Source organism: Ammospiza caudacuta, chromosome 26, assembly GCF_027887145.1.
Source record: "Ammospiza caudacuta isolate bAmmCau1 chromosome 26, bAmmCau1.pri, whole genome shotgun sequence".
NCBI classification, from domain to species: Eukaryota; Metazoa; Chordata; class Aves; order Passeriformes; family Passerellidae; genus Ammospiza; species Ammospiza caudacuta.
In genome coordinates this window covers 5,770,509-5,891,119 of record NC_080618.1, presented here as the reverse complement: position 1 = coordinate 5,891,119, position 120,611 = coordinate 5,770,509, and the positions used below count along the sequence as shown (strand labels likewise).

General features: G+C 48.9%; 6 protein-coding genes across 6 annotated transcripts; 1 reads left to right on the top strand and 5 right to left on the bottom strand.

Moving 5' to 3' along the window:
- Window positions 1-28,430: 28,430 nt before the first annotated feature.
- TCIM (transcriptional and immune response regulator) lies at window positions 28,431-29,986 on the bottom strand. Its single transcript, XM_058820270.1, has one exon. The coding sequence runs from the start codon at window positions 29,979-29,981 to the stop codon at window positions 29,661-29,663; it is 321 nt and encodes a 106-aa protein (XP_058676253.1). The 5' UTR covers window positions 29,982-29,986; the 3' UTR covers window positions 28,431-29,660.
- Window positions 29,987-49,511: 19,525 nt separating this feature from the next.
- LOC131568333 (indoleamine 2,3-dioxygenase 2-like) lies at window positions 49,512-55,843 on the bottom strand. Its single transcript, XM_058820359.1, has 6 exons — window positions 55,749-55,843; window positions 54,854-54,953; window positions 54,568-54,685; window positions 54,400-54,451; window positions 52,262-52,410; window positions 49,512-50,120 (listed from the first exon to the last, which is right to left on the bottom strand). The coding sequence occupies exons 1-6, from the start codon at window positions 55,751-55,753 to the stop codon at window positions 49,753-49,755; spliced, it is 792 nt and encodes a 263-aa protein (XP_058676342.1). The 5' UTR covers window positions 55,754-55,843; the 3' UTR covers window positions 49,512-49,752.
- A 1,600-nt stretch (window positions 55,844-57,443) lies between these two features.
- On the bottom strand, window positions 57,444-70,408 carry LOC131568159 (disintegrin and metalloproteinase domain-containing protein 32-like). Its single transcript, XM_058820081.1, has 20 exons — window positions 70,394-70,408; window positions 69,269-69,342; window positions 68,924-69,139; window positions 68,727-68,805; window positions 68,445-68,521; window positions 68,134-68,323; window positions 67,886-67,951; window positions 67,565-67,636; window positions 66,783-66,949; window positions 66,343-66,424; window positions 66,061-66,197; window positions 65,260-65,446; window positions 64,340-64,429; window positions 63,824-64,022; window positions 63,494-63,602; window positions 62,093-62,276; window positions 61,773-61,853; window positions 61,575-61,692; window positions 61,143-61,296; window positions 57,444-57,504 (listed from the first exon to the last, which is right to left on the bottom strand). Exons 1-20 carry the CDS (start codon window positions 70,406-70,408, stop codon window positions 57,444-57,446), a joined length of 2,358 nt encoding a protein of 785 aa, XP_058676064.1.
- On the bottom strand, window positions 69,623-97,722 carry ADAM9 (ADAM metallopeptidase domain 9). Its single transcript, XM_058820356.1, has 22 exons — window positions 97,563-97,722; window positions 89,993-90,090; window positions 89,399-89,463; window positions 88,287-88,365; window positions 86,879-86,955; window positions 85,999-86,188; window positions 85,061-85,126; window positions 84,565-84,636; window positions 83,485-83,654; window positions 82,035-82,116; window positions 80,908-81,041; window positions 80,544-80,715; window positions 80,345-80,437; window positions 79,431-79,626; window positions 77,642-77,747; window positions 77,033-77,222; window positions 76,267-76,347; window positions 75,716-75,821; window positions 74,241-74,379; window positions 73,622-73,724; window positions 72,866-72,993; window positions 69,623-71,543 (listed from the first exon to the last, which is right to left on the bottom strand). Exons 1-22 carry the CDS (start codon window positions 97,663-97,665, stop codon window positions 71,429-71,431), a joined length of 2,565 nt encoding a protein of 854 aa, XP_058676339.1. The 5' UTR covers window positions 97,666-97,722; the 3' UTR covers window positions 69,623-71,428.
- A 1,330-nt stretch (window positions 97,723-99,052) lies between these two features.
- On the top strand, window positions 99,053-100,214 carry TM2D2 (TM2 domain containing 2). Its single transcript, XM_058820296.1, has 4 exons — window positions 99,053-99,263; window positions 99,335-99,422; window positions 99,501-99,616; window positions 99,728-100,214. Exons 1-4 carry the CDS (start codon window positions 99,076-99,078, stop codon window positions 99,939-99,941), a joined length of 606 nt encoding a protein of 201 aa, XP_058676279.1. The 5' UTR covers window positions 99,053-99,075; the 3' UTR covers window positions 99,942-100,214.
- Window positions 100,215-100,946: 732 nt separating this feature from the next.
- Window positions 100,947-116,369, bottom strand: PLEKHA2 (pleckstrin homology domain containing A2). Its single transcript, XM_058820182.1, has 12 exons — window positions 116,266-116,369; window positions 112,582-112,745; window positions 111,602-111,658; window positions 110,210-110,258; window positions 109,995-110,092; window positions 107,309-107,455; window positions 105,064-105,198; window positions 104,894-104,962; window positions 104,704-104,774; window positions 104,183-104,246; window positions 103,508-103,585; window positions 100,947-103,404 (listed from the first exon to the last, which is right to left on the bottom strand). The coding sequence occupies exons 2-12, from the start codon at window positions 112,720-112,722 to the stop codon at window positions 103,066-103,068; spliced, it is 1,248 nt and encodes a 415-aa protein (XP_058676165.1). The 5' UTR covers window positions 112,723-112,745; window positions 116,266-116,369; the 3' UTR covers window positions 100,947-103,065.
- Between the last annotated feature and the right edge of the window lie 4,242 nt (window positions 116,370-120,611).

Below are 120,611 nucleotides of genomic sequence, written 5' to 3'. Positions count from 1 at the left end.
ACTGGATGGCAAAGCAGCACTCAGGATCACCCCTGGTGCCGTGCCCAGCTGTGTGTGAGTGTGGAGCTGCTCCCCTTGCACCGAGGATCTAAAGGCAAATGTGATTTCAGCACCTCAAATGTCCCTTGTGGCCAAAGGCGTGTGGCTGAGGCTGTGATCCCCTCCTGGGTAGGATGGAGTGAGCTGCCATTGTGGCTAACAGGCAGGATCAATGAGGTGGAAGGTGCCATCCTTCTCCATTTGCTCCTCACGCTGGAATCGATGCCCTGATGCTGTTATCACTCACCTGTAACCACATTGCTCTTCACAGAGAAAAGCAAGGCACAATTCCTCCCAAGAATATTCCTGGGTTTCACATCCTCTGAACCTCAGAGAAAGGAAAAACAATTCTTATCTCATTTGCTGTGCCTGTGATGGTGCAAAAGTAGAATGCAATATGGAGAGTGATGGTGTTTTGGTTCCTCGGCCTGTCAGGGCCAAGTGTGCAGCCCCACATTTCTCTTCCCGCAGAAAAGCAAGGCACAATTCCTCCTTAGAATATTTCTGGGATTCACATTCTCTGAACCTCAGAGAAAGGAAAAACAATTCTTATTTGCTGTGCCTGTGTTTGTGCTAAAGTAGAATGCAATATGGAGATTGTTTACCCAGTGTTTTTGTTCCTTGGCCTGTCAGGGCCAGGTGTGTAGCCCCACATTTCTCTTCACAGAGAAAAGCAAGGCACAATTCTTCCCAAGAATATTCTTAATCTCATTTGCTGTGCCTGTTTGTGCCAAAGTAGAATGCAATATGGAGATTGTTTGCCCAGAGTGATGGTGTTTTGTTTCCTTGGCCTACCAGGGCCAAGTGTGTGTGGGGACTGTCAGCTAAAATTCACAAGATTCTGTGCAGAGTTGAGTGCTTGGCAGATTCAGTTTAGATGTTATGTAATATAATGTAATATAGTATAGACTAATATAGTATAATAAAGCAATTAATTAGCCTTCTGATAAGATGGAGTCCTCCTCATCATTCCTCTCCTTTGTCAGGGGCAAAAATATCCACTATAGCTCTGCCCATGGCAGAGAAGTGGGATGAGATGAGCTTTAAGGTCCAACCCAAGCCATTTTGGGCTTCTCTGATTAACTCAGCCACCTTCTAATGCCATTAAGATGTGAAAAGGTTTAAGTGCAGCTCCTGACAACTTTTTAGTCATAAATACTTTTATAGCTGTAAGACCTTGAACCATTGAAGCCACCATCCAGTGCAGCCCTTTCTGCAGCTGTCCAGGGTCCTCACCTGGCCCTGAGGTAGACAATTCCCAACAATTCTGCTGGGAATTGCTCCAAGAGGTGTCTGCAAGTGCAGGTGCAGAGGGGCTGTGCTGCAGCAGTCGTGCTGCAGTGCAGGTGGAAGGCAGAATTGCAGGAAGGTAATAAACTGCCCCATTTAGCAAGCGATTAAACACCCATTTAAAGGCTGACTTGGCCGCTCAGGCAGCAGAAAACAAGGTACAAGGCAGTACAAGTGCTCAATGGCCACTCCAAATGCAGCTTTTCCAAAGTTCAGGTGCTGTTAATCTCCAGAATGTGATTTCATCTGTCTGCAGCAGCTGCCTTTTGCATGTTTTGCTAATGTTTATACGATATTCTTGTTTTACTTAAAGTTCACAGCATTTAAATAATGTGTTTTGAGCAGATTAAAAATAGCACGAGATGCCACCTCTCTCTCTCCAGGCTGTGGGAAAGACTCCAACCAACAGGAAAATCTCCCTGTCCATCCTGCTGATGCCAGACTCCCCTCCTGCTGTACTTCATGCCACTTCATTTCTTAAATTGGCAGCTTATTGAAATTAAATGATTGTGTTTGTGTGTGTTGTCAGTAGCATTTAAGCTGTTCACTTTTTGGAAATCTGTTGGTTCTCCACGGGGCAAGCACAGGGATAAATTCCAAATAATAGGTGGATGAAAGAGTCTTTCATTCACATGTTGAAATCCTTCCAAGAAACCTGCTTTACATGTGAAAAAAATCCTTAAAAAGTCATCCAGAGCAGCTTTCTGGGATAGTTTATATTTTTGTGCAGTAAACAAAATTATAAAAAAAAATCCTTGTCTCTTCCCTCACCCTGAGATCTCTGTGAACACCGTCACAGACCCTGCTCTGAGCTCAATTATTACCTCTGTGTTTGTGTGAGGTTGGTGCTTCCCCCTGGGTGCCCTGCAGGTGATTTGGGCTCTCTGGAGGGAGTTTTGTGTTGTCCCATGTGTGAGAGCAGCTGGGAATTAAATTAATTATTCCTGAGTGAAGGCCATTTCTAATGGAGCAATTTCTAACAGTGCTGCTGACCCAGTGCATGGGGCTCATCTTTCATCTTTGTATTTTCCCCTGTAATTAGCCTTTCCTGCCACGACTCAGGGCACATGGATTATTATCCTGTGGGCTGGAATTGGTGTTTTCCTGCTGCAGGGGGATGTTGGGGGGTTCAGGAGCTGCCAGAGCTCAGCTGCAGACACCTGGGAAAAGGTTTTGGAGGATAGGATATGCTGCAAAGCAACTCACTGTCAGGTTTGGAGTCAAACAAAATCAAACTGATATCTTTTAAAATTTCATGCTTGTGTTAATGCACTCAGTCAAGCGTAATTAAATGTAGAGACTCAATGGATTCATATCAACACTCTGTGGGAGCCTGTCAATCTTCCAGGGAAGTGAAGCCCCCAAACAAATGAACAAACCTTTAATATCTTCAGCTCTGCCTCTTTCAAGAGCAGAGCTGGGGGCTCTGGAGAAGGATCCAAGGGCATTTTTCCAGGTGAAATGCTGTGTCTGGAGGGCTGAGGGACAGCTCAGAACTGGGGGCTCTGGAGAAGGATCTAAGGACATTTTTCCAGGTGAAATGCTGTATCTGAAGGGCTGAGGGACAACTCAGAACTCTGGCGCACCTGCACCGGGCCACTTTCTCCTAAACTCCTCAGAATTCCTCTGTGCTCATGAGTAGAACTGGGGAAATCATCTCCAGCAGGGTGAGAAAGGGAGGATAACACACTGCTGAGCTAATTTTTTCCTGTTTGTGGGGGATTTTTCCTCTTTCTCAGTTGAATTCTCACCTTCTCACAACAGTGGTTGCATATCACTGTAAACTTCATTTAATCCTTTTGTGAGGTTGAAGTAAATATGACTGAAAGACAAAATACATGCTGTACTTGATGTAAGACTGATGACACGTCCCCCAGTTATCTTCAGCAGTGAATACAGTGAATCTTCAGCTATGATCACGTTTAGAGAGCAGCTGTGCTGCTCAGCACTGCTGACAGGGATGCAGTGAGTTAGAATTGATGCTGCAGCATCGGCCCCAGTGGGGATGTGCTCACCCAGCCTTGGCACACACCACCAGCACCACTGGGCACCACCAGCCTGCTCTGCCCACTGCTAATCCTCTGCTCCTACCCCTAAATGTGCTGGAATTGGGACAGAACTCCCAGGCTTGTGTATCTGCTGGGCTGCCTTTCCCTTCTGAACCATTGTCTTGAATTGCCCATCCCTGACAGCTCCAGGGAGTTTCCTCTCTTGGGCTTCAAAGCCAGCCAAGCATTGAGCTGCTTTTATTTTTATTTTATTTTTTTTTAGCTTTAGCACAAATAGTTGTTTAAGTAGAGGACTCATTTCAGCTGTCTGTTTTGTCAAAAAAGAAAGAAAAAAGAATCTCTGCAGCTCCCTGCTGTCCTGGCCTCAGCAGGACGTGTCCAGCAGCAGCAGGGAACCTGATGGTTTAACATCCCCAGAACCTTCTGTGGTGCTCTTGGGTTTTCACTGTCAGCCTAATAGTGGTGTTCAAAATAATTGCCATGGAGGGAAAATGTGCCTTATCACAGGGACCAGCACATGGACAATGGGAGCGTTTCAGAGCATATTTTTAGGACGCACAAAAAAAAAAATCAATCTAAATCTTGTGCTTTTTCATCATGTGCAGTGGAAAGGGGAGGAAAGGGATCAGCATTTTTGCTGGTTGGATGGGGCTGTGAGAGACGTGGTCTGGTGTCCCTGGGGGTAGCAGATGCACCCAGCAGGAGCTGCAGTGGTTTTCCCTCTCCTTGGTGCCCGCTTGGGAAAGTCAAATGTTTATGTGTAACCTAAAAGAAAAGCTGTTCTGCTGCTGTGAGCTATTGGGTAATAAAACCAGGAAAGGCACTGCAGTCAATAAAAGTAAATTAATAACTAGAGACAACAAACCCTGCTTCTCTGAGTGGCATAAAGCAATCCTGTGCTGAAAGCAGGAAAAATGTCACAGTTTATGAGGAGGCAGGTCAAGCCCAAGAGGAACGAGCCATAGCATTTTGTGGGATATTTGTGATCATGGCTTGTTCTTCCTAAACCTGTAGGGCTTTGTTTGCAGGAGAAGCCAAGCAGCTCCACAGAGCAGAGGAGACCCCAGGGCCCTCGGCGTGATGGGTGCTGCCCACACCTGCCCTTGCACTTGTGCTGCTCATGCAGCACAAATCAGGAGGCTTAATTATTTCAATAGAGGTTAATTACATTAGCCACTACAGCAAATCTCCCGTTCATGCCACGCTTTCCACTTCATTTAATTCATTACCCCCTGTGACAGTAGATTTCTGCACAGAGCCGCTCCTTTATTCCCCATATACCATCCAAGCAAGATCCTTCAAGCTTGCTCTTCTTCCTGGAGGGGAAGACAAAGGGGTTGTGTGGGAGCAGCCTGGGGCATGCTGTGCCCCAGGGGCAGAGTGGAGCAGTGCTGTGCCCAGCTCAGCATTGGGTTCTCACCATGCAGGGACAGGCTGTGAGCCCCACACTGTGCGTGCCCTGTGCTGGAGCTGAGCTGATGGTGACCATGGATTGTGCACATCACCTCCTGCCCTTGTGTTCATCATCCCCTTCCCTCTGTACATCACCCCTTTCCTTGCTATATGTTCATCGCCTGTAAGAGCCTAAATGAGGGATGTGGGACTCCAAGGGCTCTCCAAAATGCAGTTTGTTGTATACAGAATGCAGTTTATTCCATCCAAGAGGTTACAGCAGCCCAGGGCCATGGGTGACAGAGTCTGTGCTTCCAGCTGTCAGCTCCAGCTGCAGGCAGGCCTGGAGTCCCACATCCCTCATTCAGGCTCTTAATAATGGCGCCCCACGTTGGGCGCCACTGTGAGAGCCAAAATGAGAGATGTGGGACTCCAGGGGCTCTTCAAAATGCAGTTTATTGTATACAGAATACAGTTTATTCCATCCAAGAGGTCACAGCAGTCCAGGGCTGTGGGTGACAGAGCTGTGCCCACAGCTGTCAGCTCCAGCTGCAGGCCTGGAGACCCTTTGGTTTTGGTTACAATGCATTATAAACTTTTCTTTTGGTTACAATGCATTATTTACTTTTCTTTGCTGAGCACCTTATACAGTAGAACCAGTCTATACCTTAACTATTATCTATAGCCTATCATAGCTACTGTAATTACCATATTCATGTTACTGTTCTCCAATCACTAAAAGTCAGTACATTACAATTTAAGCTAGAAGTTGTTTTTCAGTTTTCTTGCACTGGAAAATTCTGAGACCTTTTTTCTACTTGCAACTTTGCTGCCTTGTTTGCCTGTGCTATCTTTCTGCTGGGTAAAAACATCTTCTTGTTTGGGGTGGGTTTATCCTTTGTTCTAAGCCATAAAACCCCTTCTAACCAACACACCCTTTGCCTCCTTGGTTATCCAGCAAGACTGGCTCAGCAATTTTTTCTTCTATATCAAAACTTGCTTCCATCTCTATTCCTTCATCAGACTCTACATTCAAAAATCTTTCTGCTAAGCACACAGATCAGTGAGACTTTCTTGTCAGACTTTCATCCTTCCCAACAATCACCCCTTTCCCTCTGTACATCACCCCTTTCTCTGCTGTGTACCTCATCCCCTTTCCTCTCTGAATAGCTCTTGGAGATCTATTTCACACCCAAGGTAGCTCAGCTACCTCAGAAGGCATAAAATCAGCAGCATGGCTTCTGTGGTAGTGTTGGAAACAAAAAGGTTTTAATAAAAGGCAAAATAACAAAACTCTTTACAGAGAAAAACCCAGCCAGGTGCAAGAGGTGTTCTCACCTCACAAAAGCAATTTGTTTCTTTGTTCTCTTCTTTTTCTAGTAAATTGCTCAGGTGGGACTTTTTGGCTTCTGTCCAGTTGTGTATCCTTAAATTCGAGGTGAAGTCCTCCAGGTCCTATAAGATGTCTTTTCACCTAATTGAGGAGAGAAACTTCTGGGCTTATTTCCTTTTTAAGGGGACAAAGGAGAGTTTTGTCACTCCATCAACAAAGGGCACATTCCTACACTGAATTTGAAAATGAAGATTTGTCACACCTTGGGCTGAGGCAGAATTTAAGCTGTGAGCACTGTCAAGGTGCCCTGAGCAAATCTGTGTGGGCTGCCCACAAAGGCTGTTTGTGTTCCCAAGGCTTCCCAGAGCTTCCAAAACCCAGGGAACCAGAGCTCCGTGCCACTGCCTGGCTCCATCTCTCATTTTGTTTTTAAACCCAGTTCATTCCTTTTTCTCTCTGCACCTGGGAATTCATCATTCCTGTGCCTCCAGCTTCCCCAGCCCCCTGCACACAGCGTGGGGGGAGATTTCCACACTCAAGGAGCCCCAGTGCCCAAACTGTGGCTGCTGACATGTGCAAGGGGGAAGTGAGACATTTCCCACCTGTTCAGCTCGTTTGCAGCTTGGTGGGATATTTCCTATTTTTAACTGTAGCTGCAGTCAAAGGAATAAATTTGTGAAGTCAAACATAAGGTAACAACAAAAAGAAGCAGTTTTTTTAGCTGCAGATCTCTCTGATTCACTACCTGGTGAACATTTTCTTTAGCATGATGATATTTCTTAGGGTGCTCGATAAAAACCTGCAGTAATCAACAGACACTGTTCTGTTTTCAGTCTGACCATTAGCATTTTGCTCTCATTAACCTGAGCGTGATAAATTGCTTATAAAACAGCTATTTCTTTGTTGGCCATTAGCAGGAGAGATGTGGAATTTGGTTTGCAGAGTTTTGCATCATGGACATGAACTGTGTGTGGCTTTGACACCGCAGGTCAGGACAGTGTAAATCAAGGAGATGTTTCTAGACTTTAATCTGAATGTTTCTAGATTTTAATCTGAACTGAGACCTAGGGATTTAAAGATATTTAAACTCCTAACCAGGTGTTTTCTTGGGCTGGGAAGCAATCAGCTTTGCTGTCTGCAGGTGGAATGTCCTTCCACAGAGGTAGAAGATGCTCTGACTGTTGTAGGTAAAACTCCGCCCTCTCTCCTCTCCTTTTTGACATTTTAGAACTTTTTCTCTGCCTTTTTGTCCCCGTGTGCCATCCCCCATCCTGCTGGAGTGCTGCAGAGTCCAGCTGGGATGCTCACTGGGATGCCAGCCCTGGCTGGGAGCACTGGAGGGGCACACAGAGCGCTTCAGCTGCCAGAAAATGAGACTCATTTATTTGAAAATCTGTTGTACACAAAGCACTTTAATAACCACATTCATCTAAAGGCCACATCAGGAGAAACAGCACTGCCTGTTCCCTCTTGGATGCCAGTTTTGGGGAATGCTGCTGCTAACATTTAGCAGGAGCTCCAGGTCACCTTGATATAATCAAGCTAAGACACATTTTAATGGCTGTTTAATTAGATTTACCATAGGGAAGGTGCCATGGAGGAAGGCTGCATTTCTGCTTCTAGTGCTGGTTGAAATAAAAATGCAGATAAGAGACTGCAAGTGATAGATAAAGATGAGGGGGGTTTGTTACCCCTGTTCAATGTGATTTTTTTACCTTCATTTGAGTGATGTGTCTGCTCTTTCCCTGCACTTGCAGGGTTGGAAAACCTCACACCCCCACAGACTGGTGCTGTTTTCTGCCTGCCACAAAAATGTAGGTTCTCCTCAATGTGTGATTTTATTTGGGGTGACCTGAGCTTTGAGCACCTCACTGTGAGGCTCCCACATCCTTCAGAAGCTGCCCCTGTGTTATAAACAGAATTAAAGCATAAGGAAAGGAATTAATGTGATTTCCAGCAGCAATATCTGAACCTTATTGCAAACTTATGGTCCCTGTATTAGAGAACAAACAGCTCCTGCTCATCTCACACCATTTTGAGTCCTTCATGAGGCTGTGGGAAACTCCAAGGAGCATTTTGTAAAGTGGCCACTTGCTCCTCCATAGGAAATAAAGCATTGAAACATTGCTATAAAGGATATGACATCTCTCCCAGTGGATTTATTAAGAAGACCACACGAGTGAGGAGTTATAAAACCTGATCCAGTCGGCACTTCAAGCTGTGTAATTGATATCCATTATTTCCCATTGACTGCTCTGCATGAATTTGCTTTTTGTAGCATCAACAGATTCTGCCTGTGAGCTGCTGGGGCTTGGCAGAGAGCAAAGCCAATGGCAAACCTGGAGTGTGAATCCCAGAGAGAGCCAAGGTGCTTTTCCTCAATTTCTCCCATAAATACACACCTTTATCATCATTTGCACAGCTTCTCAAGTCACCACATTTGCACAGGGCAGCACAGATCTGCTGTGGCTTTGCTGGGGCAGACTGGGCATCAGTTTGGGTTCCACAATGATTTAATTTCTCCTCATTCTGCTTCATTTCATGTCAATTTCCTGTTATTTACAGAAATTGGGTTATTATAGTAAAGAATTTGCTGAAACAAAGCAGGCAGAAAGGGGCCATCCCCAGAAATTCAGATTATTCCTGTGCCAGAGTAACCTCAGCTCTGTTGGTGTCTGTCTGTCCTGAGCATTGTCTGTCTGTCAGCTGCCAGGAACAGCACATCAAGGCTTCCCCAGGACTTCAGGATTTGATTTCAGGATTTGATTTCAGTGTTTGGTTTGCTTTTGGTGGGTGTTAGAGCAACCAAAGATAACTGAGATGCTGACGTGTCCCCACCCAGGTCAGATCAGGGAAATCCATCATTTTTCCCTTCTTACCCAAAGCTGTTCTCCTGCCCCTACCTCCTGCAAATCATTTGCTTCACTATTAACTTGTGCTATTTCTTGCTTTATTTTATTTTTTTTTTCATTCTCCTTATCTCACCTCAAGAAGGAGAGGGATTACCTCATTTCCACTGCCTCAGAAATAAATCCTCATTATGGATTTGTACCTGGGGAGGAAGAAGCTGATTTCCACTCCCAGCCTAATCTGGAGAGAAATTTGAAGGCAATTGTTGAGTCCAGGGACATCTCACTTGTCTAATAACCATAAAGAGCATTTTTATTAGAGCTGGGCTTGGGGTTGGGACTGTTGAGAAGATATTTATGGGGAAGATATCATTTCAGACAAGTAGAATATGGACATCAAATAATTTCAGAAAACTGGAATATGGACATCAAATCATTTCAGAAAACTAGAATAGGGACATCAAATTTATGTTTGGAGCAAAGGGAAGGATCTAACATGCAATAAATGTCTTGAGTGCTGGTGAGGGGCTCATCCCCAGGCCAGGGCAGCTGCACTGCCCCACCAAGAGTGCACAGGGCTCACTGGATTGCCTCTGATTTCTTCAAAATCATCCTCTAAGCTGGCTAAACCCAGCAGCAGCTTTCCCCCTCGTGCTGTAGTTGTGAAAACTGCTGTGAACCAGCAGAAAATGGTGTTTTCACTCAGGATCCAGGAGGAATTCCTGGGTTCTGCCTCACTAAACATGCTGGAACACCAGGCTGAAGTGACAGTGGGATGCAGCCCTTTATTCCTGGCTAATTGCTGCAGGATGAAATAAGGGTCAGGATAAAATGTGGTTATCTGCTAAATGGCTGCAGCACCCAGCTGTCAGGCTGTCTGCTGCAGCCCGGAATATATTGAGTGTGGAGTTGTGGATGCTCCAGCTCAGGGCAGGGTTGTGCAGTGATTTCTGTGGGCTTTGACAGAGCTGGGGCTGAGCTCCTGCCACAGAACCATCAGTGATGGACCAGATAAAAATAAGAGTCCATGGGAGCTTTCAAGAGGAGAAATGGCTTGGTTCAGTGTTGCAGATTTACCCCAAATGTACCCAGATGAGTGTGACAGAGGTGTGTGCTCAGCTCTGAGGCTCTGGAGCTCTGCAGGGACCCTCAGTCACCTGCTCGGCCTCCAGCTGGTGCTGAGGATGGATTTTCTGTAATGATTCATGAGGAATGGCATCAAACTGACACAATCACAATTCCCATCTCGCTGTTGTTTAGTCCTTGGTGATTCAGGACAGTGCGTGCTCACACTCAGAGCTGCTTCCCACCCCTGGAAGCAGACACGAGGGTTTGTTTGCACAGGTCCTGGTCCCAGTGAAATGCAGAACATGTAAATCAGACTTAGATATAAAGAGGATGATAGATTAAGTTATGTTTGACTGACAGATTTTTCCTTCTGCTGCCTCCACATCCATGCTCTGAATAGGAGGCTTGGGATTAAGGCCATTAAGTTACTTAGTTTATTGGAAAAAATAAAATATCAGGAACAGATGAAAATGAAAAGAGAGAGAAATGCAAACTGAATGAGTGCTAAAAAATTACTAAGGTAAGGCAGCAAATGAAATAGAACAGCACTAAAACTGGATGGCATGTAAGAAATCCTTAAGTGGCAGTGCTGTGGAGTCTGGATTTCAAAGTGTGGAGTTAAAGACATGTGAGCTTGATCTTTTTATGAAAATCCTTTCCTTGGGATTTTTCCTCCTGAGAAGCTGAGAAGCCTCAGGAACAAAATGTAAACAATGGTTATCTGCTGCTGTGGAATGCAACAGGTGCATCTGGGATTGGGCTCGTGTGGTTGTTTCTAATTAATGGCCAATCACAGTCAGCTGGCTCAGACAGAGAGTCTGGGACAGCTGCTTTTGCTATCATTCATTCTTTTCTATTCTTAGCTTAGCCAGCCTTCTGAAGAAAACCTTTTTTCTATTCTTTTAGTATAGTTTTAATGTAATATATATCATAAAATAATAAATCAAGCCTTCTTGATTGTGCCAGTACTTGCACACAAGGCCATGGAGAGAGCTCAGACCCTGCCCTCTCCTCTGGATTCATGGAATGGGCTCTCACTGCACTCCTGAGTCTCCCTAAAGGAAACAGAACTGTTGCAGATTGCAGGCAGAGCCATACTCCTGAGGAGCTGCCTTTTCTAGAATATGAGCATTGAAACATTTCCTGGGGATTTGATTTCATCTCAGGGCTGGGGAGATTCTGCAGCTCCACAAACAATCCATCAACAGCTGCCCAGAGAGGAGCAATATAGATTCATCTTCTGCTGGAACAGCAGTGCAAACTGCCTTCCCTGCACGTGGAAAAATGCCAGATTTGGGTCAAAGGAGCAGCTTTCAGCTCCTCCTTCCCTGCCCACTGTGACTCATGTCACAGCAGCTCTGCTCCCCCATGCCTGGACAGCTGTGCTGTTTGGCAGGAATTGCTGCTGCCTTTTTCACAGCCTTTGCTTTTTTAGGCTCTTGATGAGGATGGTTGTTAAATCTCTGGAGCTCAGTGAGTGTCCACTGGGGTGATATCAGGTGCAGCCTGATGTGGGATTTGCAGGAGTACCCAGAGATGAGTGAGTCTGACTCCATGTTCTTAGAAGGCTGATTATATTATATTATATTATATTATATTATATTATATTATATTATATTATATTATATTATATTATATTATATTATATTATATTATATTATATTATATTATATTATATTATATTATATTATATTATATCATATTATATTATATCATATTATATCATATCATATACAATAGAATGCAATATATTGTATTACATTACATTATGTTACATTATGTTACATTATTCTGTACTAAAGAATAGAGAAAGGATACAGACAGAAGGCTTAACAAGAATGATAATGAAAACTTGTGACTCTCCAGAGTCTGACACAGCTGGATGGTGATTGGCCATTAAGTTAAAACAATTAGCATGAAACAAATCAAACATGCATCTGTTGGTAAAAAAATCTCCAGACCACATTCCAAAGCAGCCAAACACAGGAGAAGCAATCAGATAATTATTGCTTTCATTTTTCTCTGAGGTTTCTCAGCTCCCAAAAGAAGAAATTCTGGTGAAGGGATTTTTCCAGAAAATATGACAGTGACAGCCTGACTCTGTGAGTGTCACTGTCCTCAAATGCAAAACAGGTAAGCATAGGATTTGTGCTCTGCCCATGGCAATGCTTCCCAGGCAGACCTCCTCCTCCTCATCATCATCATCCTCCTCTTCCTCCTCATTCTCCTCCTCCTCTTGGCAGGGCCAACCCCACCAGGGCAGAGGATGGAGATCCAGCCTCTGCACCAGGCTAGAAGTGGTTTAATCACATCACAGCACAAAGTAAGAGTGTGAGAAAACGGGGTAAGAGAACATATTCTCTCGTGTTAAATCACCACTCTAGGTCCTGTTGCCATTGGCAGCCTGAGGGATATTTTTCAGAGATGCTAAAACACATCGTAAATTAGGAAAACAAGAGAGAAACCAAAACCAAAACACCATATTGTGCAAGATCATGTCTCTTGGTACCAGAAAAGCTTCTCAGAATGAACCGCCTCGTTCATGTTTACTCTTGTTTGTTTGGGGTTTTTCATTTGAAGAAATGAAAGAGACGTCAATTCTGGTTTTCTGTAAAAAAAAATAGCTGTTGTCACAATGCCACATCTGTAGCCTGCAGAGGTCAGGGCAGTGCAAGAGGCTGCACAAAGCACAGACACTGTGACCCGTTGTGTGGTAGCACACGCTGCTCTGCCACTCCTGCTGAGGCCTCAGTAATGCACAAACCATAAAATTTTTAAAAATGGTGTTAGGATACAATTAAAAGCAGCATCTCTGAACTGGAACTGCTTTGCCATGAACATGCCTAAACCCAGTCATGGTTGAGCAGAGCAATTCCACTCAGCGCTGGATAAACCCAACAGCAGAGTGCCCGGAATCTGATTTAATTTGAAAGACCACAAAATTATATTTCTCTGCTGATTTTCCAGGTGGCAGGATTTGATACAGAGTTTTTAGTTTTTCACTGCTTCCTTTTAAGTCAATTTGACAGAAATGGCTTTTGGTACAAGGCAGAATTTGCTGGGTGTCACAGCAGGGGATAATGGAAACATGAGAGAAATGGCAAAGCCCAACTGGGGGAGATCAAAACTCTGTCTGGAATGCTCTGGAATGCATGAAGGCTGTGAAAAATGCCAATCACTTGTTTTTAAAATTTTAAAAGTTTAATAGTAATTAAATGGCTATAAAAATAGTAATACAATTAGAGTAATAATAATTTGGACAAATTGAATTAGGACAATATGAGACAATAAATACAAAGAGTTATGGACAGTCTGGGTATGTTTTCCTGGGCAAAATAAGCCCAAAAAAGGACACTTGTTAACAAAGGATTAACCCTTAAAAGCAACAGCCTGTTGCATATTCTACAGCTCATACATGATGCATAAATTCCGTTCAAACACAGGATTCTGTCTGGTCATCATCAACCTCCAATCCTAACAGCACCTTCGAGGTGTTAAGAAGCTTGTTTCTTGTGATAAGAGGGCAATAAATTCTTTTTCTCTGAAATATTCAGGTGTCCTGTGGCTGCTATCTCAGTGCAAGACCTTTCTTTAAAAACAGTATCTTACATAGCATCATTTCTATTTTAACAATTTTTATAACCTAAAACTATATTTAATGCAGTACTTAAGAGAATTAACACAGCATCACTTTCTAACGCAACACATATAATACTCATTTGAATATTTGCGAAAAGCCAATCATAAAATACGTGCATTTTACACAAAGGCCAGGCTTTCTGGAAAAGCAGAAGTCAGGGAAATTTGCACCTCTCGTGGGACATTCACTGGTCCACCAAAGCAGCCCCTTTTACCTCTTGGGGAGACCAGGAGCTGCAGCAGGATCTTCCATTCAGCAGGGCCTGGCAGATTGGGTGTGTGCTGGCCTTTGTGAGGATGTGGAAGGGATTTTTGCACGGTTGGCACCGGCGTGGCCACGAGCACGACGTCTGCAGGGGAAGGAAGGGTGGTGGCCGTGGACAGCGCGGCCACAGGGACACCCTGCAGGAACGGGAGCTGCCCTTCCTCGCGGCTTTGCTGATTGAGGAGCTCCTTTTGTTGGCGCTTTGGGCTGGGATTAAAACATTGCTGAGAGAGACGCGCTCAGGGGCAGGCGAACAGCTTGTTCCCAGCTGGCTCAGCACTTTCCTGTTTGCAATTCCACCTCTCAGGGCTCAGAAAATGCTCCCTGAAGGCAACGGGGTGCTGGGCTGGCAGCCCCACACAGCCCCTGTGGGGTTTGTGAGGTCCCTTCTCTCTTTCCCCATTTCTGAGGTACTTGAGAGGTTCAGACTCCCCTGAACACCTGATCCCAAAGACTCCCCTCTAATGCATAACCCTCCCTTTTAATTTTTAATTCTTACTGAATTTAGGGGTTTTCCTTCTTTATTGTTTCTTTCATCTTTCAACGCCTAATTTCATTTACCAGCAAACCTAAAGTTTATTTGTAAAAGCAAATCTTTTTCCATTCATCAATCAGTGGAATCCTTCCCATTGTTCCTTTTCTCTCCCAGTGCTGGTTTTATCTCCCAGCAGACCCACAGCTTGTTTGGAAGGACAAATCCCCCATTCCTCTCCCTCCAAACTGGAGGAGCTAGGGGACGTTTCTGCACCCATTGCTTGGTTTAAAGGTCAAGGGCTTTAAAAGGGTTGGTGGTGGCTCCTCCTGCTCCCCCTGCCAGAAATGTTCTGCCTGGGAAATGGGCTGTGACTTAGCAGGCAGCTTTCTAATGACTCCTCAAACGGAGATTTTTATCCCTGCAAATGCAACTAGGTCTCAGTGTCCCTGATTAGTTCCTTGTGACAAATTCCATCTGCCTGCCTGCGAACAACAAAGACCTAAAAAACCTGAGCACCAGCCATGCAGCCGACTGCTCCCATGCTGGGCTTTGCCATCACAGGAAATCACTCACAAAACAGGAAGCTCTTCCTTGTTCCGCTCAATTTCCTGGGACTATTTGCTGTGAAATGTCACCTTCTCAGATGAAGGAATGGGATTTATCACAATTAAGGGAGGTTTTGACATATCCTTTTAAGTGAATTAAGGGTGCTCTAATTCTGAATTCGCCCAGGGCCTTGTTGGTGCAGTGGGAGTCCTCAGAACATCAAAAGCTTGCACATTTTTGGGCAGTTTTTGGTGTGATTTTGCTGTTCCTGTTAGTGTGGGCTGCCAAGGTTGACAATGAGTAGCTCATTGTCAGAATGTTGGCCCTGAACATTCCTGAGGAATGCAGACAGAGGACTCTTGTGCTGGGTTGTTGATTGACTGAGCCGCTTCGGATGTGTTTGGGATTTTGAGTCACAATGCACCTGCGTCACTGCCCTCGTCAGTCAGCGCTTTCCTGCTCTGAGATTTTGGCTGCCACACGAGACACAGAGGAGCTGAACCCGTGTCACAGGGGTTATATTGTTATATTGCACAGGGGTCCTGTCTCACAGGGGTTATATTGCACAGGGGTTCCATGGCACAGGGGCTCTGTGGCACAGGAATTTTGTGGGTCAGGGATTCCATGGCACAGGGGCTCTGGGGCACACAAATTCTGTCCTACCCAAGTTCTGTGGCTCAGGGGTTCTAGCTCACACAGGTTCTCTGGCACACAGGTTCTGGGGCACAGGGTCTCTTGTGGCACAGGAATTTCATGGGTCAGGGGTTCCATGGCGCAGGAGTTTTGTGGCTCAGGGATTCCATGGCACAGGGACTCTGTGGCACAGGGATTTTGGGGCTCAGAGGTTCCATGGCACAGCCATTCTATGGCTCTGTGGCACACAAATTTTGTCTCACACAAGTTCTGTGGCTCAGGGGTTCTGTCTCACACAGGTTCTCTGGCACACAGGTCCTGGGGCACAGGGGTTTCATGGCACAGGGGTCCTGTGGCACACGAGTTCTGTGGCACAGGAGCTCTGGGCCACACGGGTTCTGTGGCTTACAGGTTCCTTGGCAAACACAGGTTCTGTGGCACATGGGTTCTGTGGCACACATGATTCTGTCTCACACAAATTCTGTCGCACACAAATTCTGTCTCACACAAGTTCTCTCTCACACAAATTCTGTCTCACACAAGTTCTCTCTCACACAAATTCTGTGGCACACACAAGCTCTGTCTCACACAGGTTCTGTCTCATACAGGTTCTGTCTCGCACAGGTTTTGCTCCACAGGTGCTGGTGCAGTGATAGCAGAGCCCTGGCATGCAGAAGGGCAGGCAGAGGTGGCTCCCAGCAGCACTGCCCACCCTGGTCCCTCAGTCTCCTCCTCAGCCCCCTCACCATGGAGGTTTTTCCCTTTTTAACCCTTTAAGCCCTCCCAAAGCTCTGTCCATCAACCCCTTCTTGGCTGTCCAGTGGTGGAGATCTCTCCCTCAAACCCTGATATGAGATCATTTTGTCCAGCTTACTCTGAAATGACTTCCTGAAATAACTTCCTCCAATGAATAATTGGAGCTCAGGTGTTGCACAGTGACAAACCAGCCCTCCCAGATGTCCCTTGATAACCACACAAGGGTTATCAACAAACTATAAATCTATAAACTTTTCTTAACCTATAGACATGATATTTGTCTGTTAATTGTGAGAGTCAATAATTGCATTATTCATCTATCATGGATGAACTTTACAGAGCCCTTGGTGGGAGTTGCTTGGAGCAGTTATTGTGTCTGCTCAAGCCCACCTTACTGTGCTGTTATCTGTTTGGTGACATTTCATCAGAATTTTCAGCTGGTTTTGTTCCAGAATTTTAAGCTGGTTTTGAGCGGCTCTCCAGCCACAGGAGGGCGGCATAAACTGCCAAAGCGCTGGTTACAGCCTGGCTTTGTCAGAAAAACAAAATCAGGAACCAAATTAGCGCATATTTATGTGTATATTACGAAATAAGAGATAAAACTTTAACAGGAAGGAAGGAGGGAACCCCCTCAAGCATCACCCAGCCCCGCTGAGCCCTTGTGCAAATCCAAGGAGAAAGACTGTTTGCTTTTCAAAGAAAGATTTATCTCTAAATAATATTTTAAGTATCAAAAGGAGGTTAAGCCCCCATGAAGTGATCTAGCAGAAGCACTCTGTTTCCTCTAAGAGCTGAGGGGGGCTAGAAAGCCAGCAGGATTTTTGTAGCACCTTTCCATGGTCTAAATGTGCTGCAACGGACTTGGACAGTGACATAATGCACTACTCATTCACAAATCATTTACCATCTCAAATATCTCTTTTAAAGGGGTAAAGATTTAATTTGGTGGCAGTTTTGATTGTGTTTACAGTGGCTTGAGAAAATGAGTGGGTGCTGCAGTCCCAGGGTCTCTCTGGGTACAGTTTTTGTGGTCAGGAGGCTCAAGGGTGCCTGGAGACACAAAAAAACCCTCAAGGGTGATCTTAAAGCTCCTGCTCAATCTCCTGCTTCACTAAATAAAGGAAAAGTTAAAGAAATGATGTTGAAATGCAGAATTGCTGGCAATGCTCTGCAGCTTGGCTGATGTTTAACCTGAAACCCGCTCAGGTGATGGGATTTGGCTGTCTGAGGGGTGTGTGAGGCTGAGGCCAGGCCAGGCCGGCCCTGCTGGTGTTTTCTGCAGGATAAAGATAATTTCTTGGCCACAGCTCAGCCTGCAGCAAGGCAAGGGCATTGCCTTCCAAAGAGGTTTGTTTGTTTGGTTGTTTGGTTGAAGTGAGATGTTTCTGAGAAAGGTTAAATTAAGAATTGGCACACAGTGGCAAGGGACAGCATTTGGGAATCCACACCTGAACCAGCCAAACCCTGAAAAATGAGTCCAAAATGGAATTCTTTTATTAGCTTTCCCCTGGCACTGACACCTGCAGGCTTTTATCTGCAGCTGTGTGGGAAGAGCTCGCACTGCAAACCCAATTCCCAGAGGATGGGGCTTTGAGGAATCAGACTGGGTTTGAACCCATCCTGGAGAAGTGTCACAGACATCTTTTATGGAAAATCCTTTCCTTAGGATTTTTCCTCCTGAGAAGCTGGGAGGCCTCAGGAACAGAATGTAAACATTGATTATCTGCTGCTGTGGGATGCAACAGGTGCATCTGTGATTGGTCTCATGTGGTTGTTTCTAATTAATGGCCAATCACAGTCAGCTGGCTCAGACAGAGAGTCTGAGCCACAAGCCTTTAAGGTTATCCATTCCTTCTTATTCTATTCTTAGCTAGCCTTCTGATAAAATCCTTCTCAGCTTCTCAGGAGAAAAAAAACCCTAAGGAAAGGATTTTTCAGAAAATATCATGGCTACAATAATATCTTATAAAAATTAGGTTACATGACTCAGAGTGGAAGGGTGTCAAAGCTGAATTTCACTCTGTAAACAGCAGCCTCAGGTCATTGCTGAGCTCTGTGCCAAAGCACGTTGGGTTCTCTGAACTCTGCTCTGCCCCGTGATGGGTGCGTGGCTCTGGGCATCAGCTACAGGCAAAGAGCAAAAATTGTCCTCCTAAAGCCAGGAGGAGCTTCCTCATCTTCCCCAGCAGGGACTGGAAGGTTTCCCCAGCTGTAGGAATGTGCTCTTTGCTGATGGTGTGATAAAACTATCTTTGGTCCTCTTAAAGAAGAGTTTAAAAGTTAGTTTAAAACTATCTTTTGTCCCTTAAAAAAGGAAAGAAGCTCAGAAGTTTCTCTCCTCCATTAGGTGAAAAAGGCATTTCATAGGTTTGGGGGACCTCACCTCAAACTTAAGGATGCCCAGTTGGACAGAAGCCAAAAAGACTTTCTGAGCAATTCACTAGAAAAAGAAAAGAACAAAGAAACAAATTGCTTTTGTGAGGTGTTTTACCAAGAGCAAGGACCTCTTCCACCTAAATCAGTTTTTCTCTGTAAAGAGTTTGTTATTTTGCTTTTTATTAAAACTGTTTTGTTTCCAACACTGCCACAGAAGCCATCCTGCTGATTTTATGCCTTCAGAGGTAGCTGAGCTATCTTGGGTGAGAAATAGACCTCCAAGAGCTTGTGAGACCTGGCTGGAAGATGCTCCTATTCCTCCCAGCCTGTTCATTCTACTGAGAATTAATGGGGCTCTTCCTCTCTCTCCATTACTGGCTATCCACCTGTGAAGCTGTAAAGGGTTGGAACAGTAAATCTCACAATCAAACATTCAATTATACCTAATTTATTTGCTTATGGCACACGGTAAGCTCTGCAATCAAGTGTGTTAGGCTTTATGTCCCAAGCTCTCCTGGGAGTCAGGGGACGTGCCTGGCAGTGAATTTGGGGGGTTTTGCTGAGCACAGGGACAGGCAGGGACTGAGCCCTGAAAATCTGGGGTGTCCCAGGCACAGAGACCCTGGAACAGCATTGGTTCAGCTCTGCCTGCTCCCTGACTTTGGTAAATGTGGTTTTGCATATTTATATTGTGCTAAAACAGTGTTTAAATCTGGGGTGTCCCAGGCACAGAGACCCTGGAACAGCATTGGTTCAGCTCTGCCTGCTCCCTGACTTTGGTAAATGCCTTTCCAACCTCACAATGTGTTTTTGCATATTTATATTGTGCTAAAACATTCAGTGTTTAAATCTGGGACTCCCAGGCACAGAGACCCTGGAACACCATGGGTTTGGCTCTACCTGCTCCCTGACTTTGGTAAATGCCTCTCCAACCTCATAATATGTTTTTTTTTTTTCATGTTTATATTGTGCTAAAACACTCAGGGTTTAAATCTGGGGTGTCCCATGCACAGAGACCCTGGAACAACATGGGTTTGGCTATGCCAGCTCCCTGACTTTGGTAAATGTGTTTTTGCATATTTATATTGTGCTAAAACATTCAGTGTTTAAGAAGGAGCTTATTGTTTGAGTAAGGATAAAACCAGCATGAGTTTGGCAGCACATTCTGCATAATATATCAAAAAGGGTTTTTTTTTACTTCTGTATAAAATCCTTCAAGTCACCTGGAATTTTTCCACGGGCTGCGCTCTGCTCAAGGTTTCAGTTTGCCTTAGAGTTGTACATTTGTCCTTGTCCTCTCTGTGCTGCCTTCCTGCAAACCTGGCTCAGAAAATGGCACCAGGGTGAGGATGGAAATCAGAGTCTCACAGAAAGTCTGGGGGAAGAAAGGCTCTGATGGCTCCCAAGCAGATTTCTAAATGAAAAATTGTGTCTTGTACTTTACTGTTCAGGAAAAGGGGGGGGAAAGGTGTCTGGATTGGAATATTTTCGGCATTTGGGAAGGCAGGTGAATTTTAAACAGAGCCCTGCTGGATTACAGCCAGTCTGGGACACAGTGTGGCAGTTCTCTCTTCCCTCTCCATTATGGTCCAGGCAGAAACAACAGCAGGTGGAGAAAGTACTTTTAGTCAGATTTTCCCTAATTCCTTGAGGCATTAAAGCATCTCTGCATTGCAAGGACAATGGAAATCCACTTTTTCACGCGCATGAATGTTTTAAAAACTGAATTTTCTGATGGTGTGGGAGAGCAGCAGCTTTCACAGATCCCCCTGGGAATTCCTTCTCCTGCAGTGATGGGTCCTGGGTCCCAGAGCCAGTTCCAGCACGAATGGGGGAGATGGCAGGGTGTCACCCTGACTTTTTAAGATTTTCTAAGCCTTCTGATGTTCACATTATTGTAACCAATTTTCTCACACACTTTGTGTAAATAAGTCATTGTTTTGCATTCTTTTATGGAGGAGGAGAAATTTGATATCATATTATAATATTATAATTATAATTATCTATTATATATATATATATCTTCATCAAAATAATAAATCATCCTTCTGAAACATGGAGTCAAGATTCTCATCTCTTCCCTCGTCCTGGGACCCCTGTGAACACCACCACAGACTGTCACTTTTGGAAAACTATAAATGTTTGACGACTTCGGTTATCTTGACTGATGATCCCTATCAAATGCTGATTTTCCTTGAGTGTTCTCAGGCGGTTCTGGGGGAAGCCCATCTCCACACCAGCTACATCTTTTCTACTTTATTTTTATTTTTTATTTGTTAATGAGGCATTCTTTCCTTCTGCCACCAGGAGTTTCGCAACTTCTGCGTGGTGATCCGGGCTGTCCGTGGTCTGAGGTTGGATTTGCGTTATAATTTATCTTACAATTTTTATTTTATACATTTTCCACTCAAGCACGAATTACTTTACATCACACACAGCAATCCTGCAGATGAATCAGTGCCCCTTCCCAGGCCTGGGGCAGTGCTGAGCGCTGGAAAAAGCGGATTTTCCACGGGGGAGGCTGCAGGAACCGCAGCAGCAGCAGCATCGGCTGGGTGATGTTCCCGATGAGTGTGCACTGATTGTGCAGTGATGCTCCCTTGGCGTGGGCGCTGCCCCGGCTCTGATTCACTGCCCGGGGCCCCAGCTGGGAGCCCTGGGCCAGAAAAGGGCAAAGCTTCCCACGGCACAGCGTGCTGGGGAAAATTAACCCACAAACACCAGAGGTTTGTGTCCAAAAAGGAGACAGAGGAGTCCTTTTACTTTATTCCAATAAAGGCAGAGGCCATGGGGCATCCCCTGGAGTCTCTCCAAGTTTTGGAGGAGCAGCCTCCCTTTTTATCCTAATTTCCTTCTCTTTCCCCATTTCTGAGGTACTTGAGAGGTTCAGACTTCCCAGAACACCTGATCCCAAAGATTCCCCTCTAATGTATAACCCTCCTTTTTCATTTTTAATTCTTGTTAGGAAAATTAACACACAAACACCAGAGGTTCGTGTCCAAAAAGGAGACAGAGGAGTCATTTTGCTTTATTCCAATAAAGGGAGAGGCCATGGGGCATTCCCTTGGGGTCTCTCCAAGTTTTGGAGGACTCAGCCTCCCTTTTTATCTCAATTTCCAGCCACATTTCCCTTCTCTCTTTCCCCATTTCTGAGGCACTTGAGAGGTTCAGACTTCCCAGAACACCTGATCCCAAAGATTCGCCTCTAATGTATAACCCTCCCTTTTCATTTTTAATTCATATAGTTCTTTTAATTCTTACAGAATTTGGGGTTTTCCCCATTGTTTCTTTCATCTTTCAATGTCTAATTTCATTTACCAGCAAACCTAAAGTTTATTTGTAAAAGGAAATCTCTTTTTCCATTCATCAATCAGTGGAATCCTTCCCATTGTTTCTTTCCTCTCCCAGTGCTGGTTTTGTCTCCCAGCAGCCCCACAGCTTGTTTGGAAACACAAAACCCCCATTCCTCCCAGTGCCATGGGTGCAGCTCACCGGGAATAAGGGGCTTTTTCAGGGTTGTCTATTAAGATTCTGGTCATGGCCCAGCTTTTGGTTTTTAGTAGAGATAAATGGCAACTGTGCCATCTCCTGTTGCCTGCAGTGTTTTAGAGGCTTTTTGTCTCATAAATAGCCTTGTCTTGACACTGGAGCATCATTTTGCTGCACGTGAGGCGTTTGAGCTTTGAAACCCCAGCCCAGCTCTTTTTTGTGAAAACCACACGAACACATCCACAAATCTCACTCTTTACAGCTTGTCACTCACACTTAACCTGCTTTAGAGCAGAGGTTTCCCTTGGCAGCTGCAGATGAAATATGCTTCACCTGTGACTGTTTTCAGAAGCACAAGGCATCCCTGTGCCAGAGGCACCCAGGCTGTGGGTGTGAAAAATGCCTATCACTTGTTTTTAAAAGTTTAATAGTAATAAAATGGTTATAAAAATAGCAATACAATTAGAGTAAAAATAATTTGGACAATTTGAATTAGGGCAATATGAGACAATAGAGACAAAGAGTTACAGATGTCCAGCTACCTTTTTCTGGGCAGTACGAGCTTGAAAAAACACACTGGTTAACAGAGGATTAACCCTTAAAAACAATAACCTGTTGCATATTCATACACCTCATACATGATGCATAAATTCCATTCAAACACAGGATTCTGTCTGGTCAGTGTCAGCTTCTCCCTCTGAATCCTGACAGCACCTTCGAGGTGGGAAGAAGGTCATTTCTTCTGATAAGAGGGCAAGAAATTCCTTTACTCTGAAAGTTTCAGGTGTCCTGTGGCTGCTATCTCACTGCAAGTCCTTTCTTTAAAAAAAGCATCCTCCATAGCATCATTTCTATTTTAACATTTATAACCTAAAACTATATTTAACACAGTACTTAAGAGAATTAACACAGCATCGCTTTCTAACACAACACATATAATATTCATTTGAATATTTGCAAAAAGCCAATCATAAAATAGGCATTCTTCACATTTGCCAAGCAGAGCCTGTCCCTCTGGGTGCAGCAGGGCAGGAGCTCAGCTCAGCAGTTAATTTTTAACCTGCCTGTTGCTCCATGGTGTAGGGGAAGCTGCCAGGGAGGTGTTGCTGTTGACTGGAGCACACAAACACGGCCAAGCGAGGGCTTGGCTTTGGACTCTGCTCCTGCTCTGTGTGCTGGATTTCAGCAGGCACTGGAGGTCACAGAACTGGCTGTTCAGACTCTGGGAACATCCTCATCTGCTCCTGAACACTCTGCTCAGGTTGAGCCGGGCTGCTGACTCGTTCCAGCCTCATCTTTTCATCTTTGGAGAGATGGGGATGGGTGTTTGTCACTATGGGACACGAAATAACACGATGCACACACTGCTGTTCTCAAGGTAAAAAAGGGAAGTTTATTTTCTGACTCTAATATTTATAGATTTGCAAAAGTGACAGTGGATTGGAGGGTGACAGTGCCACCTCTCCAATGACACTGGACAAACAAACAGTCCATCAAATTTCTTCTCCTCCATAAAAGAATGCAAAACAATAAGTAATTTACAGAAAGTGTGTGCGACAGCTCATTACAAGAATGTAAACATCAGAAGGCTTAGAAAATCTTAAAAAATCAGGGTGACAGGTGTTTGACGAGGGGACAGAGGGTGGGACCTCTGTGTGGTCTGCTGTCACTGACACCCCCTTTGCTCTGAGCTTTCTCTTTCCAGCGCTGTAGCCCCACATTTCTCTTCACAGAGAAAAGCAAGGCACAATTCCTCCCAAGGATATTTCTGGATTTTGCATTCTCTGAACCTCAGAGAAAGGAAAAATAATTCTTATCATTTGCTGTGCCTGTTTCTGCCAAAGTAGAATGCAATATGGAGATTGTTTCCCCACAGTGATGTGTTTTGGTTCCTTGGCCTGTCAGGACCAGGTGTGTAGCCCCACATTTCTCTTCACAGAGAAAAGCAAGGCACAATTTTTCCCAAGAATATTCTTATCTCATTTGCTGTGATTGTGTTGTGCCAAAGTAGAATGCAATATGGAGATTGTCCACCCAAAGTGTTGGAGTTTTGTTTCCTTGCCCTGTCAGGGCCAAGTGTGTCAGGATTGTTGGGTGACGCTCATGTGATTCTAGGCAGTTGTGTGCAGGTTTGAGTGCTTGGCAGATTCAGTTTTAGATGTATAGAATAATATAATAAAGTAATTAATTAGCTTTCAGATAAGATGGAGTCAGATGCATCATTCTCTCTCTCCTCCTTGGGATTGCCTGCAAACTCAATACAGCACCTTGAGTTGCTCCCCACCTTCCCCAGTGTGTTAAGCCAGAGGTTTTGCCAAAAGTCTTCTCCTTAGTTTGTGTCCTGCCTTTCTGTGGCTTCTCCCCACCATCAGTGCTAGTGGGGAACCACCAGCACCCTCCCAGCACGGCTGCTAGACCAGCTGGATAAAATTAGCTGTTCCTCCGCACGTTCCTCAGGATGCTGGGCCAGGGGACACCCAGTACAGCCAGCCTGACTCATGGAGAAGAATTAATGGAAACGCCCGGCTCCTGCAGGGAGGAAATTCCTCGAACAGCCTTTTCCTCTGTTTGTTGTGCTGGAGGCTGACAATGGGCTCTGCTCCTGGCCCTGCAGGCGCCGGGAGCTCAGGAAGGGCTGGTGACAGTGACAGCGACAGCACCGCCCTGACCTGCCCTCCCACACCTCCCAAACCCAAACTAATCTCTGCCGTCCTCCCAGAACCCAGGGCATCCCTCTGGCTGCCTCTGAAAGGCTGTTTCAGCTTGTCAAAATGTATTTTTACAAGCAAAAAAGTTGAAACTTAACATACCACTAGACCAATCCACACTCAAAAAAGTCTCGTGCTTCTTTCCCTTCTGTATTTAAATTAGAATTCAAAAACTAGTGTTCTTCAGCTGTCTAGTTGTTTGTAATTGGCTATATTATAGTATATATTGTTATATACACTATAACAATAGTATAGCTATAATAAGCTATAATATATAGTATATATAGTATATATAGTATATATAGTATATATACTATATATACTATATATACTATATATACTATATATATACACTATAATATATATTTTTAAATTTTATATATATATATATATATATATATATATATACTATGTATTATATAAGCTATAATATATAGTATATATTGTACTGCGCATGTAGGAGTTCACCGAACAATTAAGGAATCTCCCAACACATTTGGAGACATCTATTCTCAATTTATTTATTTTAATCAAACTGCAAGAATGAGTAATTGACATTAAAATGGTTTCTTCCATACATTTACTGGATTTAGAATGGTTTAAATGTAAACTGTTTGCTCAGAGACCTTGGCACAAAGCCCAAGACCCCTGTGCCTTTGATTTAGCCCTTGGAAAAAATTACCAACTTTAAATGAGGATTTACAAGCCACAAAAGTTTAAGTAGAACGATAGTGAATTTATAACAGGGTGAAAAATAGATTTTTGATGTTTTTAGGATGGGGTTTGAGACCCCAAGATGGAGGAATTTGGGCGTGCCTTGTCCTTTTTCCCTCTTCTTCTTGGCCTCAATCTTCTGGGTGATGTTGGCATTTTTAAATTGGTTTAGAGGAGAGGCTCACTGTCTAACATAGGTGATAGGTATTGGGAAGTAATTTTAAATAATGTACATGTAGTTTTTAGTATAAAATACAACACCACCCTGAGGGCATCAGAGTGCCTCTGTTTGACCTGCTGAACAGACCTCGGCAGGCCAGAGAAAGAATTTTATAGATAAAAAACAATAAACAACCTTGAGAATGAGAATAAAAGAGTTCTGACTCCTTCTTCAACTGCTGGGCTAGGAAAAGAGATTTTCTAACACATCTCAGGGTCACAGTGAGCAGCAGAGATTCTGAGACTCCCACACCTCTCAAACCCCAATTAATCTCTGGTATCCCCATGTGCAATATAGTTTCAACCAAAACATTAGGCTGTGATTCTAAAACTGAAGTTAAACCCTTCTTACGTGCCCAGGGGAGGTTAAACTAGCAAGAAATGCTAATTCTTGCAGTGTGGGCAAGGGCCCTGGGATGGTTGGACATTTGTACCTCAAACTCTTTTTGGCTCATGTTCCATGAGAATTCATTGCAGGTTTTGTTGAGCCTTTTGAGTAAGGCACATTCCTGGAGCACAAACCTGCCAAAGCAGCACACAGGCTACAACCAAGGAAAAGTGCCTTTCTTCACTGTAAATATCCAATAAACACATAACTTCTTAGTAAGTGGCCTTTATTTATCAGGGATACCACTCAGGCTAATGATTTCCGAGTAATGAGACAAGAGGGACTATAAAATCCCCAAGTCAGTGGATGTTATGAATCATGTTATGCAAATCTTGTGAACAGGACCGTCTGGGCAATCCCAGGACGTGCCAGCAGCAACCAGTTCAGAGGGTGTGGATTTCAGTCTGCCACAAGCTTGGCTTCTGCCAGATTTTTCTCCTTCTTTCAAGGAAAGGCTGGTGGCAAATGCTGCCCAGGGCATCGGTAGCAAAGGGGAGCTGGGTTTGGTTTTGGGGCCCAGAGAGTGACAAGGCTCTCCCAAATCCAGCATTGGCCTGGTTTGGTTGTGGGGCCTAGAAAGGCTCAAGGTTCTCCCAAATTTTGCATTGGCCATGGCTGGGTTTGATTTTGGGAGCCCAGAGAGTGACAAAGCTCTGCCAAATCCAGCACTGAGTTTGGTTTTGGGGCCCAGAGAGTGACAAGGCTCTTCCAAATCCAGCATTGGCCTGGTTTAGTTTGATTTTAGGGCCCAGAAAGTGAAAAGGCTCTCCCAAATCCAGCATTGACCATGGCTGGGTTTGATTTTGGGGACCCAGGGAGTGACAAGACTCTGCCAAATCCAGCATTGGGTTTGGTTTTGGGGCCCAGAGAGTGACAAGGCTCTGCCAAATCCAGCATTGGGTTTGGTTTTCGGGACCCAGAGGGTGACAAGACTCTGATAAATCCAGCATTGGCCTGGTTTGGTTTTGGGGGCCTAGAGAGTCTCAAGGTTCTCCCAAATCCAACATTAGCCCTGGCTGGGTTTGGTTTTAGGAGTCCAGAGAGTGACAAGGCCCTGCTAAATCCAATATTGGCCCTGGCTGGGTTTGGTTTTGGGGCCCAGAGAGTGACAAGGCTCTGCCAAATCCAGCATTGGCCTGGTTTGGTTTTGGGGGCCTAGAAAGGCTCAAGGTTCTCCCAAATTTTGCATTGGCCATGGCTGGGTTTGATTCTGGGAGCCCAGAGAGTGACAAGGCTCTGCCAAATCCAACATTGGCTGGGTTTGGTTTTGGGGACCCAGAGACCGACAAAGCTCTCCCAAATCCAGCGTTGGCTCTGGCTGGGTTTGGTTTTGGGAGTACAGAGAGTGACAAAGCTCTGACAAATCCAATATTGGCCCTGGGTTTGGATTTAGAGGCCCAGAGAGTGACAAAGCTCTGCCAAATCCAGCACTGGTCTTCCTGGGAGGGGAAATCACCGTGCATCCCACTCCACTTATAAATAATTATAACTGCCCATTCTATTAGGTGACTTAAAAGATTATTTCCAGTCTCCCTGACTTATTGGCAATTTGGAGTTGTTACTGTAGGCAAAAAAAAAACAAACCTGTAGCTGGGCTATTGCTCTTGCAAGCTGCTTTATCTTTGTTGCTCTAAGCAGAGTCATGGGAATGTTTTTATCTAAACCATCAGGTTATTAGAGGACAGACTTATAAATAACCAGTCTTTGCTATTTTTAAGTACTTTCAGCATCATCTATCATGATAGTACAGCACAACCTGCAGAAAAACAGCCCAGTTCTGCTGCCAAAGCTTTGTAACTTATTGCTGTTTCTTTGGGTGATGAGGAGCAAAGCCTAGGTTTTCTCTGCTCTGCAGAAATGCCAAAGGCTGATGAGCCATGCTCCCGAACCATCATTTTCTACACCTTTCCACAATGCAGAAAATGTTATTCTGCTTTATTACAGAGGGGAAACTGACACTGGAGTTGATTAGAGATAAATTTGGTGAGGCAAATTACATGGTTGCCATGGCAATTGTGGGCCAAGGTGGTGCTGGCAGGTGGGATGGGGAGCCAGGGCCTGCTCCACATCCTGAGGATGGGCTGCCAAAGCCATATCTGGGGAATCAGGGAGAGCTGCAGGTAGTCTGCTCCTAAACCAGGCCTCTATGAAATGACAAAAAAAAGTCAAACCCCACCACTCCAGGAGAACTGAGCATTTCAGACAAGGTAATTTAGATTTACTTCATAATTTATTAGTTTTCACATCGCTGTATGCAATAAATTATAGCCAATATAATATTAACATTGTTATAAAATATTGCCATGAAGTAAGTACTCATCTAATAGTGGCTGTCACCTACACAGAGAAGAACTGTAGTTATTATATTTAGATTTTTAGTGTTAGTGGTAAGTGAACATAATATTAAGGAACTTCACAGTAAATTCAGGGAAATCTGTCATTATTATTGCTTCTGTGCAAACGACTTTTCCTGCACACACAGAGCTTGGCAAGGAAAGGCACAGCTGTGCAGAGTTAATGCATTCCCGGACGGCTGAACTCACTGCACCACGCTGCCTCGGGGGCATTTCACAGATTCTGACCCTGACCAGCAGCTGGGAGGTCTCCAGAGCCCCCCACCACCACAGCAGCCGGGCTCAGGCTGAAGAGCACAAAGTCTGGGAGCACCAAGTCCATCAGGAGGTCCTGGGTGTGGGGTTTCCCCCCAGCTCGGTCCCATGGCTGCCCAGAGGAGCAAATCTGCCCCAGCTGGGAGCTGCTCTCTCTCTGAGAGCCTCTGGCCACCAGGCTGCTGGCCACAGTGATGTGCTGTGGGCACTGGTCCTGCTGGCCACACCAGAGATGCTGTGGGCACAGATACTGCTGGTCACACCACAGCTGCTGGCCACAATGATGTGCTGTGGGCACTGGTCCTGCTGGTCACACCAGTGCTGCTGTGGGCACTGATGCTGCTGTCCCCACCAATGTGCCATAGGCACTGGTCCTGCTGGTCACACCAGTGCTGCTGGTCACACCAGTGCTGCTGTGGGCACTGATGCTGCTGGCCACACCAATGTGCCCTGGGCACTGATCAGGCTGCTGTCCACATCAATGTGCCATGGGCACCGATGTTGCTGTCCACACCACTGTGCCATGGGCACTGGTCCTGCTGGCCACACCAGTGTGCCATGGACACAGATGCTGCTGTGGGCACTGATCAGGCTGCTGGCCACACCAATGTGCCATGGGCACTGGTCCTGCTGGCCACACTGGTGTGCTGTGGGCACTGGTCCTGCTGGTCACACTAGTGCTGCCATGGGCACTGATGCTGCTGCCCGCAGTGATGCTGCTGTTGGCTCATGTTTTCCAGTAGAGCTGAAGCCCCTGCATGGACTGTCAGCTCCCCAGGCCCACCGAGCATGCTGAGCATGCTAGGAGCTCTCAAACGGTCCCGTCACAAAGTTCTCCATTCCTGCTCCCTCCGCCAGCCAGCTCAGTGAACTTTGATGGAGTATTTCCGAAACGTCAGGAACTGCAGCAGCTTGTCTTTCCTCCTCTGCTTTAGCGCCATCAGCGCCCTGGTTTTTTCCTCCATGTCCTGGTCGGTGGCGAGGATTATCTTGGCTCTCTCCTCCGCCTTCTTGTCGCCGGAGTTTCTGAAGAGTTTCTGCAGGGACGCCTCGTTGATGCTCTCGAAGATGTTGGCCGCGGCTTTCTTGCGCAGCGCGGTGTCGAAGCGGTACCCATGGAGCGAGGGGCTCACCCGCAGGGACGTGGACATGGCTGCAGTGCTGGAGCTCGTCTTTGCTCTCATGGAAGCTCTGCCGGCTCTGTCCTGCTGCTCTGCTGCCTGCAGGAGTGGTATTTAAAGGCAGGCTGGAGGAAAAGCCGGAGGGCTCCGGTTACAGCGCTGAGATCACGATGATGTCAACAGCCAACAGTCGCAGGCAAAGTTTAACATTTAAGTTGCCAACTTTGCTGTCTGGCGGACGGGATGAAAAGTCCTCTCTGCTGCTGGAAATCTTCTTCTTCTTCTGGAAATACTGGGGGGTTTTGACCCACTACAGAACAGGCTTCTGGAAATCTTCTGGAAATATTGGGGGGGTTTGACCCATCACAGAACAGGCTTCTGGAAATGTTCTTCTTCTGAAAGGGTTGGGGGGTTTTGACCCATCATAGAACAGACTTCTTGAAATGTTATTCTTCTGGAAATATTGGGGGTTTTTGTCCATCACAGAACAGGCTTCTGGAAATGTTCTTCTTCTGAAAGTGTTGGGGGGTTTTGACCCATCATAGAACAGACTTCTTGAAATGTTATTCTTCTGGAAATATTGGGGGTTTTTGTCCATCACAGAACAGGCTTCTGGAAATGTTCTTCTTGAAGTGTTGGGGGTTTTTGACCCATCACAGAACAGGCTGTGGGACTGAGCCAGCACAGCTCAAACTCCACTGCTGCCCTTGCTGCATGTGAAAAGCACTGTGTGCACAATGGATCATATCATAAATGAGTAAAACTCCAGGTGAGAAGTGCTGCAATGCCAGCAAGAGGCTGGAGCCTGTGTAAACAGCCAAGAACTTGGCTCTGTCTCCACTGCCAGCACTGCAAACCTGCTCCTGTCTGGGCATGGGTTCCTTTCTGCTGCTTCCAGCAGATGTAACTCATCTTTAGTGCACACAGAGCTGCAGTTTCTGACTGACAATGTTGTCCCAAAGGCAGGTGATCCATAAAATCCTCTGAGGTTACTTCCCTGGGTGTTACAGCCTCAGCTGCACATGGCAATGCTCTCAGGGGGAGCAGGAAAACTCAGTTTGCTGCCCTGCTCCTGCCTCCAGTGTCCTTTTGCTTAAATTTCGTGCTCATTAGTGCTGCAAAGAAAACTCACCTCTGCTCCACAAGGCTTTCCATACCACCCTTGGTCAATGACAAGCCCTTGGGCTGGGAGGACTCTCCCTTAGTCATACAGGTCAGTTTTGGCTCCTGTGAGGAGCAGGGAGCTGCACTCCATCACCCTTTGGATCCCTTCTCTCTTGAAGGGCACTGTGGGCAGGGCACAGCTGCCAGCCAGGGGCTGCTCTGCCCACCAGGACTCCTGCTGGCCTCACACACCTGGACTGAGCACAATCCAGCCTGGCCCAGAATAGCTGTGGGTTCAAAAGTCACTTAAGGCCAGGAGCCAGAGATAAGTGTATTTTGGTTAATGTTTCAAAGCAGCCGGATGCTGCAGAGGCTCTGTTTGGTAAACTAGAGGTTTGTTTGCTGTAGCTACTGACCCTGTTACTCATCCTGGCTGAAAGGCTCCAGAAACAGCCTCTGCCCCCATCCCACTCAGACCAGGGGTTTCCCTGTTTTACCGGAGAGCTGTGGAAATTACCTCTGACCACAGTGAAAACAGATCCAAGGAAACATCACCCAGCTGCTTTTTATTCCACATTCCCTTTAAAACTTCAGCTCCTCTGGATGGAGGGAAGGGATGTGTCTGAGCCACACACAGGGGATATGTCTGTGCCTCTCTGGCACTCAGCAGGAGCAGTGAGGAGCTGAGCACACCTGAAGGTTTTGTGTAGATGTTCGTGCTGGCTCAGAATGGAGAAGCGGATTACCTGTGACTTGTTGGTCACCAGGTGAACTGGCACGGGGCATTGAGAAACTGAGGCTCAGAATATCCTGTGATACCTGAGAGATGTAACAGATAGATATGGATGATATAGATATAGATATATAGATATAGATATGTGTAGATGTATAGATGTATAGATGATGTATAGATATATATATAGATATATAGATATAGAGATATAGAGATATAGATATATAAATATATAGATACATAGATATACAGATATATAGATATATATAGACATATAGATTTATAGATGTATAGATATATAGATATATAGGTATATAGATATATAGACATATATCTATATAGATATATAGATATATAGACATATAGATATATGGATATATAGATGTATAGATATATAGATATATAGAGGTATAGATGTATAGATATATAGATATATAGATGTATAGATGTATAGATGAATAGATATATAGAAATATAGATATATAGATATATAGATATATAGATATATAGATATATAGATATAGCAGGGCAGGTTGCTCCTGAGCCCCAGAATAACTGGCAAACCCAGCTCCAGCCAGGCTCAGATCAATTCCAGGTGGCCAAAACTTGCCAGGCTTGTTTCCTTAGGACAGGGAGTGGCCTCATTTCAGTGTCTGGCCACTTTCCTACCTGGGACTTGGGACTTGGTGCTGCTGGGCACAGCCTGAAACAGCCCTGAACCCTGCATGCCCATTTCCTGCCAGGACATGGGTTTCCTCAGTGCTGCCAGGACTTTGCTCTGGCACGAGCTCTCTCTGCACGTGCCATCGCTTCCTGTGGTTCTGTCACTGTGTGAATTACTTTTTACAAGTTTTTCACAATTCCTTTTGTATTGTGCTGGATGTTCTGTGCTTCAGAGTGTAAACAACAGCTTTGCAAGTCCCTGGGATTCTTCTCCCACCAGCCAGATGTGCAGCCTCTCACCTTGCCACGAATTGGTGAGGCCAATTCGTCAGCTGCTTGTTCAACATTTGCAGGGCTGATGAATCCACCCTGAAAATAGAACAGTTTTGGTGTGGCTGCCTGGAAAAGATCTCATGGTTTATAGACTGTGCTAGCATGAAATGTGGTGGGGGAGCAGAAGGAAGCAGGGCCACATGTGCTGCCCAACCCTTCCTGCTCAGAAAGGGGGTAAATCTGCCCAAAACACGTGCTTGGATGATATGCTCAAAGGACAGGACAAATAACGCAGTGTCAGGGTACCTGGGGTAAAATTCAGTGCCAGGAGATCAGCCAAGATGTTGTGGGCTGAAGAAAACAAATGCTTTTTTTTGTCCCCTGGTCAAAAAACAAGAGCTGAGGCAGGTTCATGTGCGCCTTGTTTTCACCACTCCCAGTGCACATGGAATCACTCTGCAGGTATTTGCAGAGATGTGGCTGACAGCATAAATTAGCAATATCTGGGGAAGATACAAGCTCAGAAAAGTATCTGCCATGGAAACCGAGACTAAAGCTGATGCTTTAGGAGTAAGACATCAAAAAGCTGCCAAGATCAAGCACGTGTTCCTTGTGAGCTCATCTCACACAGAGCACTAACAAATGTCTTTGCCCCTTCAAGCTTCTCTGCCCACTTTGTATAAATTTAGTTGTGCTTGGCTCTGACAGAGCAATGAAGCATGCCTCGTCTGTTTTTTTCCAGTAATTCTTGTTTATATGGGTGTTTTAATACTGCTTTCCCAGTAATGCCTAGGAGGAATTATTCATGTGTTGGATTGGAGAGCAACTTCAGAGAAGATGTGATTTCTATCATCGCTCTCCTGCTATTCTTGTGTAATTGCTTTGTGAGACGCAAACGCTCCATTTCACCCGTTAATGGGAGGATTAATTCCCATGCCCACCGTCTGCAGAGAGGCACAGCCACATCTCTAATTGTGCTCTGCTTCTCCTGCCGGCCTGACGGGCTCGGGGTGCTTTGGATGGGGCGGTTTTGCTGCCAGGAAAGCCCCGGGACTGAGCGGGGAGATGGAGGGAGCTGGGGCAGCCACAAGCTCCTGCAGAGAGCTGGCTTTGCCTTCTTGTAACCTCCAAAAGCACTCCAAAGAAGGCAATCCGGGATGCCTGGCAGCTCCCTGGGGCGTGTTTTGCATAGCTTTCCCTCCTCTGGCTGCTGCCAAAGCCTGCACGGTCCGGAGCATCCATTTGGGGTCAGAGGATGCAGCAGTCCCCTGCAGCATCAGTGCTGCCCTGCCCTTCCCACCAGGCATGGGGCATTGAGAAACTGAGACTCAGAATATCCTGTGCGATGTAACAGATAGATACGGATGATATAGATATAGATAATAGATATTATATCTATTTATATCTATGTATCTGTAATATATAGATAGATATAGGTAGATATAGATAGATATAAATATATATAAATAGGTATAGATATAAATATAGATATAGATAGATAGATACAGTTATAGATGTAGATAAATATGATAGATATAGATAGATAGATAGATATAATAGATATTATATATTTATTAGTATATAGATATATAATAGATATTATATCTATTTATATCTATCTTTATCTATCTATATATCTGTAATATATAGATAGATATAGATAGATATAAATAGATATAGATATAGATAGATAGATATAGATATTTATAGATAGATATAGATATAGATATAGATATAGATATAGATAGATAGATAGATAGATAGATGATAGATAAATAGATAGATAGATAGATAGATAGATAGATAGATAGATAGATAGATAGATATAGATATTTGCTTTATCTTCAGGCCATTCAGTGAAAACCTCACAATGGGAAATGTCCAGGAGCCTCCAGCCATCTCTGCTCTTCCCATCCCTTCCCTGGCTTGGAGCTCTGGCTCCTCACAGCCTTCACAGCTGCCACGAGCCTGCAGCTGGGGAAACCCAGCCCTTCTCAGGAGCCACAAATGCCCCTGGCTGCTGGGAAAGGGCTCTGAGATGGGAAGGTTTCCGAGATGCAGTGCTTGCAGACAGCTGTGGGATGGCTCTAAGGTCAAGGAGGAGCTGGTTCATTGTGTTGCTCTTGGAGTCCAAATTCCTGGGAGGTTGTCAGACACCCAGCTCATGCGAATGGCAGTGCTGCCCTGGCTCCAACCTGCCCACAGCCTCTCTGCACGGGGACTTGTGTGCCTCTGGGACTTGTGTGCCACTGCGACCCCACCTGAGATTTCTGTTTGTTCGGCCGTTGCTTGGGTTTTCCTGTGGTTGTTCTATCTTTAATAGAACATCTGGGAACACTTGTGCAAATCTCACGGCAGGACACCGTACCCTTTGCTCAGAAACCCCAAGAGTTTAACTTGGCCATCTGTGCTCCTTGTGACTCCTCCTGTGGTCCCCATTTCCAAGATATGGGACAGGGCAGGTACTTGTCCCCAGATTAGAGGTTCAGGATAAGGAGGTTCTTTTAAGGGCACTTCTGTTGCAGTTCAGTTGCTGGGAAGCCCAGATATATCTCAGACAATCCTCACACAGCTCCCTGGCCTGAAAACAGGAAAAACATACTGGTTGTCAGACAACAGAAGGCACGGTGGCACAATTAAATTCCATCAGAAAATATTTTAATAGGGAAAAAATAAGGAGAATTTTTTCTAAGTAACTTAGTTAATTTCCATCAGAAAATATTTTAATCAGGAAAAAATAAGGAGAAATTTTTCTTTAAGTGAGGGGAATGCAGCCCTAGAAGTGTGCAGAGCAGCCCTGTCCTGCTCTGGCCCAGGGAATGGCTGCAGCTGGCTGAGCCAAGCATTGCTCTGTGCAGGGAGACCATATAAGAGTAAAGCCTGTGGTGTTACTGATAATGAATGTCTCCTCATTTCTCATAAATTCCCTGCTAAATGTACGATGACCAAGTTAATAATGCAGTGCAGGGCATGACGGATGGCCAGTTACAGTGAGTAAATCATGTCTGGGAAGAAACAGAAGAGAAACAGAAACTTCTGGCACTTTTACCAAGCAGGACCCCTTGGGAGAAGCCCTGAATGCAGCAAAGCAGAGCTGAGGACACATCTGGGACAGCAGGGTCTGGAGATGCAAGGGCTTGCTGTGTAAAGAAGCCACAGCTGATTCTCTTGGTGCTTGAGACTTCTCAAATCCATCTTGCAAAGAGAAACTCTGCCTGTGGTGCTCTCCACGTGTCATGGGAGATCATTCCTGAAATATGGTGGTGGGTTCCTATCCAGAGCATTGTCACAAAAAGAACAGCCTGGTCTGTGGGGATGCAGGTGGGCAACAGCCAGGGGTGTGCAGCAGGGTGGGGATTTAAGGGGGAAAACTCCATCATGTGCCAGCAGGACCAACCCCATGGGATGGCACTGGCACCATGGCATGGCATCAGTGTCCTGGGATGGCACCAGCACCATGGGATGGCGCCAACCTCATGGGATGGCACCAGTACCATGGAATAGCACCAGTACCATGGAATGGCACCAACTCCCTGGGATGGCACCAACCTCCTGAGATGGCACCAATGCTCTGGGATGGCACTGACACCATGGGATGGCACCAACACCCTGACATGACACAAGTCCCCTATGATGGCACCAACTCCCTGGGATGGCACCAATGCCCTGGGATGGCACCAGCCCTTCATGTCCTGCTATTCCCCTGGCAGCCAAGGAAAGTGTTTGAATATCCCCAATATTCCATCCCTGAATACACTGATGACTTCAGCATCTTCCTGTAGGCTCAGGAATGAAAGTTTGGACTTTGGAGCACGAACAACCTTTTCTTTCTGTGCCCGGTTTCCTGTTTGATCTTCCTGCAGGTCCCGAGGAGCCGTGGCTGCAGAGGGGCTCAGCAGAGCCGTCTCCAGCTGTCAGACACTTCATTGTCTCTGCCTCGGGGACGGGCCCACGGAAATCCTGCCGTGGGGCAGGGCTGGGGGCTGGCCCGGGTCTGGCCCGGGTCATTGTCGCAGCGCCTTGCACACGCTCGGCGCCGCCGTGCCCGCTGCTGGGGCTGGGATCTCTGCCCAGCCCTTCCTGTGCTGCAGGAGAGGTGGCAGACAGGATGTGCCTTGGTGCCTTTGTGCTGCTCTCTTGTGTTGCACGAAATAGTTTTTACTCTGCTCCTCCTTCTGGGGGGCTGCAGTGCCCCCCAAAGCCCCCATGGCCATTGTAAATCAAAGGTGACTCCAACAAAGGAGAGGGAATGATGTATCTGACTCCATGGATATCAGAAGGCTAATTAATTATTATATTATATTATATTATATTATATTATATTATATTATATTATATTATATTATATTCTTTATTATATTCTTTATTATATTCTTTATTATATACTTTATTATATACTTTATTATATACTTTATTATATACTTTTATTATACTTTATTATCAGACACCCCACGCTGTCTGATGGCCACAATACAGGGGGGAAAAGGGAGCTATGGGGAGAACAGAGGACATTAAACTACAACAACGTAACTATACATCACTAAAGCTTTACTTGATATTCACACAACAGTTATCTTTCAATTAAGAGCCAATCATCTCATTATCCATCTATAACATTAAGGGTGGTCTGGGGTACCTGGGGAGGGTTGTGGCTGTGCAGAGGAGATCCTGGGCTAGCAGGGGACGCCAAAGGCTCTGTCTGGGGCCTGGCTGACCTCTGTGCAATGTTTGAAACCCTGCAAGCAGCCCAGGCAGGAAAACATTGGCTTTATGTTGAAAGAGCTAAGCCAGATCCAAGGTCAGAGGCACAGCCTTGGTGAGCAGTGTTCACTTTTCAGTTCCTTAATTTTGGAGATGGGGCAGAGGGAGCTCCTGACCTGGCTGTGTTTTGGAGAGGAATGGCTGAGGTTTGTGCAGCTAAATAATGCTGGGAGAAGAATACCAGGAAGGGAAGGGAAGGGAAGGGAAGGAGGAGAAGAGCAAAGCTGCATCTGTGGAGATTGATCAGGGATTTATCAGAGATTTATCAATGCCGTGCTGATCGTCTGGGAGATGAGCCTGGCACTGCACAGTCATCAGCCTTATAGCTCATTTCTTCACTAACAAAAGAGTTTCTGGGAGAGAACAGATGGTGTTTGGCTCCTACCACCATCTCTGGTGGCCCAGCAACTTTGCTTTGAAGCTGCTAGAAAAGCAATTTCTGTGATCCCCTTCCCATCCCTGTGGCAGTGCCTGAGCCACAGGGGCTGCTGGCTGCATTTGGGGTATTTTGGGGTATTTTTTGCATGCTGCAGGAGGATGGGAGCTGCTCCAGAGCTGCCATTCAGGTTTGTGCTGAGGCTCTGGCTGTCCCCAAGGCCACTGCAGCTGTTAGGGCAGGGAAGTGAACTTTTGCCAGTGCTGTTTTCCTCAGAAATCTGCCTCAGCTGCTCACGTCAGCCCTGCTCAAAGAGCAGCTCAGGGCTGTAAAGCCTATCTGTGGGACAGGCAAGGCTGGCAGCTCCAGGCACCAGAGCAGAGCTGCCTGCCACAGGTCTGAGCTGGGCAGAACTGGAGCAGGGAGGCTCCCAGGAGCCCTGAATCACCTGTGGGGTGAAAGAAACAGGGCAGGAGACTTTTTCTCCTTTTAATGCCTTTATTAAAAGTGATCAGCTCAAGACTGGGAAGCTCGATGGGTCCGTAGTTTGCTGTCACTGCTCCCAGGGTGACTCACAGGAAGAGGAATCTGCAGCTTTGTCCACTAAAGGGCAGAGCTGGGGGTCCCATCCCCACCACAATGGGTGTAGCCCTGTATTGCAATTTTCTCATTCTCTAGGGCTGATCTCTTAGTTCCAGCTGAGGTCTCTGCTCAGGGCGAGAGGCAACAAAGGTTGTCAGCATCTCTGCAGGCTCAGCACTCTGTTCCTCACCTCCAGACATCACTCTGGTCTCTTAATTCTCTGTTGGCTCGTTGTTTTGGGGGTTTTTTCAGTAAGTTTGGTGGGTAGCTTCCCATGGCATGCTGGCCCCGAGGTTATTTTGCATTCTCTCTGATGTCCCCCTCCTATGTCCCCTCCTCTCACCATCCATCAACTTAGCCCCAGGCAGGGCCTTACTGATACAAAAGGAGCAATTAATGAAATGGTGATTACAATAACAGGTAGAACTTCACCTTGGCAGCAACTGGTTTAACTGGTTCTGCAACTCTTTTTTTTCCCCCAAAAAATTGGCAGATTTTGTTACTTATGACATGGGGCAGCTCAGGACAGCTCAGAGAGCTTCCCCTCATGTCCTGGACCAGCCCCAGTGGTGCCATGTCACAGACATCTTTTTGTGAAAATCCTTTCTTAGGATTTTTTCTTCCTGAGAAGCTGAGAAGCCTCAGGAACAAAATGTAAACAATTATTATCTGCTGCTGTGGAATGCAACAGGTAGATCCGTGACTGGTCTTGTGCAGATGTTTAGATTTAGTGACCAGTCACGGCAGAGCTGGCTCTCTCTCTCTGTCCGAGCCAGCTGCCTTTGTTTTCCTTATTTTCTTTTCTATTCTTAGCTTAGCCAGCCTTCTGAAATGAAGCTTTTCCTTCTATTCTTTCAGTATAGTTATAATGTAATATATATATATCATAAAATAATAAATCAAACCTTCTGAAACGTAGAGTCAACATTCTCGTCTCTTCCCTCATCCAAGAACCCCTGTGACCACTGTCACAGTGCCACAAGCAGCAACCTGCTGCCAGCCCCTGCTCCCAGAGGTGTTTAACTCTCCCAGAAACGCCTTCTAGATGTTTCCCCACAGCCAGAGCCACAGTTTCAGTGAGTGATGCCTTGTTTACATGGGAGCCTTGTCTTTGTTCTCCAGATCTGCCCTTGACTCGCTGTCAGGTGTCAGCGTGCAGGGGCTTCAGTCTGTCTGCTGGGTTATTTATGCAGCAGTTCAGATGAAAAAGAACCAGTTTAGAGCTGCCAGTAGATTTGAGCTCTGGGAGGGAGGGGAGGGAAGGGGAGAGGGGTGATGCTGTGCGTATGGCAAGCTGTGTAGGGTCTGGCTGAGCAGAGAAATGCTGATGGTGAGCCTGGGGTCTGAACCCTCAGTGGTTCAGAGTCGAACCAGAAGCCCACCAGCAGTTTGTGCTCTGGAGTTGTTGGCATCTGCTTAGGAGAAGTAAATCCAGTTTGACTTGGTGTCTGCCTCATGGAGAGAATCTGCCCATCACAAGGGTCTGTGTGAGACTGAGGGAGGTTGTAGGGTCAGGGGACACATGGGGAGTCCTCACCACTCTGATGGGGACCTAAAAACTAAAATAAAAGCTGTGGTGTGTCAGTAAACACTGCTGAGTGTGACATCAGGACACTGAGGCCATGAGCTCATGTCCAGCACCCTCTGTGCACAGAGCTGAGTCAGTTCCGGCCATGGTGAGTTCTATGGAAGGAGCATTTTCCAATTCTGTTCAGGGAAATCTTACAGAGAAAGTAAACAGCTATCTGACCCCAAACCCTGCCCTTCTGTGATCAGCTGGGGAAGGGGGTGTTGGTGCAGCAAAGGGGATCCTCACCCCAAGGTTCTCCCAGTGCTGAGTTTGGCAGGCACGTGGTAAACACCAAGCTACTTGTTTGGCAGATTAATTGGGGAAGAGAAAGGAATAACAGCCTGGCCAAGTGCCCCTGGGCTGGTGGGATGGTGCCTTGACTTCTGGGACAGTGTCCTGACCCTCAGGGGTGCTGTCCTGATGTGCCCCATGTGCTCTGAGCTCTGTCCCACGTCCCCTCAGGCAAATTCTTTCCTCGGGGATTTCTCCCCCCTCCACCCACTCCTGGGGCTGTGGGGCTCCTCTCTGTTGAGGAACTATCTTTGATCAGTGGAAATGAAACCAGGAAAATATTTTCCATTTGTGTCAGGATAAAAATGGCTCAAGCCAGGCGTGATTGATAGCTGAGAAAAAATGGGAGCAGCCCCTGTGCCGTTCTGAAGGCTTCCCACTGTCCTTGCTTACAGTAAACACTGAATAAATTTAGCTGCAGAGCCCAGCATGACACAGCCTCTTACTGCAATAATAGCAGCTCCTTGTCTCTTTTCCTTTTTTTTTTCTCTTTTCTAAGAAATGGGGCTGAGTGGAGCTCCTCAAGCCGGGTGGTGATTGCCTCACTGGTTCACTGGACACCAGGATCTGTGCTTGCCCTTGTTTACTCTGAGATAAACTCAGCAGAGAGTGGAGAAAGATGGGGATAGAGATCAGAGGAGCACAGGGAGAGGTGCCCTTGTTTACCAGGGCTGGCACTGTGGTCTGTGCTGACTAACTTGGCAAACAGGCCCCTGGCACATCCCCTGTGTGGCACCAGTGACGTGCCACCCTGCACCACTGGTCAAACCCTGCCTGGGCACCCTGGGCAGCAGAGAAGTGTTGACACCCTCATCAGGACCTGCCTGTGCCTTATTCCCACCCCTTGCCCCGCATTATTTTTATTCTAGTGCCAATGTTTGGGTTTCTTTATTTACCAACAGCTGTAATAGTGCAATGTTTTACAAACAGTGGCCAGATACCAAGAACTTTAGGGAAATAAAACCCCTTTCCAAAGGTCCCTCTGGTCATCCTTTATCTGATAATGGAAACTTTACCATCTCCCAGCCCTGTGCCATCCAGCAGTGGTGGCTTCTCAATCTGTTCCCCAGTCCTTCTCCATATTAGGTGTAGTTTTGCAGCTTCTCTCTCCTCCCCCTTGCTGTAATTTGCACTTTTTGGCTTGAGTCATGGCCTGTAATCATATCTGGCCTTCCCCAGGTGCAGATAAGGCTGTGCTTGTGCCAAGCTCAGTGGGACACGGAGCTCCAGGCACAGCCTGAGCTCTGGGGCAAGAGGCAGCACAGAAAGGTGAGGGCAGCTGTTTTCTGTGCTCTCAGATCCCTCCCAATGGGAAATCACAAGGCAAACTTGGCTGTTATTAATAAATTGCTTAGAGACCTGTGGTTAAGGTGTCCAGGAACAGAGTCTGACCAGGTGAGAAGGAATTGTCCCCTCAGCAGAGCCCTGGGATGGTCCCTGATCACAGAGCTGGGACATTTGGGCCACAGCTGTGACAGCACTGGGGATTTGCTGCCTTTCCAAGGCACTGAAAGTGGTTCTGCAGCAGGGGAAGGTTTGGGATATGTAGAAGAATCGAGGGGTAGGACAGTGGGGATGGATGGAGATGAGAGATCTCTGCAGCCAGGTGGAATTTGGGGTTTATTGCAAAGGGCCTGGGTGCAGGGCCCTGCTGGGAGCTGCCAGGCACAGCTCAGAGCAGGCCTGAGAGAGGGAGAGGTAAAGAGAGGGGTAAAGAGGATGAGAGAGCGAGGTTCCCATTACAATACAATAAATCTTCTTCTGGTTATGGAATTTGGGATTTATTGCAAAGGGCCAAGTGCAGGCCTCGTTTGGAGCTGCCAGGCACAGCTCAGAGCAGGCCCAAGAGGAGAGAGGGGGAGAGAGGATGAGAGGGTAAGAGAGTAAAAGAGAGTGAGGTTCCCATTCCAACACAATAAATCTTCTTCTGTGCTGAATATTCTAATCCTCACTAACCAATCTAGTACAAGATACAAATCCTACAGCATTTACATACATAAGAATCACATTACATTACCATCCTGTGTTACATTTTAAACCCTACAAACTCCTCTTTGTGCCCCTTCTGCCAAGCTGTAGGGTCTGCTCTGAGCCTTGGAGCTGTCTGCAAGCAGAGGGTGTTGTTCCATCCAAAGGGGATCACCTTCAGCCAGCCACGCCATTGTTTTCCAGTTGTTCAGTAACTGAGGGATCTCAAAGCTTGCTTTCATTTCAATCTCACTTATAATTTCCATATTCTCAAAATCTTTTGCCAGACAATCATATTTATAAGGCTTTCCTGTTCCATCTTCCCCAACAGGGATGCAGCACGGGGAGCCCAGCAGCCCCTGGGTGCTCCCAGGAATGCAGCAGCTCCAAAGCTCTGCTCCAGCAGCACAAGTGAGGCAGGAACTGAGGGGAATTGCTCTGAGATAAACTCAGCAGAGAGTGGAGAAAGATGGGGATAGAAATGAGCAGTGCTGGTACAGACAGGAGCACAGGGAGATGAATGGCATGAGAGAATTTGCCGTGGCTCCAGTGGGACCTTCAGGATGTAACAGCAACCTGGGGACCCTGAGATGGGGCTGCAAACTCCCAGCCACTTTAGGGAGGTTGTTTATGAATGAGATTATGATCAACACGGAAAGAAGGTGAAGGCAGCTGTTTTCTGTGCTCTCAGATCTCTCCCAATGGGAAATCACAAGGCAAACTTGGTTGTTATTAATAAATCCGTTAGAGACCAGCAGCCCCTGGGTTCTCCCAGGAATTCAGTAGATCCAAAACTCTGCTCCAGCAGCACAAGTGAGGCAGGAATTGAGGGATTTTCTCTGAGATAAACTCAGCAGAGAGTGGAGAAAATGGAGATAGAAATGAGCAATGCTGGCACAGAGCAGGAGCTCAAGGAGAGGAATTGCAGCCATGGCTCCAGTGGGACCTTCAGGATGTAACAGCAGCCTAGGGACCCTGAGATGGGGCTGCAAACTCCCAGCCACTTTAGGGAGGTTGATCATGAATGAGATTATGGCTTATGAGGTGTTTGTAAGGCAGCCAGGACCCAGATAATGGGGGATTTTAATTACTTGGATATTGATGGATACTATAAGTGTGCAGCAAACCACAAAGGGAGACCTATGGCTGGAGGGGAGAGTGAGATTGATCTATGCACAGCATGCTAAATCACTTAAATCATTCAGAGCCTCTCCTGGCCCCAGCTCCAGGAGCAGAGCCAAGTATGATAAATAAGGCCGGAATTGGGAAGTGTCTGGAATCCAAATGTTTGTGTTCCCGTTCGATTTCAAATATTCATGGGACAAAAGCAGCAGAGCACTTGGCTGGAGCTGCCTGGGGGCTGTGGGAGTCCCTGTGGAGGGGGCTGGCCCAGCAGCAGGGAAGGTGCTCAGGAACTTTTGCACAGATTTGTCTCAGTGCTGACCTGGGTGAGACCTGGGCATGGCAAGGAGGGACCCGGAGGCCAAAGCGATTGGGGATGATGGAAAGTCTGAGGCAGCAGTGTGGGTGGGATGACAGGCTGGGCATGGCCCAGGGAGCACAGGGAGCCTGCAGGCAGGGCTGGCCACCTCCTGTGGGCTGGTCCCAGGGCTGGTGAGGCTCTCTGGGGTTTGGTGTGTTGCTACAGGACACGAGACAACACACACTGCTGCTCTCGAGGTGAAGAAAAGGGAAGGTTATTATCTGACTCCAACATTTATAGTTTTCTAAAAGTGCTCAGGGAGCACAGGGAGCCTGCAGGCAGGGCTGGCCATCTCCTGTGGGTTTTCCCAGGGCTGGTGAGGCTCTCTGGTGGTGTGTCACTATAGGACATGAAACAACATGAGCACACCCACCGCTGCTCTCAAGGTGAAGAATAGGGAAGTTCATTTCCTGACTCCAACATTTATAGATTTCCAAAAGTGACAGTGGGTTGGAGGGTGACAGTGCCACCTCTCCAATGACACCGGACAAACCAACAGTCCATCAAATTTCTCCTGCTCCAGAAAAGAATGTAAAAGCAATAATTATTTACATAAAAATGCGTGAGAAACTCCATTACACGAATGTGAACATCACAAGGCTGAGAAGAACTTAGAAGAACAGAGCAACACTTCAGCATCTCCACATGGGAACACTTTTGTCTCCTGGGAAGCTGGAACTCACAGCAGAAGCAAATTCATGTTTCTGTCACTCAATTTGGAGAGATTTTGGCAGAATAAAAACTGTTTGGCCATTTTTGGTAGAAAACACCTGGTCAGGTGTCACTATAGGACACAAAATAACACAACGCACACACTCAGCTCTCTCAAGGTAAAAAAGCACTTTTAATTTCTGACTCCAACATTTATAGATTTCCAAAAGTGACAGTGGGTTGGAGGGTGACAGTGCCACCTCTCCAATGACACTGGATAAACCAACAGTCCGTCAAATTTCTCTTCTTCTATAAAAGAATGCAAAACAAAGAGTTATTTACAGAAAGCGTGTGAGAAAGTTTGCTACAAGAATGTGAACATCAGAAGGCTTAGAAAATTTAAAAAATCAGGGTGACATTGGTGCATGGAAGGTGTGCCCAGGTGAGGTCTCCTCCTGCCACCCTGGCTGTGCACCAGGCTCCATCACACAGGCCTGACCATCAGATATCATGGGGAAAATCTCTGTTTAACAAAAGCAAGGAGTCAGGAGTCAGGTGGACACTCCAATTTGTGGCTGGAAGAGCTGCTGGGCAGCTCCACGTCGGAAACATGTGCCTCAGTGCTGCAGGGACAGGGCTGGGACAGAGATAAGGGAGGTTTCTGTGTGGGTGGCACTGATTTGGGTCTGGAGCTGCTGCTCTGCTTGTGGACAAGGGCTGGGACATCTCTGCTGTTTTTCCATCCCCTCCCAGGCATGTGTCAGTCCCAGCTGACCCAGCAGACACTGCTGGGCTCAGGGACTTGGTGCAGAATCCCTGAAAAGTGGACATCACAGGGCCCCTGCCTTAAGGCCTGCACAGAAAGTGGTGTTTTTTGAGGATGTTCTTGGCAATTAAGGATCCAAAAATCTTTCACAACTGGGTTTAATCTCAGAAGGCAGTGAGAAGCTTTGGGTGTGGATCTCTGACCCCTACAGACCTCTGGGAGCTGAAAGAGGGAGGGGAGCAGCTCTTTTGCTGAAATACCATTAATTCTATTACTGAGCTGCAGAAATGGGATTAACCCCGCCTGTTCCAGGGTTTAGGTTGTCCCAGCTGGGGTCTGAGAGAGCAGCAGAGCCTGGACATTGCTGTTTAGGATGGATCCTGTGCTAGACTCACCCCACACATTCTGGGGTGTGCAGTGATGCCAAAATAAACCCTTGAGGACAGAGCAGGTCTTTAGGTGGGCAGCCTGTTCACACTGGTGGGATGCAGCAGGGATGCCAAGCACATGGTTATCCTCAAACACCTTGTGCCATTTTTAGGCACAGGCATAAATAAATTATTGAAAATGCCATGTGCTTCCAGTCAGAATGCACCTGAGAGCTCGGATGTCTGTGTCTTGTGATCAATGTTAGACAGGAATGGTTTGAAAACAGAGAGGAATCAAAGCTCTCCTGTCCCAGCCTGCCAGGAGAGCACACAGGAGAGGTCTGTGCATTATTGTGGCTCTGTTCTGGGTTCTTCCAGAGCTGCAGGATCCTTGCTGGACCCCATTCCAAAGGAGCTGCTGATAGTTTGTGAGCTGGCTGTGACAGAGCATTTGATAACCACAGAGCCTGTGCTGTGTTTGCTGGCTGACTTTTTCTCTGTAGTTTTTTTGGCACTTTCCTTGTCCACCAAAAGAAGGGCAGAGTGCTCTGCAGAGCAGGGAAACTTGGCTCTCCAGAGGCCTCTGACATGATCAGTGTGGGAATACATAAATCAGAAAGTTTTGGGAAAGCCTCAAAAGGCCTCAGAGACAGCAGAACTGTGATCAGAGCTAAGCAGCAGCCATGAGATTGGTCAGCAGAAAAATTATGCAAAATGTAGAAAAGTAAGGACAAATAGAACAATGGTCTGTGTATTAATGCTTGTCTAGAATAACTCCCTAAGCTACAGAAAAGTTTATCTAGAGAGATACTAGGAGGTTCTAAGCTTAATAATGGAGCTCTGTGTGTTGTGTTTTAAGGCTCACAAGCAGGTATTGTACTTGAAATAAGCAAGCATTGTTTAACCAAAGGTACCTGTGCTTATAGTGGTTGGATGGAACTACTGTCAATGTGCTTTTGCTTTGTGTGATTGGTCAAAAATCTTTTAAAGTGAGTTGTAACATTAAGTTCTTGAGATGTGAGCTGGTGGCATCTTCCCATTGTCATAACCATGGAATGAGAGTGATGCTGGAAAATGAACCAGCTCAAGGCACGTTCCCAGCAGTCCTGTCCTGTTTGTGATTTGTACAAACCCTGGCTGGTGATACTCAGCCTCTCTGATTTCCCATCTCCCTTCTTCTCTTCTGAGGTGACAAATCCTTTCTCCTGAGGACTCTGGTGGCACAGGGCAGCATGTTTGGGCATGGGAGTTTGCAGAAGGAGGAAAATCCCCTGCTGAGGGTCCTGTGCCCACCTGGCCCCAGCATTGCTGCTCCCAGCAGGGTTTGGGCATTTCCAGCCCGTGCAGAGCCCCCATCCCTGCAGGGCCAGCCTCCCTCCAGTCCTGGCAGCATTTCTCGTTTAGATGGAGCGATTTTCCCCCTGGTCCAAGTTTGCTGTTTTCCTGAAATGGTCTGAAATGTAATAGGCCAAGACAATCATTGGGATGAAATATTTCCTCCATGAAATATGCAGCAGCTATTCAGAAATGAAGATCAAGAGGAAGGAGCGCTGCCAGGCAGAGATTTAAAGGTGCTGACACGTTCCCGTGGGTTGTTTACTGAAGTCATCTCCAAAGCCCCAGTTTTAGGGCTGTATTCAAAAAAAAAGCACAAAATACAATTTAGCAAGAGTTTAATAATTCAAGCTACAGCATGCTGAGCTTGTTTTTGCCCTTATGGGAACATCATCTCATTTCAAAAGACCTTGACTCTCTTCTGGTCGTGCAGAAGGGGCACTGCCAGGGCTATTTTTGCACCAAGGCACTGATTGGGTGTGAATCCTGCCTCTGGTGCCGGTGCCAGCAAAACCTGGGAAGGCAAAACAGAGCCATATGGCCCCATTTCCCTAAAGATGTAAAATTCCCAGGAATCTGGGCATGCTGACTTGCTAGAAAAGGGCAGCATAGGCACCTGGCATTATAAAAAAAGCTTTAGCACGGCTCTTGGCACAGGCTCTGCCCACTCAGCCCAGCTGGGTGGTGCAAGGTGAGCCCATTCCTGCAGCCCTGGGCTGGGCAGGGACACTCGGGAGCAGCCACATCCAGCACAGGGGATGCTCCAGGGTCTCACCTCACCTGCAGAGGGGTCAGAGGAGCCTCTCTGTGGGGCTGACACTACCACCAGGCTGTGTCTTCTATTCTATTCTATTCTATTCTATTCTATTCTATTCTATTCTTATTCTTATTCTTATTCTTATTCTTATTCTATTCTACTTATTCTTATTCTATTCTATTCTATTCTATTCTATTCCATTCCATTCCATTCCATGCCATTCTGTGATTCTGTGAGGATCAAGGCTTTGTCACAAGTATTTTTGCCATGCTGGCCCCTTGGGGAAGCCGTGTGTCCCCATGTCCCTACTACAGCACTTGGTGTTATCACCAAGACTTAAAGCGAAGCCCTGTGACCTCCAGTGCTGCAGCTTTGTACTTTTTGTGACCTCCTGAGCCCTTTATGAACCAGGAGATGGATTTGGCATGGAGAGCAACCTCTGTACCCCTGTGCCTCGGTGCAGCCTCCTGGACACCCCACATTTGTCCCAGTGCTTTGCTCCCTTTTCTCATCCACCCTCCTTTGGGGAGTTTGGGTTTGAGCAGCTTCAGCATCACTCCCACGGCAGAGAGTTGGTGTTTGTGGAGTAACCACGGTCCCTTTGCAGCTGTGGGGGGACAGGAGCCGTGTCCTGGGGGTCACAGTGGGCAGTTCCTTCTCGCCCTGTATCCCCCGTGCCCACCTTCCATCCCTGCCCCGCTCGGTTCCCCCGGTGCCAAACGCGGCTTTCTGCCGCCACCTGGTGATGGACACAAAAGGGCTGTGACATCTGAGATTGTCCCGGTTCGGCAATCGCTGCTTTATTGGTGACCCACCCGTGTCCATCCAGGGCTCGGAGGGACGCAGCTCCTCCCTGGGGCCCGGGGGTGATGGGCTGGTGTCAGTGCCACAGCAGGACCCTGTGCCCGTGCCAGGGGAGTCTCGGGGCTTTAGCTGGTCAGAGTGACCCTGAGATGTGTTAGAAAGTCTCTTTTCCCAGAGTCAGAGCTCTTCAGTTCTCGGTCAAGGTTGTTTATTGTGTCTTATCTATAAAATTTTTTCTCCTGTCCAGCCAAGGTCTGCTCAGCAGGGCAGACAGAGGCACTCTGCCTGCCCCCAGGGCAGTGTTATCTTTTTATACTAAAAAATACGTGTACAATATTTACAATTACTTCCCAATACCCATCACCTATGTTAGACAGTGAGCTTCTACTCTAAACCAATCTAAAAATGCCACCATCACAGCAGAAGATGGAGGCCAGGAAGAAGAAGAAGAAGAAGAAGAAGAAGAAGAAGAAGAAGAAGAAGAAGAAGAAGAAGAAGAAGGACAGGACACATCCAGATTCTTCCATCTTGCCCCCTGAACCCCCATTCTAAAAACCCCAAAAATCTATTTTTCACCCTTATTATTCACCCTATTTTTCACCCTTCACCCTTATTCACTATTATTCTACTTAAACCATCATGGCTTGCAGATCTTCATGTAAGGTTGGTAATTTGCTCCATGGGTCAAGATCAAAGGCAGAGGGGTCTTGGGCTCTGTGCCAGGGTCTCTGAGCCCCCTGGCAGGGTCTTGGCAGTCCAGGACAGCCAGAGGAATGTCCTGAATTCCGACAGGGGGGGATGCTGAGCTCACATCTCTGTCACTTCTCTCTGTCACCAGCCCCGAGGGTGTCCCTCGTGTCCCAGACCTGCACAGGTGGGGAGGTGCTGCTGATGGGAGGTTTTGCATCTTGGCTTGTTGCAGATGGAGCCCCTTGGCCTCCTGCACCCACTTTGGGCAACCCTTGGGGTGGGTCAGGTGTCACTGACATATTTTCTGAAAAATACCTTTGGCTAGGATTTTCTGCTGAGAAGCTGAGAGGCCTCAGAAATGAAATGTAAGCAATAACTACCTGATGGCTGTGGAATGATGGCTTACCAACAGGTGCATCTTTGATTGGTCTCAAGTAGGTTGGTCATCAAGTAAAAACAATGATGGTCCACATGTGTTGAGGCTCTGAGTCTGCCACGAGACTTTATTATCATTCTTTTCTAGCCTTCTGATGTCTCCTTTGTCCTTCTTTAGTATAGTTTTAATACGGCATTTTTAATATAATATATATCATAAAATAATAAATCAGCCTTCTGAAACAGAGTCAAGATTCTCATCACACCCACAAACACTGCCACCGTCAGGCCCTTATCATCCCCTCCCTGGTGGTGTCCCTGATGCTCTTCAGGAAGCTGAAGATGTGCGACCCTCCAGTTCCTTTATCCTCCAGTGCTGACGGCGCCTTTCCCACAGCAGGGCCAGCCCCGTTCAGCTCTGCCCGCCTGGCCCTGGCTTTGGAGGCTGCCACAGCGATGTACTTGGTGACAATGGTGATGTGGTAGGACCTGAGCTCTGCCAGCGTCGACACGCAGCGGTTGAAGGCGTTGCGGAGCCGCGTGTTCCCCGAGGAGAGCACGAGGTGCCGCGGGGACAGCGCGCCGCGGATCTGCTCCACGAAGGCTCGGTGGGCCGGGGGCATGTACTCCCTCATCCTGAGCAGGAAGGCGGCTGTGAGACACCAGAAAAGGCAGGAGTAAGTTGTGGGTAAGTGGATTAAAAGCTCCAACCCTCTAGGAGAGAAGCTGGCTAGGAGCTGTGGTGCTGGCACAGCCTGCACAGCCTCCTCTGCCCTGCCTCCAATTAGTTGAGTGTTCCAGGTTGCAAGGCAAGATGTATTCTATTACCATCTGTATGGCAGTAGTCTTTTGTCAAGTGGGCAGTTTGCCTTATCTCTCTCTTTGAGTCACCACAATCACTCCTCCCTCTGGAGGGTATCTGCTGATAACAGCTATTGAATGTCACTGCATGGCTGATAAGAACTACAGCATCCCATTGGGAGATGTGAGCCCAGAGGGAGGAGCCAAGCATTACTACCCAGATATAATCCAGAGGTTTTGAGACACCAGCACGGCTTCTCCACTGGATTTCCCAGAGGAACAGCAGCTGCCTCTCCTTCCACTGGATCTTCAGAGGAAGAATCCATCCTTCTCTACAGGATCCCTGCTCCAGCAGAACCACCCCTGACACTGCAGGAGGGCTGAGCCACAATTCCAATGGGACTGCTGCCAACAGCCTGACCCACAGGGTGTCAGGTTGGGTTCTGTCTCTGTCAGTGTTGTTTTAGTGCACTGCACTGTTTATTTTATCCTTTTATTTTTCTTCTCTCTTAAAGGCTATTTCCTGCTCCCATATTTTTGCCTGGGAGCCCCTTTATTTAAAATTCATAGCAATTCAGAGGGGTGGGGAGGGTTTACATTCTCCATTTCAGGGGAGGCTCCTGCCTTCCTTAGCAGACTCCTGGCTTTCCAAACCAAGACACTGAGAAAGAAAGCCCATATTAGGTCAGTGCTCCATTAGAGCTGGTGCTAGCCCTAAAAGGCAAGGTTTAGCCCTGCTCCCAGCCTTTTGGTTTTCTTTTTTTTTTTTTTCTTTTTGCTAATTTCTGGTAAATATTTCTGTTGTGGACTGGACTAAAGTGGAGCTTTATGAATGACCTCTTACTGGCAGGATGCCTGCACGCTCTGCTCACTCATCTCTTGGACCCATAGAGAGCCTCAGCAAAAAGATGACATACAGAAAGCCAAATGCATGCTTTTGTGAATCTATCATGGTGAGGAAACACCTGCCAGAGGCACATTTGTAACCTTCCTCCCTGGATCTGGGCAGAGCCTGGTGCCAGCCGGAATGAGATGGGCAGACCTCCTCCTGCCTGCCAGAGCTGGCACACTCATGGGAGTCGCTGTGGCTCATCTCTTCCCCAGCCCCTCATCAGCTTTGGAGAAGGAAAAGTGTCACCATCATATTTCCTGAAAAATCCCTTTGCCAGAATTTCTTCTTCTGGGAAGATGAGAAGCCTCAGAGAAAAATGAAAACAATAATTATCTGATTGCTTCTCCTGTGTTTTGCTGCTTTGGAATGTGGTTGGAGATTGTTTATCCAACAGGTGGTTGCTTCATTGGTTTAATCGGAATTGTTTTAACTGAATGACCAATCACTGTCAGGCTGTGTCAAGACTCTGGAAGTAGTCATGACTTTTTATTATTCATTCTTGTTAAGCCTTCTGTCTGTATCCTTTCTCTATTCTTTAGTATAGTTAAATTATATATATAACTATTATATATATATACTAATCTTTAGTATAGCATTCTATAATATAATATTGTGGTGGTGATCACAGGGGTCCCAGGACGAGGGAAGAGATGAGAATCTTGACTCCATGTTTCAGAAGGCTTATTTATTATTTCATTATATATATTATATTAAAAGAAAATTATATATTAAAACTATACTAAAGAGTAGAAGAAAGGATTTCATCAGAAGGCTTGAAAGGAAAGGAATGGAATGATAAAATCTTGTGACTGCTCACAGCCTCGACACAGGTGGCTGTCATTGGTCATCAAGTAAAAACAATTCCACATGCTGGGTAAACAATTCTCCAAATCACATTCCAAAGCAGCAAAACATGGAGAAGCTGAAACTTCCCAGCTTCTCAGGAGAAAACATCCTAACGAAAGGATTTTTCATAAAATATGTCTGTGACATAACATCATAAAATAACAAATCAGCCTTCTAAGAACATAGAGTCAGGTTTATCTTCTTTCCCCTTATTGGGGTTGTCTGTGAATTGGACAGAAAGGCTGTTGGCTCACCGCAGTCCTGGCGGTGGCAGATGCCCAGGAGCTCATCGAAGGCGTGCAGGACCGTGCTCTGCGCCGCGCTGCCCCCCGAGAACGCCAGCGCCTCCGCGGACACCCCCTCGTAGACGAGCCCCTGGGCCATGGCAGGGTTGTCCTTCCAGCTGGGCAGGAGACACGGCAGTCAGGCAGCGGCCATGGGGACAGAGGCCTGGGAGAAGGGACCTTGGGCTCGCAAGATTGAGCAAAACCTCCCTGGCCCATGGATCTCCTTCTCCAACGCGGCCATGTCAGCCTTTCTCAAATACGAGATAAACTGATAGGAAATCAGATTCTGTGCCAAAGCACACAGCGAGGGCATGGGGGTAAGGAGAAATCTTTCATTTTTTTCTGAGCCCTGTGAGAAGGGGCCTTGGGCTGGCAAGATTGAGCAAAACTTCCCTGGCCCAGCCCAGGGATCTCCTCCTCCATGTCAGCCTTCCTCAAGCAGGAGATAAACTTGGAAATCACATTCTGTGCCAAAGCACACTGAGACCATGGGGTTAAGGTGAAATCCTTAATATTTCTGTGAACTTTTTCCTTAATTTTTTTCTGGGCCCTGTGAGAAGGGAAACTTCCCTGGCCCAGCCCACGGATCTCCTCCTCCAACACAGCCATGTCAGCTTTCCTCAAACAGGAGATAAACTTGGAAATCAGATGCTGTGTCAAAGCACACAGTGAGGCCATGGAGTTAAGGAGAAATCCTTACATTTTTTTTCTGTGCCTTTTCCTTAATTTTTTCTGGGCCCTGTGAGAAGGGAAACTTCCCTGGCCAAGCCCATGGATCTCCTCCTCCAACACAGCCATGTCAGCTTTCCTCAAACAGGAGATAAACTTGGAAATCAGATTCTGTGTCAAAGCACACAGTGAGGCCAGGGAAGGAGAAATCCTTGATTTTCCTTTGCCTGAAGAGTGTTCTCTGCGATCTCCACGCCCTGGTGAGCACCCAGCATGGTGCTGGGACACGTTGCCCTGCCTGGCTGCACCTCCTGCTCCAGTTCAGGAAGCTTTCTGCAAGCAGAGAGGGGAGGCAGCACTTTTCTGGGCAACAGTGGCACTTTACAGCAATTCCTTGAATGTCAGTGGCCATTGAGTGCAGAAATGGAGAAGTGCTGACACCCAAATGGAGACAGGAGTTAGGATTTCAGGGAGGTGAAGTGCCTGGCACAAAAATATCTGTTGGCCTTTAGCAGAAAGCACCATTCCAGGAGGCTTTGGGTGCTGGCTGCACTTGGGCTACAGGAACAGATTTTACACAAACTGCAGAGAAAATAGATTCATTATCAAATACCAGAATATTTTTAGTTCTCCCAGGATTGTATTTATAGTAACCTCTACTAGTGGGAAGTTCTTAGAAGCAGAAGGGAATTTAAAAGGCATGTTTTCCCAAGCTGATGACCATCGAGACAAGGTCAGCTTGTCCATAAAAAATGAGAGAAACTTAATCACAATGCACAGAGCCTTTTACTTGAGAATTCTGAGATATGATGGAGAGAAATAAAAATAGAATCCCCCTGAGAAGCCTGAGACTGAGTGTCTGCAGATGCTGCAGCCCCACGGGGTGCTGGGGGATGGTGAAGGCTCCATGCTGGGCTCCTGGGCTGTGGTTCTGCCTTGCCCAAACAGCATTTTCAGTATTTGGGGGGGAATTTTCTATTTTTTGAACTGACAGAATTGTAACAGAGCAGCAGCAAGAGGATTGTTACAGATGTTTGCTTAACACACAGTGGGAAGAGCCTCTGCTCAGCTCTGCAGCTTTGTGTACACAGTGTGGAAGGAAAGAGAAATTCCTCTTCTCCTGTCAAAACTGTTTGGCCAAGAGCAGGAAAGATTCATTTGTGCACAATTCTGGGTGTTGGGGCTGTCAGGGCTGAGCTGAAGGATGGAGAGAAGCTGGAGGGAGGCAGACCCCAGCCCTTGGCCACATCCATGCCCAATTCCAGTGCCTAGGAACTCGTGATCAACAGGGTCATGATGCTCTAGGGAGAGCAATGCTGGTCCCTACCCTGCCCTGAGGAACTCCATATCCCACCTGGGCTGCCCCTTCCCTGCACATCCCCAGTTCCCCCCAGCCCTGTGGCTCTGAAGGGAAACAGAGAGAAAGATCCACTCACCCAGAGAGAAAGATCCGGATCACAGAGTAGAATACTTCTGGGTCCACATAGTCTAGGAGGAAGTCAGTCAGATCAGATCAGATCAGATGAGATCAGATCAGAGGTGATGGGCAGCTGCAGCAGAGGGTGCCATGAGCTGCAGCATGCACAGGCACCAGCTGCTCTCACCGTGCATCCTCCTCAGTGCCTCCCTCATGGCCTCGATGGCCCCTGCCAGCTCCTCCAGGGCTCTGTGCAGGGACTCCTCATCCCCCTGCAGGGTGGCACCGAGGGCCTGGGGGATTGCCTGAGGGAGGAGGAGGGAGAGCATCAAGTCACAAAGGGGGAGGATGTCTGTGAACATTTGCTGCCACCCATGGCAGCCCTGCCCCTTCCCCAGCCTGGGTTCAGGGACAAGAACACCTTGTGGGTGCACCTCAGGCACTTTAGAGCCCCAACACAGGGTGGTGCCCACCTTAATGCCAGGCACAGCTGCCTTCTCCACAAGCAGGGTGACAAGGATGAAGCCCCTCAGGCTCTCTCCTCCAGGCAATGTGATGATTGTGTCCAGGTTCCTGCACAAAAGGGCCAAGAACAGGGATTGGGGAGGGATGGTGGCTCAGGATTTCCTTTCACATTGTGGGACCCTGGGAACAAAACCATTCCAGAGTCCAGAGCCTCTTATCAGAGGAGCTGGCACAGAGTGAGAGGGGAGTGTGGTATTTGCAGGGTCCCCAGGATGGAGGAATTGAGAATGACTCCATGTTCTTAGAAGGCTATTATATTATATTACATTATATTACATTATATTATATTATATTATATTATATTATATTATATTATATTATATTATCATGTTATACTAAAACTATACTAAAGAATCAAGAAAGGATACTTACAGAAGGCTTAACAAAATACTAATTAAAAACTCATGACTGTCCACAGTCCTGACACAGCTGGACAGTGATTGGTCATTAAGTAAAAATAATTCACATGGAACCGATCAAACATGCACCTATTAGATAAACAATGTCCAAACCACATTCCAAAGCAGCAAAACACAGGAGAAGCAATCAGATAATTATTGTTTTCATTTTTCTCTGAGGCTTCTCAGCTTCCCAGGAGAGAAATCCTGGTGAAGGGATTTTTCCAGAAAACGTGACAGTGACAGGAGAGCGGGACTGCTGTGGTTTAGGGGCCCTGCCATCCTCCCTGTGCCCTCCCCATGGTCTGTGCTGTCACTGCAGTGGCACTTGGGTGACAAATAGAACACACATCAAGAGAGGTTCAGCCCAAGCAGTGCTACACAGCTGAGCCAATCCAAACAATAACCAGCACCGTTAGAAAAGAAATGAGCAGTAACTACTTACTCCATTTCCAGAGGCCTGAAGGCATTGCAGTTATGGCCAACAACATGCACAAGAAAAGGAGAGAGAGAGAGATATTATAAATTGTTCTAGTAACAATTGTTCTAGCAACCTTGGCTCTGCACAGGAGAGCTCTTCATCCCCTTTCTCTCTTTTCCTCCCTCTGGGTATGGAGGGAGCTCCTGACTTCAGCCTGTCTGTGCAAAGAGCAAATCTGGGCAGAATTGGGGCAGGGAGGGTTTGGAAGGACCTTGGGATCTGCTGGGCACAGAAGGTGTTTTCCATTGCTCTGAGACTGTCTGCTGTGGAAAGTGGATTTAATACCCAGCAGAGGAATGACTTTTTCATTTGATGGAGCTGAAACGGCCCTGTGCTCTGCAGGGAACAGAGGAGTTTTTCCTAGGGGCTGCTCCCAGAGTCACCCACATCCCCACAGAGTCCCTGTGTCCACACCCACGAGGCTGAGCCCAGCAGACGTGGGATTCAAGGGGCTTTGGCAGAGCAGGAGCAGTTTGGGACCAGTCTGTCCTGCTGATCACTGATCTGTCCCTGACACCTGCAGGAAGAACCGTGCTTGCCCGCTGGCATTTGCTGTTTACCCGTTGGGGTCCTTCCTCCTCCAGTTGGCCAACACAAAGTCTGCATGGCTGAGGATGGGTGGGAGGCCCAGGGCCTGGGACACCTCCCAGAAGGGGACAGCGAGGTTTCTGGGCAGGACCTGAGTGTCACAAAGCACAGGGGAAGGTGGGGATGTGGTCAGGCTGTGGAAAGGTGGCGGCAGCTCCTGCTGCAGCCTCAGGAAAGGGGATTTGCTCCCATGGGGAAGTGCTAATGGAGCAGCAGCAGCTCCCAGAGCCCAAGGAGCAGGTGACCCTGCTTTACCTTGCCTTTACCTGCACGGTGCCCTCCTCGCCCTCCTGCCACACGTAGCCCATGGTGATGAAGCTGAGCACCAGGTGTGCCAAGTGCAGCTCCTGACGCCCTCGGAGCTGCTGCGGGCTCAGCTGCGGCATCTGCCAGGGAAACCCTTGGGAGCAAGGAGCAGAGCCAGCAATGCCAAGGGCCCTGTGCTGGAGGGGCTGCCCTGCCAGCTGGGGTGAACCCTCCTGGTGCTTCTCTTTATGCCTCCCTTCCCACCCACCCTGCAGGAATTGTGCTTTGTTACTGCTCTGTGAGCAGGGACAGCAATCCATGGGGTTTTATTCCTCCTGGTGCTGGGATGCCCACGGGGCAGCTGATCCCAAAAGGAGCTGGCATCAGGGAGCATGGCTGGGATGAGACATGGTTCTTGTGACACCTAGAGGGGCCCTGCTCCAGCCCTTGCTGCCTGCTGAGCGCTTGGATCTGCTGCACGAGCTGTTTCTGTGCCAAAGTTAAGACTTTGCTGTCGCCTGGTGTCTGTCCTGGCTCAGCACACATTTGGCAGCGTTTTTCAGACACTGCTGTGTCAGAGCAAGGTTTGAGAGCTCTGGGGGCAGGAAGGAGGAGGCCATACCTGGTGGGCAGGAAGGAGAAGCCCATACCTGGTGGGCAGGAAGGAGGAGCCCATACCTGGTGGGCAGGAAGGAGAAGCCCATACCTGGTGGGCAGGAAGGAGGAGCCCATACCTGGTGGGCAGGAAGGAGAAGCCCATACCTGGTGGGCAGGAAGGAGGAGCCCATACCTGGTGCACTCGTGAGCGGAGCTGGTGGCTCGTGATCAGCTGGGGCAGCTCATGGGCAATGTCCATCCAGGGCCTGTAGGGTGCTGGCAGCTCTGTCTTGGTGGAAAGAGGCAGAGGGAGGGCTGTGAACGTGCCCAGGCTCCCAGCTGTTATAGCAGCTTTTTTGAGTTAGGTTTAATAAGTTTTCAGAGGCTTGGAACACACTTAAAATAACTTAGCTACTTTTAAAAAGATAAAAATTAACAAAATAGCTTTTGTTGCAGTGTTAAAAATAAAAAAAGTTTAATAAAAAGCAAAATAACAAACAAAAAACTAAGTTAGATGTTAAACATTTTTTGTTTTAGTAAAATACTTTTAAAAAGTGATTAATTTCTTTGGGTTTTTTTTTAATTAATTACTTAAGCAAAACTTTTTAGCTTCTGTCCAATTAGTTATCCTTAAGTTCAAAGTAAAACCTCTTAAACCTATAAAATGAAATTAAATTAAATTAAAAGAAATAAAATAACTTATAAGCTTCTTTCCTTTTTTAAAAAAACAAAAAATAGTTTTGTCACTCCATCAACAAAAAACACATTTGTACACCCAGCACCCACCCAGCCCCACACACCACTGCTGGTGGCTTTTGTCTGGTTCCCCCTCCTGTAAAGTGAGTATGTGTGGTCACAAATGAATGGATGGTGACCACAATCTGTCAGTCCCCACCCACTCCCACTGTGGAGCCAGATTGAAATATGATTCTCCTCAAGCCAGGTCTCACAAGCTCTTGGAGATCTATTTCACACCCAAGACAGCTCAGCTACCTCAGAAGGTATAAAATCAGCAGATGGCTTCTGCGGTAGTGTCGGAAATGAAAAGGTTTTAATAAAAGGCAAAATAACAAAACTCTTTACAGATGAAAACTGATCCAGGTGCAAGAGGTTCTTGCCCCTGATAAAACACCTCACAAAAGCAATTCGTTTCTTTGTTCTCTTCTTTTTCTAGCAAATTGCCCAAGCAAAACTTTTTGGTTTGGCTCTTGTCCAATTAGCTATCCTTAAGTTTGAAGTCCCCTAAGTCTAATGAGATGTCTTTTCACCATTGAAGAGAAAAACTTCTAGGCTTATTTCCTTTTTAAAAAAAACAAAAGATAGTTTTGTCACTCCGCCACCAAGAAACACATTCCTATAAGGGATAAATAGCCCCGCTTTGGGCACAGGACACCTGCACTTCTTGTGCTCCCCAAAATCCTGTAGAGCCAAGGCCAGTCAGAGCTCCTTCACCTCTCCTCTGTGCTGCTTGCTGCAGCTGCTTTCATCATTTTAAAGGGTAGGGGTTTGTCCTGTGAAACTGCCTGTGCCCAAATAACACCTGCCTTCCTCACGGTTCTTTGTCAAGTGCTACAGCAAAATGCCAAATCCAAGCTCCCCCAGCAGAAAGCTGCTCACCAACCCCTCTCTCTCCTGTGCACGCAGGTGGGGAGGCACAGCCAGCTCCTACCAGAGGGTCGGGGAGCAGGAATCCAAACTCCTCGGAGATGTGGAACCTGCTCAGTGCCAGGGGCAGCAGCGGGGCCTCCTCGGTGTCAGCGCTGCCCTCCATGGCTGGTGCTGCCTGCCAGGGCTGCTCTGGCCCGGCCACCCCGCTCAGAATGTGCTGAGCCAGCACCTGGGGGTCAGCCTGGCTGCCCAATGGCCGCAGGGTCATTGAGCAAACACGGCTAAAGGTTGCTGATAAGGCTCTGTCTGCTGCAAACATTCAACTCTGTTCCTGTGGGATGGGAAAGCCTTGGGTCACCTGTCTCTGGGGAGCAGGGGCTGTGAGCTGACCCCTCCCAGGGCTGCCCCAAAGGGCTGCCAGGCTCCCGTGGGGTGGGAGGTTCTCAGAATCTCTGCTGGTCACAGTGACTCTGAGATATGTGCAAGTCTCCTTTTCCCAGCCCAGCACATGAAGAAGGAGTCAAGATTCCTCTGTTCTCATTCTCGTGTTTATTTATTATTTCTTATGCTTAACATTTTTTCTCTTACCTGCTGAGATCTGTCTGGCAGGTCAGGTTGTGGCACACAGACCACCTTGGGGTGGTATCTTTTTATACTAAAAACTACCTGTACTTTATTTACAATAACTTCCCAATACCTATCACCTATGTTAGACACTCACTGTCTGAGTTTCTACCTTAAACCAATCCCAAAGTGCCAACATCACAGCAGAAGATGAAGGGAAGGGAAGGGAAGGGAAGGGAAGGGAAGGGAAGGGAAGGGAAGGGAAGGGAAGGGAAGGGAAGGGAAGGGAAGGGAAGGGAAGGGAAGGGAAGGGAAGGGAAGGGAAGGGAAGGGAAGGGAAGGGAAGGGAAGGGAAGGGAAGGGAAGGGAAGGGAAGGGAAGGGAAGGGAAGGGAAGGGAAGGGAAGGGAAGGGAAGGGAAGGGAAGGGAAGGGAAGGGAAGGGAAGGGAAGGGAAGGGAAGGGAAGGGAAGGGAAGGGAAGGGAAGGGAAGGGAAGGGAAGGGAAGGGCCAGGGTACAATAGGACTGACATCCCTGTGGGGTGCAGGGGTACAAACAGCAGGACTGACACCCCTGTGGGGTGCAGGGCCAAACCCAGGGATACAAACAGCAGGACTGACATCCCCATGGGATGAGGTCTGAGGGCACTGCGGGTAACATATATTTCACATATAAAACAGAGGTGTTGCCTTCACTCACAGTCAGCACCAGGGCCACCACACGAGGCCTTCTCTGGTCCCCAGCTCTGAGGAGGGGGACCATGAGCCACACACATTCACATTCACACAGGAGAGCTCCACTTCAGAGGCAGCCCCAGGGCCTGAGCCAGCGCTGCTGAACAGCCCCCAGCATCAGGCAGCTTCACAGCCCTCACAGACAGGCAAATCCCAACCACCATCGTGTACCCACAGAGAAAAGGGGACAATCTCAGCAGCTGTGGCCTCTAGGCCCCGAGAGCAGGGTTAACTCTGATAAAAAACAAACTACATAAGCAGAAAACCACGCGGCACTGGCCATGACACCAGCTTTGCCCAACACCTTTAATTAGTGCCCGTGGTGCTGCCCCAGCGCTGGCTCTGCTGGTGGGTCCGTGTTTGTCTTCATCTCCAGCTCTGGCTCTAGCTCTGTGTCTGTCTGCAGCTCTGGGGCCAGCTCTGGGTCCTGGAGCTCCAGGTCTGGCTCCCATTTTAGCTCCAGGTCTGGCTCCAGATTTAGCTTCAGGCCTGGCTCCAGATTTAGCTTCAGGCCTGGCTTCCATTTTAGCTCCAGGTGTGGCTCCCGTTTTACTTCCAGGTCTGGCTCCAAATTTTGTTCCAGGCCTGGCTCCTGATGTAGCTCCAAGCCTGGTTCCCGTTTTAGCTCCAAGCCTGGTTCCTGTTTTAGCTCCAGGCCTGGTTCCTGTTTTAGCTCCAGGCCTGGTTCCTGTTTTAGCTCCAGGCCTGGCTCCTGATGTAGCTCCAGGCCTGGTTCCCGTTTTAGCTCCAGGCCTGGCTCCTGTTTTAGCTCCTGCTCTGGCTCCAGATTTCGCTCCAGGTCTGGCTCCAGCTCGCTGCCCGTGTCCCGGCTGGTGCTGTGGGGGATCTGCAGTGGGGCCTTGGCCCTGCCTTGGCTCAGGGGGTGCCTCAGCCTGAGGTCACCTCAGCCCTGGGCAGTGTCCTCATCTCCCCATGGGAGTCCCCCCATCCCCTCCCCTCTGCAGGGATGCCCTCAGCCCTTTGACACCCTGCCTCCCCCAGGCCCCTCAGGTCCCACTCACCCCTGGGTGCCCGGTGCCCACTCCCCGTGGCGCTGGCCGGGCATCTGCTGCCGCCACAGGCCGAGCCCCAGGGCCCCCGTCAGCAACAGCAGGATGAGGCAGGAGCCCAGCACCAGCCAGGCCATGTCACCATCATCCAGTGATCGATGCACACCTGGTGGGAGACAGCTGGATGGGCATGGGCACTGCCAGTCCTGCTGGGCACAGGCACTGCCAGCCCTGTCTGTCCAGCCCAGCACAGGCACAGCCAGCCCCGCTGGGCACTGCCAACCCAGTCCTGCACAGGCACTGCCAGCCCAACTGGGCACAGCCCCTGCCAGCCCAGCCTGTCCAGCCCATATGGGCACAGGCACTGCCAGCCCCAGTGGGCACTGCCAGCCCCGCACAGCCCCTGCTAGCCCTGCCCACGCCATGCCACGGGTGCCCACTCACCTCCCTCTGTGAACTGCAGCCCGCTGTCCATGCTGCCCCCCTGGCGGGACCCCCTCCACTGGCAGTCGGGGGGCTGCCAGCCCATGTTGCAGTGGCAGTTGCCCTTGTTGTTGCACACCTGCAGGGCCAGGGAGGGGTACAGGTGTGCAGGGGGCTGGTACAGCTTGTCCCACCCAGCCCAGCACCCCTGGCACTCACCCCGTGGCCGTGGCACTTTGTGTTGCTGTCACAGATCGGTCCCAGCACCGACACTGGGTGGCATGTGCCGTTCATACACACCTGGGAAAAACCATGGCAGCTCCAGCCCAGCACTGCCTCACCCATACAGCGCTCAGCACATCAGGCTGTGGCCCAAAGGGAAATGAAAACACACTATTTAAAAAAAAAAAAAAAAAGACAAAGCCACAGCTCTGCCCTGAGGCCAGGTCATTTTAGTCAAGCAATGAGTGTTTCTATGATCTTGTTAATATTTACAGTTTCTATTTGTCATTCCAGGTGATTACAGAATATCTCCTTACCCTTCCAGAGCCACACTTTGTCCCTGGAGTGACCAGAAGGGGATCCAGCCATGTGGACACGTTCAGGTAGTTCAGAGTCACACAGATATGATGCTTCACCCGGGCGTACATCACGGCAGTGGCAGGTGCTAAGAAGGGCTTGTGGGATGGGTATGTGCAGACCAACTTCCCACACCTGAGGTCCCTGGAAAGCCAATTTGCACAGGATGTGTATCAAACATACAAAGAAATGTGGGTCTGTTCTTCAGCACAGGCTACAGCCAACATCTGAGGTCACCATTTGTGGTATTTGCAGGGACCTCCAGGACGAGGTGAGAGATGAGTGAATCTGACTCCATGTTCTTAGAAGGCTAATTTATTATTTTATGATATTATTAGTTTATTATTTTTAAAATGTATTAATTTGTTTATTAATTAATATATTATTTTATTATATTATTTTATGATAGTATTTAGTATAGCATTAAAGAATGCTATACTAAAACTACACTAAAGAATACAGAAAGGATACAGACAGAAGACTTAACAAGAATGATCATGAAAAACTCATGACTGACTCCTCAGAGTCCGACACAGATGATGGTGATTGGTCATTCAGTAAAAACAATTCCCATGAAACCAATCAAACAACCATCTGTTGGTAAATAATCTCCAGCTACATTCCAAAGCAGCAAAACACAGGAGAAGCAATGAGATAATGTTGTTTTCCTTTTTCTCTGAGGTTTCTCAGCTTCCCAGGAGAAGAAATCCTGAGCAAAGGGACTTTTCAGAAAATGTGACAGTGACACTGGTGTTACAGATCTTATTGCAAGAATCCATCTTTTCTGTGTGGGTTTGAGGTTTTTTTTCACAGCTTGTACACAACTGGAAGCACCAGAATGCATTTTCCCTGTGATTCAGACCTTCATTAGCTACAGGATCAATGCTTAAATGCCACACTGGCTACATTGTAAGACAACACCAAACAGAAATAAAAAGAAGTCTCAATTCTGACAAATATCATGTGAAATAGTGGAGTACCAAACATGCTTTTTCTCTAACCTTTACACAGACACAAGAATTGTAATAATTGCAACAATCTGTCCTGTCACTTGTTGGATGTAGCCACAGGTTGGAAGTGTTTCCTAGACTAATTCTCAAGGTGAATAAGTGCAGATGAATTTAGAGATGGAAGAACTTAGTGGATTTTAGCAGAGGCAGTGCCCCCTGGCCAGCATACCTCCACACACAGCGCCAGTACGCGTGGTTGGGCTGGAACCCGCAGTGCCCGAACCTGCCCGTTAATCTCCTCATAACACATCACAAACCTCATCATAAACTGGAGTCTTGCCACTTCTCCTGAGTGTCCAACCCCAATGAAAGCTGGATTTCAGCACATCCAGCGTCCCCTGGGCAGCATACCTCCACAAACAGCGCCGGTACTTGCGGTTTTGCTCGAACCCGCAGTGCCCGAACCTGTCCCGCTGCCCGTTAATCTCCTCGTAGCACATCACAGGAGCGTTCTTGGAGTCTGCAAGTTCAGCAAGAATATTTGTTACTCTAATAGATGATGTGTGTAAATTCCTGCTGAGTAATCTCGCTGAATGGAAATCCCGGCATAGCAAAGCAGGATTCCAGGAAATTCGCCCTGATGAGATCACAGCGATATGCACCAAAATCCCAACCAGGCAGGTGACGCTGTGGCCACCCCAGCCCCTGAGCAGCGCCAGTGCCACCAGCACAGCCTGGTACCTGTCCCGTAGATCCTCCTGCACTGCAGGTCTGGGGACTGGCAGCGTCCCCGGTAGCAGTAGCCGGTGCCACGCCAGCACTCCTGCCCGTCCTGCACGTACACATCGGGCGGGCAGGAGGCCGAGGAGCCGCTGCAGAACTCGGGCAGGTCGCACTGGGCATCGGCGGCCGGGCGGCACAGCGTGTTCCTCCACTTGAACTGGGGAGGAGGAGAAGCTCTGCAGCCTCCCAGCCTGGACAGTAGGAGCTCTGCAGCCCCCCATGTCTGCCAGGCAGAGCCCACATAGCCCCCTCTGTCCTGAGGTGCTCAGGTGTGACATGTCTGTGACACTGCCTGGGACAATCCCCGTGTAATATTCCCCACCAGGGGTTCCCAAGAGCTGAGCTGGGCAGCCCAGCCCCAGGAACCTTTCCCACTGCACAGCAGGAAGTTTGGCTCTATCCCTCAGCATGGGAACATGCCATTTGTCCAAAAAGAAACAATGATTTTTTTATAATTATAAAGATATGCCTTACCTGACAGTTTCTACAACATAATCCAGAGGCACATTTTGCTCTCGGCTTCAGTCTACAGTTTGGAGTGCAACACCTGTCCTTCAGGCATTCCTGTGGACACATGGCAAGCCCATGTTATTTTGTTGTCCCCCTGAGCTTCTCCTCCTCCTCTCCCCGTATTACTTGGGCAATATCCAGCAGAACAAACAGGCAAAGCTGCCACACAGAAACAATCTCCAACCCAACACAGCCCTCCCTGGGCTGCTCCCCACGTGGGAATCCCTAAAATCAGAGGGTTTTGGAAAAGCTGCAAAAGGCCTCAGAGACAGCAGAACTGTGATTAGGGCTGAGCAGCAGCCATGAGATTGGTCAGCAGAAAAATTATGTAAAATGTAGAAAAGCAAGGACAAATAGAACAATGGTCTGTGTATTAACGCTTGTCTAGAATAACTCCCTAAGCTACAGAAAAGTTTATCTAGTGAGATATTAGGGAGTTCTAAGCTTAATAATGGAGCTCTGTGCATTGTGTTTGAAGGCTCACAAGCAGGGATTGTATTTGAAATAAGCAAAGTACCTGTGCATATGGTGGTTGGATAGAACTACTGTCAATGTGCTTTTGCTTGGTGTGATTGGTCAAAAAACTTATAAAGTGAGTTGTAACATTAAGTTCTTTGTCTGCTGCCTGGGATGTGAGCTGCTGGCATCTTCCCATTGCAATAACCATGGAATGAGAGTGATGCTGGAAAATCAAACAGCTCAAGGCACGTTCCCAGCAGTCCTGTCCTGTTTGGGATTTGTACACAGCCCATGGCTGGCGATACCCCGCTGCACTGGGGCTGTGTACAAAGGTTGGTGACTCCACGGGCACTGGGAGCACAAAGGCAGGGCTGTGCCCACCATGGCTGTGCCCACCATGGCTGTGCCCACCAGCCTGTGCCCACCTGTGCCGTGCCACAGTCGCACTGCTCGCCCGGCTCCACCACACCGTTGCCGCACACGGCGCCGCTCTGCCGGGACTGGCGGCTCAGCCGCGGGCTGCTGAAAAGGCAATCCCCTCTGCCCTGCTTCAGGAAGACCTCAAAGTCCCTGATGCTGCAGTTGCTGAAGGCTTTTGACCCGCTGAAATATCTAAAATAAAGCAATGATCGGGTTATAAGTTACACAAAGCAATCATCAGTTTATACCTTACACATTCACCACCCCTCTCTCTCTCCAAAGCTCTGTGCAAGTCAAGGGCTCACCCAGACACTGACAGCCCCTGGGGTTTATTAATTCACCTGATCTACAACTCATTATTAACAGAGATTGAAAAACATCCTCATTTTAGAGAGCAAAGGTCTCTTTTGTCAAATTAGGCACTAAATTGCTATTTAATTAATTTTTTTTTTCTTCTTAGAGGAATAAAAGCAGGGATTTCTTCACTGAAATAATGGTATTGAAATAACTGAAATAACTGGCGTTCAGGCATTGGAATTGCTGCCCAGGGAGGTGGTGGAGTCCCCATCCCTGGAGGAGTTCAGGAAATCACTGACACGGCACTCAGTGCTCTGGTTCAGTTGACAAGGCAGTGATTGGTCAAAGGTTGGACTCCATGCTCCTGGAGGGGTTTTCCAGCCTGAGTGATTCCATTTTTGCAGTGGAATGACAGTGCTGGAGGACACCTCTGACAAGGGGACACCGTGCAGCCCTCCCTGTCCCTCCCTTCATGTGCCCCAGCCCTGCAGCCCCTCGGGCAAACTCACAGCGCCTCAGGGCTCATGGTGCAGACCCGTCCAGGGCAGCTGCAGCCTCGGGGGCTGTCGGGGCTCATGCCCAGGCTGTGGCCCAGCACCTGTGCCAGCAGCACAGAGAAGGACTCCAGGGTCACGTTCCCATGGTACTGGAGGGAGGAGAAAAGGGAGCTGCCGGAGCTGAGCACTCCTTGCAGAGACACAGATCCTCCCATGTGTTCCATCCATCCCTGCTCGTGCTGCTCACAGCCCTGAGGCTGCTGAGGGACAGGCACAGGACAGGAGGGACCTTACCAGGGTCACTGTGGCAGCAGCACCTCTCTGACATGCCTTTCCTGGAGCTGCTGCACCCACGAGGGCTCCTTGGTGCCTGTACCTGGAACAGAGCTGGGGTCACTGCTGGGTGTCCCAGGGACCCCCTCTGGCTGTGGTGGGTCCCAGGGACCCCCATCTGGGTGATGGCTCTGCACAGCCCAAGTCCCCTTGGTGCCCCTATTTGCTGTCCCCAGGGGAGTTGGAGCAGGGTCTGGTGCCTGGTGCTGGAGGGACTAGGGGCATGGCAAGGGATGGATGGCACCATTGCAGCTGCTGCATCACTAGGAGGAATGGCTTGGAAGAAATACTTTAAGGATTTAGGAAATATGGATTTTTAACGAGCATTTTTGGACAGTTTCAACTTATATCGGTTTGATTGCTACCACGTAACCTTTAACACCAATGAACCTTTATCTCACCCTAAGAGAGAAGCAATGTTGTGTGCCTGTGGCTCCAGAGACAACTGTTTCCACTGTAAAAATCGCTGTAGAATGTCATCTGTGTCCCCTGCTGTTGATATTTTATCCCCCTCTGCCCACAGCTCCAGGGAGGACAGCACAATAGTGATATTAAGAGGATTAAACATCTGAAAATAAAAGAGGAAATCTGTTCTCACACCTTCCCTTCATGCAGAGCCACCACTCTGCACACAGTAAACACAGGGGAAAAGTAAATTGCTGCTGTCAGTGCCTCAATGACACCTGTAGCCAAAAAGAATGAACACACCTAAAGAATAAAGAGATACAGCAAGAGGCCTGAGCCGAACTCCAATAACTTCATAAGTGTTAGGGGTTTGGGAATAATTTCTCATTACACAAGAGAAGCATAAGACCACAAATGGAGTAAAAAACAGGATTGGAAGTTGGTTACAAGCACCTGAGAGCAAGCAGGTGAATTGGATCAGTGGGATCAGGGGAGAGGGAAGCAACTCAGGAGTCCTCAAAATGCAGGGTTTGGCTGCCCTGAGGCAAACTACCTGTTTATCTGTACATCTGCACGAGACATGGCCATCACACAGGGAAAGATGTTCTTGTGTGGCAGACTGACATGCCCAGAGGAAAAACCTTCTCAGGAAACATGGAATTTTTAACATGACATCCTCCTAAACCTAAAAGCAGCCAGAAAAAGGTGGCCACTGCTAACATCAACATCCCCCTCATCCCCCATCCCACTGCAGTACAAACCAGAATTAAGAACTCACATTGTTGATTAAGTTGAAGGCCTGGATTACGTTCTGTGTCGCAGCATTCGGGTCTGATCCCATATAGTTGTACTGAAAAACAACCCAAGAGCACACAAGGGCAGACAAGGTGCTTACCATGTCAATGTTGGAACATTGAAATGATTCCCAACACTGAGCCATGGAGCGACAAATTCACGTTCCTTATTTCCTACAAAATCCACAGCATGAGGAACTTTTCAAAACAGAAAATAAAGCCACATAAAAGCTGGGAAATTTTACCATTTCAGTGCTCACAGAAGTCAGGCAAAGAAAAGGGAAAAGTGGCTGGCATGGACTTACCAAAGCCTTGTCCAAAACCACGTACACTGTGAGGAATTTGGGAGATTGTGCAGCGGCCGAGAGGGGCTAAAAGAGAAAATGGGCCTCAAAGTACAGATTCTGCATTCTCTGGTCACCTCACTGCTGCTGCTGGCTGTGCTTGTGTCCAAGTGTCTGGCCACAGACAGACAGAAACCCTTCCAGCAGAACCAGGTCCCTCCTCACAGGACAGGGGCAGCAGCAGCACTGTGAGCACAGGCAGCACTCACCTCATCATCATCATCCTCAGGGGCCTTGTCCCAGGCTGCCAGCCCACCCTGCCCTGCCTCAGGGGGGCTCTGGGCAGGGGGGGCTGCTGCCATCTGCTCCTCACCCACTCGGTACAGCACGTGCTGGAAGGCAGGGGAGTAGCCCAGGGGCTGGATGCTGTAGCTCACGTTCTCAAACTGCAGCAAACCCCTGCCAGGGCACCAGCACTGCCCACCTGCTCCTGGGCACTGGCACAGCTGGCACAGCTGTTTGTTCTGCAGGCCAGGCTGCCAGGGAGGGCAGCACAGGGACAGTGGGGCTGGTGCTTTACCTGAGCCCTGAGCAGGTGCTGAGGGTCACTGCTGAGCTGGGGAAGCCATCGATGTAGCCCCAGTAGTGGCAGCCTCCCTGGGACATGAGAGAGGACAGGGAGCCCTTCCATGGCTGGGCAGGCCATCCCCTTAATCAGCATCCCCTTGATCACCGTCCCCCTATCCACCATCCCCTTATTCACCATCCCCTTACCCAGCACCCCAGCTGAAGCAGCTGCCTTGGGCAGAGACAAACAAAACCCAATGTGGAACAAACACAGCCCAAAGCAAAACCAGGTTACCTCAGAGTGGGCAGAATCAGCGTGCAAAGATCCCTGCTCACTGGCCACGTAAGTCTGGAAATCATCAGATAGAAAGGCACTGCAAGAGAGAGGTGAAAAGTGAGGTACTGACAGCAGCATCCATCACCCAGAGCTCCTCAAGCTTCTTGCAGCCACCAGGGAGCAGGGCAGTGAGGAAAGTGTCAGGGCCAACTCACTGCTGCTGCAGGTGGATGGTGTAAGGCTTCCCCTCAATCCTCAGGGTGTAGGACACTGCCTCCTTGTGCATACAGAAAAGCAGAGAAGGGGAGAAATGGGAACAGGGAGTTGGGAATAGCACAATCCAAGGCCTGCTGTGAACAGCAAAGGGGGAGCACAGTGTGGCTGCAGCCACCCTGGTGCTGGCAGTACCATTGTTACAGCTGCCACCACATCTGTATTCCCCCAGCCCCTCTCTTTAGCTGAATCCTCCCTTTCCCCAGCCTCTGTTACAGCTGCCACCACATCTGTACCCCCCAGCCCCTCTCTTTATCCGAACCCTCCTTCCCCAGCCCCCCCAGCACCGTGCCTGCTTCAGCCCCTCCTCTCCTTTCGTGCTGGCCCCCAGCTGCTGCGGGACCGTGATCTGGGACCAAACCTGCCCACCCACAGGGGACAGAGACCCCCATGGCTGAGCCCGGTGCTGGCGGGCTGGGGGCTCAGGGGGGCCCTGCCCAGCCTCGTGCAGCAGCTCCAGGAGCAGCAGGAGCAGCAGGGGTGGCATTGCACAGAGTGGCCCCATGGCCGGCCAGTAACTGCCCCCCAGTAACGGCCCCACAGCCCACCAGTAACTGCCCACAGCTAACAGCCACACCAGTAACAGGGCCCCCACCCCTTAAAGCAGAGGCTGAGGCAGAGATTTGTACAAAACTGGCATCTTTATTGCTTGTTGGGGCTGTACAAAGGGGTTGGGAGCAGCTCTTGGGCCGCTGCAGAGGGGACACAGCTCCCGACCTGCCCGGGACAGGTATCCCTACACTTTACAAAAGAAAGTCAGTAGTCATCTTCAGCATTCACCACCAAAATCTGGAGCCATTTCCTGTCCTTGGCATTGCTCCTCACACCACACATCCCTGCTGTTCCAACGGGCACGCCGGGAGTACAAAAACTCTTTGTCTATGAAGGCACCATGTTCAGCATAGTTTAGTTCACACACACAGCTGGATGACTTCACTCCCTGGATCCCCTCCTCTTTCCCCACCCTCTGACCAGGGCTGGAGATGGGCTGCATCCAGCTGCAGAGCTCACTGTGACAGACAGACAGACAGCCCGCTCAGCCAGAGCAGGACACAGCAATTAGGAAGTCATTGATTATCTTGGAACAAAAAGGAGACCCCCACCAGTACAGTTGGTGAAATTCTAGGTGACATTTTACAGATTTAATGGTGTTATAAATCTTAATCTAAGTTTATGGGAAACCACAGGAGTTCAAGTATTTTATTACTGCACACACTATATATATATTTATGTATGTATATACAGAGAAAAAGATTATTTTTTGGCAATATTAGGGGGATTTTACAGATTGAGCTGGGCTTGTGGCGAGCACAAAGCGAAACAGCCCAGCAGGCTCTTCAGCACTTATCTCACTTTTAGCAAGTTTGTGCAATAGAACCTCACTTTTAGCAAGTTGTGCAATAGATTTCTACTTGTGACCACGACATCCAGCTTCTACCCAGGGCACCACAGAACCAGCATCTACAGCTCCCTCTCCTGAGCACCTCTGCTCAGGAGGAGTTCCAAAATCCAGTCTAGCCCATGGTGCAGGAGCACAGGGCAGCCCAGTCTGACACACAGCAGCCCTGACTGACACCACAAGGGCTTGGCTGTTAAATTCAGGGTGCATCAGCCACCAGGCTCCCATTTAAAGTGCTCAGAGAAGCTCTGGTGGTCCAGGCAGAGACACTTCCCACTTCCCAGTGTTCTGCAGGGACTGCAGCTGTCTTTAGACCTCAATTAAAACCTAGCAGCAGCCCATTGTTTAAAACCAGAATATGGCCGTGTCTTCTCGTACCTTTATCTCCACTGCCCATCCATGAATTAGTGGGAATTAGTACAGGAGTCTCATTTAGCCACTCTCTAATTAAAAAGCATTAAACTCAGTGCTCCTACAGCACAGCTTAGTGTCAGTCAGCATGGAGTTAAGAATTTAAGTGCATTATTATGCATCTATAAACATATATACATGCATAAACATGTTTAATATATATCTCTCTTCCTGAAAAAGTCCTCTGAGACCTCATTCCATTTATGGTGTACATGGGAAACACTTTCCAGTCCATGCAGAGTAACTGTAAATTAACTGACAGATCTTGCTTTGTAAACGGGTTACTCCAATTCCTCACTGCACAATCAGAGAGACAACACCAAATCAGACAATTTCCTTACCAGGGCTCGTGGCAGAAATGGGGAAACCCAAAGCCACGTGCTGGATTTCAGGACTATTTCCCTGCTGCCAGCCTGGCTGCAGCGGCAAAGCTTGGACAGAGCGAGGGACAGGCTGGGTGTTTCAGTCCCTGCAGCTTTGGTCGAGGTATTTATTGAGTGTAAAGTTCTACATTCCTGCTCGGGATCTCTCGTTTGCCCTGTCCCAGGCTGCAGAGGGAGGCTGCCGGCACTGCACTGCCACGGGATGCCAGAAGGGGAACTGCAATTTCAGCTGTCGCAGCCAGCAGCTCAGAAAGCTACTTGGGAGGCAGAGGTGCCGGTCGGGAGGGGAAGTACTGTCCCTGAGGTAAACATTTCTGCTGGGCTGGAGGCGGTCCCTGAGGTACAACCTTCTGCTGAGGGGGTGGAGGCCTGCAGGGGACACAGGAGGAGCAGTCAGTGCCACAACATCACACCCCACCCTGCCCCACCACAGCCCTCACACCAAGACTCATCCCAAACATGCCATGCTCAAACTGTGCCTTCAATGGCCTGAAATCCTCTGGGAACCCCCATCTGGTCAAACTCACCTTTAGAATTCACAGGGAACCCCCAACGAGGGGAGAGAATGATGCATCTGACTCCATCTTATCAGAAGAGATGCATCTGACTCCATCTTTTTAGAAGGCTAATTAATTATTTTATTATACTATATTATTCTATGTTGCATAGTATATATTATTCTATACTATATATATTATTCTATACTATATATGTTATTCTATACTATATTACATCTAAATTGAATCTGCCAGGCACTCAACTCTGCTCACACTGCACAGAATCTCATGACTGTCCTGACACACACACTTGGCCCTGACAGGCCAAGGAAACAAAACACCATCATTTTGGGTAAACAATCTCCATGTTGCATTCTACTTTTGCACAGAACAGGCACAGCAAATGAGATTAAGAATATTCTTAGAAAGAATTGTGCCTTGCTTTTCTCTGGGAAGAGAAATGTGGGGCTACACACTTGGCACTGATAGTCCAAGGAAACAAAACTCCATCACTGTGGGGAAACAATCTCCATATTGCATTCTACTTTTGTCGTAGAAAAACAATAAGAATTGTTTTTTCTTTCTCTGAGGTCCAAAGAACATGAAACCCAGGAATATTTTTGGGAAGAATTGTGCCTTGCTTTTCTCTGGGAAGAGAAATGTGGCCACCACACTCACCTTTTCTCTAAAATTCTCTGCAGAACCCCCCAGCCCAAGAGCCCCCCAACATGAGCTACATTAGGATGCTCCCACTCAGGCACTGGCACGTGCTGGGTCTGTGTGTGACACAGCACAGCACTGCATCTCACAAGCACAACTCAGAAGTAAGATGAAACACACAGGAAAACTTCCTGCTCAAATTTAAGAGAAATGGCTTTGCACTTGGCCATAGCATTCACAAATCAGCACAATGACAGATTTGTGAGTGATTTGCTTTTAAGCTGACTATTTTACCAGGCCTTTCATCCACCTGCTGGGCTAATCTGCCTGCACAGCCATGCTCTGAGCCTCATCCATCACCACACAGCCACGACAGCGCACCATGAACGCGCTGCCTTCCGGGGTGAAGTGAAGGAGAAACTTCTCCTGGTGAAAAATCAGCCTCCATCACACACAACACACGATGGAACACCCCAGGAGTGACAGCCAGGACAAGAAATGCCATCAGTGCCCCTGCCAGGGGGCTGCACTGACCTGCTGGGCACCCTCGGTGGCTGCTGCACTGGGTACTGCGGTGGGGAGTAGTAGGGCTGGTGGAAAGCCTGCTGGGGGTGCTGGTTAACTGGGTAAGCTGGCACAGGAAAGGTGTTGGGATGCATATCCTGCAAAAAATAACACAAAGAGAATGGTCACCAATTGCACGTAGGGAATCGAAATATTTATGTCACGGAATCGAAATATTTACGTCACGGAATTGAAACATTTGCGTCACTAAATAAGTGATGTTCAAGAACACTTGCAAAGCAGCTTGGCAGTATCAGAGGAGCTCTTTCCTCTGAGAAACTCAGCAGGAAGAAGCAACAGCAGTCTGGAAACTGCTGGATTGTGAAAAATACAGAAAGGCTGATCACAACAGCTGGATTTCTGTATTTTGAAAAACACAGCAAGGCTGATCACAACAGCCCTTGGTTTGCTCTGGGAGAGTGTTCTGGCTGTTTGTGGCTTTCAGAGGACAACTGCTCTGACAAGGAGAGAGGGCTGGGCATCTGTGATGAGGAAAAGGAGCAGCAAAGCAGGTAAACCAAGCACATTCTGGGACAGCACTTAAACTGGGAAACTGAGGAGCCCCCCACAGAACAAATATTCTCTCTGCTTTTTATCGAGGAGAAACAATTTTCAGAAGTGAAGAAGTAACTTTAGAGCTTTTATTAGGGCAAAAGTTAGAGCAACTGCCTTCATGTCTTTACTTGAGAGGAACAAATAGAGTAAGGGAAGGTGGCTGGTTCCTACCATGGGCACAGCTCTTGGAGGATAAGGCATGCCACGGGAGAAGCCTCTTGGCTGGTAATCCCTGGGCTCAGTGTCTGGCCGAGGAGGAGGTGACTGAAGTGACCTGAAATCCAATGGATATGGGCTGTGTGAGCACATAACCCAGACACAAACCCTGCACAGGCTGGGAACACAGTATAAATCCAGCTCAGGTTCACAGTGCCTATCTTAGCACATATCAAGCGTGAGAAAGATAATATTTAATATTACAATATGAATATTTACAATATTAATTGAAAATAATATTAATATTTACAAATCTAATAAATAAAAACAACCTTTTTTCAGTTCAAGACTCTGGCAGCTTCCCTTTGCCCCTCTATAAAAAGATCAGACACGAAAATATAAAGCTCTATCATCAATGCACAAGAATAAACATAATAATAAAGAGAAAACTCTCTGCTCTCTTGATTTGGGATGGATTTATCTATTCAGTCATTGCCAGAGGGAACCTGCATGTGCCATTGACATCCTGGGACTGGGAAATGCCTCCACATTTGGCATGACTGGTGTAAACAACCATGCACGGATTTTGCCCTGTTCCAGGGCACAGGAGAAGGCAGAAAGGAGAAGCACTCACGAGTGGCAGCGGGACATCAGCCTCCTGCAGCTCCTCTTCAGCCTGTCCCTCTTGGCAAAGGCCAGAGCAGCAGCCACGAGCAGGGGCAGCACCAGGAAGAAGAACACCAGGAGCCCATTGCGCAGGGAGGTGTCTTTGTCTGAGGGTACAAAACCACAGGGGAGAAATAAATATTCTCTGCTTAGGTAGGAATGGTTCTGTAACTGCTTTCTATTCTTCATAGACAAAACCCCAAAGAATCCAATAAGACAGGTGCCCAAATAGATCCTTTCTGTTTATCTGTTAGAGCTGACACTCTGGGCTGCAGGAGCACATTGAATTATGAGATCAATCCTCATTTTTCATGGCTGTAATGTTTCATTACTAAAGATTTTATAAGAGAGGAAAACAGAGCTTCTGCCTTTTGGGCTGATGTTGAATCTACCTCTTCTCCAGCCACTGTTTGCTGTAGACAAAGAACTTGGGCTCTTCATTTTGACATTTTTATACGCAGCAATTTCTCCCCTGCAGGCTGTACCAAAACAGCCTTTCCCTTTTTCTGGCTGATGATTTGAGGGATCTGCCTGAGCTCCAGTGTGCTTCTCCAGCCTGTTATTGCATCAGAGTCCCTAGCCTTCCAAAAGCCACACCAGCTTATGAAAAAGTCTTCAGGATCATCCTGCAGCCCACAGAAGTTACACCAACCCCATCTTTATATACTCCACATGGACACAGCAAATTTTCTCCAGATTAGTGTTCACAGGGGTCCAAGGATGAGGGAGGAGATGAGGATCTGACTCCATGTTTCAGAAAGCTTGATTTGTTATTTTATGATATATATTATGTTAAAACTATACTAAAAGAATAGAAGAAAGGATTTAATCAGAAGGCTGGCTAAGAATAGGAAAAGAAAGAATGAATAACAAAGGCTTGTGTCTTGGACAGAGAGTCTGAGCCAGCTGACTGTGACTGGCCATTAATTAGAAACAACCACATGAGACCAATCCCAGATGCACCTGTTGCATTCCACAGCAGCAGATAACCATTGTTTACATTCTGTTCCTGAGGCTTCTCAGCTTCTCAGGAGGAAAAATCCTAAGGAAAGGATTTTTCAGAAAATATCATGGCTACAGATTAGAGCTTGGCTCTGGCTTCCTATTTCACCTTCAAACCCTCAGTGAGCAGAGCAAGCTTCCAGCTCTGTCATTTGATTTTTCTTGTGCAGGAATCATGTTTCCCTTCCCTGAAGCTTCCCTTCCAAGCCTGGATACAGGGAAATCCAAGAGGACCTTTGTTCTGAGGTGGCAGAAATCACCTGAACTAAACCAGATCCTTACAGATCCCTAGCCCAGCACCCCGGGACAGAAGTGCAACACCTTGAGCACAAAACCTCTGGCAGAATTCTTTGCCAGTGAAACCCAGAGGTGCCTGGGGTCACCAACACGTGGGGCTGCCCTGGAGCACCCAGCCCCAGCCCAGCTCCCACAGCCACTTGCCATTGTAGGGAGGGCCACTGTCCACGCTGCCCCCGTAGCCTTTGGACTCACAGAAAGGAGGAGCCCAGCCTGCTTCACAGTGGCAGTTCCTGTTGTTGTTGCACACCTGTATGCCAAAACACAAATACTCCACTCAGTCACCTCCATTTCTGGGCATTTCAATCTGCTTGCAGCAGCCATGACCTGTTCTGTCCTTTGTTGCTCAGCCTGGAGACTTTTACCCAGTTCCTCCACAGCCCTTGGCCAGGCATCCCAAGATTTCACATGACTGAGCACACACAGCACTGCTCAGGAAGAGCTTCCAAGGATTAGCTATGCCAACAGCTTACACACCATGGCTTTTACTTGTTTGGTTTTTTTTTTTCTTTGTGAGATGCAGAGTCAAATTTCATTAGTAATACTGGAACTGGGAATTCTTGCCTGGCAGAGAGTTGTGTCAAAGATTTTTTTGACACTGCTACAGGTTCTCTTGCCTAGAGGCATTTTATAGAGAGTTTTACAGTTGACAAAACAGAAAATAAAGTTACTGATCACTTCTCTTCCCTGCTTACCCCATGGCCATGGCACTGCTTCTCCACATCACAGTCGTAGTTCAGGACAGAGGCACTCACACACTGGAAGTGCCTGCAGATCTGGGGAGCAGAAATGCACACAGATGAGGGATGATGGCATTTCAGTGCCCCCTTGCCTGCCCAGATCCCTGCTCCTAAGCTGTGCTTGCTGACACAAAGCCTCACACACTCTCAGTGATAATTCCAAACTCTGCACAAACTCTGCTCCACAAAAGGCCCCTCAGCATGGGGCTGAGCTGGCACTGGAGCCTTTTGTCTCCAGTCTGAATGTAAAGGAACAGCAATTAAATTGTGCCCAGTAAGGACATGTGGAATGCACATTCCTCTGCTAGGGCTAAGCTTCTGCACTCTTTAGTTTAGTTGGATTTTAATTGAAAGTTGTCTTCCAGGCATTTGTGAGGGCCTGGCTCTTCCTGCTCATTGACAGAGCAAAGTTTCTGGCTCTCAATGAACTCAATTTCTTACGCTTCACCTCCAAATGAAAGGCTCATTAAAGGTTTGGTGCACAGGCAGTGCAGTACTGGGCAGTGGGGGCAATCAGTGGACTCATGTCATTTTATATTAATTACAGGCATCCAAAAATAACAATCATAACTATCCATGAAACAGTGCAGCTGAAAATTTTAACTACAGGCATCCAAAAATAATGGTCAGAACTATTCGTGAAACAGTGCAGCTGAAAATTTTATTCCCATGAATACCCTAAATTATTACATTAGGAGAGCATTTTAAAAATTTTTATTACCTTTCCATTACCACACTTGGTGCCTTCATTCACCATTCCTGGGTCTGGGACATCAGAGCCCAGCTGGAAATCCACTCCCCAGCACGTCTGATGGGTGCCTCTGATGGGAGTTTGGATAATAGCAGGCTTGATTCCAAACACAGGCATAGCTTTCACATTTTCACACTGCAGCTTCCCACACATGGCATTCCTACAACAGCAACACAGGAACACTGTAGTGACACTTGAATTTATTCTGAGAACCACACTACCATGTGCTTGATGCCATCTTTCATTTCTACTGGAAGATGCTACTTGAAAACAAAATTGAGGCAACTTGACAAATAAAACTGAACTGGGCTTCATTCCAGTGCTGCAAGAGTAGTTTATCCCTGCTTTCTGTAAGCTGTTGGAATCTCTACATTTAGGAAAACATGATGATTTGCTTCTCATCTTGCCATATGTGATCACTTAGGGAAAGCACAATCCTTGACAGGAGATGTGGAACACCCTCTCCTCAGCACAGCCCTGCATCCCCCCCTACAACATCCCAAACTGACACCACAGCACCCAAACACAGATCCCCAACCCTTTATTTCAGCACTTCCCAACGCGCTGGGCTCCACTCACCAGCTGGAACATTTCTTGTAGTCATGGCCATGGAAACCACAGTTGCCAAATCTGTCCCCCTTGGAATTCACTTCAGCAAAGCAAATGTTGGGGGCTGCTTTGGCTTCTGCAAACAAGAGCCCATCCCCAGAGAGAGGAGCCACGTTACCCAGGCACAGAGACATCTCCCACAGGATCTCCTGTACCCACAGCAACCACCCTGCTACACCAAGTGTTTGCACGAGCTTAGCAACTTGGGCAAAACACTAAAGAAGCTATAATGTCAGAATTACAAGGTTCCAAGTTTAAAAACTGAGAAAAACAGTTCCTTAACCTGATATTTTTTGATATTTCTTTACAGACCTATAGAGCAGAAACCACACTGTACCAAAAATGATAAGTGCAACAAAATTATGGCTTGTATCCCCAGCACAAAACTAAATGTAACACAGGAAGAATGCAGGACCATGATGCTAAGCCATTACTACCACTGCTCCAAACACTCTGCCAAAGCCAGCTGGTCTCTGTTAGTGACAAGCAAATAAATATATTTTAAATAAATTTAGTGTATTTATAGGAATGTGCCCCCTGTGGACAGACTGACAAAACTTTCCTTTGTTTTTTTAAAAAGAAATAAGCTTAGAAGTTTTTCTCTTCAATGAGGTGAAAAGGCATCTCATAAGACTTAGGGGACCTCACCTGAAACTTAAAGATAGCTAATTGGATAAGAGCCAAAAAGTTTTGTTTGGCCAATTTACTAGAAAAAGAAGAGAAGAAAGAAACAAATTGCTTTTGTGAGGTTTTTACCAGGAGCAGGAGGACCTCTTGCACCTGAATCAGTTTTTCTCTATAAAGAGTTTTGTTATTTTACCTTTTATTAAAACCCTTTTGTTTCCACCAAAAGCCATCCTGCTGATTTTATACCTTCTGAGGTAGCTGAGCTATCCTGGGTGTGAAATAAATCTCCAAGAGCTTGAGGAGACCCATACTTGATGTATTCTTTAGTTGCATCTCTTAGACTGCAACATGTGCCCTTCCTTATTGGAGCCAAAGATGTCCTGGCATTGAGCTTTTTCTCTGTAAAAAGTTTTGTTATTTTGCCTTTCAATAAAACCTTTTTGTTTCTAACACTACCACAGAAGCCACCCTGCTGATTTTATACCTTCTGAGGTAGCAGAGCTGTCTGCAGAGCTGTCTGCAGAGCTGTAGCAGGGTGCGAAATAGACCTCCAAGAGCTTGTGAGACCTGGCTGGAGGAAACCAATATTTTAAGTATTCTTTAGTTACACCTCTTAGAAAGATTGTAACATGTGCCCTTCCTTACTGGAGCCAAAGATGTCCTGGCATTGAGCTTTTTCTCTGTAAAAAGTTTTGTTATTTTGCCTTTTAATAAAACCCTTTTGTTTCCAACAAAAGCCATCCTCCTGATTTTATGCCTTCTGAGGTAGCTGAGCTATCTTGGGTGTGGAATAGATCTCCAAGAGCTTGTAACACCTGGCTTGAGGCGACCAATATTTCATGTATTCTTTAGTTACACCCCTTGGAAAGACTGTAACCCTGTGGCATTCCTTACTGGAGCCAAAGATGTCCTGGCACTGAGCTTTTTATCTGTAAAGAATTTTGTTATTTTGCCTTTTAATAAAACCTTCTTGTTTCCAACAAAATCCATCCTGCTGATTTTATGCCTTCTGAGGTAGCTGAGCTGTCTTGGGTGTGGAATAGACCTCCAAGAGCTTTTGAGACCTGGCTGGAGGAGACCAATATTTTAAGTACTCTTTAGTTACACCTCTTAGAAAGACTGTAACCCTTACTGGAGCCAAAGATGTCCTGGCACTGGGCATCGTAGTACTGGCACACGCCGTTGTAGCAGTAAGCCTCCTGGTTGTGGCAGGGGTGCCCGTTCTGCACGGTGAAATCTGGCTGGCAGAACTGGGAAGTGCCATTGCAGTACTCAGGGAGGTCACACTCGTTGGTGCTGGCACGACACTCTGTGCCTCCAGGGAGCAGCTGAGCAGAGAGGGGAGGGAGAATTGTGTTAGGAAAGAGGGGTCTCACAGCAGAGAGTGGCGCTGCACCTGAGCAGGGACTGATCTGAATTCTGATCTGCGTGTCCTCATGGGCCAGGTGTGAGAAACAACTGCTCGCTTTGGAAGTTTAAAGAGGTTTATTAAACCTTAACAAAAATACAACATCAGGAAAAAGCTGCAGCACTGGGAACTGCCCCTCGTGGATACCACGACTTCAAGATGGATGCTCAGTGTTTTATACCCCCGGGGGCTGCATCAGCCAGCCCTGGCCCTTCCCAAAGTCTGTCACTCAGCTCTTCTGTGCCATTTATCAGTGCAAACTGCTTTGTAACTGGATTGGAGGGCAGGTGTTGCCATGCTGCACCCCCTAAGCACCCCCAAGCTTTGCCATTGCCACCTGCCCCAGGTAAGGGACACGTGTGTAGCCTTCTTTGTACCTGTCCTAGACAGCCCAGGCTGTCTGATGGTCACAATACAGGTGGAAAAGGAACTATGGGGAGAACAGAGGACATCTAAACTACAATAACATAACTGTACATCACTAAAGCTTTTCTTAATATTCACACAATAGTTATCTTTCAACTGAGAGAGCCAATCATCTCATTATCCATCTATGACACAGGACAACTCCCTCTCACAGATGCACTAAGCCAACACTCTCCTTTTCTCAGCCTCCTACCACCACCCCAGTTTCCTACCTGGCAGTTTTTGCAGCAGTCCCCATAAGCACATTCAGCACCAGATCGGAGCCTGCAGGTTCCTGGCTCACAGCATGGATCGTTCTCACATTCCTGAGGACACAAGGGCTGTGAATGTCACAAAATCTCCTCCTCTGTCACAAACAGTCCCCTCTGAGCAGGGGCACTGCTGGGATAAGTTACACACGCAGCCACAAACCTTCGGAGAGCCACAGTCACACTCCTCCCCAGCATCCACCAGCTTGTTCCCACAGTAAGGGACACTGTAGGTCTCATCAGGCTTTGGGACGTTGAGCAGGCAGCTCCCACCTTTGTTGAGTGTCAGCTTCTCAAAATCTTCTGCACTGCAGCTGCTGAAGTTCCTGGATCCCCTGCAATGGACAAAATGAGCTGAGCTTTACACTGAGCCAAGCCAGCAGAACAGGGGGACATTTGCATCCTCCATCACAAGCACAGGACTCTTTGCAAGGGGAATTTGAAGGCGAAAGTAATCCACAAAAAAAAAAAAGCACACGGATGGGAGAATTTGAGCTTTGTTTGCCTTCCCTTGTTCAGCTACTTACGATGCTCCAGAGCTCATGATGCAGCTGCTTGCCCCACAGTGACAGACGCGTTCATCGTCGTGGTTCATCCCCAGGTTGTGGCCGAGCTCGTGAGCCATGATGGAGGCAAACATCTGGATACTGATCCTTCCAAACTGCACAGGAGAGACACAGAAAGCAGTCAGAACAAAGCTTAATCTGACAAAGTCAAAGTGAGCCATGATGGAGGCAAACTTTGGATACTGATCCTTCCAAACTGCACAGGAGAGACACAGAAAGCAGTCAGCACAGAGCTGATCCTGACAAAGTCAAAGTGAGCCATGATGGAGGCAAACATTGGATACTGATCCACAGGAGAGACACAGAAAGCAGTCAGCACAGAGCTTATCCCTGACAAAGTCAAAGTGAGCCATGATGGAGGCAAACATTGGATACTGATCCTTCCAAACTGCACAGGAGTGACACAGAAAGCAGTCAGCACAGAGCTTATCCTGACAAAGTCAATGTTTGCTTCTGTGCCAAGGAGACCCTTTTGCCATTCTGGCTGTAAATTATCAGGATTCTCAGACCAACAGTGCTGGATTTCCAACCAAGTACATGGAATTTGCTCAGCAGTAAAAGCCCTCAGAGAAACCTCTCTGGGACACTACCCAACAAACTCCACTTTCCAGAGCAGCTGCAACATTAACACAAAGCTGGAACTCTCCACACCAGCCCAATTCTCCTGAAATGTGCAAATTCCAGCACTTCTGTCACTGGTCCAAAGAAGCAGATTTCTGGGATTGTGAGTTATCTGACACCAGCAGCTTGGTTCATTAAGGCTCTGCAGTGAACATAAAACATGCAGTGAACCAGCACTGCTCAGGGAGGTCACAGCTGCAGGACAGATTTGAAAATACCCACAGTTCCCACATACTTTTGAGGCAGAGATGCTTAAAACAATACAGAGAAATCCTCTTGCATGAGCACTGCATAGTGAGCTGAGCAGAAGACTACAGAGAAGTTGTGATCCAGACACCCTGGAAATGTCAGAAATTGTTTGGGACAACATAAGAGCCCCACTAAGCCACTTCAGCTTTGTTATGTGCTTCCAGGAAGACTTTCAGAGTGCAATAAATCACATTCAGAGATCACTGAAGAAATCTCACCACATTAATTCCTCCTGCATGGCTCTTGGAGCACACTGTTCCCACATAGGCCATTCCAGCTGTGCCACCAAAACCCTTCTTCCTGCAGTCATGAAGAGAAAGGAGAGGCCACCATCAATCCATACAGACACACACAGAATCCACACCACTCCTGCCTGTGGGGCACAAACCCTGCTGCTCCAGCTTTCCTAGCACTGCTACTGACTGCATGCACAAATGGCACCAGTTAAGCTTTTACTGGCTGCTCAAGATTCCTTTACTCTGTGGATTTAAAACAAGTGTTTACAGAGAAATTCAACCTCTTCCACATCATCCCTCTGCATATAAGGAGCACAGGCACTACAGAGAAGTCCAATTAAGCAGGACCTGTCCAGGCCCCTCAGGCAGACTCCAGACTTAGCAAGCAGTTCAGCTTTTAGTGATTATCAGCTCATTAGTGATTATCAGCTCATTAGCTTGCTAAGTGGCAGGGAGAGAGAGGAGGAGGCTCTGTGAGATTCCACAGAGATGCTTTTATTGGCATCTTCTGCAAAGGTTCTCAGAGACAGCTCTTCTGCCAAACTGGGCAAAAGTAGGACTTTTTATAGAGTAAAGGAGTTTTGGAAACTATCCAATGGTGAGGGTCCTATAGGCTTATAGAGAGATAAGGGGTCTGAAGGCAAAGAGGGGCTTCTTAGGTCCAGTCATCAAGACATTTCCTTATCTTAGGCTGCTGAAAGCCATGGAGGCATTGCAGGCCCTGTGCCTGCTGGGCTGAGCACACAGGGACAGAAGGAACTTCGTGGTGTTAGGAAAATTAACCCACAAACACCAGAGCTTTGTGTCCAAAAAGGAGACAGAGGAGTCCTTTTACTTTATTCCAATCAAGGCAGAGGCCATGGGGCATTTCCCTGGGGTCTCTCCAATTTTTGGAGGACGCAGCCTCCCTTTTTATCCCAATTTCCAGCCACATTTCCCTTCTCTCTTTCCCCAGTTCTGAGGCACTTGAGAGGTTCAGACTTCCCAGAACACCTGATACCAAAGAGTCCCCTCTAACGTATAACCCTCCCTTTTAATTCTTACGGAATTTTGGGGGTTTTCTCCATTTCTGAAGTACTTGAGAGGTTCAGACTTCCCAGAACACCTGATCCCAAAGACTCCCCTCTAATGTACAACACTACCTTTTCATTTTTAATTCTTAAGGAATTTTGGGGTTTTTCTTCTCCATTGTTTCTTTCATCTTTCAATTTATTGGTCTAATTCAATTTACTGGTCTAATTTCATTTACCAGCAAACCTAAAGTTTATTTATAAAAGGACATCTCTTTTCCCACTCACCAATCAGTGGAATCCTTCCCATTGTTCCTTTTCTCTCCCAGGGCTGGTTTTATCTCCCAGCAGCCCCACAGCTTGTTTGGAAACACAAATCCCTCACTCCTCTCCCTGGAGCAGAGGGAAGGAGCAGCACTCACAGGACAAACTGGGCGCTGTCGTGTCTCCGCCGCAGAACGAGATTCTTCTCTCGCCACTGCACAAAATTGGCCAGCACATCCCCAGCCCCTCCATCTGTGCTGATGATGTTCTCGTGCTTCCAGATCTCCAGCCCAACCAGCACGATGCGGATGTTCAGCATAACGTACATCTGGGGAGAAAAATATTCATTTATAGCTTCAGACAAAAACAAGTGGCCTGGTGTCTTGTGTGTCCCTCATGGCAGGAGGAATGATAAATCTGACTGCATGTTCTTAGAAGGCTAATTTATTATTTTATGATACTAAATTAAAGAATACTATACTAAACTATACTAAAGAATACAGACAGAAGGTTAAAAAGATAATAATGAAAACTCATGACTCTCTCCACAGCCTCAACACAACTTGACCAGGAATGGCCATTAAAACAATTCACATGAAACCAATGAAACAATCTCCAACCACATTCCAAAACAGCAAAACACAGGAGAAGCAAATGAGATAATATTGTTTTCCTTTTTCTGAGGCTTCTCAGCTTCCCAGGAGAAAATCCTGGGCAAAGGGATTTTTCAGAAAATGTGACAGTGACACTGGTGTTATAGATCTTATTGCAAGCATCCATCTTTGCTGTGTGGGTTTGAATTTTTTTCACAGCCAGTACACAACTGGAAGCACCAGAATGCATTTTCCCTGTGATTCAGACCTTCATTAGCTACAGGATCAATGCTTAAATGCCACACTGGCTACATTATAAGACAACACCAAACAGAAATAAAAAGAAGTCTCAATTCTGACAAATATCACGTGAAATAGTGGCGTACCAAACATGCTTTTTTCTCTAACCTTTACACAGACACAAGAATTACAATAATTGCAACAATCTGTCCTGTCACTTGCTGGATGTAGCACAGGTTGGAAGAGTTTCCTAGACTAATTCTCAAGGTGGATAAGTGCTGATGAATTTAGAGATGGAAAAGCTTTCATGGGGATGCATTCCCCAAAGTGATACCAGAACAAACCCCAGGGTGGACATTTCCAAAAGGCAGCAGGGCTGCAGCACACAGAATCCCTCCTACTCACACTGTCAAGGAAGTTTGCCAGCTGCACCATGTGTTCTCTTACTTCTGTTTCACTCTTCCCAAAATCTTCAAACTGCAAGACAAAGAAACTCAGTTTCATGAAGAGAAGAGATGGAGACAACAGTTTGAAAAGGAACAGAACATTTTTGGCTGGCTTCAAATCTCCAAGAAGATGCAAACCAATTCAGCAACATCTTCACTGGTGCTGCTCAGCAGCTCAGTATTCCAAAGCCAACAGCAAAGGCAGTTTTTATTACATGCTTTCCTTACATCAGAAGATTCCTTGCTAACAGAACCTCTCCCTGTCTGATGGCTGACTTCTTTTCTGAGGAGGATTGCATTGCACACATTTATCCACTTCCAGGGTAGCGTATTTGTACAACTTGGGTAAATTGTCAAGTGTTTTTTAACAATCCATTTGGGAGTAATGAAATCTGAGGGCTTTCCAGGCCCTCTCCTGAAGAGAAGGGAAAAGAAAAAACACACAGAACTCCCACCTTTTCTTTATCCACGACTATAAACAGCTCCACATATCTTGTCTGGTGCAGGACTGCCCTCTTCCTCTGGGGGGAAAAAAATATTTTAGACAACTTCAGATTTATTAATTCAAGTGTAAACAAAAAAAAAAAGCCTCATGACATTGTCATATTTCACTTGATACCACCAGTGGTTTGAGACACACCCAGAGCACACAGTGCCAAATCCAAGCAGTGCAATCCAATGCAATGAGAGTCTCTGTGTTTTACACTAAAACTCAGCTGCACAAAGACTCCCCTTGTTTCAAAAGCAAGGCACCTCTGCACAGATTGCTCTGGAAAGTCACCACACACTTTGATAAAGGAGCAGAAAGATTCTACCAGTAAATACCAATGATTTTGATGTGAAACACAACATTTCTTCATTCTCCTGCTTTCATTTCAATCTTGTTCCTGTACAGACAGTCCTTGAAGGACAAGGGGGACTTCACACCAAGCCACCAAACTGCTACTGTGATGGTGATGATAGTGTAAATGGAATAATGGAAATAATGGATGGAATAAACATGACAATATTCTCTGGCTTCAGATGCAGTACTTTGTTAACAAGCCTCTCCATGATGAGGGTCATGCTCCAGCCCTTAGAAGTCCCCAAAAAAATTCTGGGAATTTTCTAATAATATTATTTTCCTTTTTCTCTGAGGTTTCTCAGCTTCCCAGGAGAAAATCCTGGGCAAAGGGATTTTTCAGAAAATATGACAGTGACACTGGTCATGCCATGTGCAGAAGCAGGAGGAGACTGTGGCAGCTTTGGGGAAGAAACTGAGCTGTCCCTTAGTGCAAACCCCCCAAATCATAAACCTTTAGGTATGCACTAAGTCCCAGGAAATCTGATAAGCTGCTTGCACACTCTTAAATGAACTCACAAAACCTCTTGTGTGGGACTGGGCAGGACTTACCCGCAGCAGCTGGGTCATGCTGGGATGGAGCTCTCCCTCTGCATGTTCCCCTTCCTGGCCTGCAGTGGTTACTCCACACTCTGTGGGCTCTTTCTTCACATTCTCCAGTCGATATAAAATGTGTTTAGAGCCAGAGGAGGGATCCATGGGCTCAATCCCATAGGTGACATTGCCTATTGTCACCAAACCCCTAAAATAAGGCAGTGTGTAAGAAATGTGGCACTGAGCACAGAAGACAGTAACACAGAATTTTATTTTACTGAATAACCAAAGCCTGCCTATACCTCAGCTCTTGTGAACCAGCACACTTCACAATTCTACATTTCTAAAGGCTGAGCAGGGCCTTACAAATACAGGGCATTAAAAACTTCTGTAAGGCTCTGCAGTGCCCTAGGAATTACATCCCAGGTCTTAAACAGAAATGCTTTAGTTCAAATACACTACTGCCACTCTGACATGGCTCTGTAAAAAATACAATATATGGCACACAATATATGGCAATTAGCCCAAAGCAGAAAACAATTCCATCAAACTTGAGGTGCATAAGGTTTAAAGCCAATTTTGTGAAATCTGGAGATAAGTGTTCAACATTCCACTTCTTCAATAGGCACAGTTGTCATGACTATCTGTGTAAGTTAAAAAATAACTTCTTTTTTAAGTTATTTTGCAAATATGCATCAAAACCAACTTACTGCATTCTGGTAACAATCTGCATTAATAACTTATTTGATGGTACTTTAAATATCTGCGAACTCCTTAAATAAAAGGACACCAGCACCAAGGCAGCTCAGGGCACCCAGTGACAGTGAAAAGCAGAAATGGGTTTTGGCTTCAGCAGCCACAAAGTGACAGCAGGGACACAAAGGAGGAGCTGTGCTACCTGAGCCCTGAGCAGGTGCTGACAGCCACCAGGGAATCCAGGGTCCCCTCCACGAAGCCCTGATAGTGGCAGTGATCCTGGGCAGGAAAACAAAGGTGCATTATCAGGTGTTTCAGGCATCCCTGCACAGCCAGGGCAGCCTCTGAGCTGCCACTGACCTGAAGTGATTACAACTCAAGAACACAACATGTATTATTAAGTTCAATTTCCCACAGCTGGATTTCTTGACTTGAGCTAGGCTATCCCTCTCCTGTTCTGTCCTCCACCCTGCCTCAAATATTTTGAGGCCAGCCCCTCCCTCCTGATTTGGGCCAAATTACTCTTCAGTCTTCTGGCAGAAAGTTCTGGCTTGTCTGTCACCTCTGTAACAGGAGGAGGGACCTGCTGTACACCCCAACCAGAGCTGTGCTGCACAGCCCTGACACATGGACATAAAAATTCTGGAAATTAGACAATGGGGAAATACACTCAATTTCCTCTGGCAAAGACATCTTTAGACATTGATATAGGAGACTATAATACAGGTTCTGTCCCCTGTTGCTCAGCAAGGAATGCAGAAAGCACAGAGGGTTTGTGCCAATTGTTCAGGGCCAGCATGACTTCTGTGACCTAATGCTGAAAAAGCATTTTTCCTCTAACCAATCCCTTTGAACTAGGAAGCAAACAGTCATTTGACTCAGGTGCTCTACTTTCAAGAACAAGATCCTATGAATCATGTATGACTAACACTTCCCTTTCAAAGGAACAGCACTGATCCTTAAGAGTGAAACCATTAGGAAATCTCTCTTGCATTTTGTATCGCACAACTTGCTTTCAATTCTACATTTCCAAAGGCAACATGTCAGGCAGCAAATGCTTTTTGTGGAATAACTCCAACACTGCACAGATCCCATTCTACCCAAAGGTCCTTCAGACTTGGTGCATCCATCCCTTCCAGCAGCTCCCACGTGTCAGGACTTACAGAGCAGCCCACCCTGAGGAGTTTTTAGTTCCTAAAAGCCATCCCTGCTGAATGGATGCAGCTCACAGTGCCTCAGGGACTGATCTAGAAGCTCATTTTGTGCAAAAATAAAAAACCAAAGTTGCCTTTTCAGCCCCCAGAGCAGCCCTGCCCTGGGTTTGGGACAAGGACAGCAGCACCCCAGTAATGAGACACCAACAGCAGCACTGCCTTGTAGAGAGGAGCAGCTTCTAATGAGACAGCAATCACCTCCACAGCAGAAAATACAGGTTTTTCACAGGTTAGAGCCTCATCTAAAATTAAGGAGTCTCTCCAGGAACAGGGCAGTGGGCATGAAGGGGACCCAGCAGAAAATACAATTATTCTTTTGTGATCCCAACTCCCTCATCCCACAAATGCTCTGTTCCTGCCACCCTCAGTGAGGATAGGAATAGAAGGAAGTCCTACCTGGACATCTGGATGTTCCAATTGCAACTTCCCCTCCTTGTCATAGGTATAAACTGTGAAATCTTTGGGCAGCAGGTCTCTGCAATGACAGGGGACAAGGAACACAAGAGGAATTTCATGGGACGGCTGCGACACTGGAACAGAGCAGTAAGATGGCCCTAATCAAGTGTGAGAATTGAAATTAAATAAGAAAATATTAAAAAGGAAAATCCTCTAAAATTAAAGAAATAGTATATTTTCACAGCAAAATTCAAGAGACCAGAATGGTAGAACTGCTCGTGAAATCAAACAAACCACCTCAGAAAGTAGAACAAGCAGCAAAACCCATTAAATTGTGCTAAAACCCTGTTTCCAAGCAGAAAACAAAAAATTCTAGCCCTCAGTCTGCTGCATATGCCTTTTCCTCCCCAGTTTGAGGAGGAAGTGCACTGGAAAGTCTCCCACGACTAAGACTGCTCATTCATTGATGTGGTGCAGCTCAATTCCCACATTTCTGAGGGTCAGGGCCTTGGCAAGTGGCAGCTGGAGCTCCCCAAGGGCTTGCACAGTTGTGTCTCTATCAAGGGCAGCAGTGGCATGGTAAATGACCATGTGCTGGTGCTGCAAGTGGCCCTTAAACCCCAGACAGACAGACAGACAGACTCAGTATCAGCTGTGAGGTGTCAGTATTCAGACCTTGGAGAGTCAGTTTCCTCATTTATTACTGTCCTTGTGCTACTGAGACAGGAAAAAACCACAAAACTAAAGCAATAAACAAGATCCAGACAAAAGTGAAAATATTTACTTGAAATACACTTCAGCTTGTTTATTTTTAGCTGTGAATGGAAAGAGTTGTAGATTCCCTGGGTCTCCTCGGAGTAATCTGCAGCTTCCTGCTCTGAAGGGGGCTCCCCAGGGCTGCAGGAATCAAAAACCATCTCTGGCTGATGGCCAGGACAATTAGGATTCAATCTTTTCCCATTGTGCAGAGCTGGGGTGTACCTGCACTTCCCGCACAGAACCCCAGGATTCAAAACTCATGTGCTACCTGCCAGCTTCTCATCTGGACACAACAGTAATTTAATAACATTTAATTTAAATAATTTAATAATTTAAAGAAATTCATCACTTACTTGTTCTTTTCTAGATGAATGGTGTATTCTTTTCCCTCAATCTCAATGGCATATGACACTTTGTCCTAAATAAAAAGAAAGGTGAATTTTATTCATGTTAATGAATGAAACAGTCTTTGAAACCAACAACAGAGGAGGAGCCTGATATTTGTTTTATAACTGTCCCTGCCTTGAGAACTGAGCATCTCTTCCTCTGTGACTGGGGAAAAAAATCCCATGAAGGAAATGGTTTTAAAATAGAAATGGAAATAGTTTCAAAATAGGAATGTGGTTTTCTTATTCTGTCCTAAAACTTCCACAGAAAAGTTCCAATACAGAACCAGAAAAGGACAACACAGTTTTTTTACTGAACATGATGCAAGTTTTACACCCAGACCAAAAATCCACTGCAGCAACTCCTGAGCTCTGGAGGAGGGAGGTACTCCTGTCCCTCAGCTGCCAGCAGTGCCAGAGGTGCTGCTCTCTGCAAGGACAGACATTTCCCTGCTGCCAGGTGCACCCAGCAGCATTCCATGGGCATCTCAGGTTAGTTTTGGGTGGACTTTATTTGGAAATGGGCACTAAATTGAAGATGTGGCTCAGAGTGCCCAGTACCTGTAGGGAGGAGCTGTTGGAAGCCTCTCGTCGTTCTCTCCCCAGTCTCTGTGGAGTTACAACTTCATAGGAAGAGAGCAGGGAAATCTCCTGGAAACCTGGAGAGCAGAACAGAAACACTGGGTAAAGGGACAAAGCAAGCAAGAGGATGAAGCACAAGGAGGAAAACACTATTTGAGGAAAAGTCCACACTCAGAAGAGCACAGAGCAAGGCACAATTGGATTGCCTTGCAAGGGGCCAGAGAAAAACAACACACAAACAGCAGAGGAGACACCAATTTCCCCAGAAAGTTTGGAATTGAAATCTTCACATTCCAAATACTGGCTTACCAGCATCACCACTCTTCATCAGCAGAATCAGCACAGCAAGGGATGCCCAGTGTCAAACCTGTGCTGCAAAGCTGCAGAACTGCCCCGTGCAGCCCCTCTCAGTGCACTGCCCATGGCACAGCTCAGCCCCAACCCTGGCCCTGCACAGCACAGCCAAACTCCTGCCCTGAGGCTGCTCTACTATTTATTAAGCTTTTACAGAGCTCCCAAGGGCCTCATCAAAACAACTGAGGTGAGACAAATCCCTGCAACAAAGAAGCTGTCACAGATCCCTTTATATATTATCTGTACATGCAACATCAGACAGATCCCCTGAACCAAACAAGTCCACAGTCCAAGCTCCCTTTATCAGTTTTTGCAAGCTGTTTTATATTAACTGTGTAAACAACAATAAATTGTGCATGCAAATTACTTTTCCCATCAGTGGTGGCATCTGCTGGTGCCTGGCTCTCAGCCACTCACCCAGGAAGCAGGAGGTTGGCCAAGGCAGATCAGGCAGCATCCAGAGAAATAGTTTTCCTGGCTCATGGCAAGGGAATCAATGAGCTCATCAGAGGAGTCTGAGCTTCCCAACAAAGGCAGGGGGAAGGGAACAGTTATCCTCACTGTCTGTCTCCAGAAATCATCACCATGTCTGGGTGAGTGAGTGTTTGGTGTCCAAGACCCTCCAAAATCTCTCAAGTGGGACTGAGATGGTGCATCCAGTTAAAATCAGTCCCTCTGAGTACACCAAAACTCACACTCCATGTCCAAAGGGCCTTTGGCTTCTCTAAGCTGCAGGACAGCACTGTGAGCTCAAAGCTTCACGAGAGGCTGCTCCATCCTTGGGAAAATGGGCAGGCTTTAAATGCCAGGGGTTCCTCAAAAAGCACCAGGCTGAATTCAGGAGATGCCTTCTTATGCCTGGCAAGCTGACACAGATCATCATCATCATCATCATCACCTTGGGGAGCACTCAAAAAGGCATCCCAAGGGAAAAGAGAGTCCCTTGCACACTCTTCCCATTGCCAGCTGGGGTCTCTGTACAAATCACAAACAGGACAGGACTGCTGGGAACGTGCCTTGAGCTGTTTGATTTTCCAGCACCAGCCTCATTACATGGTTATGACAGTGGGAAGATGCCATCAAGCTCACATCTCAGCCAGCAGACCAAGAATTTAATGTTACAACTCACTTTATAAGTTTTTTGGCCAATCACACAAAGCAAAAGCACATTGACAGTATTTATATCTGTATAGTATATATTCTATATTGACAGTAGTTCCATCCAACCACTATAAGCACAGGTACCTTTGGTTAAACAATGCTTGCTGATTTCAAATACAATCCCTGCTTGTGAGCCTTCAAACACAATGCACAGAGCTCCATTATTAAGATTAGAACTCCCTAATATCTCACTAGATAAACTTTTCTGTAGCTTAGGGAGTTATTCTAGATAAAGGTTAATACACAGACCATTGTTCTATTTGTACTTGCTTTTCGACATTTTACATAATTTTTCCGCTGACCAATCTCATGGCTGCTGCTCAGCTCTGCTCACAGTTCTGCTGTCTCTGAGGCCTTTTGCAGCTTTCCCAAACCTTTCTGATTTATGGATTCCCACACTTCCCACCACTATCCCAGAAGAACAAGCCATCAGCTCACTGCCAGCTTCCCTCCTGTCACAGCACACGTGGCCATGGCAGGAGACCTCAGATGCACTCTCCTGCTCTGCCACACAGCATTTCTGTCACCAGAGCACAGGCACAGCCCCACTGCCTCTCAGGGCACACACTGCAGCAGAACTTTCATTATTATGGTGTTTGTAGACAGAAGGTATTTATTTACTATTGAAGTAGACAAAGTAGACTATTAAAGTAGACTACAATAATACAAAAAAGAAAGCAGACATTAAAAGAATTAGAAGTATTAAAAAGTAGACATTAAAAGTATTAAAAAGTAGACATTAAAAGTATTTAAAAGTAGACATTAAAAGTATTAAACTAGTACTACATTAAAAGTATTAAAAAGTATTAAAGGAGACATACAATACTAAGAAAGTATTTGTCTACTATTAAAAAAGCAGAGATAAAATTCCTGAAAACAGCCCCTGATATTCAGTGGCTACAGAACACAGTGTCAGTACCTCCCTGCCTGAAAACAAGGGAGGGAAGGGCTGCTTCCTTTCCTGGAATGAACCACCAAAAGCACACACACACTGCAGCAATCACTTCTGTCCATTTGTCATTTCCCAGCACGCGCTCCAGCCAGCCCTGAGCTCCTGCTCTGCCCTGGTCCCATCCCCAGAGCCCTTCCCACCCTCAGCAGAGGGGTGGGACCCTCATGCCAGGCTCTGGAGGCTCACAGGTGACACAAACAGCGGGGCACAGCCAGCCCTGGCACTGCCTGGAGCTGACACGTTTGCCCAAGAGCAGCTTGGAAGCAGAAAAAAAATCAGTGAATCATCACATGAAGCACAACTGGGAGGGATTTCTGGGAAAAGCACAACTCCAAGAGGATCCTCTTAGAGCAACAGCACTAAAAGAGGCCAAATTTCAAGTCTCTGAATGCTCTGACAGCTCTCTCCCCATTTTCTGCCCTCCTACCCACCCTTCAGAGCCCAGTTTGGGAGGTGGTGGGGTGGGAGCCTCCAGCAGGGATGTCCTTGGCACTGCCCCTCACTTCCCAAAGCAGCTGTTCCCATGCCAAGTGCCCTGGGCAGCATTTCACACATCACCAGCAGCCCTCAGGGAGGGCACAGAGCCCATCAGGGAGGGCACAGAGCAGCTCAACCCAAGGGACAAGGGACAAAACCCAACCCAAGGGACAAGTGCAGCCGAGCAGAAAGCCAACCCTGCTGCCACAATTTCCTTCTACCAAGGCCAGGTAGGGTTTGGAATCAATTTTTCAGCAAGTTACAGGACTTAAAATAGTCAGGTGCTTTCTGGCAGCTGCTGGAGCTGCAGCACGTCACCACTGCGGACAGGACATGCTGATGACCCATTTCCGTGCTGAGATTTTATTTCTGATCAGAAGAACACAACTGCATCCATGACCATAGTTATCTCATCTCATCTCATTAAAGGCTGCCATTAATTACCAAGCACTGGAGACAACTAGGAAGATGTGATTCATCTTCCCCTCCCCAGCCCAAATCCACCAGAGGAATTTCATGCATGCTCCATGGCATGTGGGAGCTTGAAAACCACCAGAACACCTCACAGCTATAATGAATCTAACATTGAGGGAACATCTGGGGGTGTTCAGGTGTTCTGGGGGTGCCTGATAGGTAAAATCTGCGTTCAGCAAAGGTCAGAATGCACCCCCTGTCTTGCTGGCCCCATTGGCTCAGTTACAGAATCAGAGCACACAGCTACATGCACTTAGTCACTCACACTTCCCCTCAATCACCATCCTTCCTGAGCTGTGACTCCTTCCCAAGGAAGGTCAAAGATACACACTTCAACGGAAGAAGAAAAAAAAAATTAAAAAGAGGAAAGTTCATGCTGTGGCCTGTTACACCACAGAGCAAGCTAATTTCATAAAAACAACTCATCAGCATGTGAGCAGCTCAGCTGCTAACACCAAAACTCATCAAGCTAACTGTGGTTATCATCAATTGATTACAATTAATAGCTGAGGTCAGCTTCCACATTTTGGCAGGGGATTGCTCAGCAGAAGTGCCAAAGGCATTACACAGCCAGGACAGCTCCACATGGAGCATTCCTGACCCAACCACCAGCTCCTTGTGCTTCAAGCTGCACTCTCCATTCCCCCAGCCCTTCCCTCCAGCTCCACATCTTTAGATTTCCTGCTGTCATCCTTGCCTCTCCTTTCCTGCAACTAAGGAGAGGATTTCCTTACACCTCTGCCTGCTCATATCAGGCTGCTCTGGCTCCACTATCCCAAAAAACCCCACAACAGGACACAACAGCCCAGAGAGGCCTCACACACACCAAGGCACACGTGCTGCGTGTGTTTGTGGATCTCCACAGGTTAAACTCACCTTCCAAACAGCACACATCTGATTCACTTGTCATTCACCCCACTCTGACACTCGTTTCCTTTCCTGCTCCCCATTTTTCACCCTCTCATACTTGTACAGGAGTTATTTCCACCTCAGCACAACACTTTGCACCATCCTTTCAAAGCCACGTATCCCTGATAGATACTTCTCTCATGCTCAGATCACTGGGATTGCTATCAGTTTTTATGGAGCCTGAATCCCATCTGACTGGGAGGTACCAGCTGCCAGCTCAATCTGCATTCTCCAGACCCTATTTTCAGAACCATACAGGACTTTGCCAAGCAGTGTCTGAGGAGAAACTTCCATGACCTGGCTTACTTACATATGTCCTTCAAAACAACAGAACCACTGCTTTTTATGATTTCTTTTTTTATTATTTTTTTTTTTTTTTATTTCTCCAGGCAATGACACACCAGGAAAAGCATTTTTTTGGTGCACTTGACTCTTGCACTAAAACCTCCTTCACTTACTTTCACTATGTAAATATTATCTAAGTCCACTTAAAAATGTTTAGAGGTTTATAAAAAAACACAAAGATAACAAGCCTCCTTCTAAATGTAGGAAAGTTTTCTGTGGAGGCAGCAGTTCCAGCTCCTCCCAAACCTCAAAAACCAGAGTGCCTCAGTAGTGCTTCATCTTCAAAACACCTGGGAACATCTGGCCAGCTGTTCTTCCACAGGCACCACTCCTTGGGGATTTTCTTTCCACCTCTCCCTCTCCTGCTTTCAGTCTTCAAACCTGCTGGGTTCTCCTGCTGTGCTGGTGCAGGAAGAGATGACCAATTATCATGGCAAGAGAAGCAAATTCCTCTGTGTGTATTGCTCACCTGGAATATTTGGATAACATTAAACCTGGCCACAGCAGCTGATGAAGTTTCCTTTGGTATTTCACTGGGGATGTTGGATGTTGATCAGGTTACGGAGCTCTCCCACAGAAATATTTCCTAGAAAATTCTTACACCCCTTGCTGAAATCCAGACCTATGCTGTAAGTGTTTCCTGTCTAGACTCTCCCCATTCCTTCTGCCCTTCCTAAAGCCTAATTTGTCTGCAAGACAACAGCTCCCCTTGTTCTACAAAAAGGACTGTCACACGTGTGCACTGCTACTGTCACAACATCCTCTGCACCTCAGAGCCTTCTCAAAGGAGAAGCAGGGTAAAGCTAAGTTATCTGCAGAAAAATGAACCCTCCTGGGGGTCACTGGCCCTGAGTCACTCCCTTCCACCCATGGCACGCTGAGCCCACTCACTTCCTCCCCATCTTACCAGCTCTGCTTGCTCAGCTGACTCCGTGGGAAGCTTCTCTCTGGAGACATCACTGCCTTTACATCTGGCCACCAAAGGGAACTGTCAAATGCACATTCTTACCTTTTTTTATATATATTTAGCCTGTGAAATAATAATGATCAAGACATGCAGAAACTCTAAAGCAATGATCCTCATTTCTTTTTTGCAAAAGCAAGGCAACGTTAACTACACTGAAATGTCTTTTCTCTCCTTCCCTTTCACATGGAGGAAATAACCACAAACCCACTCTTTGCTGAATGATTGTCCCAGATTTGTTGCAATATGGCTGAGGCAGTGCTGTGTTTCCTGTGATCTGAACAAAAGAATTATCTTAACCAAACACCCTATCTCCCCAGAAATTTAAACCCAAGCGTTTAGACACTTCAAGAATTGTGGTCAAGCCTGGCTGGGACATCCTGGTGTGTGCATGACACCAAATATCAAGAGAGAGATGGAGTAGCACAAAGCAGCCTCTGCCTGTGATTTTTTTTTTAATCCATATAATCAAATCTTGAAGGCTTCTATGGACACCAACAGGAGGGGAAAAGCCATGCACACAAATCCCTTAAGGCTACACACCACTATGTGATTATGGTCATTCAGGAATTTTATTATTCATTATATTTCATAGGAGGTTTGGCATTAAGAGCTGGGGCAGAGAGGAACACTACCATCCACCATCGGAAATGGCACCAGTGTTTATTACAGGCAGGAACAAAAATCTTATTCCTAAAACACCAAGCACCTGACATCTCAGAGATGCATAATTCCAGGCATCACTCCTGGGCCTCCAGTCAGGCAGTTCCCAATGTGCTGCACCACCTTTCAAAGCTGACTTTCACCTCACACAGCTCACACACCCTCCAGCAACAACACAGCAAGTGAGAGGAAGAGATTCCAGCACAGAATCCCTCAGGGAGAGGCACACATCACATAAACCGTGTCCTCAGCATGAAGCACCAGTATCAAATATATTCCTCAGCTGGGAAGACCTGACTATAAAAACATGCATTAATGACAAACACAAGTTTTACACAGTGCATGTATCCCTTCAAGAGGGGGAAACAATGACAGAAGAGACATTTGTGCCTGTCATGTATGTACAGCCCGGAATCAGCACCATAGGAGCCCGTAAACAGAACCATCTCAATTCATAAACAATCCCTAAGGACAGCAGGGGACCCAGTAATTTAGAGCCACGCAGAACGATGGCACTGAGTCCTGTCATCCCTCCCACCCTGGGGACAGCAGCCTGGGCGGCTGTGCCCCATACCCGAGCCCCTGGATGGCCAAGGCCACCTGCACTGACCGGGCAGCCCCACATCCCTGGGGCTCTGCTGCGGGTAAGAGCCGGGCGGAGCTCCCGGGAGGATGGAGGAGCAAAGAACTCGGGCAGGTGTGCCGGGACCCGAGGCCGCTGCCGGGATCAGCTCCTCTGGAGCTCCACACGCCCAGCACCGGAGCCCCGTTATCCCGGGATCAGCTTCTCATCTGGAGCTCCATGGACCCGGCACCAGAGCCCCGGCTGGAGCTCCATGGGCCCGGCACCAGAGCCCCGCTGTCCCGGGATGAGCCCCCCGTTTGGAGCTCCATAGGCCCGGCACCGGAGCCTTTCTGTCCCGGGATCAGCTCCCCGTTTGGAGCTCCATGGGCCCGACACTGGAGCCCCGCCGGGCCCTCCGCAGCATCCCTGAGCACCGGCGATGCTGGGCAGGGCACAGGTGGTGCTGGCCCCCACAGACCCGCCTGCTGTGGGTGGCACCGGCCGAGCTCTGGGGGGCTCTGCCCCCTTCGAGAGCAGGGGTAGGGAGACAAGGGAGGGCCCGACCCTGCGGAGGGGATGGGGAAGGGGGAACGGCGCTGTCCAGGAAAGGGAATGGGGGCCGGGAAAGGGAATGGGGGCCGAGCGGGCTGCGGGCGGCAGGCCCGGCCCGGCCCCGCGCACTCACCCGCGGGCTGCCCGGGCGCGGCCGGCGGCGGCAGGAGGAAGACGAAGATGAGGAGGCGACAGAGGCAGCTCCAGGCCCGGGCCATGACACCCCCTGGCCACATCGCCCCTCCCGTGGGGCGCTGGGTCCGGCCGGCGGCCCCGCGGCCTTATGGAGCCGGGCCGGGGCCTGCGCTGCGCCGCCCCGGGGCGGAGCCGTGAGCCCGACCGACCGCCCCGGGCCCGGCCGACCGCCCGCCCCACGGCTCGGCACCGCCCCGGAACCCAGCACGGACCTGGGCGTCGGCACAGCCCGGGCACGGCCGCAGGACCCAGCACGGACCCGGGCATCGGCACCGCCCTGGCACGGCCCCGGGACAGAGCACGGACCGTGGAATATCCTGAGGTGGAAAGGATCGTCAATTCCGACTCCCGGCCCTGCATGGACACCCCAACAATCCCACCCTGGGCATCCTTAGGAGCGTTGTCCAAACCCTCCTGGAGCTCTGGTAGCCTCCGGGTTGTGACACTTCCCTCGGGAGCCTGTTCAGTGCCCCACCAGCCCTCTAGGGAAAGAACCTTTTCATAATGTGTTGGAAGCACATGAGAACACACCGTGTCAGGCCCTGGCTGGGCAATACCACAGGTACAGGTGAGCACGAGAAACTCCCCAGAATGAAAAGGCATCACAGGCTTTACCCTCCTCTACAAGCACCAGGCATCCTACCCTGCTCCACCAATGGCCCGTGGAAAACCTGCCAGGAAACTTCGGAGCTCTGCATCATCCTCCAGAAAAACCAGGAACAAACACCTGACAAACCCATCGCATCAGGAACAAGTAATGGCGAAGCGGAGTCAATTTACTGGGGAAAAGAGCACAAATGCACCCGAACCTAGGCTGCCTCCCATTCCCACAGGGCAGGGTGGCACTAGGCAGAGTCGCACAGCACAACGGGAATCAGTCGCTGAGCCGCCGCGCTGCCCGTTACCGGCAACGCAGAGCCCTGAGAGCCCTTCTCCGGTGTTAAGGCATCAGCTCTTTGGGTGAACGTGGCGGGCGCCCCCGAGGGAGGGGTCCCGAGGTCCCCGAGTCCCGGCTGGGCCCCGGTCGAGCCAAGTTTGAGCCGGTTCGGCCCCGGCTGGGCCCCGGCCGGGCCCCGTTTGAGCCGGTTCAGCCCCGGGATTCGGTCCCGAGCGCCGCGCGCGGCGGCTGGCGACACGCGCGGCATCAACGCCCCGCCCCTCGCCTTCGCCCATTGGCCGCCAGTCCCCTCGGCAGCCAATCAGCTTTTCGTCCGGCGCGCACTCCCTCCGCCACGCCCTTCGCTGCCGCTTCCGCAGCTTTTTCCGCTTCTCTCCGACCGGCTGCGAGCGGCGGGCGCCCATTGGCTGCGGGAGCGGGGCGGTGGGCGCCTATTGGCTGCGGGAGCGGGGCGGAGGGCGCCCATTGGCTGCGGGCGGCGGGGCGGCGCGACGGCGAACGCTCATTGGCTGCGGCGGTGCGGCCCGAGGCCGAGCGGCGCGGCGGTGCCGCCATGGCGCCGCCCGTGGGGTACGCGCTGCTGTGCGGCCAGGCCGCGCTCCTGCTGGGGAACCTGCTGCTGCTGCACGGCCGCGGCCTCCCGGGCAACGACACCGAGCCCCGGGAGCTGCCGCCGGGGCCGCCCGCCTCCGCCTGGGCTTACAGCGATCCGCGGGCGCCGCTCGTCCTCTGCACCTACCTGTGAGCACCGGGCCGGGGCGCGGGGGAGCGCGGCCTCCCCGCCTCCCTCACCAGCCGCTCCTTCCCCGCAGCCCCGATGAGTTCGTGGAGTGCGATGAGCCGGTGGACCACGGCGGGAACGCCACGGCACAGCAGGAGCTGGGCCACGGCTGCGTGAAGGTGAGGGCGGGGCGGGGGCGGCCCCGGTGCCGGTACCCGCCGGGCCCCGGTGAGCGCTGAGCGCTGCCCCCGCCGCAGTTCGGCGGCCAGGCCCACGGCGAGGTGGATCACACGCGAGTGCTGTGCCGGGCGCTGGACGGCATCGAGTGCGCCGAGCCGCGGAGCTTCCTGCGGGGCAGCCGGCCCTGCGTCAAGTAGGAGAGTCCCGGTCCCCCCTGCACCACCGGACCGAGCTCCCCCGGGAGCACGGCTGGTCCGGCGGGGAGCGCTGACACCCGCTGACCCTGCCCCATCTTCTCTCGCAGGTACACCGGACACTACTTCATCACCACGCTGCTCTACTCCTTCTTCCTGGGCTGCTTCGGCGTGGATCGGTTCTGCCTGGGCCACACCGGCACCGCCGTGGGGAAGCTGCTGACCCTCGGGGGCCTGGGCATCTGGTGGTTTGTGGATCTGATTCTGCTCATCACCGGGGGGCTGATGCCCAGTGATGGCAGCAATTGGTGCACGGTGTACTGAGGAGGGGCAGGGCTGGCTCCAGCTGCAGCCCCTGGGTGCCTCTGCTTGTTCCCAGCACCAGCCTGGCACAAACTGGACTTACAGAACTCAGGGTGCACAGTTACTCTTGATAATGACTCTGTACCAACTTTGGACACAAAGTTGTTCGGGATATATTTTGCTTGTTTAAAATAATCTGCCTTCCCACTGCAAATAGTGACAGCTTCAGAAATCAGAGCTTGCAAACACAGGGGGGGGTCAAACAAACAAACAATAAAATCTGGAAGAAGCTGACTGCACGTACTTTGGGGATTAGTAGGTCACAGCCACACAGAGATGAAGGCCATGGGGTCATGGGCCACCTGACACCTGGGAGCAGAGGTGCCATTTTGCAGCTCCTGTTTGTGTGCCAGGCACCCTTTGGGTGCTCCAGCCCCAGCACAGGGCACCTGCAGCACACAAAGGGTGCAAGAACCTCACACCCGAAAGAGGAAGCCCCACCAGCTGCAGGTTAAAAACTTAGCAAGCTGAATAAAATGGGAAAAGGAAGCTGCAACAAGTCCCAGCCAGAGCCAGACACAAAATCTGTGTATGCAAATGTCCAGTCATGTTTGACATAAAACAGCAAAAACGCAGTTTGGCAGCTTCAGCTGGGGGGGCAGGGGGCAGCTTTGTCCTGAAAATGCCATTCCTCAGCAGAACAACAGGGCTGGAAAGGCCATGGAGGGGAAAAAGTTCTGCAGTGACCCAGAAAGAAAAAAAAAAAAAAAATAACATGCAGAAAGCCCATTATCATTAACAGCTCCTGTGTCTCCAGCCCCCCACCGCCAACTCACAGCAAGACCTTGGTCCAGCAGCTTCCCTCCTCCCCAGGGAACATCTGGGACCTCGGCTCAGAAGGAATTGTGATGTCCCTGCCCTCACCATGCACTGTTCCTGGTGGGGACAGCATGACCCAAAACACACAGTGCAAATGGACATAACTGGGATTTCCTTCTTTATTTAAAAACACAGAGAAAGGGCATTGCAGCATGTACAGGCAAGGGGTGGGAGGCAGGGAGCCCCAGCCCTAAGAGCACTTGGAATCACCAGCCAGCACTTCCAGAAACTTCTGGAACCACGTGGGAATAGCAAACCCACTCTGCCCCCCACAAGGCACCCCAATAAAGCCCCACAGCACAAGATTCAGGAGGGAGCAGCTCTGAGGGGATACCAGGAGCAAACACAGAGCTGAGGGGAAACCAGTTTGCTTTAAAATAACCAAAAAGCTCCATCGAGGTCTGGCTGCACCCACCCAGCCCTCTGGAACAGGAGGGAAATCCCTCCCTCCCAACACCACCTGTGCTCTGGACGGCTCTGGAGCCCAGCTGAGCTCCACACTTGTTTGAACCTCACCTTCAGCCTCTCTGCTGTCCTGGGGATGCAGGAGGGTGGGAACCAGCAAGAGGAATGTTGCAATATTGCTGGTAGTTTCTGCTCCTGGATAATTACCTTAATTGTGCAACAAGCCTCTGCTTTACCTTCCCAGGCCTGAGGAAACTGTGCAATTATCAAGCACCACGAATACTCAGGAGTCTGTGGTTCCATCGTCCCTCTGCATTCCCTGCTCTCCAAAACTGAGATCAGAGCACTGCAACTCTCTGATGGACGGGCTTGCCAAACTGCTAAAACATTCTTGAAACAGTGTTAGGAGCCAAACAGCAAGTCAGCCTAATAAAAATGAACGTTGCAAAAACTCTAGTGCAAATAAAGCAAAAAGGAGCAGAAAAAGGAACAGCAGGATCTAGGTAGCTACAATTAAATAACATTAACACTCACCCCTGTACCGTTTGCATTGATTCCCACCCATTTTCATGGTGTCTGTGTTCTTCAGCACACAATCCCCTTTGAGACTCTCCTCCCCCTGAACTTGGGGGACCCATTCCTGCCTCCCCCAGCAGCAGGGAGGCACCTGTGCTGTGCCCATCCCACAGCAGCCCCACGGGGACTGAGGCAGGAAGGTACAACTGGCATCACATTGAGGTCAGTCAGGCTAATCAAGGCTCAGGCACAGCTGTCGAACAGCTGGAGGCCCCAAAAGGGCTGGCACAAAGCAGATGTTCTGCTCCTGGGGAACACACTGGGCTGAGCAGCAGAGCAGAGGACGTGTCACAGCCAGGGAAGTGAAAGGGGAGCGGAGTTCTCGCTTGGCACGTGGGGATTGCACGCACTCGTGGGGTGAAGGTATCAGATCTCAGCCAAGGATTTTCTACACGCTATTTATCACACCTACAGGAGCTCATTTGGTTATGGAAATGACAATTCACATTGCTCTAGAAACTCCTGCTGCTTTCCATCTCGGGCAGGCAGTGGGGGAGTTGGCCAGACAAGTCTGCCCAGCTCCATCAGGGCTGCTTTTCATTGCTTTTTACCAAAAGCCCTTCACCATCTGGCACAGCTACCTGTGCCCAGGTGTGACTAGTGCAAAACCAACATCACACCTGAGGATGCTCCCACCTGGGAGCCACTGTCACTCCGGCTGCCTGCCCTGGCTCATGCTCAGCAAGTACCAAAAGCCTTTGGAGGGGTTGAGCACCTGCCCAGGCTAGGATTCAACAGCAGCCACAGGTATAAAAAGACATAATTAAAAGCCAGCAGATTGCTGATAAACCCTTGTGTGGGCAGTGGGAAGATCCAGTCTCTGAGGGAATAAGTCACTGTAAGGGGAAGCTGCAGTGAGACCCCTGTGTGGGCAGCTGCAAGCTGGTGGCTCCCAGCTCTGCCCTGGGGAATCTGAGCAGCAGAAAAGGGGAGAGAAACATTTTACAAACACAAGAAAGGCCACACTCCCCGTGTCATGCCTTCAAAACCTCCTGCCACTTCCTCCAGACCTGGTTTGTGGGGGAAACAATGCAATTGCAGAAGATGTCCCCTCGTACAGGTCCCCAGCATCTCCTGCCCTGCACAACGAGCACCAGAAGCACCTTCCAGACATGGAACCACCGGGGCCAGGCCTGGGCAGGAGCAGCCAGGGACCCCACGCCCCGCAGAGCAGGGCACCAGGACGTGGGTGCAGACAGATCCTGCATGGCAGGGAAGGGCTGTGCTGGAGGGAAGGGAGCGCTTTGTGTGCCCCAAACAGACCCTGGGGAGGCTCAGTGCCCACTCAGACATCAGAGGTCCGGATGCTTTCATCGTCCAGGTCGAAGGCGAACGGTTTCTCCTTGAGGGGCTGCGGCTCGGAGCGGTGCCTCAGGCGCGTGCCAGGCCCGGCCTGGCGCTGCCGCTCCATCAGCAGCACCGAGGAGTCCCTGAGCGGGGTTGGCAGTGCCCCCAGCCCCGGCTGCTGCCCCTCGGCCCGCGGCACCGGCGTCCAGGGCTGCCAGGAGCTCGTGGAGGGCGCCCTGCAGGACGATCGCCGCTCCTCCGCCGAGGGCCGCGGCTGTGAGGGGCCTGAGGAGCCGCCGGGCCTGGCCATGGAGGTGGATCTCATAAAGGACATCTCCTGCAGGGACAGGATTCATTTATTAATCCACTAAATAAATATCTTGCATGTTGGCATAATCTCCGTTTGACAGTAGATGTGAAATTGAAAGTCTGTCACCTACCCTGGGGCGGGTTTTCAGGGCCTGCACGGCGGCTGTGATTGCGCGGATCCAGCTGTGCATCTCCTCGGGGCTGTCTGCCTGCAAACACAGCAGCCCTGGTGAGGGTCAGCTGTCCTGGCATTGCCAAAGTTCAGCTCTGATCCCACAAACAGCTTCTATTATAAATAATCGCAGAGGAGAAGAAAATCCGCCACAATTCTCCCTCATACTCGTGTGTTACAGCCCCATCTGCTCGTGTTCACTGGTGAAGGGCTGAACTCTCTGCCCCAAAAATTATCCTGGCCTCAGCTGCTCACCTGGATGTAAAAGGTTGACTCCCAGAAATAGTCCCTATTATAAATAATCCCAAGGGAGAAGGGAATCCCCCACAGTTCTCCCTCACACTGGTGTGTTACAGCCCCATCTGCTCGTGTTCACTGGTGAAGGGCTGAACTTTCTGCCCCAAAAATTATCCCAGCCTCAGCTGCTCACCTGGATGTAAAAGGTCCTGGAGCTTGTTATGATTTCCCACAAACAGCCTCTATTATAAATAATCCCAATGGAGAAGGGAATCCCCCACAGTTCTCCCTCACACTCGTGTGTTACAGCCCCCTCTGCTCATGTTCACTGGTGTTCACTCATTTCTTGAGAGCTGAACTTTCTGCCCCAAAAATTAACCCGGCCTCAGCTGCTCACCTGGATGTAAAAGGTCCTGGAGCTCGTTATGATTTCAAAAAGGTTGTCTCGCATCAGGAGGTCACTAGAAACAGTGGGAAAGAGACAGTCACACCTCAGCAGCCATCATGGACAGAAAAAATCCTGTATTTATCTTCATCTCTGGAGTGTGCTAGCAAGGAACATATTGAAGGCAAACCTTGGATCTCATTGGGATCTTTTTAGCCTTCTGTACATATCCTTTCTCTATTCTTTAGTACAGTTTTTAGCCTTAGTTTTTCTTTATTATTCATTATCTTTTTAGCCTTCTGTAAGTATCCTTTCTCTATTCTTTAGTTTAGTTTTAGTATAGCAGAATACAATGGAATGGAATAATAAATTAGCCTTCTAAGAACATGGAATCAGATTCATTTCCTGCCTCCTCAGACAGGGGACCCTGAAAACACCCCACACGAGCAGCTGGAGCAGCCCAATCTCCCTCTGGCTGCTCTGGCCTGAGCCAGCCTGGGGCCAGGGCAGGGAAACAGGGGTGGGAGCATTACCCAGACTTGACCAGGCACTCGTGGGTCTTGCAAACATCTTTCAAGAGAATCGAACGCAGAGGCTCCTTGTCCTGCAGAGGTGAGAGGAGACAATGCTGGGCTTGGCTGGCCCCAGAGCTGGCATGTACCCCCTCCAGAGGAGGAGGAGGAGGTGCCAGAGCCCTGCTGGGGTCCGGGGGGAGCTGCTCACCTGCTCACACTTGTAATAACTGATGGAAAACTCATCCAGAACAAAGAACCGCCGCTTCCAGCTCTTCCTCTGGAAAAGAGCAGGAGATTGAGTGCTCAGCCCTGCCACTCTATGGATGTCCTGCACCCAGAGCAGCCCCAGAACACCCCCAGCCCATGCCTGGCACTCACCACGTTGCCCTGCTTGACACAGAAGCCGCTCTTGAGCGGGGCTGGCCCGGCTGGGGGCTTGCTGGCCGAGGGGGGGATGTAGCTCTGTGAGCGCCTCAGCAGAGGGTGTGTGCCCACCTCGCTGCCCTCCCCGTCCTGCAGAGAGAGAACACAGCCACCATCAGCAGGGAGGCACCCAGGACAGCCAGGGAAAAGCCACCTGACACAAGCCCTGAGTGAAGAGTGTGAGCCAAGGGCTTGTGGCAGTGCTGGACACAGGCAGGGAATGAGCCCAGAGCTGATGATGTCTCATTGTGTGCAGCTCCCTGGTGCTATTCCCCCTTCTGCAACCATGTGTTAAAAAACAAGAATCAGAAGGGCTGCAGAGAAGCAATTTGAGGGCTGAAGGCAATCCCCTGCAGCAGGGGAGTTAACAGAGCCCACCTGCCTGGCTCAGAGGTGACTCAGCTGCACCACTGAAGGTATGAGGAGAACAAGAACCACCAGACAAACACAAGCTGGAAAGGAATGCTTTCCAACAGGAGAAGGCAATATACCATGAGAATAAATTGCTCAGAAAAGCCATTAAGTCTCTGATTCTCATTTTGAGAGGAAAGTTCTACCACAGACACTTGAGTGTTTGGAATTCAAGAAGGGAAGCTGCACCTCCTCTGGCCCCAAGCTGTCTCTCCCAAGTGCAGTGCTCAAAGGGGCTGTGGTCACGACCACATGCCCAGCACCCAGCCCTGGCTCCCTGAGCTCACCCCAGTGCACCCCAAAGGCCAGACCCACCCCAGCAGCACCCTCCCTTCACCCCAGCAGCACAGAGGATGGCTGAGCTGAACCATCTTCTGCACTCAGCTTATTCCCCATCCCTCAGAGCCCTTCCTCCCTGGGCTGAGGTTTGAGCATTGCCATGGCAGCCACTGCCAGCCTTATATGGCCCCACAGCAGGGACTGTGGTTTGGGTGAACCTGCCCGCCCAGCACCTTCCTCAGCTGCTTTTTGGACACAGCAGCAGCTTTTTGTCTGGCCTCAAAGTGCTGCCCAGCCCTGCAGAGAGCTGGAGCACCTCGATGGGGATGCCACCCACACCCAGCTCTGCTGGGCATTGCACCGGTGGTGTCCAGAGCAGAGGTGGGGACGCTTCCCCAGAGTGGGGACACTCTTGCAGCCAGGAGTGTCACACACCCCGGGGCTGGGGTGATGCTCCTGAGCGTGGGACTCCCCCCTGCAGCCAGGAAACCACAGACACACCCAGGAAGCTGCAGCAGGGGAATGGCCATTTCACACGGTGGGGGAAGCAGCAAGAGCACAGAAATACTCTGGCAGCTGATGCACTGTCACAGACATCTTTTCATGAAAATCCTTTCCTTAGGATTTTTCCTCCTGAGAAGCTGGGAGGCCTCAGGAACAAAATGTATAAAATTATTATCTGCTGCTGTGGAATGCAACAGGTGCATCTGGGATTGGTCTCATGTGGTTGTTTCTAATTAATGGCCAATCACAGTCAGCTGGCTCAGACTCTCTGTCCAAGCCACAAACTTTGTTTTCATACCTTTCTATTCTTAGCTTAGCCAGCCTTCTGAGGAGAACCTTTTCTTCTATTCTTTTAGTATAGTTTTAATGTAATATATACCATAAAATAATAAATCAAGCCTTCTGAAACATGGAGTCAGATCCTCGTCTCTTCCCTCAGCCTGAGACCCCTGTGAACACCATCACAATGCACCAACTCCAAAAAACCCCTCTGCACCCCACAACCCTCTGTACACCTCCTGCTGAACCCTGTGGTCAGGGAAGTGTTAAAAGCATCTGCCAGCAGAAACTGCTGCAATGATCTAATTCTCCTCTCTATTTTTAGTGCTGCCACTGATAAGAGCTGAAGTGAGACCCAGAGCTGGACAAGTGCCCAAGCATGGGAGATGCTGATGGCCACGTGCACGCCCAGCTGCGTGCCAGGGAAGGGATGCAGAGCCACAGCAAGAGGTGCCACCAGCCCTGGGACAGTCCCTGTGGTGGTGGAGACACCGGACCCTGGGTACATAAAGAGGATTTACACCCAAGACACGTGGGTGGGTGGCGATGGCCAGGAAGCTGAGCAGATTCATGACCTTCTCCTCCTCCTCACACCCCCTCATCTCATCACACTTCAGAGTGAGAAAAAGCAGAGGGGTTCAGGGTGCTCAGAGCAGCCATTCATACCTGCAGAGGAAAGGCTTTGCAGGTACAGTGTTCCCAGAAATGAAAGTGCAAACCAGCTCACCTGGTTGATGGAGATGGGCGTGTGGACCACCACCCCTCCAACAATCTCAGTTTTGTAGGCCACCTGGGGCTTCCTCTCCTGGGCCTGGGGCACCACTGGAGGCTTTGTGATCTCTGTGGCTGGTGGGACGCTGCCACCCTTTGGCACCTGTGGGAGAAAGGAAGGGATGAGGGGCACAGGGTGACCGTGCTGGGCACCCCATCTCTGCCCAATGCAGCCACATCCCTTCAGAAAACAAGTCCTGACCCAGCACCCCAGGGTGTGGAAACCCTTGGGCACAGGGTGACCGTGCTGGGCACCCCATCTCTACCCAATGCAGCCACATCCCTTCAGAAAACAACTCCTGACCCAGCACCCCAGTTAGGGAGGGTGTGGAACCCCCCTGGGCAGCAGGAGCCACCCAGAGGAGAGATGAGAGGAGCTCAGTGATTAAAGCATCCCTTCACAGGGATTCGCCTCTGCAGCTCAGTGAGTTTGTGGGACACTTGTGCTCCTTTAATTGTCCCCGCTCCATTTACAGCCAGGCTTAATGAGGAGCTGGGGCTGGCTAACGAGGCTGAGCCAGGCATTGCTGTGACCCCAGAGCTGGCCCCACACCCCTGGGCAGAGGCTGGGCTGCACCAACACAGCTCCCACACTGCCATCCTCCCCTCTCCTTCCCTTGGCACCTAGAAAGGACATTTTCCATGTAAGTTTAGTAAAAAGCAAAGGCAGTTTAGTAAAAAGCAATGAAAACCAGGAGATTCTGTGCTCCCAGCCCTGAACTTCAGCTGCCCTAATGCCACCCCGCAGTGCCTTCCCCCAGAGCAGGGCAGGGTGACAGCAGCACCACATCCCTGGATTTGCCAGCCAGGCAGGGACAGCTCCTCCCTGAAGGGCTGGACGAGCCGGTTGGCCAGCTGGGACACAGCCAGGGTGGGGAAGGGCTGGCCGAAATCAGGCCGTGCTTGCAGAAGCAGAAGAATGCATCTCATTATTCTCCTGTCAGAATCCCCCTGCCCCAGAGGCAGCCACCCTGGAGGATGCTGCTGACAGTACAGCCAGACACAGAGCCCAGGCAGAATCTGGCCACAGCTCTGGAGATGGAGTCTGTGGCCAGGAAAGAGAAGGCACGAGCCAGAGCAGTGTGGCAGCTGCAGGCACAAAGGTTGTCACACTTAATGTATTTGCAGACAAAGAAAAAAAAATACAAGCTAGGTCTGATCTTGCAGGTGAGTTTCCCACAGAGACTACACCATGGCACTCCAGGGATTTTAAAGAAAAAAGCCATGGGTAAGCCCCAATCAAACTGTTTACATCACTTTTCCTCATATTTAATTCACACACCATAAACAGCATGCATCAGTGCATGACCTAATAAAACTCTGCTCACATTATGCATTGGCCCTGCTGTGGTATTCACATGCCCTCTGAACAGAGAGGAACTGTGAGACAAGCAGAGAAGGAAAACACAATTCTGATCTTGCTTGCTGTGCTAAAGTAGAATGCAATATGGAGATTGTTTACCCAAAATGAGGATGTTTTGCTGCCTTGGCCTGTCAGGGCCAGGTGTGTGTGTGTGGGACTGTCACGAGAGAATCAGAGATGAGTGCAGTGTGAGCAGTTGTGAGCAAGGGTGAGGGCAGGGCAGATCCAGTTTAGATACAACGCACGTTGTCACAGACATCTTTTATGAGAAAACTTTTCCTTAGGATTTTTCCTCCTGAGAAGCTGGGAGGCCTCAGGAACAAAATGTAAACATTGATTATCTGCTGCTGTGGAATGCAACAGGTGCATCTGTGATTGGTCTCATGTGGTTGTTTCTAATTAATGGCCAATCACAGTCAGCTGGCTCGGACAGAGAGTCTGAGCCACAAACCTTTGTTATCATTCTTTCTTTTTCTATTCTTAGCCAGCCTTCTGATGAAACCTTTTCTTCTATTCTTTTAGTATAATTTTAATGTTATAAATATAATAAAACAATAAATCAAGCCTTCTGAAACACGGAGTCAGATCCTCATCTCTTCCCCAATCCAAGAACCCCAGTGAACATGGTCACATTACCTAGTATAGTATAATAAAGTAATTAATTAGCCTTCTGATGATGGAGTCAGATGCATCATGCTCTCCCCTTTTTCAGAGCCACCTTTGATTTACAATACCCCGCTGCTCACTGCAGGTGAGCCCCCAGAAGAAGCCCCCAGCCCTTTCCCAGGGACCCCCCGTATACAGGCAGAAGCCATCCAGGTCTCATTTTCCTGCCAGCCCATGCCCTGGTGGTGCCCAGGAGGGAGCAGGGCACATCCCACGCTGCCAGGAGCGGCAGGCACCGGGTCAGTGCCCATCAGCTCACGGCCCTGTGAGCACAGCAGCACAGCACAGGAGATGGCAGATGAAGCCCTCTGGATGCGCCCCACAGTGATTCGCTGCCTCACCACAAGAGCTGGCATTCCAGGGAGAATAAAAACTGAATAAATAAGTTACTGAAGCACAATGAAGCCAGCCTTTGACAGGCACTGTGAGGCCAGATCCCAGCCAGCAGGAGCAACGGGAGGAGGAGGAGGAGGAGGAGGGCCTGGATGGCTCCCACAGGACCTTCCTGGGGCACAGCTGGGCTGGGAGGGTGAAGGAAGAGAAATAAAGCTCAGCCATAAGGATCCCTGGGGATGCTGGAGGGAACAACTGAGAGGAGCATGAAGTAACCCACCGTGATCTTACTGGCCCTGTTCAGCGCCTCCACCCAGTCCTGCAGGTCCTTCTGGTCACTGGCTTGCAAGAAATAGCGCTGGGAGAGAGCGTTGATGACTGCCAGAGAGGGAAGGACAAGGAGAGGAGGATTCAGGAGGGTTCATGGGCACCCACACTGCAGATTCCTGTGGGAGATTGTTCCCACACTGAGCCCACCGAGATCCCCTCACTCACCAAAGCAGAACGGAGTTTTGGGCTTCTGTTTTGGGGTGGCAATGCTAACCTGCGACAGAGCAAATCAGGGAAAAAAAAAATCAGAGAAGGGAGAAAAATTAGAGATAACAGCACGTGCTAACGGTGGGCAGAAAAGCTGGGAGTTTCTACCCAGCCATCCCACTCCCTGCCTGGGCTCTGCCAGCGCAGCCAGGACCCCTAAACAGGACCCCACACACATGGGGGCAGCTGGAGCTGCAGCACAGCTGTGGCAGCTGGGGGAACTGGCCCGTGTCACAGCACATGCAGCAGCACAGGGTGCTGGCTCCCAGGGGAAGGTCAGCACTGAGCCAGGACTTTCATGCCCTGCATCCCCTCAGGCGCTGGCTGAGCTGCACAGCAGAGGACAGAAAGCTTTCAAAGGACCTGAAAACATCCTCCATTCTCCTGGATTAACACAGTCCGTCTCATCAGCAATTAAGGGAATTGAGGGAAAATAGTGGTGGTTTTTCCCTGAAGAGTAGGAATCGTTTATATAAGAATAATATTCCTTGAGGCTCCACAAACAACATTGTTGGAGTATTTATTCTGACAGTCCTCCTCCTTCAAAGCCAGTCCATAATGCTTTAAATATGTTTTCTCAAGCAAACCTCCCTTTTTCTGGTGTATTTACTATTGGTACTTCCAGCCACTGACAGAACCCAACCCCGCAGTTTGTGACCAAATGCTGTCCTGCAGCAATTTCCATTTAAACTAAAACCTATGTAATTTGTGAGGCTCTCTCCAAAATGGGGAAGGCTCGGCCTCCCAGCATTGCTTCATCTGCGCTTAATTTATAAATCATGATTCAGCAGGAACAGGAAGATCTGTCCAAGGCTATATCCAGCTCCAGGATAAAGCAGCCACCAGCCCCCAGCAGCTGAGGGGCCACTTGCAGGAGGAGGAGGAGGAGGAGGGTGGCAGCTCCACTGTCCACACACAGCCACAGCTCTGCCTTATTGCACTGCTCCTGCCTTCCCAAGGAGACTGGAGAACCCCCTTGAGACACACAAGTGACTTTGGAAGGTCTCATCCTTCAGGGCACTGCCCTCTGAGCACAGGGGAGAGCTGCTGAAGCACTGCTCAGCTGATTGCCCAGCTCACACTGACACCACAGCGTCCCCACACACCCCTGTGTCCTTCCTCAGCAGAGCAGTTCCTCTTCCTCCTCAGCCCAGCCTTGCACCCTGTCCTGTGCCACTCCAGGGTCTTTGTGCTGCTTCCCACAGCCCTGCCCAGCTCCATCCCAGGGAGATGGACCAGGAGCTGGCCTTGGGTGCTTCCAGGGCAAGCCATTCTCTGTCCTGGGAATGGCACAGGGATAAGGGGAAAACAGGGAGCACTCACCTTGCCTGTGCCCCACCCCAACATTACCTTGGAGATATAGGTCAGCTGCAGAGATCCCACAGCACCCGCTCCGATGGCCAGGTTCTGCAACACACAGGAGGAGCAGTGGGAGGTAAATGACAGGGAGAAGGTGGCAGGGGCAATCCAGCCTGTCCTTTGTGCCCTTGGGCTCAGGCGGCAGCTGCCATCCTCAGCCACTTCCCTGTCCTGCACCTGCTTCAGCCCAGACCCCTCAGCAGAGGGAGCAGCCCTGCTGTGCTCCTTGGGACAGCCCTGGAAACCACAGAGGTCACAGAAGGGCTGGAGCCTGGTCATGAGAGACTCTGACACAGCAGGGAGGGGCCTGGGGAGAGCTGGGGGAGATGCCTGCTGCAGGCAGGGATGTGCAGGAGTGTTGGGATGGATGGAGATAAGAGATCTCTGCAGCCAGGTCATGGAATTTGGGGTTTATTGCAAAGGGCCCTGCTGGGAGCTGCCAGGCACAGCTCAGAGCAGGCCCCAGAGAAGAGAGGGGTGGAGAGGATGAGAGGGTAAGAGAGTAAAGGGGTAAGAGAGCGAAGTTCTCATTCCAATACAATAAATCTTCTTCTGTGTTGAATATTCTGCTTCTCACAAACTAATTTAGTACAAGATACAAATCTTATAGCATTTCCATACAGCCTATAAGAATCATTACATTACCATACTGTGTTACATTTTAAACCCTAAAAACTCTTCTTTAGACCCTTTCTGCTAAGCTGCAGGGTCTGCTCTGACTTTTGGGCTTGTCTACAAGCAGAGAGTCTTGTTTCATCAAAAAGAGATTACCTTCAGCCAGCCACACCATTGTTTTCTCATTGTTCAGTAACTGAGGGATCTCAAAGCTTGCTTTCATTTCAATCTCACTTATAGTTTCCATATTCTCAAAATCTTTTGCCAGGCAATCATATTGATAAGGCTTTCCTGTTCCATCTTCCCCGGCAGGGATGTGCCCACAGACTCAGTGCCAGCTTTAGGGACGTGCCCACCTGAGGATTGTCCATGTACCACAGGAGGTGGTTGGCCTGGGTGTCCAGGATGAAATACCTCCGCAGAAACTTGCCACAGGTCTCATTTTCCTCGATGTCCAGGAAGCCACAGATGCGGTTCTGTCGGTCCAGGTACGGCATGCCGGGCTCCTTCTGGCATCACCCTGTGATGGAGGAGGGCAGGCAGGGGCAGGTGGGTGCTCTGCTCCCCAGGGAGCTGCCCCAACATCCCCCCAGCCTGTCCCAGGTGTTCCACAGCCACTCAGCCACAGCTGAGCTCTCTGGAGGGACATGGGAGGAACAACACCCAACCCACCACTCCCAGAGCCACCAAACCCCATGAGCGAGGCCAGAGCAGCCACAAAGGATCTGCCACGAGACACCAGAACCCTGAGAACTGTGCTGAGCAACAATCCCAAAGCTGAGTGCTGGAGAGAGCCTGAGCACACTCCCAGGAAACGGGCAGCAATCTGCAGCTCCAGCAGAAAATCCCTGCAGCCAGGACGTCGAGTCAGCAGGGAAAGCAATGAGCCATCCCAGCAGGGCCACGCTGTGTCCCAGCTCTGCCAGGGGCATGGAGGGATCCTTCAAACCCCCAGGGCTGCAATGGGAACATCATCATCATCATCACTTCCAGCCCTGCATGGGGAGCAAAACCAGCACCTCCCACCCAGGAGAGATCCTTCAAACCCCCTGGGCTGCTGTGGGAGCATCATCATCATCACTTCCAGCCCTGAATGAGGAGCAGAACCAGCACTTCCCACCCAGGAGGAATCCTTCCCTGAGCTGCCCCTGAGCACCATCATCACTTCCAGTTCTGCACAGGGAGCAGAACCAGCACCCCCCACCCTGGAGAGATCCTTCAAACCCCTGGGCTGCTGTAGGAACACCATCATCACTTCAGCCCGGAATCAGGAGCAGAACCAGCACCTCCCACCAAGGAGGGATCCTTCCCTGAGCTGCCCCTGAGCACCATCATCACTTCCACCCTGAATGAGGAGCAGAACCAGCACTCCCCACCCTGGAGGGATCCTTCAAACCCCTGGGCTGCTCTAGGAACACCATCATCACTTCCACCCTGCATGAGGAGCAGAACCAGCACTCCCATCCAGGAGAGATCCTTCAAACCCCTGAGCTGCCCCTGAGCACCATCATCACTTCCAGCCCTGCATGAGGAGCAGAACCAGCACCAAGGGCCCCAGGAAGGCAGGATGTGTCCCCCTGCCCAGGGCACAGGGTGGAGGGCAGGGATGAGAGCAGCCGTTACCCAAAGGATGTGAGTGAGCCCAGTGTGGTTTGTCTGGCAGGAGAGTGAGTTGTGATCACGCAGGTGCCAGAAGCAGAGCTACACAAATAAAAGAACTCATGCAGCAAAAGGAGGAAATACTATTTTTGAGCTGCAGTGGAGTGGGGCCCGGGGAGGTGAGGGTTGTGCAAGAGCTGGGGTGCAGCTGCAAAGGTAGAGGAGGCAGAAAACAACTCAACCTGCTGCTACCACCACCATTTCAGAGATGGGTATCATGGGGACCATGCTGCTGCAGGGGAAGAGGATTGTTTTAGACCAATGACAGTGCCCTGGCACAAGGGTTTCTGTGGGCACTTCAAGGCTCACTGCTTTTTTGTGGGGTGATTTTTGTGGTGGGGAAGCACATGGAAAGCCAATCCCTTCAACCATACCAACACATTCAGAGCAAACCTCATAAACCCTTCCTTCTGCTGACAGCAAAGGTCTGGAGGTTTCTGCTTAGGAGATGGATGAGGGAGGAGCAGAATGTGCCACAGGCAGCACAGAGATGAGCCCCCAGCCCCATGGGACACCTCTTGGGGTCTCCATGTCCCCCCAGCACCATCCTTCATCACAAACTCATCCCTTCTGTGCACACTGACCTCAGCCTGCACTTGGAGATGCCCAAAGCTGTGGGCAGACGGGGTTGGGGTTGCCCCACACTCTGCACCAAGCCAGCCAGGTTCCTGTCCCCTCACATCCCACTGCCCACAGAACACAAATGGTCTCTTTGCAGCCACCCAGAACTGCGCTTTTCCATAAGAAAAGGATAAAAGTAGCATCTCCAGCTGTGCTAAGGAAATCCAGGAGGATCAGAAAATTCTCAATTTCCTAGTGAAGCCTATCAGAGACTTCCAGCACTTTCCTACCTCTGAAGCAACTGACTTGCCAGCTTTTTAAATCACAATATCCCACCAAAAAAGACAACCCTTTCCTGATTCAGTGAATGACATTACAAGCAATTGGGCTGTAGAAGAAGATTTACAGCAAAACCACCCCCTTGCCTGCCTGCTCCAAAGGGAAGTGCTCCCCAGGGAGAGGCAGGAGGTGCAGGGCACTGTCCGTGCAGCACCCAAGGGTGGCTCAGGAAATCCAGCAGGGTCAGAAAATGCTCAATTTCCCAGTGAAGCCTATCAGAGACTTCCAGCACTCTCCCCTACCTCTGAAGCAACTGACTTGCCAGCTTTTTAAATCACAGTATCCCACCAGAAAAAGACACCTCTTTTCTGACTCAGTGGCAAGCAATTTGGCTACAGAAGAAGATTTACAGCAAACCCACCCCCTTGTCAGCCCGGGCCAAAGGGAAGGGCTCGCCAGGGAGAGGCAGGAGGTGCAGGGCACTGTCTGCGCAGCACCCAAGGGTGCCTCAGAGGCCTCGTGTGCAGCCACCCAGCCAGACTTTCCAGGAAGCACCTCAGGATGTCCCTGCACGGTCACGGCTGCCTGTGCCCTCCTCTGAAAAACCCGAGGCCATGGCACAGCCGGCGTGTGGAGCATCACATCGCCTGGGCACCTCCCTCCGCAGCTCCCAGCGCACCTGCGGGCAGCCGCAGCGTCCTCCTCCTCCTCCTCCTCCTCCTCTCTCACACCTGGATGAGCCTCCCTCCGTTCCGGGAGCTGCCCCGCAGGGCTGCAGCAGCGCTCCCTCTCACCTGCGCTGTCTGTCCCGACCCGCGACAGACAGACAGCAACTCGCTCCTACTAATTGCAGCTCTCTTTCTTCATGAAACCATCAGCCTGTCGGGAGGAGGCTCTTCATACATACAGCTCTTCATCAGCCACACACGGAGCAGCCGCAGATCCCCTCCACGAGCCTCCAACCCCACAGAGTTCGGGCGAGGATGGTCCTGGAGCATCCCCGGAGCTCCCACGGGGCAGAGCCCCCCTCGCTGCCCCCATGGAGCCGCTGGCACCGCGAGGAGCGATGTCTGTCCCGACCCAGGACAGACAGACACTCAGCGACTCGCTGCTACTAACTGCGGCTCTTTGCCTTCATGAAACTATCAGCCTGTCGGGAGGAAGGCTGCGTACAGCTCTTCACCAGCCACGAGGAGTGGGAGAACACAGAGCAGCCCCAGACCCATGATCCCCACCACACGCTTGCCTCCAACCCCACAGACTTGAGGCGAGGAAGATCCTGCGGCACTCCCGGAGCTCCCACGGGGCAGAGCCCCCCTGGCTGCCCCCATGGAGCCGCTGGCACCCGGAGGGCTCCGCTCCAGCCCGGCACGGATGGTGCAGCCGCAGGGACAGGGACAGGGGGCCCGGCGCTGTCCGGAGCCGCGGGGCGCGGACCCTGCAGGGAGGGTGGGGATGGGACATCGAGGGCTCCCAGCCCGGCCCGTGGGGTCTCCGGAGGCGGCTCTGAGGCCACGCGTGTCCCCCCGGGTGTCACTTACCCCGCGGCGTCCCTGGGCTGCGCGCCCCGGGCGGGCGGGGGGCGGCGGGCGCTGCGAGGAGGAGGACGGACGGACGGACGGACAGACGGGAGGCGGAGGGGGTGTGCCCCTGGCTCCGCCGTCGCTTCTTTCCGGGTTAATTACGTCTGTCATTAGCAAACCCGGCCCCGGATGTGAGTGCGGGGCGGCTCCGCGGGGCGGGGGGTCGGTGTCCGTCTGTCCGTCCCACCGCCGTCTGTCTGTCCGCCTCCCTCCCGCGGGTCCGGGGGCTCAGCCGGTGGGAAGGGTAGGGGCAGCCCGGTGCCCTCCCTGTTGTGGATCCTCTGCGTGCCCCAGGCGGGGAATTCACCCCATTCCCGGTGGATCCCCCCAGCCCCGGCACGAAACCGCTCGGATTGGCACTGCCAGAGATGAGCCGCCCCCTTGGTGATTCCTGCAAGGGCATCTCTTGGGGAAGCTGCTGCAGGGTGGGTTTGGGAGCAGGAACACCCCGGGGCAGCCCCACTTTCTCTCCGAAACTCCGTCTGGCCCCGATGCGCTTTCTCCGGGCACCGTGAAACCCATCCTGGTGCAGAGGAAGATTTAGAGCAAAACCAAGGCAGCGCAGGGATCTCGCAGCCCCTGTCCGTGCCACGCCAGTCCCACCGCTGCCTGCTCCCGGCATCCCGGAGCTCCCGAGCCCTCCCTGTGTCCCCATCCCTCCCTTTGCAAACACTAAACTGGTTTAGGGTTTTCACACCCAGGCTCCTCTCGCACCCCTACAGGGTGGCACCAGAAGCCAAACTGTCGCAGATATCTTTTTATGAAAAATCCTTTTCTTGGGATTTTTTCTTCCTGAGAAGCTGGGAGGCCTCAGGAACAAAATGTGAACAATGGTTATCTGCTGCTGTGGGATGCAACAGGTGCATCTGGGATTGGTCTCATGTGGTTGTTTCTAATTAATGGCCAATCACAGTCAGCTGGCTCGGACAGAGAGCCTGAGACACAAAACTTTGTTATCATTCTTTTTCTATTCTTAGCTAGCCTTCTGATGAAACCTTTTCTTCTGTTCTTTTAGTATAGATTTAATAGAATATATATCATAAAATAATAAATCAAGCCTTCTGAAACATGGAGTCAGATCCTTATCCTCAGACCCCTGTGAACACCGTCACATCTCCCCCATGTCTCTCTCCACAGCCTCAGGTTGCAGAGAGCAGCCCAAAAACGCCTCTGTTCGACCACAGGGGAGGGAATCCCTGCAAAAGCAAAGCAAAGCCCTCCGGGGTAGCACCAGAAGCCAAACCGGTTCCATTTCTCTCGCAGTTTTGCTTCCCCCATCAAGCAGAGGCTGCGGACGCGGTTCTCACTGCAGCGTTTATTGGACTGGCGGCGCTGTGACCCTCCCTTGGAGCATCCCCGCCGCTCCCTAGGCTAGAGCAGAGGCAGGCGGGGCTCAGAGCCAGCCCAGCATCATTGTCCCGGCCAGGGCCGTGGCCAGCAGGCTGGCAGGAGGTGGCAGGGCTGTCCCCGCTCCGCTCCGGGAGCCCCGAGCCGCCGGCCCGTTGCAGTCGTCGCTGAAGCAGCAGCGCACGGTGGCGCCGCCGGAGCCGCCGCGCCGGGCCTGGTCACAGAAGGATTTGTAGGAGCAGGATTTGATGATGCTGTCTGCGAGGAAAGGCGAGGGGACAGAGGGTCAGGCACTGTCCTGGGTGTCACCGGCACAGGAGAAGGAGCCGGCACAGTGCGGGGCGGAATTAACGCATCTCTCTCCTCCCCTCAAGCAGAAACTGCCTCCTGGTCCCCCTCATGTACCCTGCTTCTCCTCACCCTCTGGTTCTCAGCCCCTCTTGTCCCCTCCAAGACCCTCTGGTCCCTTTCACAATCCTCTGATCCCTCCAAGACCCTCTGGTTCCCTCTAAGACCCTCTTGTCCCCTTCAAGATGCTCTGGCCCCCTCCAAGACCCTCTGGTCCCTTTCAAGGTCCTCTGGTCCCCTTTAGGACCCTCTGGTCCTCTTCAAGACCCTCTGGTCCCCTCCAAGAACCTCTGACCCCCTCCAAGATTCTCTGGCTCCCTCCCAGACCCTCTGGTCCCCTTCAAGACCCCTCCAAGACCCTCTGATCCTCTTCAAGATCCTCTGGTCCCCTCCAAGATCCTGTGGTCCCCTTCAAGACCCTCTGGTCCTCTTCAAGATTCTCTGGTTCCCTTCAAGACTCCTCCAAGACCCTCTGGCCTCCTTCAATATTCTCTGTCCCCCTCCAAGACCCTCTGGTCCCCTCCAAGACCCTCTGGTGCTCCCCCCTTTCCCCCCAAGCCCCCCGGCCCAGGCGCTCACTGGGTGCAGTGATGGTGGAGCAGGCGTCGGCGTACTGGGGGCAGCTGTGGGATCCCTGCTGGTTGCACTCGTTCTCGTTGGATGCCACACATTTGTGGCATTTCAGAGCTTTGCCTGGGTGAAGGTGAGCAGGAGGAGTGAGGGTGACACCAATGCACCATCCCAGTGCCCCGACAATCACACACTGGTGACCCCCAGCCCAGGGAGGTGAGGGTTGGCACCCCATGGGCAGGTGCTACCATGGCACGCAGCAGGATGCAGCATCTATCCCCAATTTTAATTTAAAATTTATTAATTTACTATTATTATTAGTTTAAGAATCTGTCCACAAAATTAATGCAAAACTCTTCCAGGTGTGACAGCCAAACCTGGCAGGTGAGCTCTGCCTGAGAGGACTCCCTGAGAGTCCTGGAATTCCTTTTACAGTAAAAACAGCTAGACATAATATTTAAAAACCATTCTAGATCTTTGTCTTCTTGTGCCAGATTTCATTTTAATACATATTTTATGGGGGAGAAGGGAGAATCCATCCAACCTGTGGGAGCAGCTCCCTGTAATCAGGAAATTCAGCCCAAGGGATTGCCTGGGGACAAGCAGGGTGACAGGCAGATGCAGCAGGGACAAACCATCTCCAGATTGTCCTTTAAGGAGCCCACAGGCAGGTTAGATAGCAGCAGAGCTGACAGTGGTGCAAGAGCTGTGTGACCCCTCAAAGCATCCACACACTGCCACAAACAACTTTTATGGAAAATCCTTTCCTTAGGATTTTCCCTCCTGAGAAGCTGGGAGGCCTCAGGAACAAAATGTAAACATTGATTATCTGCTGCTGTGGGATGCAACAGGTGCATCTGGGATTGGTCTCATGTGGTTGTTTCTAATTAATGGCCAATCACAGCCAGCTGGCTCAGACAGAGAGCGGAGCCACAAACCTTTGTTATCATTCTATTCTATTCTATTCTATTCTATTCTATTCTATTCTATTCTATTCTATTCTATTCTATTCTATTCTATTCTATTCTATTCTATTCTTTTCCTCTATTCTATTCTATTCTACCCTTCTGATGAAACCTTTTCTTCTATTCTTTTAGTATCATTTTAATGTAATATATATAATAAAATAATAAATCAAGCCTTCTGAAACATGGAGTCAGATCCTCGTCTCTTCCTCAACCTGAGACCCCTGTGAACACGGTCAGAACACACCCCAGAAACAGCCGGACCTGAAGATGCTGCTCGTGCCCGAAATGAGGAATTTTTGATTTTGACGGGGCTGGATAAGGCAGCGCTGGGGCTGGAGGTGGAGCTCGGCTCTCGCTGACAGAGCAGAGCCCTCTCGTGGCAGCGGGGCCGGAGCTTCCACCTCCAGCTCAGGGAGACAACCCGGCGGTGGAGGGGTCAAATTGCCTGAATTGAATGGTCAAAATTGGGATTTCATGGGGTCAGAGCCCACTAAACACCTTCCATTAGCCCACAGTGACACAGCTTCCACTGCTGCGTTGTGTTCTGTTTCCTTTTTTGTTCCTCACAGCCTCTCTTCTGCCCTGAGCTAAAAGTTCAGGCGCGTTCTGTCGCTATATTTTTAGAAAAATCTTCTTTGCCCAGAATTTTTCTCCTGAGAAGCCTCAGAAAAAAAATGTAAACAAGAATTATCTGATGGTTTGGAATGTGGTCTGGAGGTTGCTCACCAACAGGTGCATCTTTGATTGGTTCCATGTGAATTGTTTTTAATTAATGACCAATCCCAGTCCAGCTGTGTTGGACTCTCTGATCAGTCACAGGTTTTTATTATTCATTCTTTTCTAGCCTTCTGATGTATCCTTTCTCTTTCTTTAGTATCGTTTTAGTATATAATTTCTATAATGTAATGTAACATTATAATAAAATATGATATGATATAGTATGATATGATATAGTATGATATAATATAGTATGATATAATATAGTATGATATAATGTAATATGATATAATGTAATATAATGTAATATGATATAATGTAATATAATGTAATATGATATAATATAATATAATA

Coding starts and splice junctions, on each gene's coding strand:
- TCIM (XM_058820270.1), bottom strand. CDS start 29,981: ATGAGAGCAAAGACGAGCTCCAGCACTGCAGCCATGTCCACGTCCCTG.
- LOC131568333 (XM_058820359.1), bottom strand. Junction 54,452..54,567: donor GGCACTGAGGAGGATGCACG/GTGAGAGCAGCT, acceptor ACTTCCTCCTAG/ACTATGTGGACCCAGAAGTA. Junction 50,121..52,261: donor CTGCCACCGCCAGGACTGCG/GTGAGCCAACAG, acceptor GGTGTCTCACAG/CCGCCTTCCTGCTCAGGATG.
- LOC131568159 (XM_058820081.1), bottom strand. Junction 67,952..68,133: donor CTGAGGATGATGATGATGAG/GTGAGTGCTGCC, acceptor TTTCTCTTTTAG/CCCCTCTCGGCCGCTGCACA. Junction 65,447..66,060: donor ACCATGAGCCCTGAGGCGCT/GTGAGTTTGCCC, acceptor GCTTTATTTTAG/ATATTTCAGCGGGTCAAAAG.
- ADAM9 (XM_058820356.1), bottom strand. CDS start 97,665: ATGTGGCCAGGGGGTGTCATGGCCCGGGCCTGGAGCTGCCTCTGTCGC. Junction 84,637..85,060: donor TAGTCGTGGATAAAGAAAAG/GTGGGAGTTCTG, acceptor TTTGTCTTGCAG/TTTGAAGATTTTGGGAAGAG. Junction 80,716..80,907: donor ATCATGAGCTCTGGAGCATC/GTAAGTAGCTGA, acceptor TGTCCATTGCAG/GGGATCCAGGAACTTCAGCA.
- TM2D2 (XM_058820296.1), top strand. CDS start 99,076: ATGGCGCCGCCCGTGGGGTACGCGCTGCTGTGCGGCCAGGCCGCGCTC. Junction 99,423..99,500: donor TGGGCCACGGCTGCGTGAAG/GTGAGGGCGGGG, acceptor CCCCCGCCGCAG/TTCGGCGGCCAGGCCCACGG. Junction 99,617..99,727: donor GGCAGCCGGCCCTGCGTCAA/GTAGGAGAGTCC, acceptor CTTCTCTCGCAG/GTACACCGGACACTACTTCA.
- PLEKHA2 (XM_058820182.1), bottom strand. CDS start 112,722: ATGCCGTACCTGGACCGACAGAACCGCATCTGTGGCTTCCTGGACATC. Junction 105,199..107,308: donor CGCCCATCTCCATCAACCAG/GTGAGCTGGTTT, acceptor CTCTCTCTGCAG/GACGGGGAGGGCAGCGAGGT. Junction 104,247..104,703: donor GAGTGCCTGGTCAAGTCTGG/GTAATGCTCCCA, acceptor CACTGTTTCTAG/TGACCTCCTGATGCGAGACA.